Here is a 143,585-nt window from a genome sequence, read left to right on the forward strand (position 1 = left end):
TAGTCCAGCCAAGTGGTGACAACGGCTTGAGTGACAGTTTTCCTGCTGTTGACATGGATCTATCTGAAGATCTTCTGGGGCAGAGCAAGCATTTTGGTCTTGGCAAAAGTCCCAACCAACACCTCTTTTCTCATCAGGAAGATGGTCAACTCTTTTGCCGTTCTATGTACATTCAAAATAGAAATGCAACAGGGTGCAGTCTCCTAAGTAACAAGCAGTGGAAAAGCCAATAGCTCTTTGCAGTGTACATCTGATGTAACTGGCTTGATATAGGTTTTGAAAACATTACTAAATGAAATCTAAGATGGCCGCCTTGTTAATGTGCCCATCCACAGTATCCATCCTAGTATGTATTACCTCTTTGTCCCCTTCCCTGTTCCTCTCATTACGAAATGAGGCATTCATGCTTCCACAGACACTTTCCTAAGCCCAAATTCCTGTAAAAAATATACTTAACACAAACCCCAACTCTCCCTCCTGGTACATATAGCTTTGGAATACCTGGAAACAGCCTGTTCATTTTTGTCTTCACTGGCCAGCTGAGTGCGGGGCTCAGGCTGCTACGATTTATTCCTTGGTCCAGTAATCTCTGCAGGGCTTGGGTTACTGTTGACTCAGAATGCAGGCGGCATATCTACTACGACTCTGAGGGAGCCGCCTGCATGTGAGGTTAGAAAGTGTTGTTTCTTTTGGTCCTCGGTTCTCTCACTCCAGTATTTGTCTAAAAAGCTGTTTGTTTATGTTAGCAGCTGTTTATGGCTTCCCCGACAGTGCTCTGTGGATGACTCTTGCTTCTTGCAGTCAAGAGATAACTGTCAAGTTTGCAGGTTGGGGAGTCACTGTGATTAAAACTGGCTCATGAAGTTTGTGTTTTACCAGTCTATTTGCAGGTTTATTTTCCTTACTGTTTCACACATAATTTCTTTTTTGACCTGCCTTTCTGAAGAGAGTCTTCAGAGGCAGGCATGGTCTCTGGGACACTTGGTTTCCAAGGCGAGTCTATTGTCTGGTGCAAGCATTTCTTCTGTCACCCTGTTTTGCATGATGAAAAAAGGGGGCAGATTAGACTAATTCTATTTTCAGGTTAAGCCACAGCAGCATTTTGTGCCCTTTGAGTTGCTGCAGGGTGTGAGCATCTTGAAGGGCAGCCATTAAAAAAAAGGTGGAAGAAATAAAAGAAGGGAAAATAAAAGTAAGACTTTAAGTGCTACAAGTGTTCTGAGTGGGGTTCATCTGAAGCGTGTTTGCACCCCAAGTTTTTATTGGTCAATTTCTAAGAGCACTTTGGGTATTTATATAGGTTTAATTTTTTCTGTTTCATTGGTTGTTTGTTCAACATGAAAGGAAAGCGTGGATCAAAGAAAAAGCATTGCTCTTCAGATTCCTCTTCTGCTGAGGAGGAGAGACGCCAATCCAGAAGTGGTTCCAGCCACCATGGCAAGCGGGCTTGTCAGGAAGAGAAGTATTTGTCTCCAGTAGATGTCCAGTCATTGATTAAAGGTGCAGTTTCTGCAGCATTGAAAGAAGAAAGAGTCAAACATAAAAGAGATGTTAAGGACACTGATTCTGGTTCGGATTCTGCCCCTGATGCTAGCACTTCAGCAAGTGGCAATTTTATCAGGAGAGAAGACGTCTACCTAGTTCTGGAGCATGTTAGAAATACCTTGGGTTTTCAGCCTCAAGTTGATGATGATCTGTTCCTGCAGTGTTCACAACCATCTCCACTGAGAATGCCGTTTCATGAGAAAATCAAATCTCTGGTAATTCATGAATGGAAGGACTTGGAACGTATTAATTTACCCAGATCTTGCAGAAAATGTATGGTTTGGAGAATGCGGAGCAGAAACGTCCCCATAATATTAAGATTGATGCCCCACTGCTGACTCTAATAGGCCATTCATCTATCAATCCTGAGGACTGCTCACCAAAGGACCAGTTGGACAAAGGGATTGAGAAAGCTCTAAAGAGGTCATATGAAGCTAATAATATGTCTCTTATGGCAGGAACCTATGCAGCTTATACAGCCCAAAGTCTTGTGAAGGATTTTGAAAAGTTGGCAGAGGACATGCAAGAGGAGGAAGATTGTTCAGACCTTCTGGTTAGTATGGAACAGCAAGCAAGGTTCCTGTCAGATGCCTCATGTGACTCAATTAACTCAGCTGCAATGGCTTCTTGGGCCTCAGTCTTGGCTTGCAGGCATATGTGGCTCAGGGACTGGAAAGCAGACACAGCAGAGAAATCAGCCCTGCTAAAGATCTCTTTCCAAGGCAATAAAATGTTTGGGGATCATCTTGAACGAATTGTGACCAAGACTTTTAAGGACCATAAACATGCCTTGCCTTACAAAGGGAAATCTAGAACATCTAGATCTTACAAGGATTACAAGAGGAGCGATGATTTCAGGTCATCCTGGGTGAGGCGTGTTCAGCCTAGGAAGATAGATAGAACATTTGAGTCCTAATCTTTCAAACCACTACAGAAGCAGCAGAAGTCCTGACTATGCCTGGGGAGAGGACCTTCTGGTTAGAGGCTGCCTTCGATTTTTCCTGCCAGAGTGGGAAATAGACGTCAGTGGGTTCGGAATAACATTCTCAAAGGTTATGTGATTGAATTTGACTCCAAGCCTCCAGAATCGGGAACCATCCCTACGCCTTTGCCAAAAGACCCGCAAATAACAGCAGCCTTATGGGACAGCATTCAAAGACTTTAACAGAAAAGAGCAATAGTCCCTGTTCCCTTAGGAGAAGAGGGACGTGGATTTTACTCAATACTGTTCTTGGTGCAAAAAACATCAGGTGCATTCAGGCCAGTTCTGGATTTGAAGAAGGTCAACAAAAAGATAATGCTGATGATCTTGCCAGGAGAGTTTATGGTGGCCGTGGATTTGCAAGCAGCTTACCTCCACATTCCGAATTTACTCAACATCAAAGGTATTTAAGATTTGCAATAGAAGGTCAACATTTCCAATCTACAGTCCTTTTTTTCGGGCTCAAGTCTGCTCCCAGAGTGTTTACCAAGGTTCTGGCTCCTTTGGTCGGTCTTCTTCACAAGGAGGGCATCCTGGTTCATCCATATCTAGATGATTAGCTTGACCATGCAAATTCAGCAGAAAAGGTTATGTTGCACAGTGACAAGGTTTTGTACACTCTTCAAACAAATGGATTTTTGACAAATTGGGAAAAATCTCATCTGCTCCCATCCCAAGACTTAGAATTCATAGGAGCAAGGTTCGAAATGCATTACAGTTGTGTTTCTTCCGATCAGGAGACATGAGAAGATGATAACAGATCTGCTTCATTTCATGAGCCAGAAACAACCAACAGCCAGGGAATGGTTAAAGATACAAGAGGACATGGCTGCAGCAGACGTTTTGGTTCAATGGGCAAGATTTCATTTAAGTCTATTCGTGAATCAGTTTCTGTAACTCTGCTCTCCAGCCGTGGATCGAATGGAAAATAAAGTTCCTCTTTCTGCTCAGATTGCGGAGATTCTCCAACAGTGGTTGGATCCAGTTCATCTCTCACAAGGGTTTCATCTGGATCCTCCAAGCTGGGTGATGATAACGACAGATGCCAGCAAGGTTGAAAGGGGAGCGCGGATGGACAATCTTTCTGGTCAAGAAAAATGGACAGCTCTGGAGATGAGGAGGTAGTCCAATTGGAGGGAAATTGAGGCAGTTCATTGAGCCCTACTTCACTATGCTCCAATGTTGGAGGGCAAAGAGGTTCTAATCAGAACAGACAATATCTCCACAAAAGCCTATTTGAACAGACAAGGGGGGACAAGATCAACATCTCTGATGGGTTGTGCAACTCTGATCTTTCAGTGGGCAGAGTTACATCTAAAGAGGCTGTCTACAATTCATAGTTAAGGGATTTTAAATCAGAGAGCAGACAACTTAAGCAGGATGTTTACATCATCTCAGGACTATCGTCTGGATCCTATCGTTTTTGCAGAAATTTGCAAGAAATGGGGGACTCTGGTGATAGCTGTTTTTGCCAGCCAGGACAATTCCCTTCTCCCAGTGTGTTGTTCCAGGGTAAGGCAGAAGGCCTCTTGGAATGTAGATGCTCTTTACTGTCCAAGGCCTCAGAGGATGTTGTATGCCTTTCCCACATTCCCTTTGATGGCGACGTTTCTCATGAGGGTGAAGACAGACAAAGCATCAGTGGTTCTGATTGCTCCAGGTTGGAGCTGCTCATCCTGGTTTCCTCTGGTAGTGAGAATGAACGAGGGTCAGGAGTGGGCTCTTCCTCTGGTTCCACCTACCATAGTTCTCCTGACATTGTCCCTGAGGTCCCTTCAACCTCTTCAACTGACAACTTGGAAATTGAGAGGTTAGGTTTGAGAAGGTTAGGTGTTCCAGGTGGGCTGTCTAAAACAATTCAGGCATCTAGGAAGGGGTCAACTCTGAAATCTTACAATCATCATTGATCTTCATCCCAGAAGTGGTGTGAGATTAAGCAGCTAGATCCTTTATCCTGTCCGAATTTTTCAATCTTACAATTTTTGCAAGATGGTTTTGAACTGGGTCCCAAGTGGGCTACCTTGAAATTACAATGGGCAGCTATAAAGGCATTCAGAGAAAATTGGATAGATGTTTCTGAATGTGAGGTTTCGGCTTCTAGACTCTTCAAAGTTTTCTCTAATCTTAGACCTGAAACAAGTAATCCTTTGCCCTTTTGGGATCTTCCCTCAGTGTTAGATGTTCTGAAAGTGTCTCCTTTTGAACCACTTGATTCTGTGGATCTAAAGTTTTTGACCTGGAAGTTTTTTTTTTCTAGTGGCTATTATCACAGCCCACAGCCAAGGGAATCATCCCTATTTTAAGATTTTCCCACATAGTATAGTATTGAGATTAGGCCAAGCTTTTTCTCTGAAGATTCCATCTCCATCTAATTTGCAGCAAGAACTCATCCTCCCTCAGTTTTTTCCCAATCCTTTGTCTCTGGAGGAGCGGGAGTGCAATAAATTGGATGTGCGGGGAGACATTTTGATTTATTTGGAGAGGGTTTCTCAATTTCATTCAACAGAAGCTCTTTTTGCTAATTGTGGTGCAGTGAACAAGGGTGGACGTCCTTCCAGACAGACTTTAAGTAGATGGTTGAAATCTATAATTTCTACAGCATACCTGTTAAAGTGGGTTTTGTCCTCCAGAAGGGATTGAGAGCAGGTCCACAAGGAGTATGGCAGTTTCCTGGGTAGAGTTGCAGGGCGCCTCTCTACAAGAAATATATTGAGCAGCCACATGGTCTACATCATTCACTTTTGTAAGGCATTACCGAATTGATAATGCTTCTGGTCAACAGGATGTCTTTGGTGCTAAAGTATTATCCTCTATGAAAAATAGTGTAATTTTCACAATAAATATTTGCATCAGCTTCTTTTTGTCAGATGAATATTTGTGGTACTCATAATCATTTGACAACATAGCTTTGGCATACCTCATTTCGTAATGAGTGGAACAGGGAAGGAGATGAAGAGGTAATTTATAGATTACTTACCAGTAATATCAGTCCAGACTTCCCTGTTCCGATCATTACATCCCTCCCTCCCACCTCAGGTATTTAATTCAAATGATTAAGAAGCTTGGTATAATACAGGCTGTTTCCAGGTAAGCCAAGGCTATATATACCGGGAGGGAGAGGTGGGGTTTGTGTTAAGTATATTTTTAGAGGAATTTGGGCTTAATAAGTGTCTGTGGAGACATGAATGCCTCATCTCGTAATGATAGGAACAGGGAAGTCTGGACTCAAAGTAATGACATTACCAGCAAGTCTATGCATTGGAAATATTGGAACAAATACTGTGCAAAGATGGTCGTCCTGGATGCACGTGCATTCGCAGCCACCATATGTGAATACATGTTGTTTTATTTTAAGAAATCTCTTTCAAAGATGACACCTATGGATTTTCACACATCCACATCAGGCATCTATGAATGAGATTTGCAAAAATTAAACAAAACCATTCAAAGATGCCCGCTGCACTTGCAAACTAATGCACACACCCATGTGGGCAGCCATCTTAAAATCATTAAGAATCATTTTAATATGTTTGTCCGATAAGAACATTGCGGGTGGCAGAAATTGCTAAACATGGGGATGGGTGAATGAGGACACTGGGTTAGGGGGCAGGAGTGAGGAAGAAAGGGGGCTTACAGTGGAGGGGAAGCAGGGTGAGAGGGGGGCAGAAAATAGTCCAGGCAAGGTCCGATGTCAGCAGTGAAAGGAACCTCTTACAGTCAGAACACAGTGAGACCTAAATGCTCCAGGGCAGGGCAAACACAAAAATAGTGAGGAAAGTCATTGAATCAGGAGCAGGGAAGTGGCATAGACAGGAAAGCCATCCAATCATGAGCAAAGGCTGACCAGTGAAGCTGTCTTCTCACATCAATGGTGCACATTGGCCGTGGCCTTGAAGAACAGTAAAAGGTTATGTCATGCTCTTCTCTTACAGATGATGGCAAATAATGTTAACATTTTAGCTTTATTGTTCGAAGTAATAGAAAGACTGCAAACATGATGCCCTGGTAAGTTTACTGGCTCCGGGTCTGTTTTACTTTTACATCATTGCCTGGGCTTTGCCCATTCCATATACCAGAGAAACTGGCCTGGGCTGTGTGGTGAACAATCAAATGTACATGCCTTAAACAAAATGTTTGGAAACTGCATATAAGATTAAAGGTACGCTCATCACACCAAGAAGTGATGTGAACGGTGCATCTATCAAGAGATTATCATATATGCCGATCAGTGGCAACGCATGAGTGGAAGTGGACCAAGGGCAACAGATGTGCCCATTGGCCCACAGGAACTGGAAAGGTGGAAACAAAGGAAACCTCTTTTAGTTACAACAAAAATAGTTACTCTAATTTAGGGACAGTTGACATATTTCCGCCTTGCTAATACATTAAGCATCCATCACAGATCTCCCCCTAAATGTAACCGCAAACCAAATTCCTAACTTTGTTAAATCTTCGACCTTCCATTACGACTGCATGTGAACCTCCACTCATCTTTAATGCCCCATTCCTACTCCATGATTCTTCTCCATTGTGCCCGTCAAACCAGAGTTTCACAGCTCAACTGCACTCGCACATCCACTACTCTTGAGCGAGACTGCTGAGTCAGAGGGGAAACCATCCTGAGACCCCTCTAAGTGGCCCTCAGGCAGCAACCCAGGAACTGATCTCTCTCCGGAGGAGGTTTCCTGGACCCCAGCTAGCCCAACAGTCTCAACTAGCAATCAAGCGAGCACACCCTGCACCTCTGGAAGGTAGTATGTGTTGCCCAATTAGGAATAATCAATCCCAACTGTACGAAATATTTGATAGCTCTCAAACCTTATGTCCTTGTGCTGGATCTTTTCTATAGCGTCCATTGCACAAAACCCCTGCACCTCTCTGTTGATCACAACCTTTCTATGGCTGCTGGCTTTAATGAGGCCCTCCACACCTTACTCTGAACCACTTTGGTGCAAATGACACATGTTCCCAAACACTCTCTTCACCTCTCCCAGATCTTCTTTTGTTTCTTTCAAGATTATCCCCATATTTCACCTCTGCGGGGGTAGAGAGGAGGGGAGTCGCAATTTTATTCTCTAATTCTGTGGACTGGCAGATAAAGGAAGTAATAAGGGATGCAAAGGCAGGTGGAGCTGGGTAAAGGTCTGTGTAGCAGGTAGTGTCATGAAACTGAGTCATTGGAGCAAATCTACAATCTGGCAATACAAATAAAATAGAAAAAAGAAAATAAAGAATACAAAAAATCAAGATTATCCCCATTAATTACACCACATTTCGTTCCTAAGGTGAATGAGAAGCATATTTGGGAGTCCATGTCCTGTGACTAATATGGCTGATGTCAGCAGTCCCTACCTGGTGCCTCGTTTTCTCCACCACTGCACTGCAATCCAATAGGTTGTAAAGACCCAGCTGTCTGCCAAAGGGCCTCTGCTCAGCTTGATTAGCTGCCCAATTCACATATGACAAAGGTCAGCTAAGGTTCCCTTCCTCAGGCTCCAGTAAACATCCTTCATCATGCAGAAACAAACAATTGATTTGAGGATGAGAGCTGTGGGTGATAAAGAAAGGGGATTTGGGAGATCAATAATGCAAAATCATTCATGCTCATTACTATTCGGTTTAGAACATCTCCTCTTGGTCTTATGATAATATGTGCAACAAATTAATCTCCATCACCCTACAATGCTTATACCTTCTTCTAAAGAATTAACCTCACCCCTCTTCTGTGCCACTCCTACTTTGAATGCATGAGCCAGAGAAAACTACCTCCCAAAATGCCCCCATATCCCATTCAAAAACCTCCACTGTCACTTGAAGCCTCCATCTGTTCCCCTTCTCTTCCCCAGCTGTGAGTTCATAGCCTCAACAACAATCCCCATGAAAAAAACCTTCCTAATTTACCCAGCTTGTTACTGGTGACCATCTATTCTATCAACCCCAGAATGAAATTAACCACATCCTATGTTCTTTTCTCTAGTCACATTTCCCAAACCTTCTGCTTTACATTACACTTCTCAAATATCTTTCACCATATCTAACTTCACTTTGCATGCTGCCGGTTCCATGCATGAAATTCCTACCACTGAAAACCAGGCAATGCATTTGCGCTATTGTTATAAATTCCCAAAATGTGTCTTGCCCTGAATATGATGTTCTGTCTTAAATACCACTGGACAAAAAACATTCAAGAGCTTAAATACATTTTCATGTTTTGCTGATTGGTGAACACACAATCACATCACTGCCTCATTGTCTACAATGAAGGTACCACTAATACTTCTGAGTTATTTGCCACCTTAGCAACTCAGCCACTGTAAGGGGATAAATCCAAAAAGACAATGTTCTTGCCTTCTACCAATCACCAACCATCTTTTTGCTCACTGTTCTCCATAACCTCATCCCTGCCAAAAGAGGATAAGACTTTCACCAACATCAGAAATCAGTTCCATCCACCACTCACAGGAGATTTAACAGGAGGACTAAATGCTTGTTGGATGAGGAGACTAATATGCCGCGTGCACTCACAAGTTGGCCCTCACGCTCACCTTAAGCCTAATGCGATGGTTTGGTGAAACAGCTCCATACATTGCAAAGTCAATGCTCCAGTAAAAGCTCTTCCTACAAGTAATAAATACCTCATGGTAGGCAACAACAGACTCACAGGGTGTCAGGTAGAGGCCAGGCAACTGTGTCCTGCCCTGGTCCAGTTGCCACTGTATAACTGGAAAGTTGCAGGAAAGGCCTCTCGTAGCCTGCTGTGTCCCTGTAGCTTGAAAAGGAGGTCAGCCGTAGGATTCTGGTAGTCCAAGTCTTTGTCCTCTGTAAAAGGGAGAGCAAGTCCAGTCCCTCTGGACTCTTCTTGGGTTGCAGACAGCAGGATGAGCCTCTTCTGATCCTCCTCAGGTCCAGGAGTGTTCTGAAGTGGGTGCATGGAGATGCCACATATATGCCTGGCATGAGCTAGTGGGTGCCAATGACTCCTGGGCAAGCCCCAACCAATGGGGTAAAAGTTCCCAGGGCCGGGGAATTTTCAAGACAGCAGAATTCTTCACCTGTACTAAACTTGGGCTCTCGGGGTTGGGTGTGTGCATGGGAGGTGTACTATGGTAATCCTATTGTCCTCTCACACCTAACACTAAAAGTCACTTTGTGGCAGTCGCTGCACCCACAATAAACCAAGAAACAGGTGTCTGGTAGAACAAATACATGGCTTTCCAGCAACCAGACAGTGGATTTGCAAGAATTGCTTTGGCATCCTGTTTCCCACCTTTTTAAGTGCACTCCCAGTGTTGTATGTAAAACCCAACAGCTCTGTCAAGCAGGGTTTGACATACAGACAGGAATTGACAGTGTGATGTTAAAAAGAGGCCCACTGTGATTGGAGCCTGCCTAGCTTGAGGGACAAAGGAAGGGCCCTGTCCAGGTGCTACCTAGTGTTTGTCTGTGACAGAGAAAGCCTCTTTGAAATGAATTCAACTACTAGGCCCATCCACACTGATCATCATGTCAAGGGAACAACAACACCTCCCTATACCCAGGCATTTGTTCTGTGCCCTGGGAGACGTTTTTAAAGCTCTTCAAATGCACATTTCTGGCTTGCAAAAGTAGGACAAAAAATGTAAATATAGCTTCCAGGAACTTCAGGTTCGAAAAGGGTAAATTTATAAGAAATATATTATTTTCTTAATATTTATTAAAATGTCACCTACACAATTGAGTTGGACTTTTAATAACTATTAAAAATAGTTGTTTAAATATTTTGGAGGTTGTCCCATTCCTGTGGTACAGTATTAGGTTTTTTAATGTGTGCTCTTGTTTCCTACATAGGACAGCTAAGCCTGACACAGTGAAAATTTGCTTTTTTGGGTGTCCATCACTGTAAGGAGTCATTAAATGTCTACATATTCTACTTTTAAATACCATGCACCCTGTCTTATGGACTAAAATGCCTACATAGGGGTGACTTATTATTATTTAAAAGGGAGGGTTTGACCTGCCAGTCAGTCTTCAATGGTAGGTCTGAAAGTAATGTTTTACACTGTCAATGTAGTGGATGGCACAATAGGTATTGCAGTCCACCAGTGACATTTAACTTACCAGCCCTATGTACATTTTGTACCATATACTAGGGTCTTATAGATAGGTTAAGTATGCCAATTAGGAGTATTCCAATTTCACTAATTTCATCATGCTGAAAGGAGGAGCTCAGGCACTTTACCACTGTTTAGCAGGGGTACATTACACAGAGATCTAAATCCATCACAAATATTGGGCACAGCAAAAGGAGAAAGTTCTAGGGTAATCACATATAAAAAGGCGGACTTTCTACACTGCCCAAACATCTTAGGAAGCAAACTTAAAGTGACCCAATAAAACCTGAATTGTCCTCAACTCTACATTTCTCACTGTCACTGGCTTCTCAATCATGCTATGGTACTCTCCAGACTTGGCTTCATTCTGTCTGCATTCAAGTCACTCCTTACAAATCCACATTGAACCTTGGCTCTCCAATTTGACGGGCACCAAGGCACGACAAGCCACTAATCAAAATCTGAAAACCAGTCCAGGTCAACCCCTAGAAATATAAGCATTGAACCTTGGTTCTCCAATTTCTCAGGCACCAAGGCTTTTACAAGGCACTAATAAAAATCCGAAAACTGTGTAAACCTTGCAAGCATTCTCCTTCTGTTCAGCCACAAAGATGTAAAACTTTATCAGTGTTGCTGCTGTGAAAACCAACAGCAAACATTTGCTAAACATCTCAAAAACATAATTGTCAAACTGTAAACCTGGAAAATGGCCAGGGTGCACAGACAGTAGCCTAAACTGCAACAATAATTTACACTTGACCCTTTCTGCTCTGTTCACACACTGCCTTCTCACCATCTCATAATAGCATCATGTACCTTTTCCTATTGAACTGTAGTATCTTATTCTGGTATTAAATCAGTATTGATTGTCCCTGGGGCCACTATAAATGGTAGATCAACTGAGCTTACCTGCTGCCACCTTCTGTTCTACTGCTAGAGGACAGAAAATCATCTTTCTTTCATCTTGTTTGCTCCCAATTTCTTCCTCACACTAATGACTTTGCTACCTCGGATTTTAAACTCTCTACCCATCATCTCTTCATAGAACTCCTGCATCCAAAAGTCACCAGTCTTGAAATCCCTAGCCCAAAACCTCAGCTCCTCCCCCACCTGGATAAATTGCTAGCTAACATTTCAATCTTTCCACACTAACAGGCGTATCAACATTTTCCCAAGACCATTGGAACAATCAGTTGTTTTATTATTGCTGTTCTTGGCTGTCATCTTCCCATTATCACCTTCCCACATGCCGCTTTTAATGTTCCTACTCCCTTATTCAATGACCCCTGATATCCCCTGAGCCTCTTTCCCCCATAAGCCTACTCCTTCATCTACACATGTAGTGGATCCTATTTACTTTTAAGGGGACTCAGGAGTTTAGCTTAGCCTTCTAGCTTGCAGGCCTGTTCCCCGCCACGTACTGTCTTTTAATCTACTTATCCTGCTCTGTCTCATCCTATTTATTTTGTTATTTCTTTTAAGATGGATGCCTTTGTTTTTAGTTAGAGAAATGTTTTGATTTGCGTTGTCAGTGTCACTCTGTGAAAGCGTCACTATCAGTGTCATAATCAAGTGATGTACGTAGGTAGGCCTTCTCACTAATGATTGACAGGAAAATAATGTACACTTGTCAGGGATTGTTTACATAACTGCCATCACATAAGTGATGCGAATGCGGTCGCAAAACAATTGTAGTTAGCACCCATTTCAAATGGGTGCCAACCCATTCGCAAAAGGGAAGGGGTCCCTTGGGACCCCTTCCCCTTTGTGAATGGCATTAAAAACATTTTCCAGAGCAGGCAGCGGTTCTATGGAGCACTGCCTGCTCTGAAAAAATGAAACGAAAACGTTTCATTTTTTAGTTTTGTAATGCATCTCGTTTTCCTTGAAGGAAAACGGGCTGCATTACAAAAAAAAACTGCTTTATTTAAAAGCAGTCACAGACATGGTGGTCTGCTGTCTCCAGCAGGCCACCATCCCTGTGAGTGCCGCGATTCTCAATGGGGTTGCAAATTGCAACCCACCTCATTAATATTAATGAGGTGGGCCTTTGCGACCCCCCTGCGAATCGCAGATGGTGTCAGGGACACCATCCAACATTCTGAATTGCGACTCGCAAATTGCAAGTCGTCTGACTTGCAATTTGCGGATCACAATTCAGATTTTTGTTACATCTGGCTCTAAGTTCTTCATGCTAGCCTTTTTACATCTCATGTTTATTGCAAGATGGTGGGGGTCTTTGTATTCACGACTCTCAACTTCACAATTCTACTTCTTGCATTATTCGTTATCCTAATCATTGCAGCTCATGCATTTTACTGTAGATTGCAGTAATTTCTGTAAATATATTGAAAACTTTCCTTCATCTTCTTCATTGCCTGTGTGTAACTGAGATTTGTTGCTAATGTGAGAACAGGGTAATCTCCGTTCCACCACTACTCTCCTGAGATGTCGCATTGTCGCATTCTAGAGTCTATGTGTAAAGGCTGCCAGAAATCACCTTTTACCCCTTTGGATTTTTGGTGAGGTACTGCTAGTGAGCCAGGAGGGTTGGGCCGACAGTTGTGACTTGTTGTAGGATTGGCTTAGTCGCCCTCAAACAAAAGTGCTGTCATCCCTAAACCAGCAGTCTCACCTAGGAGCGAGTCCAACTACGACATGGCACCACCAACAATGGCGTTTTGGCACTAATATACGGATGCCTTGAGTATCTCTGTCTCACACACAACAGGTACCCTAAGTACTATTATACCGAGACATCCGTGGTCTTGGGGATAATCCTCCTCAGTTGAACAGGGAGCACCTAACTAAGATGTAGGTTGTTCAATCTTGAACTCTTAAAAGGACCTTCTCCCCATTTAGGGATTCCTGCTTCATTACTCAACATGGCTAACGCCATAGGCATTTCAGAAAATGTCAGACACGCATTAACACAACACTTAGTAGCATATGGCTTAACAGATGAGGACGAAGATGTCACATTTATAGTGGAAGCTCATGGTGCTTATCAAACAGAAACATTCTATGCCTGGGTTACATTTCCTGAGGAAGACAATACAACATATACATTACACACATACAAAATTGCAAATGTACTGCAGCAGTACGGAGCATATCAATATCTAGAGATACCCCTTTCCTATCAAGAACATCAAAATTGGTTCAATGGTGCCCTACCACATGTATCACATGTAACACAAACCACCAGATTAGGTCCACTGAATAATGATGGACCAACGTGGCCTATGTTTGCCACATACACAACACATCCTGGCCTACAGGCAATGCAGGTAGCTGATGTACACACTCTTTATAATGAGCTAATACAACTATATAGATGAGTAGGGCAATTTACTATGCGGTCCTTGAACACCGCCCCAGCACGGGCTGCACCAGCTGGTCACCTATTGGCCATTACTAGGATTAATCTACAGACAGTAGATTCTATCCTGGGCAAAGCACCCGCAGAACGTGAAAAGATTCTGTTCTGGATAGCACAAAAGACCAACCAGCTGGACGCAGTGTTTCCCCATACAGGAGCCTAAGATAAACAGAATTCTCACAAAGTGCTTGCCATTTGGAATGGTTCCCTCAGTGGCGATTGCACCACATGAGGTACAGTCTTTGCTACAATTTACACTACTATGCATTGTACCCCAACCATTGCCAATTAAAACATATTCAAAATGAGCATGGGGATGAAACTTTGAAACAGTCTCTTCAATAATACTCAGTCATATTAAAGGGGAAGCGGTAGATTTGGCTATATGCCAGCGGCTCCAGGAGAGTCCACAGCTGGAACAGGAGCGTCAACTACAGACAATTATCTCTGAAATGTATACCAGTATAGGATAGTTTGGGAGTTAAGGCGAAAAAGCCTGAAATTCAGAGTACTACCCCAAAGGAAGGTACTAACAAGCAAAAGAGGGTTCTGAAAAATGCTGGGATAAACAAAAACACAACAAAGACAGACAAAGTCAAAGAGCAGATTCTCCATACCCGGAGAGCTCCAAATGGAGATATAGGGCCTGATTACAACTTTGGAGGAAGGTGTTAATCCGTCCCAAATGTGACGGATATACCACCAGCCGTATTACGAGTCCATTATATCCTATGGAACTCGTAATATGGCTGGTGGTATATCTGGCACATTTGGGATGGATTAACACCTCCTCCAAAGTTGTAATCAGGCCCATAATCTCACAAACAGAGAAAATGTAATGGCTCCTGACAAATGTACTGATTCACGTCCCTCTCATTCCTTTCAGGACACAGCGAGAGAGTGGGCCGGTCAGACTAACGTCCTGACTATGTGAAATAGAAGAAATACTCACAGCAGTCTTCAGACAAGAAAGAAGACAAGTCCCCACAACAAAAGCCACAATTTAAAAACAAAAAGGTGGCAGCAATTTCAATTAAACATGCCAGCAAACTTGAGAACATTGCTGAAGAATAAGACGTGGGCAGTGACCCTGCTTGACAGCGTGGCAGAAGTCACCATATGTTGCCAGAGTCTGAAAGATCATCTGGATGCGGCAGCAACTAATGACTTTCTTGCAGTCAAGACTGCGGATGGGCACGTTCTCCCACCCTAAAGGGGTTATGATTTAAACATTCAAATTGAGGGACACATAGAGCGCACCATTAGTGTAATATTTTGGGATTAACTTAATTGTGATATCCTTTTGGCAGAAAGAGACTGGCCACCCGAACACGTCCGTAAGCTACCAAATGGGGAAGATGTCACTTTGCCTTCTTTCTCTGATCTTGTTCCAGAGGTGGTAAAAGAAGCTTATGCTGTTAACTGGGCTTTGGCACAGGCAGCTGCGCTATACCACACCCATATATACTGGGATAAGGATTCCCCCTACCATGTAATATCTATTAGGTCTACACCCCAGCCTCAGCCCCAATATCCTGTTAAACATGAATCCAAAGCTCCAGTGAGGAAGATCCTCACTCAGCTTGAGTACTGGGGTGTAATTGAGCCCTGTCTCTGCAATGAATAACCCGTTATTCCCCGTTGCAAAACCAGACCATTCATAAAGAATAGTCTTAGATTACAAACACCTGAACAATTACAGACGCACATATGCAATACAGAATTCACACACCACTGCAATAATTGGATATTTCCAATGGTGTCTTCTGCCAGAACTTAGCACATGAAAGTCGGGACCTGAGGGCATTCACATTTGGCTCACAAAAATGCTTCTCTTGTTTGCCCCAGGAATACAAGAACAGCCCAGGTTTGTTCTCAGCCCATGTAACATCAATATTGCATGACATAGACCCTGAGGCGTGGCCCTATATGGATGACATCTATCTCACAGATGACAACCTCAACATTCATCTTGCCAGGGTCGATTGGATTGTTTTAGGATTTGCAGCCCTTGGCTACAAATTCAATTTCAAGAAAATTAAAATAGCCTTTCTCAGTGTATTGTTCCTGGGATACAAGCTATCAAACGAGGGCAAGAGAATGGCCCGCCCTTTTAAAAAATGTGCTCAATTACAACCACCAAACACGATAAAAAAACTGAAGTCTTTACTTGTTTTTTCAATTTTGGCAGAATGTACGTTCCTGATTATGCACAATGCATTAAGCCACTTTATGATCTAATTTGCCCAGCTTTCTCAAACAGACACTGGACAGTTGAACACACATGCATCCTTAGACGACTGCAGCAGGACATGCTAGAAGCAAAACACTTACACACAAGCGACAACAAAACTAATTTGGTTATCAGAATAATTGCTGGTGCCAATGGGTTCACCTATGTCACCTTTAATGAGGCGACACGTTGCCCATAGCATATAAATCACATTTATATTCCAATGCAGAACAATGCTTTGCACCCACAGAAATAATTCTGACTGCTGTACAGATTTCTGTCATAAGGGAGAGGCCACTTGCCCAGGAGAAACACATTATTGTTGTTTAACTTTATTTCTTTTATTATATGCCCCAACAGGCTACTTGGGACCACAAGGGGAGCCTCAAGGCCTCCCCCGTGGTCCCACTGCTCCAGCAAGCAGGCAGCTGCTTTTAACAGCAGCTCTGTGGTTGCTGGAGCAATGCTTTCATCTCTGTTCCCTGCACGCATATCTGCATGCAGGTAACAGCGATGAAAACTTCGCTTTCTGACAGCGGGACCTGTTTGACTGGTCCCGCTGTCAGAAAGAGGAGTGTTTGCTGTGACTTGGCTGCAGCCGTCAAAGCTGCAGCCAAGCCACAGCAAAGAACTATGTCCTAGGGAGGGGACCCCGGGACATAGCAGGAGCCGGCCCTGAGGGTGGCAGTCCCCAGGGCCATCAGTGGCTCCTTGAGGGGGACCACGCAGCCACTCTCCAATGTGGAGATAGTCCAGGGGAGGTGGTAGTGCTCAGGGTTTAGGGTGTCCGAAACGGACCCCTTTTCTTTTTTTTACTATTTGGCCCGGGGAGGTGGTGGTTTCCGGGACCTCAGGGGGGCCGCGCAGCCCCCTGCATAATATTTGTATACCACCCTGGGGAGGTGGTGGTCCCCCAGGGCAGCCGGGGCCCCGCAGGCCCCGCATATTAGTTAAAAGCCCTGGGAGGAGGTCCGGCGCCCCACGCATTATGATATAAATGCCCCCGGGACATGGCCCACCTGGGGGCTTAAAAAAGACAAAGCGCAGGAGCCCGTGCTTTGTTTTATTTAAATTTACAGCAGATCTTCGGATCCTCCCACCGTAAATTAAAAAACAAATACTTTTTAGCCCTCAGGGGGTCCCTCTGGGACCCCACCACCAGAGCTAAAGGGTCAGGGTGACTGTACCCTGACAGCCGACATCACTTCCTGTTGAAGTGTTGTCAGCCAATCAAATCTCAGCACGAGATAGGGAGGGGTCGCAAATCCTTCCTTTCCCTATATATACAAATTTAAATTTCCTTTAATTTCTCATCAGTGATGTCACTGACTATGTCATAAGTGATGTAATATGGGATGTCATAAGTAGTGCCTTACAGGGACGCAAGTTATAGTTAGCTCAGGTAACTATAACTACTGAATTTCTCTGGTTTTATGGAAGAAAATTCAGGACCTAACTATAACGTCCATGTAACCTTTGTTTTTTTCAGTGAATTACTAAGATCTTTTTAAATTCTATTTCCTAACTATAACGTCCCTGTAACTTTTGTTTTTTTTCTGTGAATTTCTATAGTTTTTAAAATTCTATTTCCAAACTATAACGTCCCTGCAACCTTTGTTTTTTCCCTGCAACCTTTGTTTTTTCAGTGTATATATATATATATATATATATATATATATATATATATATATATATATATATATATATACCCACACTTTATTAATCTGTTAATAATAGTTAATTTTCTAAGCAGTCATGGGCACTCTGAGGAGGCTTCTTGGACCCCCAGGGAGTCCCCGGACCACAGGTTGGGAACCACATAACATCAATCATCACATACTGAGAGACCCCCTACTAGCCAAAAATTTCACAAACTACATATCACACAGAGGAATCATTCAATGTGTTTAATGCATTACGTAATTAAAATTTTCAGTCATATTTTCAGCACAGTCACGTCTTATATATGCATCACTATCCTTTACATGTACATTGAACAGTAACAAAATGTACAAAATTGAATGTTGATTCAGATTTACATAGACCGCGTCTTATATTTCATAGACACCGTATTAGACTTTTGCCTAAAAGCTAGGCAATCATATGTACAGCTCATGAAGTCACTTTCTTGATGGCTGTGATCAATTCAAAGTTCCCAAAACATATGTGTTCATAAGTGCTTGTTTTTAAAAAAAAGAAGGAATTTCAAACTATGGGATCACACTCCTTAAAGTAATAGTACTGCCAATGCATTTTGACCTCTGTAATATGGGACATGCCTTGTAATTGAGGTCTTCTTCTGGGTGCTACCCAGCTATCACACTAGGACACGAAATGAAAGCAATATAGTAATCAATACTGAGAATCCATGCCTTGAGTATGATAAATGGAACCAGGAGCCTGGACATCACCAGATTAAAGTTGAAAACATGTAAAAAGTAAATGGTCCTAGGTTGTGAAACAACATTCCTTTAACATCACAATGACTTTAACCATCCTTCAATGGAAAAAAGGAATTGAAGACTCATCTCTTGAAAGTGTGCTATCTCTGCACATAGTAGAAACTCGGATTAACCTACTTCATGTAAGAAATTGTGAAATATAAGAGAGGACTTCAACCTGCTGTTCACTGAGCTGTTGCCCTCCAGCTAGTTTCATGCTGTACAAATACTAATATATACATAGATAAATAAGAGTCAGTGCATTTGCAGGAATGTGGGCAGTAGCTGTTCTCCATTTCCTGTCTGTTGTGTATCTAGAAGGGAATAAGTACTTAGGTGCACCTTAAATCACTTCACCTCCATACTGACTTAAGGGAGTTTCAGAATACTTCTGGCTTACTTTAGGTTATGTCAATGCGTGAGATCTCCAAGTTTGTAAAGTTCTGCACCTCCTTAAAAGGTGAGGCTCTCTGAATACTAAGCCCCAAGGCCACCCAATCACCCGTGGCTCAGACCCCAGGTAGGCATGGTACATGGCTTGTCACTCCCTCAGACCAACCAGGTTAAGCTTCCAAGTTTCAAAGTCCACTACTTCAGTTTCACGAAACAATCAGCAACTAGACAACAGGTATGTGGGATGGGTTAAACCCTGTGGCCACCCATTTGATATCCTCAACAGATGCTGGAAAATGGCCCTTACAAATACTGAACGTGGACCTACAGGGGATGAGCAGCACAAGCAAGCTGCACTTTATAAGTGGCACCTCCAAGCAACTCTCCTATGTATGCTTCGGTTTTAGAGCATACTTGAAGTACTGTCGTTTACAGCTAATTGCTATGCAATATTGGTTATGTTTTTCACCATTTTTGTCGAAATTGATAAGACACATGGAACACTAACTTAAGAAAGAATCCAAAGGGATTCAGCTGATTCCCTATTGCTGGTGTGAGGCGCATTAGAGACAGTGCATGATGTCCAATTAAACAAGAGTGCTGTAAAGACACCTATAACAGTCTCCGGCTTTCTCAACTTATGCACTACTGTGAATGCCTCCCTGCATGGTCGAATCCTGTGATGCTCTGACTACAACATCTGTAGATCTGTTTACATCATTAATGCCCAACCAATAACTATGGTCCACACCATAGTCATGCTAACTACAAGCAGTTAAAGGTTGACAAAGAGCCCCAGAACAGCAGCGTTGATCACAAATTCCCTGAAGAGGTGAACATGCCGGGTGCTGGAGATAGCTGCAACGCTTGAAGCTGTTGAGACACAATAGCAAACAAAGGCTGTGAGTAGATGTACAACACAAATAGTGGAACATGCAATAACATATCCAGCATATCTTTAAAACATAGCTCTTATTGCCTGGTGATTATATATCATAGAAGATCGGTAGCTGTCAACAAGGGGAGTTTGACCAGTCATATAGAGAACAGGGCCACAGATTGTGTTGAATATGATGTTGTTCAGAATCCTCAAGCTGAATTGAAGCTCCAGTGTATACAGCTATCTATCTATAACTGTATGTTGTTTAAAACTCCCAAGAATGGTTATTACCAACAATTTTGATAAATGCCAAATGTCACATTTGTAATGGTGCCTCTATGTATAGGAGAGAGCTAGGATGAAAAAGTCTGATGACCCCAAGACCTGTGAGAGAATAGCGGTGTTTATATGTGAGAGGGCTCGCCAGGGTTCATTCCCATCTACTCAACATATACACAAAATGCCTTAACCAACTTCCTTGGCCAAGGAACTGTACACTATGCAAGTCTGGGAACGACTCTTAGATATAGTCCCAGATAAAGAAGGGGACATACTGGTCATTCTGCTAGATTCAGAGAGCTTAACATATTATAAATCATGTATAGTATAGCCATCAGGCGAGCCATTCCAAGGACGACAGAAATCACTTAAACCAGGTGCATCACTCCAACCACGTTCAACCTAACCCCCAAACCACTTTAATTTACGAGACTAAGGCTCCTGATTGTGTTTTACTCAATTAACCCTTAGAATGGAGCACCTTCTCTCCTCTTTTAAACTGTAGGGGGTTCTTTTGCATTCCCTAGTGTCCGACAGGTAAGTTACCAAGAATGACTATCTGGTGGACCTGGAGGCTTTTTACCATTACTCTTAAACTCTGTTATCCCAACCATCACCCGTTCCATATTAGAGACAATGTTTTGCCCATTTACAATACCACCAACTTGCTGTCTTATCAGGAGCCCAAAGAGGAGAGACTTATTTGACCAAGTACCACCAACAGCTGAGGCTTACTAGGTACAGAGAAAGCTAAAGTGTTGTCTAGATGATCAGCCCACCAGAGGCTTGAGTCTAAGACTGGATCACCGAGCCATTGGGTTCAAAAGTGTCCTCTCCTGCCTCCCTGTAGAGGTTTCATTGCTTACTCTAAAGACTACATGTAGGTCCACATCTCCGCTCTAGACGTTGCATGACTGTTACTGTTACCCCCACTGCAGGATGTTTTACTAACAACTCTATTACTAGAGCAATTCTAATTCAAGACATGTCCAGGCACTCAGTATCTGGATTTGATTCTATCCTTCGGGCACCCCATTCTGGCCCCACTGAAGGGTTACAAACACAAATACACAGCACTCACCACAGGTGCGCACGCATACACACACACACACACACACACACACACACACACATAGAGAGGTCATTACATCTTTACATACGCTGTGTTTATTTTGATTGTTGTGATCTAAAGCGTTTTAGTTTTTCACTATTTTATAATGGTATTTTTTATTTTAAATACATTATTTTCCTTTAAGTGTGTGCTCTTTTAGCTGTCAGTCACTCTTGCCTCTAGGAAGCACAAATTTGTGAAGGGTTTTTCTTTGGGACTATTGTTGAGACTAATAGTGCATTGTTGTGAGTAACCATGAATGGGACTCATACTAAGTAATATTTTACATGGTTGCAAAGATAACTGAAAAAATGTGACTCATAGAACGTTTTGGAGCACTGAATAATGCATTGATGCATAAGTGAGCTCAGTGCTTACTTTGAGCCAGAGGTTGCAGGTGGGGCCCACCAGCACTCTTATTTGGGGTCTTGCACTTATTTTCCCTCATCAAACCTTTAGCCAGACCAAAAGAGAGAAACACACACATGGGGTAAAGAAGAAGGAAACACCATGATAAAGTGAGAACACTGGGACCTGCAAGAGTAAGATAAATGCATAAGGAGCGTCTGATGGTGGATTAAAGAAGCATGAGGTGGAATCAAGTATACACACCCTTGGTATTCAGTAACTTTACATTTAATGGTGCAGATGCTTATTCTTGTGGAAATCAAACACTGGGTGAGCTAAGGCCAGATGAAAAGATGATTGCCTTTTACCACTGTAGAAATCATAAGTAAGGATTTGTCTGAAGAATGAGTTCAACGAAAATGCTTTTGATTCTGATATTTGGCATAAGCAGATACCTTAACCTTTCTGGAGTCAAATGCTCAAAACTATTACTCATCAAATACTGATTCAGATTTTTAAAAATCACTTCTGCTGTTTACTCATAATTTGATACTCACTGGCATTAAACCCTTTGTAACATGAGCTGTGCTGATGTAAACAAAAGACACGGTGATAATTTATAGAGTTGAATTGCTTTTAAAGCCTATCTTGTTCACATCTATAGTTACAGTATATAATATCATGTTTGCTATCAGCTAAACATTCAGCTCACTATTCAGTACTGCCCAAACACAAAGGGCCTGATTATGAGTGGTCTCTAATGTGCAGAATTCCCTGCTTACTGCACCAGTATCTTCATGTCCAAGTGAAAACCACACCTTTTCCTTTTGTTAAATTCCAGCAGGTTTGGCCAACCGAAATTTGGATGGTGCGTTCTTTATCGCAATCAGTAATTGAAGAATGTGGCACACATTATACCACTTTTAAATGAGACCCATGCATGATCAAAATATAACATGCCACATGTAATCGGGCCCTATGATACAGCAGTTGATGCTGTCCAAATTAATATTGTTGTGTCTCAAAGAAGTTGATGCCATTCAAATGGATATTGCTGTGTCTCGCTCTGGAAGCTATGCCACCAGGGGGCTCGAGACATGATGAAGAGCGAGCAGAGACAGGTGACCAAAATAGGCAAGGGTTTGAACCACAAGTCCTAAGAGTGGAGACACCCTGTATAATGTTAATATTAATATGTTTGACAATATAAGTGATATTGATGAACCAATAAAGACATTTATCTTTAAAGGAGAACATGGGACCTATTCGTTCAACAAAAGAGGTCTGCTAGGAATAGGGAATACAGTTTGTTGCTGGATCCAGAGTACCATCGTAACAAGGATAGCAATCACCAAAAATAGATTCCTAGAAGCTTAATGCGTATGAATATTTTAGCTGATAACATATGTACCCAATATATACTCTTTCATGCATGTGTTTTTCCCTTTAGCCTTCTTTAGAGTATCATCTATTGTGCAAACTTTGCTGAATTTATTAAAGATAACACGAGTAAAGTACGGATGACACTTTCCCATCTATTACAGCAGAGACAATGCAACAGAAGCACTTTATTTTACTATTCTTCTACAGGAACATGTATACAAAATGTCAATGATAAGACAGGTGGGAATGTTTGGTTGGAAATTGAAGTTTGTAGCAACAAGAAATATACAAACCTGTGGGGCTGGCAGAATAAGGGGGAGGCATTTTACTTGCAAATGAATTGTTAAACGGTTTAAGAACAGAGAGAAAACAAACAATCTACTTATCAGAAAAAATACAAGAAAAAATTGAAAGTTTTTCTGTGACAACTACACTGCCTTAAAAAATGCAACCTTGTCACAAATAAGTACATTTGCAAGTGTGTTTGTCTCCATTACATAATCGAGTGACACTATGTCTGCTTCAGTCTCTCTTTTGTCAGAAACCAGAAATAAACAAAAGTCATTCTTACCAGAGCTGTAGATGCAAGTTTGGGATTTTTCCCCTAGAAAGAGAAAGACATTATGTTCACTAGATAAATATGCTTCTATTTTTTTGATTGACATTTAAATTCTGAACTCTTTAAGAGTGGTTTGGTTATATTTGTATATTCATAGAACTGCAGTTAAGTAAAAAACCCTATTACTTTCGCCCAGTCTCACTTAAAGCCAGGCAAATATTTTTGGCATACCCCAATAAAAACAAAATTCCAAGATTTGAGCAGGCATAATTCATACCAATTCATGAAGGACAGGATAATTATCAAGCCTGATGCAACTGGTGAATGGGTTTCCATTAGCCAAGCAGAAGGATCTAATCACGGAGACTTCCTTCTCCCAACCCTTTTTACCCCGACATTGCCAGGTGGAATATCATCAGATATGACCCTGTTGGCTAATCCTGCATTTCCTTTTTCTTATTATATTCTTGTTTTCCATCTTCCTTTCATTGGCTTTTCTTCTCCGATTGTTGTTCTTCTTCATTCTTCTCTCCCCATTTGTCATTTTATCTACTCTGTGTATCTTGCATCTCCTCATTTTGCTCTTCCGATCATCTCGCCTATCCTGCGTTCATATCTGTAGGTTATCCCATCTTTCCACCTTTACAGCCTTTCCTCTCTCATCACCTGCTCCTTCCCCTCGGCATCCGATTCCCAATCCCATTCCTAGGTGGGATTTCTCTCACTTCCTTGTCCTTAAACATGATGTCCTTTGTGTAGGGATATAAAAGCAAGGACGTTAGATTACACTCAGGTTCAGGGCTCCAAAATATTCCTTTCAAATTTCATGAGACTGTACATTTTTCCTGTTGGAGGAAGGAATTCACTTATCCATCCTCATCAACAGGTCTCAGTCAACATCCAGCTCCGATACCTGTAAAAGATCCTAGCTTTTTTCCTTCAAAGACACCCACCAAGCAAGTACAACTTCCTTCTCACAATTAAGAATTTTAGGTCTGATGTACTTTAGAAGTGAAAAAGTTTTACTGGCTCCTAAAATGGGTTTAGAAAAGCTTCACAAATTGCTATTTGGGAAGGGTGTGTTGTGGCCATCACTTCTAAACAGCGATTCAGTATCCCACATATCAACAATTTGCAAGAGGAATTCGGGTCTGCAAGAAAGTAGTTAGTGCAATATCCTTTTATATTAACTTATTTCTAGAATTCATGTGAGAATACTATCTTTGCAGCATTTAACAGGATCTCCCAGATCCACGCAAATACAAAACATTGCCTGATGGAAAATCAAAGCATACAAAGACAAATCATCCTTCTGAACTGGTAAAATTCTTCTATTTTTATGAACTTTGTGAGTTTCCTCAACCCAAATCCATAGTTGGAAACATGGACACTATGCTCAAAATGCTCAAAAAGAGCCTGTTAATAAAAATTAATTGATATGTAGCCACAAGAATTATGCAATAAATAAAAAATTAGGTTTGCAGATTTAAGGTCTGATTTATAATTCGTCAGAGGAGTTACTCTGTCACAACGGTGGTGAATATCCCGTCCACCGAAATATAAATCCCATCGGAAATATTGGGATCTGTATTTCGGTGGGTGAGATATCCGGATGTCCCGTCCACCAAAATATAAATCCTATAGGAAATGATGGGATTTATATTTTGGTGGACTGGATATCCGTCACTGTTGTGACGGAGTAATCCATCCTACAAAATCTAAATAAGGCTCTTAGACTTAGGGAAGTAGACAGAGATGGATAAAAAGATATAGAAATATAAACATGAACAGATGGACCCTCAAGTGCGCCAAGGGCATCATATCACCAATAAATCATATAATTTCCAAAGGCAAATTGAAGGTAATACCTACCACCGATGTATGCACAGTTGTAATAATGACATCTCCTTTTTGTGCTTTCTAGGACGAATTGGTGTCCCTCTTTTGCAAAACTGGTCACCTTGAATACCTCATTGGTTGGGATCAATACTTCTTTCTCACTGGGATCATACGAGAACTCCTCAATATCCACTCCGTAGCAGGTCGTTATGTTGAAATAGGAATCTTGCCCGAAAATCTCAGCGGTTGCTGGGCTGACAGAAGAAGAGGTGAACTGCCCAAATCTTACGCTTATGTCAGATCCACTGGGAGGTACAAAGTGTACACCCCTGATCCCCCTGTGCACCTGCCTGCAGCTTGTCTTGAAGAGCTGTAATCCTGTTGTCAGGTAGAAATGTAGAGACTTGAAATGAAAGTTGCTCATGTAACTGTCTCGGGAGGTGACAGACTTTCTAACAGCTTCATTAAACCTGCTGGGAAAGGAAGTATCATTAGATGGGTAGTTTTTGTCAGTATAGACCAAGATGGCGATTGCATGCCGATCATGGAAACCACGGGGCAGAGGTGGGAGATGTTTCTTCTTCCTCTCTTTCCATTCTAGTGCAGCTTTATCCCAGGCTCCTCCAAAGACCTTATTCTTAGATTTTTCTTCCTCTAGTAGTCCTGTGGAAGTAATATTTTTTTCCATTTCTTTGATGCAGTTGATATACTGATCATCATAAGCCATTGGTGTCATGTCTAATGGCTCTGACACTACCTGAAAAATAAACATACAATTTCTGTTAGTTTAATAGATGCTGCAAATTAGGCAAATAATGCCACTTTTTTTCACCACACTGATGGGTCTTCCTGAATACAAAAGTCTTACAATCATCTAAAGGGTTGTTGATAAGTTAAGCTAAAGAGGCAGATGCGCATGGTTGAGTTCAAACGGCTAAGGGTGGATTTTGTTGACCATGATTGGTAAGGGCCTTAGGTCAGGGCAGTGTTGAAGGGAAACCATGAAAACAGAGTGGCTGTCATGCTAAAGGAAGCTGCTGAATTGATACCTTGAGGCATTAGGGAGGAAAGAAATGGGAGAACATCTCAACTAAAGTTCAAGTACAAATTATTTTTTACCTACCAGAAATTTTTAGCCGTTCCCTTGATGGGTATGAGGTATTTTTGAGTGTTTTACATATTAGTTAAACATGCAGCAGGTGGCACAACTGGATAATCCATCAGAATGTTAATTAATCAGACATGTTTACCAGCATCAATGCCTACTAGAGTCCTGGGTTCAAACACGATCGACCCAAGTTTGACCAGAACAAAGGAAGTGACTTACTCAAAGATTAACGTTTGGTCCCTAGGTGTCAGAAATATTGCATGGGTCAGGTATAAGCCTAGGGATACCGAATGCACTCATTCTAATGAAAGTTACAGTGTTCCATCACAAATAAAAAAACTGCTGCAGAGCAGAACATTTATTTAGTAGCTCAAATCTCAGCAAATAATAATCAGAACACTAAATAAATCCGTGTTTTCATTGCTTCTGCTTAAACCCAAAGGAAAGTGCAGTAAGTTAAGAAAGGGGACAGGACATGTACGGAGGACATGTCCTACCATACGCTATTAAACAAACTAAGGCAAAGCTAGGACAAAGGTTTGCAAAGATCATGCCCTTCAAACTAAAATAGTAATTCCAAGACATATTTGTGGGATTTTTAAAATTCCATGTGGAATAAAGGTGGTATAAAATTTTGGAGCATTATTTTTAGCTAATTAATTGCCCCAACCCACTATCAGGACACTAGCAGAGATAACAATGATTTAGGGGCAGCAACTCAGACAATGGAAAAAAGCAAATGGACATTCATGTGACTCCTAAGGCTTGTAAAGTACAGCAAGTGATTTGGTACAAAAATGAGACAGGGTTCCTGGTGTCGATTATGTCCCAGAAGACCAGTGCAAGGCAAATTATCAAATATGATTACTGTTTTACCCACATACTTGATATGCCTTTGTATTGGGATTTGGGGTTCCAGAATCACACCCTGAACCTCAATCATCCTGTGTTTTGTTTAAGGCAGCCCTAACAGCCGTTCGCCCAACTCACTTATATCCTTGCTTGATGATAGCTCTAAAATCTTAGGTAGAAGTGTAGAGGACTCCAAGCCCAGGTGAATGACCTTAGCAATATCTCAAACTTTCAAGTGGGCTTCAGGGGAGGCACCAGGCCAAATAGTTAAATGTAAAAGTGTGGTTACCAGACATAACATAGTTCAAAGAAAAAGAGTCTATTTGATCTTCAAAGGTATATTAGCTGCATCAGATACCATGGATTGGGCAAACCCTGATGCCACTGGGTATGGAGCCACTGTTAGCTAGACTAAAGGCCTCATTATGACTTCGGTGGACAGAAAAGCCCGTCTGCCGAAGGTCCGACGGGCAGGTTCCTGCCAGTGTAGCAGCCTCCCTGCCGGGCCCATTATGAGTTTCCCCCTGGGTCAGCTGGCAGAACCTCAGTTTCCGCCTGCTGGCCCAGTGGGAAACGGCCTACAGCATTGTCTCCGGCTCGTAATACAGCCGTCGGCAATGCTGTAGTGCATACAGTGCACCAGCACCCGTCGCAATGTTCACGGCCTGCAAAGAAGGCAGACAGTGAACATCACAATGGTGCTGGCCAGGGGGGCCCTGCACTGCCCATGCAAGGTGCATGGGCAGTGCAGGGCCCCCCAGAAGCCCTCTGCACCCGTCTCTGCCAGCCTTTACATGGCGGTGTTACCACCATGAAATCACTGGCGGAGAAGGGGGTCGTAATCCCCAGCGCTGACCTGGTGGATTAGGAACACCATGACCACCAGACTGCCGGGATGACTAATCCTGGCAGTGCTGGCGGTCCGACCGCAGTACAACCGCTGCGGTCATAATGTGGCACTCAGGCTGCTATATTGGCCATTCAGACACCTTGCTATTAAATTCCTCCAAGATGTTTGCAGCTGTATGTGATTTCTCTATGATGTCATTAATCCGCCAGACTTGTAATGATACCCTAAGTGTGGACATATACTCGACCAGCTATGAATAAAGTAAAGTATAGAAGAAGAGGAACATTGACATTTTACTTTAATGCCATAAAGCAGGCAGGGTGTAAGGAATCGGGGATGCTCTACAGAAGGTCAGTGCATATAAATACCTCTTTTACACAGCTCTCGCCCATAAATGGTGTTAACGGATGCTCCAGTGGATACATTACTAACACTCCTGAGAGTACTGCAGTCAAGTTGTTTGCCTGATTTTTAAAGCTTGCATTTCTGGGGGTGGGCTTAATTGGGGTCACTTGCCATTTTGCCGCAGGGGAGGTGGAAAAATGGGTACACAAGCAACCTAAGACCAGTTTTGCGCTGATTTTGTATGTTTGATGTAATGCCCTATTGGAAAGGGTATGCCAAGATGTTGATCCTGTGCTCACTGTGCTATTGGATCCAAGTAACACCCAAATGACAAGCCCCAATCAGGATGAAACTGGAGTTTCTTGGGTTGCTTGTGTTCTGGTTTAGGAAAGACCTGGCCTGGAAGTTCAGGCTCGACTGCTACTACTGGAACAGTTGAGACTAGCTTGACTGGGTCCAAACTGAGGTGGCATGGTGAGCAAAAGAAAGATTGGTTGAAAAGCTACCATGAGCAATTGCCATTGGTCAAACATATTGCAAGATTCCTTAGACATATTACAAGCAAACCTCCCATCACCTTTTGTGAGTTTGAATCAAATTGCCTGACTATGCCCAAAGTAACACTAACAAACACACCAAATTTGCCAGAAAGCCAGATATTTAGTCAGAAAGCATGCTTTTGTGATTTGGTCTAAATCCTTTCAGCCATTTTCGAGACTTAAACTTAAAACAATAGTGATATGTGGGTGTGGCTGAGAGATTTGATTGACAGACTGCAACTCATTTTGCTAATATCTTTGGCTCCATTTGACAAATCTTCACCAAAAAAATCATGCATCAGAGCTTCTTCCTAAAAAGGTTTTGGAAAATATTGTAGACAGCAATACAAAAACATGGCTGAACACAATTACACTAAATTTGGCAGGAAAGAGCTTTTTGTGATTTGGTGTAAATCCACTGAGCCATTTTCATTTTTGAGAAATTAAAGTTCAAAAGTTAGTGATGTCTGGGTCTGGCCGATTTGATTGATAGGTCACGACATCAACAGTAATGCTATGCCCACCATTCTCAGAACTTGGGGACTCAGTTCCCTTGTCCGGAGTTTATGAAAAAATATAAGGTACAAGTGGACAGGGTAAGGGGTACCCTGACCCGCTTGCTTTTGTGGAGAAGGCCCCAGAGGGACCCCCCCCAGTGTCTAAATACAAAAATATAAATGCCATCACTCCTGCAGTACTCCTGTTGGTGCCAAGAGACCTCTTAGTGCCCAGCATACCCCTCTACCCCTACAAAGTAGTCCTGCGGAAGTACAGCAGTACTGAAAATAATCTGGGTGGGTGTCTTTGCAGTTGGCCACCTGCCTACCTGTGGGAAGTGGTTGGATGCAGGGCCTGGCTACAGGCTATTCCCTGCAGCTAATACCCCGCTGCCAATGGCCTAAGGCTGTGTGCATTGGATGGTTGCCAATCTGAGGAGGATTGGCTAAAGACCTGCCGTACGCGTCAGAGGCTGGTCACTTGAGGGGCTTAGGTGCATAGCCTGGCCACAGGCCGGTCCCTGCTACCAACCTCCTGCCGCACATTACTGAAAAATACTCTGGTATGGTAATAAGATCTTACTTTACGTTACAAAACCCTAGAAATTAATTGTTAAAGTGGAGTTATACCTAAGCAAGGTGCTAAGATTTTTACCTATTTAAAAAAAAAACATAAATTCAATGAAACAAAAAAAGGTTAAAATGGAGTTATACATAGGTTTTGTGATGATATAAAAATATATTTAAATAAACAAAAAACACTGAAATGCACCAGTTACGCCTTACTGACTTAAGTATAACTTGCACCCTCACGATGCACTGCTTCTGGGCTCACATATTATATTGTCATGACTTGTTAAATCACTTCATTGATTACATAAATGATGAGATTTCAAATCTATGGGGATGCAAGTTATATTCTAACTTTATTTAACTTTAACAGATTAAAGAAGGCGATTCCAGAGCGTCCCCTGCCTACAAATACAAAACTTTTTCATAAAACACTAAAAACAGACCAATGCGTCTTATGCATGGACACCACCAAAGCGTCCAACTGTGGCCGCCAGCTTGGAAGTGAACTCTTATTCGTTTGCATTTTTAATTGATATATGTTAATTGATGTGCCTTTACAGCCCTGAAGAAGTCTTTAGTTTAAAACTGAAACACGTGTTGGCTGTTGGTTCTCCACATCAATTTTGCATGGCATAAAATCCAGACTAGAACTATTACTTAATATCTTCAAGATTGATTGTATTTCTTTTTGAAGGCATGGAGTATATGTTTGTATATTGGGCGCAATAAGTTGGACATTTTATCTCACAGATTCATGCTATAGTCTTATTTTTTATAGTGTGCAAATACTAATAATTACATGATTTGTTATTCACAAAAACCTCTTTGTAGCAACATGAAATTGCATTTATCCTATAGTTATTTTTGTGATCTAGACCTGTATGGACTATAGCCTATGTGAATGTGCTTTTTTGCATTTTCCACAAAGGTACCTCTTTGCAGCAGGGGTACTGTCTGTTGTAGCACAAAGCGTACTTGACTTTACCACTTTGAGTGGGTGGGTTTCAGCGCATGTGACAGTAATCCATTGCTGCTATTTTGTAATAGTTACCTGTCTTTTCTGTTTGGTCTGCTGTGATGCAATGGCTACTGCCATGGATGCTTATGAAGCAGCCACCCTAGATAGGGTGACTGGTCTGCACCACATCTGGCATTAGCCACTGCAACATGAAAGTCCGCCTGGGAAAATGTGTTAAATATTCAAAGAAAGGCAAGTGATATCTCCCTACCTAGCTAGGAAACACCCCCAGCATGTTAGGAAGACATGGTAAGGGGCTTTAACAATATACTCAGCTTTGGGTGGTACATTTTCATTGCCTTCTTGTATGGAAGAAACTCCACCACACATGGCTTAATGGAATGTCTACCAATCGCTCCCCCTGGCGGAGATATCTAATTTGGAGGGGAAAATTCTGCAGCCCCAGTTTAGAGCACAAAATACAGTGAAATGCAAGCTGCCTGTATTGAATAGAAAGTGCTACTGCCTCTTAGATGGTCACACATTCACTGGCAAAATTATAAGTAAGAGGACTTCCACCTTAAAACAGTCAAAGTATCTCCTGAGTACAGTAACAGGAAATCCATCATAAAAAGAGCAGAAGTCCCATCTGAGTGCAGTAGCAGGACTGTCATAAAACAGCAGAAGTCCAGTCTGAGTGTAGTCACAGTAAAACAGCAGCATCCCTATCTGAGTGCAGCACCAAGACTTGACTTCCACCCTAAAACAAAAGAAGTCCCAACGTGTAGCAGCAAGACGTCCTTTGTAAAACAGCAGACGTCCCACCTGAGTGTAGCAGCAGGATGTCCATTGTAAAACAACAGATGTCCCACAAGAGAGCTCCATAATAAACTAGCTGAAGTCTCACCTGAGGGTAGCAACATGACTTCACCTGTAAAACATGGATGTCCCACCCGAGTGTAGCAGCAGGACTTTCATTGAAAACCACAGACATTTCATCTGAGTTTAGCAGCATGATTTCCATTATAAAACAGCATAGGTTCCAACTGAGCTCAATAGTAGGACGTACATTATAGAACAGCAGAAGCCCCATCTGACATTTTGGGATCCCTGCCACAGCTCACATCAGAACTGTGCCTAATCGCCCTTGGGGGATGCAACATTGACTCCCCACAGTACAAGGGTTTTATTTTTTTAATTTTATTTATACATTTCCGTAAAGCACACTCACTGCAAGGGTAAATTAGCACGCTATAAATAAAACCAAGGTGCTAAGAGAGAGCAGATCTATGTCCCAAAATACCAAAATACCATTTCTGCCTTGATTTGCATGACCTTATGTCACTTTTCTGGTGATGCAAACTTTTAGTAAATCTTAGCCAAGAAATTTACCTTGTGAGTGAAGTCAAAGGCATAAGATACTTGACCATTCCAAACTGAATACTTGTTTGATTGAGCGTTTGAAACAGAAATCAGGAGAGGATTGGTGTGGAGTTAAGATGCCACTTGTGGACAGTGAGAGGAAACATTAGGTGATGCCACTGCTCTACTTCTAGGGATTATTGGCAGTGTATTATTCTTGTCTCATTGGTGACTAGGTCTAGAATCTTGTCATAAACACAGCTATAGGAATGTTGAAGTGTTTGAGGGCCATCACAAGTGCAACTTAGCATGCGTCAATAGGGCTTTTCAAGTTGATATTAACCCTTTCTGTGCTGAGGGCATAACTGTTCCGTCCTCAGCACACAAGCAGGAAATCCCTCTAGTGCAAGCACCAAAGGGATTTCCTTTCTGCAAAAACAGGCTGTTTTTAGTTTTCACTGAAATGACGATCATCATGTGTGGCACGCTGACGTAATTTCAATGAAAAGAAAAGTGAAAGGAGCCGAACGGCTCATTTCACTTTCCCTGGCTCTGTGCTCAGGGGACTATCTCAGCCCCTCGAGCACCAAGGGAGGCGAGAGAGGTATCGTTGGAAAGGGGGGAATTTCCCCTTTCCAAGTGGATCACTCCTTGGGGATCGCCCAAGGAAGGCGATCATCATGCACGGCTCCACTAGGCACCAGAAAGGGGATAACGACTACTTGGGCAAGGGCTTTTGCTCCCCCATATTTTCGGGCATAGTCAATCTTTCTGCCCTCCTGGGGGGTAGATGGGGGCAATAGCCCAGATTTGTCTCCCCTGGGGGGGGGCAGAAAGCCCACTGAGGCACCAGGCATTTTGTTCTTTAGTTAGTGTAAAATAAATGAGTAAAGACTTTCTGTCCTCCCTGCAATAGACCCCCCCATCTGCCCCCCGGGGGGCAGACCTCCCACTAGAACACCACTGAATTTTTTTTTTATTATTAGGATAGGAACGGGGGCTGGCCATGATGGCCTTATCAATGTTCCCACCCCAAAAAAGTGGGCAGTCTTTCTGCCCCAGGGCAGATGGAGGCAATAGCCTCTGATCTGCCCCCCAGGGGGGGAGAAAGCCCACTAGCTACCAGGGAATATTTTCTTTTATTGGTGTAGAGGTGGGAGCTGCCTAGTATGGGCATGGCAATGCCTCCACCCTCTAAAAAAATGGGCACATGAGCAATAGCCCCTGATCTGTCCCCCCGCCTCCCGCGTGGGCAAGAAGCCTACTAGGCACAAGGGACTATTAGGGGTGGGGGCTGGCTAGAATGGGCATGGCAATGCCCCCCAACCCCCAAAATGGGCACAGTCTTTCTGCCTGCTCTGCTGACTAAAGTATTTCATCCCAATGGCAAGGAAAAGGAGATTTGACTATTTTGGGTGTTGATTTCATATATGGGCCACCACAGCTCGGCTAATTGTCCATATTGGCCCACTTGCAATGGTGAGTGGCTGCACTTATTGTGCCTGGGTAGGCTGCTACCTAGAAAAACCTACCAGACCCAGTCACTTCTGAAAAGTAGACATCTGGGGAAGTCCAGGGTGGTGGGCTTCAAATGTAGCCCACACCATTTTCTTACCCACACTGTCCTGCAAAACTCCAACTTTGCCTGAAATTACGCATTTTCACTACATTTCTGTGATGGAAACTTCCGGAATCTACAGGACTCCACAAAATTCCTACCACCATGCATTGCTCCAACCTGAGCCAATAAAAACTCTGCCCCCACTTGTGTGGTTGGGCTTAGTGCCAACGACAGGAACGGATCCAACCGTGGTCAATAGTTGTCTCCACAAAAGCACTCACATTGTCCTTGGTTTGATCTGTTCCTGTTGCAGCAGTAGGCCCAGCCACACAGGTGGGACTTCGTTTTTTATTGCCACAGGAAGGGCGATGCTGGGTGGTGAGAATTTTGTGAATTCCTGAAGATTCTGGAAGTTTCCATCACAGAAATGTGAGGAAACTGGGTGATTTCAGGAAAAGTGTGAGTTTTGTAGGGCATGGTGGGTAAGAAAACCTAATGGGATCCATGCAAGTCACACCGTCTTAAATTTCCATAGGTGTCTAGTTTTAAAATTGTACAGGATGGCTAGGTTTACTTTGGTGCCGGCTGAGGTAGAGTCCAAAATTTAGAGCTACCCACATTGGAAAAAGAAGGTCTGTTTTAGGTGGAAAAATGTGCTGCATACATGTTGTGTTTTGGGCCGGTTCCTGTCACGGACACTATTTCCACCCACACAGGTGAGGTACCATTTTTATCAGGAGACATGGGGGAATACCGAGTGGAAGGAATTTTGTGGCTACCAACAGTTCCCATAACTTTCCATCACAGAAATGGGAGAAAAATTCTTTTTTAGACAAGTTTTGAGGTTTGCAAAGGATTCTGGGAACAGAACTTCGTGACCAAAAGTCACCCCCTACTGTTTTCCCCTAGGTGTCTAGTTTTCAAAAATTTACAGGTTTGCTAGGTTTCCCTAGGTGTCACCTGAGCTATAGCCCAAAATCCACAGCTAGGCACTTTGCAAAAAACAAGCCAGATTTCAGTGGAAAAATCTGATGTTCCCACATTGCGTTTCCTGTTACGAGCACTAGGCTACCCATACAAGTAGGTACCAATTTTACCAGGAGACTTGGGGGAATACTGGTGGAAGGACGTTTGTGGCTCCCTTCAGATTCCAGAGCTTTGCATCACAGAAATGTGAGGAAAATGTGTTTTTTAGACACATTTTAAGGTTTGCAAAGGATTCTGGGTAACAGAACCTGGAGAGAGCCCCACAAGTCACCCCTTGCTAGATTCCCCTAGTTGTATAGTTATCAAAATTTTACAGGTTTCCTAGGTTTCCCTAGGTGCCAGCTGAGCTAGAGGCCAAAATCTACAGCTAGGCACTTTACAAAAAACTAGCCTGTGTTCAGTGGAAAAATGTTATGTGTCCACGTTGTGTTCTGAGGCGTTTCCTGTCGCGGGCGCTAGGCCTACCCACACAAGTGAGGTACCATTTTTATCAAGAGACTTGGGGGAGTGCTGGGTGGAAGGAGGTGTGTGGCTTCCCTCATATTCTAGAACTTTGCATCACGGAAATGTGAGGGAAATGTGTATTTTATGCAACGTCAGAGGTTTTGCAAAGGATTCTGGGTGACAGAACCTGGCAAGAGTCCCACAAGTCACCCCATCCTGGATTCCCCTGTGTGTCTAGTTTTCAGAAATGTACAGGTTTGCTAGGTTTCCATACGTGCCAGCTGAGCTAGAACCCCAAATCCACAGCTATTCACTTTGCAAAAAACGAGTCTGTTTTCATTGCAAAAATGCGATGTGTCTGCATTGCATTTTGGGGCGTTTCCTGCTGCAGGCACTAGGCCTACCCACACAAGTGAGGTAGCATTTTTATTGAGAGACTTTGGGGAATTGTGGGTGGAAGGAAGTTTATTGCTCTCCTCAGATTCCAGAACTTTGCCTCACGGAAAAATGAGGAAAATATGTTTTTAGATACATTTTGAGGTTTACAAAGGACTCTGGGAGACAGAACTTGGTAAGTGTCCCACAAGTCACACTCTCCTGGATTCCCCCAAGTGTCTCGTTTTACAAATTGTACAGGTGCTAGGTTTCCCTACATGCTGTAAATGCTACTTTCTGTTGGAAAACCTTGAAGGATCTACAGCAATGAACCCTTGCTGAATTCAGTATTTTGTCTACTTTTCAGAAATGTATACCTTCGGGAATCCACCATTGGTTTTACACCCATTTCTACCACTAACTAGAAGGAGGTTGAAAGCACAAAAAATAGGAAAAATGGGCTATGTCCCGGTAAAATGCCGAACCAGTTTTGAAAAATTTGGTTTTGTGATTTAAGAGTGCCTGTTCCTGAAAGCTGTGACGATGGTGATTTTAGCACCACAAATCCTTCGTTGATGTCATTTACAAAGAAAAAAACAGATACATTTTTCTGCAGCATGTTTGCCAATTTTTCCAGAAAAAACTAAATTTTAGCTGTATTTTGGCTAATTTCTCAGTCTCCTCCAGGGGAACCCACAAACTCTGGGTACCTTTAGAATTCCCAGGATGTTGGGAAAAAAGGACACACATTTGGTGTGGATAGCTTATGTGGACAAACAGTTATGGGGGACTAAGCACGAACTATCCCAAAGCACTGGGAGGGGAAAAAGGGTTAACAACGAAGGTGTTAAAGTCCCCTTAGTGAATATTTTGGAAATGTGACAACTGTTCTACTAGGTAGTCAGTGAACTCTTTGATGAAGGTTATATGGGCCCTCAGTGTATGGTAAACAATATAAAAACTAATCAGAGTCACAGGTGTGTTTCTGAGCAACCTTGAGAGATTTAAGGGACACACACTTTTGGTGGTGGATGGGGGAGTTAGGGACATATTGTGAGTTTTTCAGTCGGGTTTCAGGTTTGAGTGGTTCCTCTCTCTGCGAGGAAGGCATGATTGCCGGCTGGTCAATTTTGTCTTAGGTGGACATCTGCACTATCTTCGAAGTCAGCCAGGACATATTTACTCCCCTTGTTTTATTTGTAGAGCATGCATTTTGTTTAGATTGTTGTAAAACTGAGGGGGTGGGGAAGAGCAAGGAAAGAGAGCCAAGACGACGAGGATTTGAGACAGGACACTGGGAGCTGAGAGAAGTTCATAAGGTCTCCCTTGTGGACAACATGGTGAATGATCTTGGCCAGGTTTATGTTTTGAGTTAATATTTTACTTAGGACTAATCAGTGAAAGACTAAAGTAACGGAATAAAAAAACAAGAACATCTTACCCCCGTGTTTCTCAGATCGCTGAAAAGACAGAGGTAAGTGCAGGTGAGGATCAGACATCGCATCTTCAGCGGGTGCCAGGAGCCAGCCTGCAGGGGACACGTGAACAGAACTTCTATTAAGCAGACAGATCATGAAGTCGGTGCCAAGTCAAGTCAGAGTATCTTTATTGGGGAGCAAAAAGCATCCGTAAAAGTAAAAACAATGCATGTACATTTAAAATCATTAGTAATATTAATACAACTAAAAAGAACAAGGTTATTCAGCTACAACAATAAAACTACATGCACATAGTTAAGAACAATAATGTCAGCTTAATTAAAAGTGCATTCTGTTACAAGCCCCAACAGGAGAGCTCAAAAAGGAGCCGACGTGCAAGATAATCTCACCATCTGATAACTGTAACAGGCCATTAAAAGCTAGCCTACATTGTCTAATATTATGATGCTTGAGAGGCGGGATTAAAAATGCTTAGTATATCTTGCAAAACACGTAACCTCTGTCGTTCTTATGACAGGACACCTTCTGCTAATCAAAATGACGTGACAGGACATTGCATGGCTTGACATGGGATAGTATAGCATAGTATGACACGACATGGTGTACCATAGCATAACATAACACCATAACAAAACATACCATAACATAACAAAACATATTATATAATAACAAAACATAACACACTGCACCATACCATAACATAACAAAATATAACATACCAATACATAGCATAGCATACCATACCATACCATTACATACCATTACATACCATACCATTACATTCCATAACACACCATAACATACCTTACCATAACATACCATAACGTACCAAAACATACCATACGATAACACACCATTGCCATAACATACCATGCCATACCATACCAAAACATGACATATCATACCATAACATACCATACCATACATAACATACCATACCATAACATACCATACCATTACAAAATATAACACAACATAAAATACCTTAGCATAACATACATACCATGACATATCATAACATACCAAAACATACATACCATAACATACCATAACATAACAAAACATAACATATTATAACAAAGCATAACATACAATAACATACCCTAACATAGCATAGCATACCGTACCATTACATACCATTACACAACATAACATACCTTACATAACATAACATAACAAAACATATCATAACATACAAAAACATACCATATAACATACCATACCATACGAAAACACAACATACCATAACATAACATACATACCATAGCATTCCATACCATACCAAAACATACCATAACATACTATGACATACCATTCCAAAACATACCATACCATACCTTGGTTGCACAAATGTATAGATTGTGTAGGAAAACCTGCAGTCCCTGAATAAAACATGTGACTAACTATCTTGACATGTATGATGTCAGTCGGATGACAGAAACTGCCCTTGAAAGCTAACTTTCCACTGTTCTGATGACAGATCTATGAGAAGCCACAGGTTGTCTTCCACTGCTCGGCTCTGCAGGAGTGCAGTGACACCTGGGCTCTAAGGATGCTGCCCTGGCAGGCCCTGTGCCCCTCTCCCAGGAGGGCAGTGACACCGGGCTCTAAGGACGCTCCTGTGACAGGCTCTGTGCCCCTCTCCCAGGAGGGCAGTGACACCGGGCTCTAAGGACGCTGCTGTGGCAGGCTCTGTACCCCTCTCCCAGGAGGGCAGTGACATCTGGGCTCTAAGAATGCTGCTCTTACAGGCTCTGTACCCCTCTCCCAGGAGGGCAGTGACACCTGGGCTCTAAGGACGCTGCTGTGGCAGGCTCTGTGCCCCTCTCCCAGGAGGGCAGTGACATCTGCGCTCTAAGAATGCTGCTCTTACAGGCTCTGTACCCCTCTCCCAGGAGGGCAGTGACACCTGGGCTCTAAGGATGCTGCTGTGGCAGGCTCTGTGCCCCTCTCCCAGGAGGGCAGTGACACCGGGCTCTAAGGATGCTGCCCTGGCAGGCTCTGTGCCCCTCTCCCAGGAGGGCAGTGACACCGGGCTCTAAGGATGCTGCCCTGGCAGGCTCTGTACCCCTCTCCCAGGAGGGCAGTGAGATCTGGGCTCTAATGATGCTGCTGTGGTAGGCTCTGTGCCCCTCTCCCAGGAGGGCAGTGACACCTGGGCTCTAAGGATGCTGCCCTGGCAGGCTCTCTGCCCCTCTCCCAGGAGGGCAGTGACACCTGGGCTCTACGGACGCTGCTGTGGCAGGCTCTGTGCCCCTCTCCCAGGAGGGCAGTGACACCTGGGCTCTAAGGACGCTGCTCTGACAGGCTCTGTTCCCCTCTCCCAGGAGGGCAGTGACACCGGGCTCTAAGGATGCTGCCCTGGCAGGCTCTGTACCCCACTCCCAGGAGGGCAGTGACACCTGGGCTCTAAGGACGCTGCTGTGGCAGGCTCTGTACCCCTCTCCCAGGAGTGCAGTGACACCGGGCTCTAAGGACGCTGCTGTGGCAGGCTCTGTACCCCTCTCCCTGGAGGGCAGTGACACCTGGGCTCTAAGGACGCTGCTGTGGCAGGCTCTGTGCCCCTCTCCCAGGAGAGCAGTGACACCTGGGCTCTAAGGACGCTGCCCTGACAGGCTCTGTGCCCCTCTCACAGGAGGGCAGTGACACCTGGGCTCTAAGGACGCTCCTGTGGCAGGCTCTGTGCCCCTCTCCCAGGAGGGCAGTGACACCTGGGCTCTAAGGACGCTGCTGTGGCAGGCTCTGTGCCCCTCTCCCAGGAGGGCAGTGACACCTGGGCTCTAAGGACGCTGCTGTGGCAGGCTCTGTGCCCCTCTCCAAGGAGTGCAGTGACACCTGGGCTCTAAGGACGCTGCTGTGGCAGGCTCTGTGCCCCTCTCCCAGGAGGGCAGTGACACCTGGGTTCTAAGGACGCTGCTGTGGCAGGCTCTGTGCCCCTCTCCAAGGAGTGCAGTGACACCTGGGCTCTAAGGATGCTGCCCTGACAGGCTCTGTGCCCCTCTCCCAGGAGGGCGGTGACACCTGGGCTATAAGGACGCTGCTCTGGCAGGCTCTGTGCCCCTCTCCCAGGAGGGAAGTGACACCTGGGCTCTAAGGATGCTGCCCTGACAGGCTCTGTGCCCCTCTCCCAAGAGGGCGGTGACACCTGGGCTATAAGGATGCTGCTGTGGCAGGCTCTGTGCCCCTCTCCCAGGAGGGCAGTGACACCTGGGCTCTAAGGACGCTGCTGTGGCAGGCTCTGTGCCCCTCTCCCAGGAGGGCAGTGACACCTGGGCTCTAAGGATGCTGCTGTGGCAGGCTCTGTGCCCCTCTCCCAGGACGGCAGGGCTGCTGGGCAAGCATGAGGTGATGAGTGGCCATCTCTCATCTGCTGTGTGCTTTTTAAATATTGGGGTGAAATGGCGTGGGAGGAGTGTTTGTGAGGGTGGTGAGGGGCAGGCGAAGGAAGGCAGGTAGGTTTTAGGTCTGGCTTTCGCCAAGACCTTTTGATTTTAGTTCCTCTTTCTTTCCTTCTCCTTTCTTTCAGTCCCACTTTCCTTTATTCTATCCTTCTTTCCTCTTTCTTTCTCATCTCCCTCTCTTTTTTGCCTTCCTCTCTCGCCCTCTCTTTCTCTCTCATTTGTTCACTCTTTTTTCTTTCTGTCTTTTTTCTTTGTCTCTTTTTACCTCCTTTTTATTTTCTTCTTGCCTTCTCTCTCAAAGGCAAGAGGATGTCAGCTAATGCCACAACAATTGGCCTTCTGAAGTCAGTGTTGGCCAAGACCTTTTGATTTTACTAAAATGATGTGCATGATAGTTACTTTAAGGTATTTTCAGCCAGACTTCCTCCGCTAGTCTGTGACTGTGTCGTTCACATTTTTCTTCCACCCACTCCAGCATGCATCGAGAAGTAATGTGTCACCCACTCCAGCATGCATCGAGACGTAATGTGTCGCCCACTCCAGCATGCATTGAGAGGTGATTTGTCACCCACTCAACCATGCATCGAGAGGTGATGTGTCGCCCACTCCAGCATGCATCGAGAGGTAATGTGTCGCCCACTCCAGCATGCATCGAAAGGTGATGTGTCGCCCACTCCTGCATGCATCGAGAGGTGATGTGTCGCCTACTCCAGCATGCATCGAGAGGTGATGTGTCGCCCACTCCGACATGCATCGAGAGGTGCTGTGTCTCCCACTTCAGCCATTGGCGGACCTCACTATGAGTTACAGCATGCTGCTCTTCCCACACACACACTTTCATACTCAAAGTACTTCAATACAATGCCATGAAGTACTACAGTAATGTGTGCTTTTTTTGAGACCAAAACAACATTTTTCCCTTTATTAATTGTTTTAGAAAGTTGCGGGCCCAACAGCTTCCTGAATAACAACGTTCTGCAAACAAAACTATGGCAAAATAAAGCAAGAATTGCCAGAAGGCTGACGGCCTATGACAGACATATTGGCTTTGCCAATGCTTGTTTGTACTTGGATGAAGAAGAAGCGGGTAATGCTGAGGTAGGTGATGGAGCATGGCAGGATCCAAGGTTTATTTTTTTTTTACATTTCGGTGGGGGATAGAAGAGACAGCCAGTGTATGGCTGGGTGGGTAGGGGAGTGTCTGGACTCTAGGCATATGCCATTTCTACTCTATAGCAGACTGGGGAAAGGACTACTCTCCCTCTGTAAAGCTGCTCCATGAAATTGGCTCAGCAGGGAAAGTGTGTTTTGAGGGCCATACACAACACAAATTTGTATATGACTAGCTGTCAATAATGGAGAGTTTCCACCTTAAGGTGAAATAATTGCAACTTTTTAGTTGCGTTTAATGAACCCCTTGATGGAAAACAACGTTTTTACAGACAGATACCCATATATAATTCTATACAAGTATATATACATATATTATGGTCTAGTTGTGGCAATGCTGTTCCTCTGTGCTAAGAAAATGTCACAGCTACTCTACTGTAATGTCATATTTCAGTTTTGTTGTGAATTCACAGTGCCTGCTGTCAGACAATGTAAAAGACAGGTCACAGACCACAACTAAAATTCCTATTTAAACAAAATAACAGGAGAACACATTTTCACCACACCTTATTGTGACAGCATTGCAGTGGGCATTCCTTTTCCCTAGCCAAGAGTTGAACCTGGCCTTTTATAAAGGGTAATCCCCAAACATTTTTCCTTCCTCCTCCTGTTTTTCAGACTTCTTTTTGTTGGCTCTAGGACTCTGGGCACTTTATCAGTGCTGATCAGTGCTAAAGTGCATGTGCTCTCCCTTCTAAACTTGGTACGATTGTCTTACACCTGACTGGCTTATTTAATTTGCCTGTAGGTCCCTTGTCCAGTGGTATCCCTTGTACCCAGGGCCTGTAAATTAAACACTACTAGTGGGCCTGCAGCGCAGCTTGCACCACCCACAGAAGTAGTCTTTCAAACCTGTCTCAGGACTGTTACCACAGGGCTTGCATGCACAGTTTACTGCCACATGGACCTGGCATCTATATTTACTTGCCAGGCCCGGAACTTCTCTTTTACTACACATCCCTCACCCTTAAGGTAGGACCAAGCAGCCTTATGGGCAGGGTGCTGTGTAGGTAAGAGGCAGGACACATGCCTTGTTGTGTGGCCTGTCCTGGTAGTGACAAACAGCCTATTTGGTTTCTCACTGCTGTGAGTACTGCCTCTCTCATAGGATTGCATTGGAAATGACCTTTCATATGGCTAAGTGGTATTGTCTGATCTATGAGGGGTGGCGTGGGCATGTTTGGTATGGTTGGAATGGTAGTGAGGAATACTGCTTACTGGTGTAGGTATATTTTTTATTACCATTGTAGAAATGCCACTTTTAGAACATGGGCATTTCTCTGTGCTTATAATTCTGGTGCCTTTGCAGCTTGACTTCAATCCACATTTGGGGTAGAGTGATAGCAGGCTTTGTGCATACTTTCCAGACAGCCATCACACAGGGAGTGTGGCGGTGTAACAGGAGTACATCTGCATACTGAGTGGTCTTCCTGGGCTGTGAGAGGTAGAGGTGGGGCACACATGCTTCTGTAAAATCTGTGCCCTGGCCTCCGACAAAAGGCTTGTTTACCCCCTACTGAAGTCTGGAGACAGTGCTGGAGGAGAAAGGGGACATTCCTGGTTAGTGTTGGTTGGAACCCCTTCTCCACCCTTTTAGAGACTGGGCAGAATGAGTATAAGTACAGGCAGCTGTCCCCCAACTAGTAGACAAGAAGAGATACTGAGTGGGACCCACTGCCTTATGTGCTGGGCTGCTGCTGGCCCTCCTGCCCTGAGTGTTCCCCAGTTGTTCTCCAGGGGCTGTGTTATGTGCCTTCTGCCTCCTGTTTTCTAGAATAGAGCGCGTGAGGAGCGCTCTCATCATTCCTGCACTGTGTAGTGCCTCGTCAGCGCTGGGGAAGCACTGTGTGCAGAAGGAGTATGGGCGAGAGGCGCTCACTTAAAACTAGGTAGCGTGTGCTGGGCACTTTCCTGTTCACTCGTGAGGAACGTGTGGAGCACTTAGGTCGGCAGAACGGGAAGGGCGCAAGAGCCCTGTGGAGCCATAACCCCCCAGGAGGGGAACCTCGTCCAGGCGAGACCGCCTCCAAACAGAGGAGCTGCTCAGGCTGAGCACACCCGGCAGGTGTGGTGGATTTCTTGCACCTTCGTTGAAGCCCTGACTTGGGGCCCAAGGCAGCAAGAGCGGCCGCAGGTAGCGGCTGGCCCCGTGCCAGAGGCAACTCCATGCTGAAACTGTCCTGGTTGAGGGCGGGTGCGTGCTGAAAGTGCCGCCGGGGACCTGAAGGAAACAGGAGTGCTGGGTGCCAGGCCCCCGAGCCAGGAGGCTCGCACCAACCTTCCCATTTCCCATCCAGGAGAGGGTCAGCTACCGTAACAGGCGAGCGCGTCCATCCCCCCCGGGAAGAAAGACCGCTTCCAGAGAGGCCATGCATGCATGCTAGAACTAGGAAGCTCGCTCAGCCTGATACTACCTCCCCGAGAGGGAGAACCTGCGGTGGCCCCCATGGCCTGGCATTATTTTACAAGAGGAGACCCAATGAGGTCTCCCAACCAGCATGGGTGGCTGTCCTATTGTCGTTGGCATATGCGGGGAAGCTAGGAGAGACCTTCCCACCTGCGAAGTAGGTGTGTGGGCCTCCTCTGCCCCCCACTACCTGTGGGGTGCATTGACCATGCAGATAGCCGAAAGGCGTGACGAGCCTTGACGGAGGTCCCTGATCCTGGTAGTAAAATTCTGGAAAGCACCCCATTGGTTATAATAGGACCGCAGGAGCTCCAGTACCGGACAGGGGGGTGTTGTTGTTTGCTACCCCTCATGTGTAAAGAGCGCAGGAGGCTTTGTACTTTGTAGTGGCTTTCCATTTACTGTATACCATCTAAAAGAAGTGCAGCTACGCTGCAACCTTCGTGTAGGATGTGTTGGTGATCCTTGTAGAAGCTATATCTCACCAGTATGCTTCTGCCCTCCTTGTTATGCTACATGTCTTTTTTCTATGACCTGATTCTGTTACATGTCATACTTGCCATGTTGGGGTGACCTACATATTTTCAGGGTCTGTCTCATATGCAGGAGGAGGGTGTGTTTATGATGACATGTGCATTTTTGGTGCTAACGATGACCTGACTACGGCTTGTGTTGCAGGATATGAGTAACCTATGTGTTTACCTGACTACTGCTTGCTTTTGCAGAGTACTAATAACTTGTGTGATGCTCTGACAACTACTTCTGTAGCAGGCTATTACTGATACATGTCGTGTTTGACCTAATGATGTTTTGTGCAATACAGTTTATTTTTGTTTAACTTGTGGTGGAGTTTTCTTTGTGGGGTATTTATTGGGTTACGTGTGTTGTCTGTTGTGCAACACTTTACGCATTGCCTCTGGGATAAGCCTGACTGCTCCTGCCAAGCTACCAAGGGGGTGAGCCCGGGGTTATCTTGGTTGTGTAAATTACTCGCCCTGACTAGACTGGTGGTTTCTGCCTGGCTTAGGTGCGTACCCTAGCCAACTAGAACTCCCATTTCTAACTCCAAGGAAGAGGAGTTTATAATTGTAAGCATATTTATTGGACTGTTGGTGTTCACTAATGAAAGCAGGAATCTATTTGCAGGTTACCAGACATTCTAATTTTATCCACCTTGAAAGTCAACACTTGAAGTTGCACTGCTTAGCTTGTGTTTATACTACAAATTACACACTGCATAATGGCATATTTATTTTCCCTGTACAGAATCTGTGCTGTGCTTGTTTCTCATATCTTCAACCTGAAGGAGCCTTTTATAAGAAGAAGTAAGAGATTGAAAGTTTAGAAAAAGATCACAGGGAGACAGTGCTGATGTCTTTGTATGTGTTTAACATGTTTCTCAAGGAATAAAACACCCTTTACTATAAGTAACAAACATTGTCAAAAGCAGTAGGTCTCGCTTATGGGCGAGCTATTGCCTTTGGCAATTGGGTGGGGGTGGTGAACGGGAGGGCAGGTGGGGTGGTAAATGGGAAGGCAGGTTGTTGGTGAATGAGAGGATGGTTCTGGATGTATAACAGGACTCGGCTCTCCCTGTGCCTACAAAAATAAAAAGTTGGGTGAACGCATTAAAAATAAAAAACAACACGGAAGAGCAATACAAGGTGGAAGGTGGTGAGGATGGAGACGGTGGCCCATGCATGTTTTGAGGACCAGCAGGACTGGGCCCTTGGAATAGAGACAAAGGAATGAAGAGAAGTTATTTACGTAAGATAGGTGAAATGATAATGGGAGAAAATAGATGGTTGTCAGGATTAGGTCCTTGCATTTATTTCCTCTCTGCAGTGTCTGTGCAGACGCAGACATGGAAGCTAGTTTAGCTGAAGCTGGTGGAAATCTGTATCTCGTCTCTGAAGCTCTGTGCTTGGTAGGAGTTTCTGCGAGGCAGGAAAGACATTACTGTAAGGCTGCGTGTGTAATCACACACTCACACTGCCTCTTCCAGGGCCAGAGCTGAGGGAGGTGGTGGGGAATCACTTCTGTTGCTACACTGGGCTTTGTTATAATTGAGAAACAGAGCTGCTGCATGGTGGACGTTTTGCAGCTTCCTCTTCTTTTCCTTGAAGATGACCCGATTATAACAGAGTAAACACGAAGATTTTACGGCAAAGCTAGGCAATAGAACAGATATTTAATTCAGCGTTCTTGGGAATCTGGCTGCCGCGTCAGTCAGAACGTGTTTTTGCTGCCCTCTAATTTTGGCTGTGCTGGTTTGGGAGAGGCAGCCTACATGCTCAGAGTGCCTACAGATGTGCCTGGGAGGAGACAGGCTGTGCCGAAGGAATCCACAGCAGAGGCTTGGACCCATATGTCTGCTGCGTGAAAAATGAAGACAAGGCAAAATAAATAAAAAAAATAACTGCCATTTGTCAGTCTTGTGTTTTGTTACAAAGTTTTGTTGTCCATAGTTAACTCTTTTATTTATTTTGTCAAGTCTTCTTTTCTCACTTTGCCCGCACACTTTCCTCTGCCATTTGCCAGTCTTGTGTTTTGTTACAGAGGAAGGCATGCAGGCAAAGTGAGAAAATAATACTTGTCAAGTTAACAAGTTATCTATAGCAAATAAAACTTTGCAACTGTATTTGCCCTGCAGAGCCTGCTTCCACTTCTCTTTAACATGAGAGCGCACCTGCACTCACCGAGCAGCAGAGCACCCCGTCACAGCAGCTCTAATCGGAGCACAACTGCTGGTCTTTTCTGGCATGGGAGGAGGTGGGAGGGACGAATGATCGAATAAAATACAGGCAGCTACTGGCCTGAAGCACCCACGTTGTAACACGAGCAGGAAAGAAATAATAAAGTAGTCCCCCAAACGAAGAGATAAAGAATCAAAGTGTAAAATACAGTACTTGGTCCCTGCTCCGTGTAAGGAAACAAAAGTCAAAAAGGAGGGACAAAGAGGAAGGTGACTCACATTATCTAAGTGCAGGGACTGCGCTATAAGGCAAGCCCTATATCTTTAGTGAAAGGTGCATGCGCCGTTTCACGCAGGCTGCAATGGCAGGCCTGCAGACACAGTTTGCATGGGCTTCTTTGGGAAGCATAATCAATGCTGCAGCTCGTGGGAGACCCCTAGTGTATCAATGCCCTGGGTACCTAAGTACCATATACTAGGGACTTACATGGGTGCACCACTATGCCAATTATGGGGTGTAAAAATTTACAAGCAACCACATTTAGAGGGGAGAGGACAGACACTGGGGTCCTGATCAAGCAGGATCCCAGTGTACTACAGTCTAAACACACTGACACCAGGCAAAAAGTGGGGCTAACTATGTCAGAAAGATGCTAATTTCCTATGCAGGTCTGCTATCTCTTTGTGTGTTTTCTCGTTGTGAGCCACACATGAAAAGCAAAATGGCTAAAGTAAATAGAAGATGGAGAGACAGAGATACCAATCTGGTGGCTGAATTTCAGAATGTGAATGCAGATAATCTGGAATCAATATTGTCTTCTCTGATTGTTCAAACTGTGTGATCCTAATCACATATTTAGATTCACAGAGCCTTTTTTTCTTTATTATCACATATAGGTGCACTTTTAAATACCTGACTTCAGAATGTATGTTGTACAAGCACCTCCTATGTTCAATTTTACAGGCTATAACATTGTTCCATCTATAATAAGAATCTAGGCTATGTCTCTGCCTAGCCTCCTAGCTCAATAATAGAATTGTCATGGGCAGGGGAAATGAACTTTTCTTAAGCCTATCATGTTTAATAAATGTCTGTCTGTGCAGTAATTACAGTGATAGGATCTGATGTACTAAGGTGAGAAGCTTCTACATGTTAAAGAAATACATTTTTAATTTTGAAGAGACTGTATTATATTTTTACATATTGTTTGTTGCTCAATGTACAGGCCAAATTTTTTATAAATTGGCTCTTGCACGGACTCTAAGAGCCAAGCTAAACCTATGGTCACCGCTGGGTCAGCTTGTTCTATTAATCTGAGTGCATGACCTCCTCTGTTTGTGACTTGGGTTTAGCACGTGGGGTTGCTAGTCGCCTGATAGAATGATTTGTAAAAGACAAGGACTAGAAACATAGAGCCCTGCCTACATGCACTAATTTGAGAAATCTGCCATCAAGGCTTCTGCTGCGGAGATGAAGAAAAGTGGGTGCAGCAAAAATACATTTAAAGTGATCCCAGGGCAGGGACTCAAGGCCATTGTTTTGTACATGACTATCATGAGTTCCCAAGGAAAACTACCAGGCCTTAGTGGGATGGAGTGGGACGTAGCTTCAGTGGAGGTGTTTAGTGTGACACCTGATAGAGCTAATTTCCACATTTTGCAAATTAATACTACTTGTTAGAAATGGGGTCTTTGGTTGGCAGTAAGGTTACCCCCTGTCCAAACAAAGACCCTCACTCTAGTCAGGGTAAAGGAGAATCCCACTCAGCTAACCCCGGCTTGCCCCCTTGGTAGCTTGGCACAAGCAGGCGGGCTTAACTTCAGAGTGCTAGGTGTAAAGTATGTGTACCAACACACACAGTAACTTAATGAAAACACTACAAAATGACACAACACAGGTTTAGAAAAATAGAAAATATTTATCTAAACAAAACAAGACCAAAACGACAAAAATCCAACATCCACAAGTCACATTTTTAATTAAAAAGCAAAAAGAGTCCTAAATCCTTGGTAAAACAGGTAAAACACTGTAAGCGGTGAAAAGAACCTGGGTAGCGTCAAACTAACATGCACAGGCAAGTGGGCGTCGAAAATGGAAAGCAATGCGTCGATTTCCCACCTGCAAGCGAGACGGTGTGTCGTTTCTCCTTTGCCGGTCGGGTCGGCATGCGTAGTTTTTTCCTCACAGGGGAGCGATGCGTCGATCAAGGCAGCACTCGGGTCCGGGCAGGCATTGCATTGTTTTTCCATGCCCAGCAAGGTTTGTGTCAAAAATCCTGCCACACGGTATCAGCAAAACTGCGCAATGTGGGTTGCAATGTTGTCAGCGGGTGTTGCGTGTCATTTCTCCAGCTGCGTGCGTCGGTCTTCCAGCCACGATGCCGGCAGAGTGTCGATTTCTGCCGCGAAGCTGGTGGCACATCGTTTTTCAGCCACTTCTCAGAAGGTGCCTTGATATTTTCCCTGCACAGCGGTCTGTGCGTGGATTTTCAGTCTTGGTCTGCCAGCTTCACCTTCCAAGCCCCAGGAACTGACTTGGGCACCACTTGGCAGGACAGGAGTCTCAGAAGAGAGTCAGGTGCTGGCAGGAGAAGTCTTGGATGGCCCTGAGACTTCAACAATAGGAGGGAAGCTCAGGACAAGCCCTTGGAGATTTCTTCACAAGCACGAAGGCACACAAAGTCCAGCCTTTGTCCCCTTGCACAGGCAGAAGCAGCAACTCCACGATAGCTCCACAAAGCACAATCTCAAGCAGGGCAGCACTTCTCCTCAGCTCTTTTCCAGGCAGAAGTTCCTCTTGATTTCCAGAAGTGATCTAATTTTTCAGGGGTTTGGGTGTCCTTCTTTTAATCATTTCTGCTTTTGAAGTAGGCCTACTTCAAAGGAAAGTCTCTCTTGTTTGTGAAATCCTGCCTTGCCCATGCCAGGCCCCAGACACTCACCAGGGGGGTGGAGACTGCATTGTGTGAGGGCAGGCAAAGCCCTTTCAGGTGTAAGTGACCCCTCCTTCCCTCCCTCATAGCACAGATGGCTCATAAGGATATGCAGGCTACACCCCAGCTCCCTTTGTATAACTGTCTAGAGAGAGATGCAAACAGCCCAACTGTCAAACTGACCCAGACAGGGAATTCACAAACAGGCAGAGTCACAGAATAGTTTAAGCAAGAAAATGCCCACTTTCTAAAAGTGGCATTTTCAAACACACAATCTTAAAAACAATTTTACTAAAAGATGTATTTTTAAATTGTGAGCTCAGAGACCCCAAACTCCACATATCTATCTGCTAAAAAGGAAATCTATACTTTAATCATTTTTAAAGGTAGCCCCTATGTTAACATATGAGAGAGATAGGCCCTGCAACAGTGAGAAACACATTTGACAGTATTTCACTGTCAGGACATTTAAAACACATTACTAGGGCGGTCATTACAACATTGGTGGTAAAAGCCGCTTACCGCCGTGCAGAAGACCGCCAACAAACAGCCGCGGATGTGGAATTCTGCCACAGCTATTATGACCCAAATCTCGGAATCCGACAAAATTCAGACACCCACACAAGTCCGCCACACCAAAGGTCAGTGATAAACTGCCGAAAACAAAACCTCCACCGTCACACCAACAGAAATACGCCCATACTATCACAACACACGACTCCACGTGGCGGTCTTTCAACCGCGGTATTCCATTGGCGGTACACACTGCTGCGCTCAAAATACACACACTCTTACAAAACACAGCCACATTAGGCAATTCGAAATACACACACCTGAGACACATACACACACCACTCCCACACACCCAATACAATATAAAACACACACCCACATCACCCACAAACCCCTACAACCACAATTACAGAGAGAAGGCCAGAGAGAGACACCACCATCAACAAACTACCATCCACAGGCACACAACACCATCACCCACACAACTTCCACGCACCTCACACTACACACCACTACATATCCCCACACTCATCACCACACACACCACCCCACACATCACCTACACCACCCCATAGCACGGCAAAGACACCCCAGGTTCTCGGAGGAGGAGCTCAGGGTCATGGTGGAGGAAATCATCCGGGTAGAGCCACAGCTATTTGGATCACAGGTGCAGCACACCTCCATTGCAAGGAAGATGGAGCTATGGCGAAGAATAGTCGACAGGGTCAACGCAGTGGGACAACACCCAAGAAATCGGGAGGACATCAGGAAGAGGTGGAACGACCTATGGGGGAAGGTGCATTCTGTGGTCTCAAGACACCACCAGGGGGTTCAGCGGACTGGCGGCGGACCCCCACCTCCTCCCCCACACCTAACAACATGGGAGGAGCAGATCTTGGCGATTCTGCATCCTGAGGGCCTCGCAGGAGTTGGTGGAGGAATGGAACCTGGTAAGTCAAATCTTAACTATTACCTCCCCACCCTACCTGCATGCTATCACATACATCCACCCTCGCCCCCACCCCTATCACTCCAACTCCTCACAAATGTACCAATATCATAAACCACACATCCCAACACCAAGCCCTGCATGCAACAACAACGCATGGACACCCATCACTAAAGCATGCCCACTGCACATATCCATACACCCCCCTAAACCATCATCACACAAGCTCACACACAGGAATGCCAGCACTGGGGTACACTATCACTCACCCATTGCACACCATGACACACACAGATGCAATAATCATGCCTTTACACCCCTGAAGGACCACTACCCAACGGCACCAGACAGGAGGGTCCAGACATCTCCACTCCACCCACAGAAGAGGCCCACAGTGATGAGAGCACCTCTGCCCACCTGGATCTAGATGACCAGCCTGGACCATCGTGGGCCTCAGAAACAGTTGGTTCCCCTCACACAGGCACAGGCCACCACAGACCTTCCCCCCTCTGGAAACACCAGCACAGCACCCACCCAGCAGGCCCATACCTCTGTACCCAGGACACATCAATCAGCTGTGTGTCCACCACTACAGGGAACCCAGGATAACCCACCACCCCAACAACAACAGGGACCTGGGGGCAGTGGCAGTGGGCACACAGTCCAGGGGACGGAGGCCCAGAAACACAGGGGAACTGGGAGGGCTACTGTGCGACAGGGGGCGGACAGGCCAAGGGAACCCACTCTCCACGAGGCCCTCTCCTCCATCATGGAAGCATACCACCACTCCCAGGAGACGATGGCAACGGTCCTGGCCAAGTTTCAGGAGACCCAGCGCATGCAGGAGGAACAGTATTTGGGCTTCAGGGAGGAACTCAGAACCATCAGCTCTGCCCTGGGCACCATCGTAGGGGTGCTGAAGGAAGTACTCAACACCAGGAGGGACACTGTGGGACTACAAGGGGCCCCTGACACTAGCATGGACGATGAACTGCCCTCCGCCGGCGCTAGTGGACAGGACACCCCGCCACAGGACCACCACACCAGCACCCCACCCCCTGCAGATGGAGAACCACCCCGCAAACGGTCCCTGAGATCCAGGAACAAGACAGAGCACGATGCCAAGACCCCCGCCAATAAATGAGACCACCCTGATTGTCATCCCACTGTCCCACTTTGTCACCCTGTCCATTTTTAAACTGCCCCAGCTCCACTTCCTATGCTCATATGGGCAATGCACCGGTGAGACTAATAGACTGGACTCTGCCATGGACATTCCTCCACCATCACCCCTCACCATTTTACAACCACCTCCACTATTTGGCACTTAAATAAACACCCTTGAATCACAAAACAATCTGGAGTCAGTCTGTGCTTTCACAAATGTGTATTTGCAAAAACAGAGGAAAATAGCAATGTCCATTCCATTGTCAACATACCTATGTCACACAGCTCTAGTGCATGAGGAATCTAAGCAGATGACACACGTTGGGACCCACGCCTGTGAAACCGTAAGGGAAAGTGACAACTCAGTGACCAAACACTGGGTGAAATCGACTGACAGGAGAGAGGTAGAAGTGTAAAAGTACATGTAGTAGGCAGGAATGTATTCTCACCTGTGTTTCACTGGAAATATTGCTGGATAACTGAGTTCCTGTTCTGCATGTCTTCTTCCTCTGCTTCCTCCTCATCACTGTCCACAGGCTCCACAGCTACCACAATACCGCCATCTGGACCATCCTCCTGCAGAAAAGGCACCTGTCGTCCCAAAGCCAAGTTGTGAAGCATACAGCAGGCCACGATGATCTGGCACACCTTCTTTGGTGAGTAGAATAGGGATCCACCTGTCATATGCAGACACCTGAACCTGGCCTTCAGGAGGCCGAAGGTCCGCTCGATCACCCTCCTAGTTCGCCCATGTGCCTCATTGTAGCGTTCCTCTGCCCTTGTCCTGGGATTCCTCACTGGGGTCAGTAGCCATGAAAGGTTGGGGTAACCATAGTCACCTAATAGTCACACACGGTGCCTCTGGAGTGGACCCATCACATAAGGGATGCTGCTATTCCACAGGATGTAGGCGTCATGCACTGAGCCAGGGAACATGGCATTCACATGGGAGATGTACTGGTCTGCCAAACATACCATCTGTATATTCATCGAATGATAACTCTTCCGGTTCCTGTACACCTGTTCACTCCTGTGTGGGGGTACCAAAGCCACATAGGTCCCATCAATGGCACCTATGATGCTGGGGATATGTCCAAGGGCATAGAAGTCACCTTTCACTGTAGGCAAATCCTCCACCTGAGGGAAAACGATGTAGCTCTGCATGTGTTTCAGCAGGGCAGACAACACTCTGGACAATACGTTGGAAAACATAGGCTGGGACATCCCTGATGCCATGGCCACAGTTGTTTGAAAAGACCCACTTGCAAGGAAATGGAGCACTGATAGCACCTGCACTTGAGGGGGGATTCCTGTGGGATGGCGGATTGCTGAAATCAGGTCTGGCTCCAACTGGGTACACAGTTCCTGGATTGTGGCACGGTCAAACCTGTAGGTGATAATCAAATTCCTTTCCTCCATTGTCGACAGGTCCACCAGCGATCAGTACACCGGAGGATTCCGCCATCTCCTCACATGTCCCAGCGGACGGTGCCTATGAAGGACAACAGCGAGCACAGAGTTAAACAACTCAGAGGTATGTACCCACAGTCTACACAGAACACCATTCATACACAAAATGTGGCCTGTATGTGTGTTGAGACTAGGCCTAGGTATGTGTGACGCAGTTGGTAATTAGGCCATGTGGGCCCCTGAAATGGGTGCTGCCTGACCTCTAAAGTGGGACAATGGGATGTGAGGTAACTGCGCTGGCGTTGTACACTGCATTGGTTAATATTGGACCCTATGGGTCCCAGGAGCCAATGACGATGTACACCGGCGGTGATGGTACGCTCCGCCGCGGACGTGGCCGCCATTTTCTAGCTGTTTAATCACTCGATACCTGATCTTCGACAGGCGAGGTCCTACACTGCAAGTGCTGCTGTGACCTCGGTCTGGAAGAGACAATGGCTCGTGCGTCTGGGGAAAGGGCCCCTGCCTTCACATCGGAGGAGTTGGAGAAGCTCGTCGATGGGGTCCTCCAGAACAACAGGTAAGTTCACAGGGAGCATGTTGTATGGGCTATGCCTGTGTGGAGAGGGCTGGTTGTAAGAAGGAAGGGGGCAGAGTTATGCGTGCATGAAAGACGGTGGGTGCATGTGCCACATGGTAAGGGCAGGGATGGGGGCCACTCACCTTGACGGCGCAGTTGGTAATGACTTCTCTTCGTACCCTGTACATTTCATGTAGGTCAGCGCCCACCAGAAGACGGATATTTGGCGTGCCATCACCAAGGACGTCCGGACCCTGGGGGTCCACCACAGACGGAGCTCCCACTGCTGGAAGAGATGGGAGGACATTCGCTGCTGGAGCAAGAAGACGGTGGAGGCTCAGCTGGGGATGGCCTCCCAACGTGGGAGGGGTGCCCGTCGAACCATGACCCCCATGATGTTCAGGATCCTGGCGGTGGCCTACCCGGAATTGGATGGGCGCTTGAGGGCATCACAGCAGACACAAGGGGGTGAGTACACTCTCATTCAGCTGACTTTGCACGCAGTGGAGGTGTCTGGGTGGGGGAGGAGGGCTGTGGGTTTCCCTAGGCCAGGGCGAGTTCCATAGGCTAGGCCCCTCCGTAAGGCATGGCCCTGTGGCCCCCCACCCCACCTCTGTAGAGTGCCAAGTACAGCTATTCATGCACCTGTGTCATCTATGTGTGCAGATGTCGTCCATAGCCTTGTAGGCCATTTCCCAGGAATTGCACTGTAGAGCCCAAGAGCGAGACGTAGTGCAGGGGGCTTCTGTGTCTGTCTTGTCCGCCAACTGTAGCGGTAATCCATGCACTCAACATGTCTTTCTTCTGTTCCCCCCCTTTTTTGTGGTCTCCCTGTTCTTGTGTGCATTAGCATCATCAGGTGGAGGAGCAGTGGCACCAGAGCACGAGGGAGCTGCATCCCACATGGCCATGGAGGGCCACAGTACGGACTCAGAATACACCAGTGGGACGGAGGGCGAGGGGAGCACCACGGCGGGGACAGGAGCTGAAACCAGTGACACGGACTCGTCCTCCGATGGGAGCTCTCTTGTGGTGGCGGCAACATCTGTGCCCCCCCCACTTCTAAAGGTACAGCCGCCACCCCCCCTACCAGCACCGCCCTCCCAGCAGCCCCTCAGCCTTCGCCACGTGCCCGCTCACCCAGGAGGGTGGGCATCACCTTCGCCCCAAGCACCTCAGCCCCTGCCCCAGTCACCCCTGCTGCCCTCAGTGAGGAGGCCTTTGACCTCCTCAGTTCACTCACTGTTGGGCAGTCTACCATTGTGAATGCCATCCAGGCTGTAGAAAGGGAGGTGCAACAAACTAATGCATTCCTGGAGGGCATTCATTCTGGTCAGGCGGCCCTTCACCGACCCTTTCAAACTCTGGCCTCAGCACTGATGGCAGCCATTGTCCCTGTGTCTAGCCTCCCCCCTCTAACTTCCTCCACCCAGACCCAATCCCCTCTACCTCTGCCTATCCCAAGCACACCATCAGACCAGCCTGCACACACCTCACCACACAAGGGAAGCTCAGGCAAACATAAGCACCACACATCCCACAGGCACTCATGCAAGCATCACACACATACAGACACACCAACATCCACTGCCTCCACTGTGTCCCCCTCCTCCTCGTCTCCGTCCTCCCTCCCAGTCTCGTCTACACTCACACCTGCATGCACTACCTTTACAGCCACTACGTCCCGCACCAGCACACCCACCAGCACACCCCGTTCACGTGCAGTCACCACCCCCACTACCATTCACACGTCCCCTGTGTCCTCTCCCAGTGTGTCTGTGACACCTCCTCCCAAGATACACAAACGCAGGCACACACCCACCCAACATACATCCACCTCACCACAGCCTCCAGCGCATGCACCTGCACCCAAAGCCACAAAACGTACACCTCCTACAGCCACCACCTCTTCCTCCACTCCCAAACCCCCTCCAGCTACCCGTCCCAGTGTGTCCAAACAACTTTTCATGTCCACCCTTAACCTATTTCCCACCCCCCCAGTCCAACTCATAGATCCCGAACTAGCACCTCAGCCACAAAATCTCCGGGACCAGTGGTGCCTGTTGTCACAGGTATATGGAGTGCACCGGCCACCAGGACAGCCAGTGTGTCACGGAGCCACAGCACAGCCAGTCCCCCCCTTGTGAAGCACCAGAAGTTGGCCAGTGCCCGGCGGGAGAGGGGGAAGACTCCAGCCACCCAAGCCGCTCCCAGGGGTCCCGGTGGGAGTGTGGACTCAGCTGTGACTCCTCCCAAGGTAGGGAAGGGCCAGAAGAAACCCGGCAAGTCTGGGAGGAGCAGCACGGCGGAGAAGCCCGCCATCATCCCCGCTGCCTAGGAGGGCCCGACCAGCCCCATCGTCGCTGCCCAGGAGGCCACCGCCAGCCCCATCGTCGCTGCCCAGGAGGCCACCGCCAGCCCCATCGTCGCTGCCCAGGAGGCCACCGTCAGCCCCATCGTCGCTGCCCAGGAGGGCCCCACCAGCCACAGCCCACCTGCCCAGGAGGGCCCCGCCAGCCACAGCCCACCTGCGCAGGAGAGCCCCGCCAGCCACAGCCCACCTGCCCAGGAGAGCCCCGCCAGCCACAGCCCAGCTGACCAATGAAGGACCGCCAGCCCAAGCCCAGCTGGGCAATGAAGGACCACCATCTCAAGCACAGCTGAACAGGGCAAGGACCGCCACCTCAAGCACCGCTGAACAGGGCAAGCACCGCTGAACAGGGCAAGGACAGCCAACTCAAGCACCGCTGCACAGGGCAAGCACCGCTGAACAGGGCAAGGACCGCCAACTCAAGCACCGCTGAACAGGGCAAGGACCGCCAACTCAAGCACCGCTGCACAGGGCAAGCACCGCTGAACAGGGCAAGGACCGCCAACTCAATCACCGCTGAACAGGGCAAGCACCGCTGAACAGGGCAAGGACCGCCAACTCAAGCACCACTGAACAGGGCAAGCACTGCTGAACAGGGCAAGGACCGCCAACTCAAGCACCGCTGAACAGGGCAAGGACCGCCAACTCAAGCACCGCTGAACAGGGCAAGGACCGCCAACTCAAGCACTGCTAGCCCATGAGCGGCAGGGGCACTGACGCAACAGGGACCGTCACGGGGTGAATGATGCACTCTGGGCACCAGTCCCTCTCCAGAATCAATGGAGACATGCATCCACTCTGTCTGTCCTTCACAGGATGAAGCACTCTGGGCACAAAGCCCCCTCCAGAACCAGTGGAGACATGCATTCACTCTGTCTGCCCTTCACAGGATGAAGCACTCTGGGCACCAGTCCCCCTCCAGAACCAGTGGAGACATGCATCCACTCTGTCTGTCCTTCACAGGATGAAGCACTCTGGGCACAAAGCCCCCTCCAGAACCAGTTGAGACATGCATCCACTCTGTCTGTCCTTCACAGGATGAAGCACTCTGGGCACAAAGCCACCTCCAGAACCAGTGGAGACATGCATCCACTCTGTCTGTCCTTCACAGGATGAAGCACTCTGGGCACCAGTCCCCCTCCAGAACCAGTGGAGACATGCATCCACTCTGTCTGTCCTTCACAGGATGAAGCACTCTGGGCACCAGTCCCCCTCCAGAACCAGTGGAAGAAGGCATCCACTACCTCTGTCCTTCACAGGATGAAGCACTCTGGGCAGAAATCCCCCTCCAGACACCAGTGGAGAATGGTATCCACGTGAGAGACTGTGGCTTTGCACTCCCCAGGATTGATCAGTGGGCAAACCACCCACTGTAGAGACTTGAGAGACTGTGGCTTTGCACTCCCCAGGATGCAGCAGTGGGCAAACCACCCACTGTAGAGACTTGTGAGATGTGGCTTTGCACTCCCCAGGATTGATCAGTGGGCAAACCACCCACTGTAGAGACTTGATACACTGTGGCTTTGCACTCCCCATGATGCAGCAGTGGGCAAACCACCCACTGTAGAGACTTGTGAGACTGTGGCTTTGCACTCCCCAGGATTGATCAGTGGGCATACCACCCACTGTAGAGACTTGAGAGACTGTGGCTTTGCACTCCCCAGGATGCAGCAGTGGGCAAACCACCCACTGTAGAGACTTGTGAGACTGTGGCTTTGCACTCCCCAAGATTGATCAGTGGGCAAACCACCCACTGTAGAAACTTGAGAGACTGTGGCTTTGCACTCCCCAGGATGCAGCAGTGGGCAAACCACCCACTGTAGAGACTTGTGAGACTGTGGCTTTGCACTCCCCAGGATTTATCAGTGGGCATACCACCCACTGTAGAGACTTGAGAGACTGTGGCTTTGCACTCCCCAGGATGCAGCAGTGGGCAAACCACCCACTGTAGAGACTTGTGAGACTGTGGCTTTGCACTCCCCAAGATTGATCAGTGGGCAAACCACCCACTGTAGAGACTTGATATACTGTGGCTTTGCACTCCCCATGATGCAGCAGTCGGCAAACCACCCACTGTACAGACTTGTGAGACTGTGGCTTTGCACTCCCCAGGATTGATCAGTGGGCAAACCACAGACTGTAGAGACTTGTGAGACTGTGGCTTTGCACTCCCCAGGATTGATCAGTGGGCAAACCACCCACTGTAGAGACTTGATATACTGTGGCTTTGCACTCCCCAGGATGCAGCAGTGGGCAAACCACCCACTGTAGAGACTTGTGAGACTGTGGCTTTGCACTCCCCAGGATTGATCAGTGGGCAAACCACCCACTGTAGAGACTTGATACACTGTGGCTTTGCACTCCCCAGGATGCAGCAGTGGGCAAACCACCCACTGTAGAGACTTGTGAGACTGTGGCTTTGCACTCCCCAGGATTGCTCAGTGGGCATACCACCCACTGTAGAGACTTGATACACTGTGGCTTTGCACTCCCCAGGATGCAGCAGTGGGCAAACCACCCACTGTAGAGACTTGTGAGACTGTGGCTTTGCACTCCCCAGGATTGATCAGTGGGCAAACCACCCACTGTAGAGACTTGGGAGACTGTGGCTTTGCACTCCCCAGGATGCAGCAGTGGGCAAACCACCCACTGTAGAGACTTGTGAGACTGTGGCTTTGCACTCCCCAGGTTTGATGAGTGGGCAAACCACCCACTGTAGAGACTTGAGAGACTGTGGCTTTGCACTCCCCAGGATACATCAATGGGCATGGAGGCCCCTCGTGGATCTGGCGTGGTGCACTCATCCGGCTGAGGTGCCCCCCCTTCCCTTCCCCCTGAGGTGCCTGTTGTATTTCTATCTGATGCCCCTGCAGTGTTCTCTCTGTTTTGATCTGGTATCATGTGTGGGCCTCGCCCATGCAATATGTGACCAGTGGTCCACGGACTATGAATGGTGCAATACCTGGACTAATAATCTTGGTGTATATTTTGTTAATAGTGTATATATGTATATTTTTGCTTACTGATTTTTTATATATTACAATGGTTACACTCATTTCCTTTTGTCTTTGCATTCTTCTGGGGGGTTGGGGGGTGTAACTATAATGTATAAATAAATATGTATTAGTGTGGTTGTTGTCGTGGGTGGGGGTGGGGATTGGGGTGTTGCGTGTGTGTGTCACTGTTTTTTCTCTCCCCCCTCCCCTGTGTTGTAGGTGCAGTACTCACCGTGGTCTTCACCGCCGGCGTTGGTGCTCCTGGTACAGGAGCAGGAAGACAATCGCAGGGAGAATTTGGAGTTCTGGGTCCATGGTGTCCTCCTTCCTCATGGAGTGTGTAGAGGTGAACGTTTTCCCTTCAAAATTCCTGTTTCCGCCCTGTTTTTATCCGCGGTGTATCCGCCCCGGAAAAGGTGGCGGATTGGCCTGTCATAATAGTGTGGGCGGTACATTGTCCTCCGCCTGTCTGTTGGCGGTGACCGCCGAGCTGTTTGTTTGTACCGCCGTCGGAGTGTTAAAGTGGCTGTCTTTGTTGGCGGTTTCCGCCACGGTCGTAATTCAAATTTTTTTACCGCCGGCCTGTTCCCGGTCTTACTGCCGCTTTAACACCGTCCACCAGGGTTGTAATGACCCCCTATATGTCCTACCTTAAACATACACTGCACCCCGCCCATGGGGCTTTTTAGGGCCTACCTTAGGGGTGCCTTACATGTAGGAAAAGGGAAGGTTTACGCCTGCAAGTGGATACACTTGCCAAGTTGAATTGGCAGTTAAAACTGCCCAGAAACTGCAGTGGCAGGTCTGTGCCATGTTTACAGAGCTACTATTGTGGGTGGCACAACGAGTGCTGCAGGTCTACTAGTAGCATTTGATTTACGCGCCCTGGGCACCTCTGAAGCACTGTACTAGGGACTTACCAGTAAATCAAATATGCCAATCATGGAAAGCCAATTACATACACATTTTAAACAGGAGCACCTGCACTTTAGCACTGGATAGCAGTGGTAAAGTGCTCAGAGTAACAAAAACAGCAAAAACAGAGTCCAGCACACATCAACAACCTGGGAAACAGAGGCAAAAAGTTAGGGGAGACCACACCAAGGATGAAAGGTCTAAGAGTACTTAACTGAAAAGTGCTAATTTCAATTGTAAATGATACTTGATAAGTAAATGAAACTTTTGTAGTAGGTATTCACATTAGGCATTATAAGCAAACACATGAATTAATATTTTATTGACCTAGGTAATTACATTAGGCATTATAAGCTAACACATGAAATAACATATTGTAATGACTTAAGTTAACCTAACTTCTGATGTCAATTTCAATGTTGACTTTACACCTTAAGGTTAGGAGGTCTGTTTTCACGTTTAAACTGTTGTTTTGCACAAGATGTTTTTTCTGCCTTCCTACTACAGATGCTGTAATTTCCAGACTCCTTCTGTTAGTTAGTGAATAGGTGTTTGTTATGTATTAGACAACTGATAGTGAGATTCTCACCAGATGGTAAGGTGATGGCAGGAAACACAAGAGGAGGATCTGTCTAAACCATAAGATCTGTTCAACGTAACAAAACAAGGACATGGTTATGTAGCCCATTGTAAAGACATGAGAAACTGGGGATTTTACCTGCTCCTAGAGTTTGCTGAAGACTGATTGGTTCACGGGAGCGGGGAATGAGAAAAATGTTGCCATTAATATTTTGATCGAAATATGTTATATGTTCCTTAGACAAGACACATTGGCCCTCAGAGAGCTTGTTGCAGAACTTAGAAGACAGATCTTAGAGATACCTGCTGATTTTGAGCTAAGAATTTCCTCACAGACTCTGCTAATCTCCACTGTTTGAGGGCTAAGGCTTCATGCCTAAGTATCCTTATTCTCTCATCAGAGCCCTTCATTTGGGTTTTCTGAACTGACACTTTTTACTTGCACTTGCGGAAAATAAATGCCCCTTTTACCCAATCTTCTTTCATTTAGATTAGGGATTTCCTTGTGGAACATGCTGCATTTTCTATATTCTCTTTGTAATTTTTGCTAATGTAGTGTTGTATCTTGTTTTGAAATATTGACCATTAGATTATTTGAATCTGTAATAATGATGACTAAAACTGTAAATACTCTTCTGAACTAATGATTGATTTGAATTAAGTTGTTGATAAACCCTTTAACACTAAGGCCCTCATTACAAGGCAGTCTTACTGCCGTGGACCCAGCGCTAGAGATCGCTGCATTACAAGGACGGCCTCCTGGCACGCCAATGCAGTCACACTGACGCAGCCAGCGGTGAGCCCCTCCTGGCCGGCGGCAGGCCTCAGACCGCCGACCGCATTATGAGGGGAGCATACAGCCAGGCTTTTTGCGGCGGTCACCCGCCATGAAAAGCCTGGCGATCACACACCCGGTGACAGGTATCTGCATTCCTGTCGCTGGCACACACACATGCAGACACCCCCCCCCACCTGTTCACACATTTGCAAACACTACCCCATCCAACTGCACAAATCCATACAAAACACCCCCACCAGCTCCCACACTGACATACACACACCCGCACTCGCACTCACACATATGCACTCCCCAATAATTCCCACCCCCCTCTGCATTCATGCACACCCCTACCCCAACCACACATATATACATGCACACACTCCCTCCCTCATCTGCACACTTGCACACAGACACCCCCACTCGCTCGCATACAAACATGCACTCAGATACCCCCATTGGCACACATACACGCACTCAGACATATACCCCCACCCCTCTACATACAAATACTCACTCACTTGCGCCCTGACATACCCCTCCCCTCTGCTTCCATTCGGATACACACACCCTCCATGCACACATACATACACACACGCACTCATGCACACCCATACCACTACACATACACACACACACCACACACATGCATCCAACACCCCCTCCCCTTTTGGGCGGTCCACCTACTTGTCTCGGTGAGGCAGTCATCCAGGAGGGGATGGGTCTCGGCAGTTTTTAGCACCAGCACCGCACCGCCGTTCAGGAAACTGCTGCGGCATATTAGGTATCCTAATACAGCGGGCCGGAGTCATGTTGGCGTAGCAGTGGAAACACCTCTCTTCCGCTGTCGGCCAGGCAGACGGGGTTGGATTTCCACCAGTAAACTGGCGGAAATCCAACTTGCCTCGTGATATGGCGGTCTTCGGACCGTCAACACTGGCGGTCTTCTGGCACCCACGGCTTCGGCGGTCTTGTGAAAAGACTGCCAAAGTCGTAACAAGGGCTTAAATCTCCTTGACGATTCCTGTGAAGTCCCAATTAGACTTCACTGTTCATGATAATTGATGTAAATGATAGCTCTTCATCATCTCTCCTGGTGGACTAACAAAGGTCCATATGATCAATGGCATGGAGTTATTTGATGATTATACTCTGTGATTAAGATATAAGAATCCCCACTATGGCATGCCCTCCAAATACATTCTTGGTTTTGTAGTTGTGCCTGGAGGCCCAGAGTTGGGTCTGCTATGTCTGAATCAGTTTTTCTGGTTGTTCTCATTTCAGTAAGAGGTTTTAACTGGTTCACTTTCTGGATCAGGATCTTAAGTAAATATAGTGACCAGTTTACCAAAAAAGTAGTGAATCTGCATCCATAGAAGTACTTCCTGAATGGGTGCAAATGTACTACTTTTTTGGAATTCACAAACATTGGCAGTTATAGGCTTGGCAGGCTGTACCATTCTCAAGTTTCCAGGCATACTAGTGGCAATCTCACACCCAAAATGTGATAGGATGAATACTTGCAAATAGTCTAACCAGTGGCACTTGTCTTGGTAGCATTTCAACCCATAGTGTTTCGCCCACTTTCCCATTCTGGACAGAGGCCCACATAATCCAAATCAGTATTGACCCTGTTCCTCATGGGAAAAGTCCATCCTGAACCATGGTCATCTCACTCCTCCACTCTGCAGCCCACTGTTTTTTTAGTTCGGAAATTTGAGAATCACACCCCCCTCCTGAATTTCACAGTCTGTAAGCCCCTGCTATAACCTTTTGTTATTAATGACCTGTACAACAGGACAAACTTAAGGAATTGTTCCATTGACCAGTGTTGAAGACACTTCTGACAATTCAGAGAAAACTACAAAAGAAAACGGGACCACCACAGATAGTGGTAGAGCTGAATTCTCCAGTAAGGACTTAGGGCTTAATGAATTAAACTGCAACTTTACAATTCAGAAATTGAGAAAATTAATGATTTGCAATTTATGACTTGCCAAATAGTATTTAATGAGCTTTGACATTACCAAATAGCAATTTCATAATATTCTCCTTCACTTTTTACCAATTTCCAATTTGCAATTCAGTTTGTATCACAAATTACAAATCTTAGGTCACAAATTGCAAAAGGTGCAACAGCAAATGATGACAACACAGACCCACAAAGTCTCTCAGCCTGAGAGAGGCCATATCTTCTGTTGAACATAGGAAGGCTACAAAATGTTGAGCCAAGAACCCGGGGGAGATTAGGAAGAAAAGGGAAAGAAAATTCAGTGGGCAAAATCTTGAAATTTTGGTACAAGAATGCACGGCTGCAAATGGCCAATTATTTGCGAAGGCCTCTCTTACAAATTCCAAAGGCCACAAAGACATGATTTGGAGGCGTATTGGAGAATGTAGTAAAGCTTGGGGGTGGGGGTTTCTTATTAATCCATTGCACTTCCATTCTAGGGGTCATTCTCAATTGTTCTGTGGTGGGCTGTGCTCCTAAACTGTCTCTTGGCCTATGTGTCATATTCCCCCAACCTTTATCAGCAGGTTTCATGATCAGTCTTTTGTTGGCTGGAATACTTTGTACTGTTGAAAGGTTAAAAGGGCACCATCCTAGGGATTGTTTGTTTACCATTTGCAAACGCTGGGTCTTTGCTTGAAACTCTCTCATGTAAAATTACTGTTGCAGAGATATCTGGAAAAGATGGTAGGTTTATGGATGGAAAACAAAAAGCACTTAGTTAAAGAGGTCCCCCATGATGCATGGAGTTGCAAGTGATGCCTGGATACATTCGCTCCTGAAACGAGTTGTGTAGGTCATACAGACGTGTACAGAAGTGTACATTATGCTATGAATGAGTTAGACTACATTTACATGGTGTACATCGTTTGTTTAAAAATGGATGCCGTTTCTGTGTTCTGTTACCATTTGCTCCTGCTCATTTCCCCTTCACATTGGTGTCCAGCTGCAAAACCATCTCTCCTTTTCTTCCGGGGACAACTGAGCACATAACAAGGGTATTATTCTGTGGATAATAATTTTTCTGATAGCACTGTAAATGAGGCTTCGATGGTGTACCCAGAGTATCATTTTCAATGACTTCCGCTGGAAGTTCCGTAGGCGACACGTGAATTCTATGTTCAAGAAATGTTTCATTTGTGCTGGACAATCTCCAGAGTGTAGTTGCTGATGAAGAAATGGAAGATTTCTTTCGCCTCAAGAAATGGGTTAGTGCTTAATTGATTTCATAAGCCATAATTATTACGTTATTGTTTCCTCTAAGGAAATTCCTCTTTCTGCATGTTCACCCTGACATTTTTTCAACTGATACTGCTGGTTTTTCGCTTCTGAGAGTGCACTAAGGCCTGCCAACCAGACCTCAGTGGCAGTGTTTAACCCCAAACTAGTTACATGTTGAATTGGATACACACAATTGGCTAGGCCGGGCTTATTTATAAGCCCCTAGTATACGGTACCCTGGGTTTATAAGACAAAGGCGGTCATTACAACATTGGCAGTAAAAGCCGCTTACTGCCGTGCAGAAGACCGCCAACACACCACCGCGGCCGCGGGTTTCCGCCATAGCTATTATGACCCACATTTCAGAATCCGCCAAAATTCAGACACCCACACAAGTCCACCACACCAAAGGTCAGTGATAAACTGGCAAAAACAAAACCTCCACTGTCACGCCAACAGGAGTACGCCCACACTATCACGACACACGAATCCACGCAGCGGTTTTTCAACCGCGGTATTCCATTGGCGGTACACACCGCCGCGCTCAAAATACACACACATACAAAACACAACCACATTGGACAATTCGAAATACACACACGTGATACACATACACACACCACTCCCACACCCATTACAATATAAAACACACACCCACATCACCCACAAACCCCCACGACCAAAAATTCCGAAAGAAGGCCAGAGAGAGATAGCACCTGCAAGAACAACAGCATCCACAGGCACACAACACCATCACCCACAGAACTTCCACGCACCTCACACAACACACCACTACATATCAGCACACTTATCACCACACACTCCACCCAACACATCACCTACACCACCCCATGGCACGGCAAAGACACCCCAGCTTCTCGGAGGAGGAGCTCAGGGTCATGGTGGAGTAAATCGTCCGGGTAGCGCCACAGCTATTCGGAGCACAGGTGCAGCACACCTCAATTGCAAGGAAGATGGAGCTATGGCGAAGAATAGTGGACAGGGTCAACGCAGTGGGACAGCACCCAAGAAATCCAGAGGACATCAGGAAGAGGTGGAACGACCTATGGGGGAAGGTGCGTTCCGTGGTCTCAAGACACCACCAGGGGGTTCAGCAGACTGGCGGCGGACCCCTACCTCCTCTCCCACAACTAACAACAAGGGAGGAGCAGGTCTTGGCGATTCTGCATCCTGAGTAGGTGGAGGAATGGACTCTGGTAAGACAAATCTTAATTATTACCTCCCCCACCCTACCTGCATGCTATCACATACCCCCACCCTCACCCCAAGCACCCCAACTCCTCACATATGTCCCAACATCACAAACCACCCATCCCAACACCAAGCCCTGCATGCAACAACAAAGCATGGACACCCATCACTAAAGCATGGCCACTGCACATACCCATACAACCCCCTAAACCATCATCACACGAGGTCCCACACAGGAATGCAAGCACTGGGGTACACGGTCACCCACCCATTGCACACCATGACACACAAAGATGTAATAACCATCCTTTTATACCCCTGCAGGACCCCTACCCAACGTCACCGGACAGGAGGGTCCACACATGTCCACACCACCAACAGAAGAGGCCCACAGTGATGACAGCAGCTCTGTCCAACTGGATCTAGATGACCAGCCCGGCCCATCGGGGACCTCGGGACAGTCGGTTCCCCTCACCCAGTCACAGGCCACCACAGACCTTCCCCCCTCTGGAAACACCAGAACAGCACCCACCCAGCGGGCCCATACCTCCGTCCCCAGGACACGTCACTCAGCAGTGTGTCCACCACTACAGGGAACCCAGGATAACCCACCACCCCAACAACAACAGGGGCCTGGGGGCAGTGGTAGTGGGCACACGGTCCAGGGGACGGAGGCCCAGGAACACAGGGGAACTGGGAGGGCTGCTGGTTGACAGGGGGCGGTCAGGCCAAGGGAACCCACTCTCCACGAGGCCCTCTCCTCCATCATGGGAGCCTACCACCACTCCCAGGAGACGATGGCAACGGTACTGGCCAAGTTTCAGGAGACCCAGCGCCTGCAGGAGGAACAGTATATGGGTTTCAGGGAGGAACTCAGAACCATCAGATCCACCCTGGGCATCATCGTAGGGGTGCTGAAGAAAGTACTCAACACCAGGAGGGACAGTGTGGCACTACAAGGGGTCCCTGACACTAGCATGGACAATGAACTGCCCACCACCTCTGCCGGTGCTAGTGGACAGGACGCCCCGCCACAGGACCACCACACCAGCACCTCACCCCCTGCAGAGGGAGAACCACCCTGCAAACGGTCCCTGAGATCCAGGACAAAGACAGAGCACGATGCCAAGACCCCCGCCAAGAAATTAGACCACCTTGATTGTCATCCTACTGTCCCACTTTGTCACCCTGTCCATACTTAAAATGCCCCAGCTCCACTTCCTAAGCCCATTTGGGCAATGCACCTGTGAGACTAATAGACTGGACATTTCTCCGCCATCACCCCTCACCATTTCACAACCCCCTCCAATATTGAGCACTTAAATAAACACACTTAAACCACAAAACAATCTGGAGTCAGTCTGTGACTTCGAAATAGTGTATTAGCAATTACAGTGACAAAATGCTCTTTCAATTGTAATGTCAATATAACTATGTCACACAGCTCTAGTCCATGAGGAATCTCAGCAGATGTCACACAGTGGGACCCACATCTGTGAACTCGTAAGGGAAAATGACAACTCAGTGACCATACACTGGGTGAAAACGACAGACAGTAGACAGGTAGTAGTGTTAAAGTACATGTAGTAGGCAGGTCTGTACTCTTACCTGTGTCTCACTGGAAATATTGCTTGATCATTGAGTCCCTGTTGTTCATGTCTTCTTCCTCTGCTTCCTCGTCTTCACTGTCAACAGGCTCCACAGCTGCAACAACACCGCCATCTGGACCATCCTCCTGCAGAAAAGGCACCTGTCGTCGCAATGCCAAGTTATGAAGCATACAGCAGGCCACGATGATCTGGAACACCTTCTTTGGTGAGTAGAATAGGGATCCACCTGTCATATGGAGGCACCGGAACCTGGCCATCAGGAGGCTGAAGGTTCGCTCGATCACCCTCCTAGTTCGCCCATGGGCTTCATTGTAGCGTTCCTCTGCCTTTGTCCTGGGATTCCTCACTGGGGTCAGTAGCCATGACAGGTTGGGGTAACCAGAGTCACCTGAAAATGGTGAGGGACAACTGTTAGACACGCACTAACCTGGAGGGATATCCCCAGACCCAGACAACCATTCCCATTGACTTACCTCCAGGTGCTCACCTAATAGCCACACACTGTGCCTCTGGAGTTGACCCATCACATAAGGGATGCTGCTATTCCGCAGGATGTAGGCGTCATGCACTGAGCCAGGGAACTTGGCATTCACATGGGAGATGTACTGGTCTGCCAAACATACCATCTGTACATTCATAGAATGATAACTCTTCCGGTTTCTGTACATCTGTTCACTCCTGTGATGGGGGGCCAAAGCCACATGGGTCCCATCAATGTCACCTATGATGTTGGGGATATGTCCCAGGGCATAGAAATCCCCTTTCGCTGTAGGCAAATCCTCCACCTGAGGGAAAACGATGTAGCTCCGCATGTGTTTCAGAAGGGCAGACAACACTCTGGACAATACGTTGGAAAACATAGGCTGGGACATCCCTGATGCTATGGCCACTGTTGTTTGAAAAGACCCACTTGCAAGGAAATGGAGCTCTGACAGCACCTGCACTTGAGGGGGGATTCCTGTGGGATGGCGGATTGCTGACATCAGGTCTGGCTCCAACTGGGTACACAGTTCCTGGATTGTGGCACGGTCAAGCCTGTATGTGATAATCACATGTCGCTCCTCCATTGTCGACAGGTCCACCAACGGTCGGTACACCGGAGGATGCCGCCATATCCTCACATGTCCCAGCGGACGGTGCCTATGAAGGACAACAGCAAGCACAGAGTCAAACAACTCAGAGGTACGTACCCACAGTTTACCCAGAACACCAATCATACACAAAAGGTGGCCTGTATGTGTGTTGAGTCTAGGCCTAGGTATGTGTGACGCAGTTGGAAATGAAGCCATGTGGGCCCCTGAAATGGCGGCAGCTTGACCTCTAAAGTGGGACAATGGGATGTGAGGTAACTGCACTAGCATTGTACACCGTCGCGGTAGGCGGTCGAAGACCACGGCGCAATGCTGCATTGATTAACATTGGACCTACGGGTCCCAGGAGCCAATGACGATGTACGCCGGCGGTGACGGTACGCACTGTCGCGGACGTGACCGCCATTTTCTATCTGTTCAATCACTCGATACCTGATCTTCGACAGGAGAGGACGTACACTGCAAGTGCTGCTGTGACCTCGGTCTGGAAGGGACAATGGCTCGAGTGTCTGGGGAAAGGGCCCCTGCCTTCACATCGGAGGAGTTGGAGAAGCTCGTGGATGGGGTCCTCCCCCAGTACACGCTACTCTATGGTCCTCCAGACAAACAGGTAAGTACACAGGGAGCATGTTGTATGGGCTATGCCTGTGTGGAGAGGGCTGGATGTAAGAAGGAAGGGGGGAAAGTGCTGCGTGCATGAAAGACGGTGAATGCATGTGCCACATGGCAAGGGTAGGGATGGGGGCCAATCACTTTGACGGTGCAGTTGGTAATAACTTCTCTTTTTCCCCTGTACATTTCATGTAGGTCAGCGCCCACCAGAAAAAATATATTTGGCGTGCCATCGCCAAGGACGTCCAGACCCTGGGGGTCTACCACAGACGGAGCACCCACTGCCAGAAAAGATGGGAGGACATTCGCCGCTGGAGCAAGAAGATGGCGGAGGCTCAGCTGGGGATGGCCTCCCAACGTGGGAGGGGTGCCCGTCCCACCATGACTCCCCTGATGTTCAGGATCCTGGCGGTGGCCTACCCGGAGTTGGATGGGCGTTTGAGGGCATCACAGCAGCCACAAGGGGGTGAGTACACTCTCATTCTGCTGACTTTGGGCGCAGTGGAGGGGTCTGGGTGGGGGAGGTGGGCTGTGGGTTTCCCTAGGCCAGGGCGAGTTCCGTAGGGAAGGCCCCTCCATAAGGAAGGCCATGTGGCACCCCACCCCACCTCTGTAGAATGCCAAGTACACCTAGTCATGCCCCTGTGTCATCTATATGTGCAGATGTCATCCATAGCCTTGTAGGCCATTTCCCAGGAATTGAACAGTGGAGCCCAAGAGCGCGGCGTAGTGCAGGGGGCTTCTGTGTCTGTCGTGTCCGCCAACGGTAGCGGTAATGCATGCACTCAACATGTCTTTCTTCTGGCCCTGGAGGGCAACACTACGGAGTCTGAATTCACCAGTGGGACGGAGCGCGAGGGGAGCTCCACGGCAGGGACAGGAGCTGACACCAGCGACACAGACTCGTCCTCTGATGGGAGCTCCCTTGTGGTGGCGGCAACATCTGTGCCTCCTGCATCTACACGTACAGCCGCCACCCCCCCTACCAGCACCGCCCTCCCAGCAGCCCCTCAGCCTTTGCCCCATACCCGCTCACCCAAGGAGGGTGGGCATCACCTTCGCCCCAGGCACCTCAGGCCCTGCCCCAGTCACCCCTGCTGCCCTCAGTGAGGAGGCCATTGACCTCCTCAGGTCCCTCACTGTTGGGCAGTCTACCATTTTGAATGCCATCCAGGGTGTAGAGAGGCAGTTGCAACAAACCAATGCATTCCTGGAGGTCATTCATTCTGGTCAGGCTTCCCTTCAGCAAGCTTTTCAGACTCTGGCCTCAGCACTGATGGCAGCCATTGTCCCTGTCTCTAGCCTCCCCCCTCCAACTTCCTCCCCCCCGACCCAATCCCCTGTACCTCAGCCTATCCCAAGCACACCTACAGACCAAAATGCACACACGTCAACACGCAAGGGAAGCTCAGGCAAGCATAAGCACCACACATCCCACAGGCATTCACGCAAGCATCACACACATGCAGACACACCAACATCCACTGCCTCCATTGTGTCCCCATCCTCCTTGTCTCCCTCCTCCCTCCCAGTCTCATCTACACTCACACCTGCATGCACAACCTCTACAGCCACTACGTCCCTCTCCAGCACACCCACCACCACACCCCGCTCACGTGCAGTCACCACCCCCACTACCATTCACACGTCCACTGTGTCCTCTCCCAGTGTGTCTGTGACGCCCCCTCCCAAGATACACAAACGCAGGCACACACCCACCCAACAGCCATCCACCTCAAGACAGCCTCCAGCGCATGCACCTTCACCCAAAGTCACCAAACGTACACCTCCTACAACCACCACCTCGTCTTCCACTCCTAAACCCCCTCCAGCTACCCGTCCCAGTGTGTCCAAAAAACTTTTCCTGTCCACCCTTGACCTCTTTCCCACACCTCCCCCACCCCGTCCATCTCATAGGTCCCGAACTAGCACCTCAGCCACAACTTCTCCGGGACCAGTGGTGCCTGTAGTCACCGGAATCTGGAGTGCACCGGCCACCAGGGCAGCCAGTGTGACACAGAGCCACAGCACAGACAGTCCCCCACCTGTGAAGCATCAGAAGTTGGCCAGTGCCCGGCGGGAGAGGGGGAAGACTCCAGCCACCAAAGCTGCTCCCAGGGGTACAGTTGGAAGTGTGGAGTCAGCTGTGACACCTTCCAAGGTGGGGAAGGGCCACAAGAAACCCGGCAAGTCTGGGAAGAGCAGCACAGCGGGGAAGACCGCCATCATCCCCGATGCCCAGGAGGCCACCGCCAGCACCAGCCCAGCTGCCCAGGAGGCCACCGCCAGCACCAGCCCAGCTGGCCAGGAGGCCACCGCCAGCACTAGCCCCGCTGGGCCATGAAGGACTGCAAGCAAAAGCCCCGCTGGGCCATGAAGGACCGCCAGCAAAAGCCCCGCTGGGCCATGAAGGACCGCCAGCAAAAGCCCCGCTGGGCCATGAAGGACCGCCAGCAGCTGAGACCCTGCAATGGAGACCGGCATCTCAAGCACCGCTGAACAGGGCACCGCCGCCTCAAGCACCGCTGAACAGGGCACCGCCATCTCAAGCACCACTGAACAGGGCACCGCCGCCTCAAGCACTGCTGAACAGGGCACCGCCGCCTCAAGCACCGCTGAACAGGGCACCGCCATCTCAAGCACCACTGAACAGGGCACCGCCATCTCAAGCACCGCTGCACAGGGCACCGCCACCCGCTGAACAGGGCACCGCCATCTCAAGCACCACTGCACAGGGCACCGCCGCCTCAAGCACCGCTGAACAGGGCACCGCCATCTCAAGCACCGCTGCACAGGGCACCGCCGCCTCAAGCACCGCTGAACAGGGCACCGCCATCTCAAGCACCGCTGCACAGGGCACCGCCATCTCAAGCACCGCTGAACAGGGCTCCGACAGGGCACCGCCATCTCAAGCACCGCTGAACAGGGTACCGCCATCTCAAGCACCGCTGGCCCCTGAGCAGCAAGGGCACTGACGCAACTGAGTCCGTCACGGGGTGAATGATGCACTCTGGGCACCATGCCCCCTGAAGAACCAGTGGAGAAAGGCATCCACTACCTCTGTCCTTAGCAGGATCAAGCACTCTGGGCACAAAGCCCCCTCCAGAACCAGTGGAGAGATACATCCACTACCTCAGTCCTTGGCAGGATGAAGCACTCTGGGCACAAAGCCCCCTCCAGAACCAGTGGAGAAAGGCATCCACTCCCTCTGTCCTTAGCAGGATGAAGCACTCTGGGCACAAAGCCCCCTCCAGAACCAGTGGAGCGATACATCCACTACCTCACTCCTTGGCAGGAAGAAGCATTCTGGGCACAAAGCCCCCTCCAGAACCAGTGGAGACTGTTATCCACTTGAGAGACTGTGGCTTTGCACTCCCCAGGATTGAACAGTGGGCAGCCCACCCACTGTAGAGACTTGAGAGACTGTGGCTTTGCACTCCCCAGGATTGAACAGTGGGCAAAGCACCCACTGTAGAGACTTGAGAGACTGTGGCTTTGCACTCCCCAGGATTGAACACAGGGCATGTGGCCCCCTCGTGGATTTGGCATCATGCACTGAAGTGGCTGAGGTGCCCCCCGTTTCCCTCCCCCTGAGGTGCCTGTTTAGTTGCTGTCTGATGCCCCTGCAGTGTTCTCTCTGTCATGGTCGGGGATCTTGTGTGGGCCTCGCCCATACCGTGTGGTCCCAGTGTTCCACGGACTTTCTTAGAGCACTACCTGGACTACTATGCTTGGTATATATTATGTACATGGTGTATATATATATTTCTGCCTACTTGCTTTTAATATATTACAATGGTTACACTCATTTTCTATTGTCTTTGCATTCTTCCGGGGGGGTTTAGGAGGTGTAACTGTGGTGTATTGATATGCATTAGTGTGTGTGTTGTAGTGGGTGAGGGTGGGGGTGTTGCGTGTGTGTGTGTCACTGTTTTTTCCCTCCCCCCTCCCCTGTGTCGTAGGTGCAGTACTCACCGTGGTCTTCGCCGCCGGCGTTCGTGCTCCTGGTAGAGGAGCAGGAAGACTATTGCAGGGAGAATTTGGAGTTCCGGGTCCATAGCGTCCTAGTTCCTCGTGGAGTGTGTAGAGGTGAGTGTTTTTCCTTCGGGATTCTTGTTTCCGCAGTGTTTTTATCCACGGTGAATCCACCCCGGAAAAGGTGGCGGATTGGCCTGTCATAATAGTGTGGGCGGTACATTATCTCCCGCCTGTATGTTGGCGGTGACCGCCAAGCTGTTTGTTTGTACCGCCGTGGCGGTCGGAGTGTTATAGTGGCTGTTTCTGTTGGCGGTTTCCGCCACGGTCGTAATTGCAAATTATTTACCGCCGGCCTGTTGGCAGTCTTACCGCCGCTTTAACACCGACCGGCAGGGTTGTAATGACCACCAGAATGTCCACTCAAGTCTTCGGCACTGTTTGTGCCACCATCGGTGTGGCAAGGAATAAAATGCCCCCAGCACCTGCCAATGCAGACTGGAAGGACAGTGTTTTCACTGCTCGTTCAACTTTGCCATTTAAACCATTGACAAAGCCTCCCATAGGAAGGCCTATGTGGTCCTATGGCAGGAAGATGTATTTTGTTAAGACATAGGGGGTCATTACAACCCTGGCGGTCCAAGACCGCCAGGGCTGTTTCGACGGAAGCACCACCAACAGGCTGGCAGTGCTTCCTAGGATATTACGACCGCGGCGGTAGCACCGCGGTCGCACCGCCGGGGCCGGCGGTTTCCCGCCGTTTTAGCCCCGCGGTGATAATCCACCAGGGCAGCGCTGCAAGCAGCGATGCCCTGGGGATTATGACACCCCTACCGCCAGCCTGTTTCTGGCGGTTTGCACTGCCAGGAAGAGGCTGGCAGTAAGGGGTGTCCTGGGGCCCCTGGGGGCCCCTGCACTGCCCATGCCACTGGCATGGGCAGTGCCGGGGCCCCCTAACAGGGCCCCGGCCAGTTTTTCACTGTCTGCATAGCAGACAGTGAAAAGCGCGATGGGTGCAACTGCACCCGTCGCACGGCCGCAACACCGCTAGTTCCATTAGGAGCCGGCTCCTATGTTGCAGCCTCATCCCCACTGGGCCGGCGGGCGCAAACTTGGTTTGCGCCCGCCGGCCCAGCGGGAATGTCATAATGGGGGCCGCGTGAGTGCGGCCGCATTGGCGGCCGCACGGCGGTTACCGCCTGGCGGGTGGCGGTAGCCGCCCGCCAAGTTCGTAATGACCCCCAGAATGTTTTTTTATATGTCTTAACAGCAACACTTCTAAATTGTCATTTTGCTGTGGGTAAAGTTGGTAGCCCCATTGGCTAACACAAAGTTACAGGATAGCATCCCAGCCCGGCTAACTTCTGGGTGGGACTACCAAACTGGGTCATGTATGGTATTAACTTAATCATCATTAAATGTGACGCAATGCCCAGGCTGAAATTAATGTTGCTATTAAAAGTAGGCAACTTTTAGAAAGTTGCCACTTTGTGCTCTGCTCGTTGAGCAGCCTCACAAAGGCAAACACACATACAGGTTTCTGACCACCTGGGGTGACATGTGAACGACTCCCAGGCTCAGTAACAAAGGCAGTGCCACAGCAGCGAGGTGTCAACTCCTCTGCCAGAATGGCCTCTTAGGTTTTTAGCCCAGAGACATGCTTCAAAGGGAAAGCTGCTCTTGATGGGCCAACCGGCCCAACACCCTTGAGTAGGATACCTTTTTTTCCTGTAGACAGCCTGGAGACAGGGTCACAGAGAGGAACCCCTCCCCCCCTACCTAGACTGGTTTTACTGCGGGTGTGTTGGCCCTTGCTCCTGATGACCAAGGAAGGGTTGTGCCATCCTGAAGGTGGCAAGAATGTGGCATTCTGGGATAGCCAGATGCCACACATCACAGGAACTTCATCAAAAGGTAGAAGTAGACCGAGTAGCCCATTGGCTAATGCCCATATGGTCCCCTCAGGGCATTTTCCTGGGATAAATATAGCACCCCTGGCATTCTGACCCTCAGTACTCGCTAGCCTTGGAAGGAGGACAAGAAGAAGACCACTTTGCACCCACTGCAAGTGCACAAAGAGAGGATACGAAACCAGAGCGACTTCCCCTGCTGCACTTTGGGCTAGCAGAGTTTGGACCCTGTTCTGCATGTATGGGTCAGCGAAAAGCTGTTTCCTGGCCTCAGTCCAAAGCAGAGACTCCAAGGTTCAGTTGGTTTACCTCACGGATCGACACTGGGGCCAGTAAAGCTGAAAGACCCCAAGTCGCCTCTCTGGTAGCCACCGCAGATATTATGCTACTACTGGATGCCGGGCAACCCATAGGACATCAAACAAGAGGAACACTAGCCCCCACCAATGATTTGCTGTGACTGTTGTGTTGCAAAAGCTAAAGGTCTGCACCTGCAGCTCTTGGAACCCTGCACAGAGGGCTTTGTGGGACCACGAGATCCATGGACTGAGTTACTGCAGCCCCTCTGTGGACCGAGGACACAACCGGACTTCATTCCTGTGGACTGCACTGCATCAGGAGCATCCTTGAGCATCTTTAACCCTCCATCCTCCAGCATCAGGACCAGGCCATTCTTGTCCATGGTGGTCATCCTGTAAAGTTTGGATCTTGCTCCAAAAAGACTCTGGTAGCCAGGTAACTGTCCCAAGTATCCTTTCTAGCCCCCTAGACCTCTGTCCTGATGGACTTGGTCACCCAACTTGTGCCAGAATTGTAGAAATAACTTTTACAAACTTCTCAAAAGTTTCTAAAGTTTTTGTTGGCCAATGCGTGTTTGCAGTTGATATAACATTTATTTATCACTTTAAAAATCTATATCTCCAGAACCCTGTGGTGGGTTATGGTCTCTAAAAATTGTAAAAATCAAATCTATTTTTATAAATTGATGTCTTGTTTCTTTTGTGTCATGTGACTTTTGCGTTCTGTTGTTTGGTGCTGTTAACTGTTTTACACATTATTTCTTTGCTAAGCCTTGCTGCTTGCAGTCACAGCTTCCAAGGTTTGAGCTTAAGGTTAAGTAACCGCAACTGATTAGAACCAAGACAGTATTCACGAGTGTACTGCATGGTACTGCTTCCCTACTTCTGTGCCCTGATAGTTGGGAGGCTGCCTATTACGGATGCTGAAACTGTTACTGACGCTGGCTGACATAGCAGAAATTACCAAGTGAAATCCTATAGTATACTGTACTGCTTTATCTTTCAATCAATCAATCTATCAAAGTTTATAAAGCGCAGCTACTACACCATTAGGGTCTCAGGGCGCTGGGGGGGGGGGGAGTGTAATGTGTACCAGTGGTGGATTAAAAAAGCCATGTCTTCAGTTCCTTTGTGAAGCTGGGGAGGGAGGTGTTTTGTCTGATGTGGCTGGGTAGGTCATTCCAGGTGGTGGCGGCGAGGTAGGAGAAGGAGTGTCCCCCTGTTCTGGTTTTCCTGATGTGGGTACTTTTGCGAGAGAGAGCTGGGCTGAGCGTAGGGTCCCGTGGGGTAAGTGATTCTTTTCTCAGTGGGGAGCCAGTGCAGTGTGTGTAGGTGTTGTGAGATGTGGCAGTGTTGGGGTAGGTGGAGCATCAACTGGCGGCGGCGTTCTGGATGTTTTGCAATTTGCCAGTGAGATTTTTGTTGATTCCGGCGTGGAGTGCGTTGCCTCAGTCCAGTCTGCTGGCGATGAGGGCGTGTAACAGTATTTCTGTGCTTGAGGGGGATCCATTTGAAGGTCTTGAGTAGAAGGCGGAGGGTGCGGAAGCAGATGGAGGTGTCTTTAGAAATAAAACTAAATTCTGGGATGGCATCCATTACAATTTCAATTTTTGTTGATTTTTTGTTTGTGGATTGAATACATTATTTCAGAATGTGTGCATGTGCTTGATGTGTACCTGTTTCTATATAATGATACTGTTTAGAGGCTCACATGGTAGAAAATGCTTAAACCAGGGTCCCTGGCTACTGGTAGTATTTCAGTGGGGGCACACCAGTGCTTTATGTGGGCCGAGTTCATGCAGGTCTCAGACCTGGTAGTAGTTAAAAAGGAGCATTTAAATGTGTGGTTATCAGGCCCTATATTCATGCCCTTAAGCTTAAAGGCAAAATCACTGATTGTAGGAGGCTGGCCTGGGTTGTAGTGAGTACCACAGGTACTTACACCTTATAAAAGGTTCAGTTATCCCTTATAAGTGTATGTAGACAGCATCTAGAAGCCAGGCTCTCTAGTGGTAGTGTGGATGAGCAGCCAAGGCCTAACTAGGAGACATGCAAAGCTCATGCAATATCACTACAGTCATACAGTACTTACACACATGAAAGAAAATACTCAGTGGTACAAAAATAAAGGTACCTTATTTTGGTGTCACACTTGCCAAATATACCTTAGAGACTATACTCCCTTACGAGGTAACTAATACACAATATATAAACTAGCATCCAAGATCAGGTAAGTTAACAGTTAGAAAACAGTGAAAATAGTGAAAACCACAATAGTTAGAAAAATAGCCTGGGGGAAACACAAACTATGTACTAAAATAGTGGAATGCGAATGCTGGTTTCCCACCTAGACAAGTGTTGTGTGTAGAGGGGCGCTGGGAGTATTAGAAAACACCAAAAGTAAGTATTAGAACCCACCTCAGAGCCCAGGAAAGTAGGAGTAAATCATGGGAACTTTGCTAGAACACACAAGAAGTTGTGATAGAAGATAATGCAAGAACCAGAAGTGACTGCAAGACACCAACGATGGATTCCTGGACCGGAAGATCTGTGGAAGAAGGGGACCAAGTCCAAGAAGCACTGAAGAGTCCAGGGAGAACAGGAGCCCCTGCTAACCTGGATAAAGGGTCAAAAGAAGAACCACAGGTGAAGAACAACAGTCAGTACTGCACCCAAGAAGACGGTTGCGGGTTCCTGGTTGGTGCAGATGATGTCCCACGCCGCATGGATGGTCGCAGTCTGGATTGAGTTGCTGGATTCCGCCAACAAGCCTTGGCATGCGCATAGCTTGAGGTGGGTGGAAAATGATGTTGCCTGGGACCAGGAGGGACCTGGTGGCATCTACCAATGAGGGGAAGCTGGAGAGGGCTCTCAGCAACTCAGAGAGCCCCCACAAGACCAGAGAGCGCGCACAGGAGTCCGACAGCCCGGGGACAAAGAAGGTGCAAATGGAGGCCCACGCAGCACGACACAAAGGGATCCCACGCCGCTGGAAAACCACTCAGGAAGCTGTGCGTCGCAGGATGGAGTGCTGGGGGCCGGAGCTGTGCTGTGCATGAACAACTTTGTGGAAGGTCGCACACAAGCCTTGCCAACTGCAAATCATGCGGTGCATGGGGGTACTGTCTTGCGTGGAAAGGCAAGCTCTTACCGCCACCAAAGTTGGACACCTGGACCTTTGTACAATCAGGGTCACTTCAGTCCAACACCCGTGTTGCTGGATCCACGCTCATCGTCAAGAGAGGGGACCCACACAACCGGTGGTCGCTGCAGAGGGGTGCCTGCTGAAGCAGGGAAGTGACTACTTCACTTCAAGGGAGATTCCTTTGTTTCTTCTGGTGCAGGCTGAAGACAGGCAGTCCTCGGAGGATGCACGACCTGGAAACAGTTGAAGTTGCTGGCAGGAGCTGAAGATGCAATGTTGCAGAAGTCGTATTTGCTTCTTTATTGAGTTTGTAGAGTTCCTGGAGCGTCTAGATGCAGCTTTGTCTGTAGAAGATCAAGTAAATGATGCAGAGGATTCCTGCTGGAATCTTGCAATCCGAATCTGCAGAAACACCCAGAGGAGAGACCCTAAATAGCCCTGAAAGGGGGATTGGTCAGATAAACGGGTATGCACCTATCAGGAGAGGGCTCTGATGTCACCTGCTGGCACTAAGCACTCAGATGCTCCCAGAGTGCCCCACCACCTTGGAATCCAAGATGGCAAAACCCAGGGACACTCTGGAGGAGCTCTGGGCACCACCCCTGAGGTAGTGATGGACAGGGAAGTGGTCACTCCCATTTCCTTTGTCCAGTTTCACGCCAGAGCAGGGACTGTGGGTACCTGAACCAGTATAGGCTGGAATATGCAAGCAGGGCACCATATGTGCCCTTCAAAGCATTTCCAGAGGCTCTAGGAGGTTACCCCTCCTATGCCTATAACACCTATTTCCAAAGGGAGAGGGTGTAACACCCCTCTCCTAAAGGGAAGGCTTTGTTCTGCCTTCCTGGGCTTGAGCTGCTCAAGCAACAGAAGGGCAGAAACCTGTCTGTGAGGTGGCAGCAGCTGGGGCTGCCTGGAAAACCTGAGAAGGCTGGTCTGGCAGTACTGGGGGTCCACTGTGAAGGCCCCAAGGTGCATGGAATTGTGCAACCAATACTAGAATCAGTATTGGGGTACAATTCCCAGTTGTTAGACACCTTACATGGCCATATTCAGAGTTAACATTGTGAAGCTGGACATAGGTATTGACCTATGTCCAGTGCACACGCAAAATGGTGTCCCCGCACTTACGAGGTCCGGGAAAATGGCCCTGGACAACGTGGGGTCACCTCTGCTTGTGCAGGGGTGCCCTCACACACATACTTTGCACCCAGCCTTCAGGTTTGGAAGGGCTGACATAAATGAGACTTATAAGTGACCTGGTGCAGTGTACATGGCAGTGAAAGGGTGCACTGCAATGGCAGTCCTGTACAAGCCTTTGCCTTGGCTCCCTATGGGTGTCAAAAGATATGCTGCAGCCCATAGGGACCCCCTGGAACCCCAATGCCCTGGGTTCCTGAGTACCATATACTAGGGACGTATAAGGGGTGACCAGTATGCCAATTTGGGATGAAATACTGGGTTACCAGTATGCAGTGACAAATTTAAGAGGAGCTGGAGCATAAGCACTGGGGCCTGGTTAGCAGGATTCCAGTGACTCAGTCAAATACACTGACCAAAAATGGGGGTAACCGTGCTAGAAAGAGGCTACTTTCTCACACTGATCGTTTTCTGAAAAACGAATATGGAAAACAATAAAGTAATCCATGTCAGCTAATTAATTCCTGGTTATGTTTCTCATGTTCTTCTTAATCGTGCCTTCCCTAAAAGTGTTAGCTATTTCCAGGATGATGTGTTTCGGCATTTTTTTTGCATGTAACATACTGCTCTTGTTTGGTACATACTTTCAAGTTACTTCTCCAGATGTTTACAATGGACCAGGATTGAGAGCACTGGAAATGAAGCTTCTCACAATAACTCTCAGTGGGTCAGAAAGGTGCTCAGAATACATGGTCATCCAATCCTTGGCCTCTCTGCAGAGCGCACTAAGCAGTGTTCACATATCCCAGTAGCAACTGGGATTCTGTGCAAATGTGTGGGAATGAGGTACTGTTATCAGAATATTAACATGGATAAAGTAAAAAAAAATACAGTGCTTACAGGTGAGTGAGTGCGTTGTGTGTGTGCGGGTGGTGAAGGAGATGCGAGGAAGTGTATTCAGGAGAGAGTGAAAGCAAGGTGCTGAAGAGGACAGGGATGAAGTCCAAAGTATGGATGGAGGAGATGGAGAGAAAAATGACACGCATGCAGGGCTGGACAGGGAACCCAAAGCAGCCCTGGCAAATTTAGTCAGACCAGCCCCCATAGGGTCCATAGCGAGCGAGCCTGACCACAACAATGGGGTTTGAGGGATTCTCTCCCTCCCTCATCCCCCCACAAAAATCTGGAAAAAATTGTAATAGTGATGCATTCTACAACACATTTTTAATTCTATATTGAATTGTATTACTTTTTAAAATAGAGTAAATGGTGACCTTACAGTGCACCAGGATGTAGCAATCTTTATCGGGGATCTTCAATAATTCCCTTACCATCACCCTCTAAAAGTGCCTCTCATCTCTCCAGAGACCCTCTATCACCTGTATTTAATTTGTTTTTATAGCGCCTCTCTTACCAACATAGGGTGTTGGAGCACTTTACATCACAAACACATACAGAGACAATGAATCACACCTGTGTAAATCAGTGCACGGAAAATCTTGACAAAAGGGACTACAAGGTGTAGGATTCACATGTCATCCATACTGGTAGCATTTTTGAGAGTCCTTGGGCTGGGGAAGCATAAACTCAGGATTCAGAATGTAACACAGTGGTTAGGGTTGACTTTACTAAGAACAATGTATTTATACCCAAACAAACCCTTTTAGCAAAATTAGGATAATCAAAGACTGGGGGAAAACATAACTTTCTTCCCAGTACCATGCTGTTTGCAGAGTTGACTTTGCTAATAATGTATTTCTACCCATACAAACCCTTTTTCACAAAATTAGGATAATCAAAGACTGGTAAAAAAACATAACTCTCTACCTTGTTCCATGCAGTTTACGTGCAGCTCTTTGATGGCAGTTCATAGTTCACTGTGCTAGATTATTATTGTAACTTATTAAATGCACAGTAACAAAGGAATCCCTGTGACAAAGCCGTATCCGTTTTAGCTATGTACATAAAATACTATTCTGTGATCTGCATAATACACTTTCTCTGCAGCAGGACTATTAACCCTCTGCGCTAACTTAGATGAGTCAAAACTGTTACTAGACTAAACCCTGATCTCTCTCTCCGGCAGGTGCATAAATCACCAGTTATCTTGGCACTTTTATTGTTGCCTGAAAATGCTAGGTTATGCAAGGAACTGAAGTGCTTTTAAAACCGTTGCATTCTTACAAAACTGCCCCCCAGTAACAAAAGCAGCCCCTCATCCTTCCAGTCTGATGCCTGGTATGGCCAGTTCGGGCTGGCACGCACATCTAACATAGAGTGAACATAACAGGAGTGGCAGAAATATTTTCAATATAAATTATTTACCACACATTAATTGTTATTACTCATTTACCTTAAACAGATAACAACCATTGACAAAGCCAATAGTCCCGGCTGGTTTAGATGTATGCCAATTGCTGTGTTAGATATCTGGGTGTAAACATAGAAAGCTCAGAGAGGCACCAAAATACCGGCTGGGTGGAACACTAAAAACACCACAGAAATGTAGTTAAAGTGTGAAGGCCACGCCCTTGATTACCTTAGGGTCCAGAGAAATCAAAACCATAAGAACTAAACATTTTCAGACTATAGAGTGAAACAACAACGTTTAAGGGAGGTGTTCACTGACATCACTCACAGGGACTGAGGTGCGCGCCACCTTCATCATGTTATGAACACATCTAAGCATGCTTTAGGGAAAGACACAAGGTGCCCCCTGACTGATTCAGGTGGTAAACATGAGGTGAACGGGAGGAGGCGCTACATTCGCCTCCTGACTGAAGGTGCTCAGGGCTCTTACCTGGCTGGTGGGATGTGGAGTGATGGCTGGGGGTCAGACCCCGGGTCTGCTGGCCCTCACACAGCTCTCCGGGCTCAGATGCGGCCTCGGCTCGGTGTTTACAGTCCAGTGAGCTCTCTGCCGGCTGCTGCCCGGCTTGCAGTGTAAGCTGAAGCCTTGTGGGCACTGGTTCACATTCCGTCCCCGGGCTGCAGTGCAGGGAGCGGCGCGCGGGCTGCAGTCCTGGGCCTGGCGCGCGGGCCGTAGACCTCTGTTTATGAATGGCTCAAGGGCACAATGACGGCGACCACCGTAGAGGGGACCGCCCCGCTATTTTGGTTAAGAAGCACATTTCTAAATCGGTGACGTAGTGTTCTTCTGATATGGTCGAGAATCTTAACTTGCCAATTTAAGTCGACGTACTTAACTCTGACCTTAGTACAGGAAGCCATTACTGCTATTATTAGAAAAGTGACGTACTGTTGGTGGCGTCTTCACTTGGCGTGTGCGGACAGCCACCAAAAGTCAGCAAGCAAAAACCTCACTCAAAATGACCCTGAAATGTCCCAACCCATCAACGTCCCTTTTTTCTACTTTTAAGCACATATTTTGATTTTTTTTCCTCGTTATAAATGTACAACATCCTCTGCTAAGATCACTCATGGGTCGGTTCTAGGCCTGGAGTAACCGCTTTCTGTCCATCTGTGTGTAGGTGCCCGGTAGGAAGCATGCTTAAAGGCAGCCAGTTCTGTCCTCTGTAGTGCTTGTAGAAAGCTGGCTCTGTATATACTATACCTAAGTAAGGTGTAGTGTGCACAGATTACAGGGGTTCCCCAGAGACTTAACAGAGGCTAAAGTAAATAATACTAATGCTCTCTTTTGTGGTAGTGTGGTCGAGCAGTTAGGCTTATCAGAGGGTAGTGCTCAGCGTTTGTCGTACACACAGTCGAGAAATGAGGCACACACTCAATGACTAACTCCAGGCAAATGTTTTATGTATCAAAAATATACTTTGTTACTTTATTTCTAGAACCAGAACAATCTTAGTTGCAGGCAGGTACAGTTTCAAGAATGTATCACTTTCAAGTATCAAATGCACTTTGTTTAGAATTCACAGGTAAAACAGTTTTCAGGTCAGAAACCCTTTTCAATTTCAAAAGTAGACAGTGCAAGGGGGGGAAAAGTAACAACACAATTTGCAGGTACGTACTTGATTTACAATCCCAGTCTTCGGGGTTTAAGGTGTCCACAGGGCAAAGTTTTAAAAAACACCAAGAGTGCATCACCAGCAACACGGGGGCAGCCGGGTGCAGAGGTCAAAGTTGGCACTGGGTGCCCAATGGGATCCTATGGAGATTGGGGGCACTTAGAAAGAAACAGCTTGCAGGTAAGTACCCGCAACTTCTGGGTACAGACCTCTGGAGTTTAGAGCAGCACTGGGGGAGCCAGAGGTCAGCACCAAACACACACCCTCAGCGGCACACGGGCGGCCTTTTGCAGGGTGCAAACACAGTGTCAGGGTTCCCAATGCTTTCCAATCGGGGAACCCCAGGGGTCACAAAGATGCTGCAGGGTTGGCTGAGTAAAACCAGTGGCTGGGCAGGTAAGTATAGAGGCCACTGGATTTTGCTGACCCGTCGGCCGAGTTCCCCAAGGCCAGGGGATTGCAGGTGCAGGGGTACCTTTCGATGTTGGGAAATCTTCACCGGATCTGGTCGTGGTCAGGAGGGGTCAACCCAGGGTGGACTCGAGGTCAGCATAGCCTGTAGACCTGCTCTGATCTGGTTGGCCACCTGGATGTGGGCCCTGGGAGTTGGGTGCAGAGTGGGCAGGACTTGCGGATCTGGGGTGGTTCAGGAGTCCTCTTTGCCGGTTCCTTTGTGGACAGGGCTGCTGTCCTCAGGAGATCTTGGTCCTTCGGTAGGCAGGCAGTCCTCTGGGGTTTGGTAGAGGTCGCTGATCCTGCAGGACGAGTCGCCTTCTTGTAGCAGGAGTCTTGAAGCTGCAGACAGGCCAGCAGGGCTGGGACCAAGTCAATTGTCCTCTGGAGTCTTCTTCTGCTGATGTGGCTCTTCAGTCCTCCTTCTTCTTTTCAGGTCACCAAGAATCTGAAAAGCAAGTTTAAGGGGTGCCCCTTAATACTAGATTTAGGGGAGTTACAGGGCTCAGTGGGCAGTAGCCAAGGGTTACTGTCCCTGAGGGTGGCTACACCTTTCCTGTGACCACTCCCTTTGGGGAGGGGTCACATTCCTAACCCTATTGGCTAACACCCTCCAAAGCAAAATGGAGGATTCTGCCAGGAGTCACCTCAGCTCTGGGTACCCTAGAGGTGGTCCCAGCTGGTCTGGACACTCCTACTCGTGTTTACTACTTTTCCCGCCAGACCTGCTGCCAAAAGTGGGGCCTGGTCCGGGAGGCAGGCATCTCCACTAGCTGGAGTGCCCTGGGGCAGCGTAACAGGACGCTGGAGCCTTTGATGCTCAACGGCAAGTGTTGCAGTTCCTGCAGGACAGAGGTGTGAAGCACCTCCACCCAGTCAGGCTTAACTTAGAGGCAATGTGTAAAGTATTTATGCAAATCATCAAACAGTAATAAAGTGAAAAACAACACATAAAAGGATCCCACACTAAGGTAGAAAAATAGAATGATTTTTATAAATAAAGCAAGACCAAAACAACAAATATCCATTTAGTAGAATCGGAGATATGCAATTTAAAAGATTTTAGGGAAAATAGTGCCAAAAAGCACAAACCGCCAACTGTGAATATCTGGACACACCAAACTGGGACAAAGTCACAGTTCATGCCAACCACGATGGATCGTGGGCTGGTCATAAGAACCCAGTTAGGCCCACTCAAGAAAGCACCTTAAATTCTGGTTTGCAGAGCGTTGCAGGGATCTATGTTGAAGAGTGCAGCACAGCCAAAGTAATGCATCAGTTCTGAGTTGCTGTGAGGCTGAGGTGCAAGCTCCTGTGTCAACATCAAGGATGCATCAATCAGTCGAGATGATGCGTAGGTGACAAGGAACTTCGAGACTGCGATGTGCAGTCCGGTATTGTCGTCGTGGCTGCCGTCGATGAGAGATGCAAGGGCATCCATCAAGGATGCATCTTGCAACAGCCATTCTAAAGATGCTGCGGCGATGCATTTCTTTGCAACAGGTCCGATCCAGGCAGCAGCAGAAATGCATTGGTTCTACTTGAAGTTGTGCCATGCAGAAGAGGAGAAGCGTCGGTTCCACTGGATCTACAGAGGAGGGCAGAGCACCTTAAGCCCACTTCCAAGGGTCCAGGTCTGGGATGGCACCCCAGGAATAGACTCACAGATGGCAGAGTCCCAGTGGAGGTGTGAGGTTGTTGGAAGTCTTTTGTGTCCCTGAGCCATCAGATCAGAAGGCCAGCCAACAAGCCCTTGGTGTAACTCTAGGTTGAAAAGATGCAGGTCCAGTCCTTCTCACTCAGGCAAGAGGGCAGCAGACATAAAAACTGAACTGGGTGCCCTCAATGCCCTTTCTTATTGAACATTTGTTTTTGGTGGAAGGGGCTGCTGTGTGTGGTAAGGGTAGTAAGGGAAGTTGGGGAAATGGTGAAAGGGACTTTTTTGTTTGGGGAAGGGCCTGTGGCTATTGTGAGTGGAAAGGGTGGGCTTTCACATAAAAAAATCAATGGGCTTTAGTCTTTTCTTTGTCACTATCAGTCTTTGCATTACTAGTTAGCGCACTATAGTATTGTGGTCTTGTGACAAGAGCAAGATGAGATGCTGTTTGCTGAAATTGTGACACATTACACTGTACATAAAACTTCCTTCTACACCTCCCTACTTGAAGTCCCTTGCCCTGCATTTATTCTTCTTTAGGTTACTTACCTCTTCCTGCAGTCCAGTAATTATACCACGCCACCAGAGTGGCATTGGGAACAGAAAAATGGCTTATTCTGTTTCACTTTATTGCCTGATGAGGTATGCTGCAACTAGTCAGTATGATACTGTATACCCGTTAGTTTAGTTATTTGCCCTTGGCCTACCCTCTGTAACTATTGACCACTAATGGGGTCTGCCAACAACCTACACAAAAATCTCAATCATCTACCTCTTCTTCCCAAGAACAACTTCAACACAAAGTTATTAACTAGTGATTCTTACCTAGAAAGATTAAGCAATGTCTCCTGCCTCCGTCAATTTCCCTATACCTTATTGCACGGTGTCCAAAAGGGCCTTCTTAATTCTGGTGGTAGTAGTGGGCTAGTACTAACAGGGAAGGTATAATAAAGCAAGGTCCCACCCCCACCTATCTTGAATGAGTTGAACTCCAACTGTAGCATTAATCAGAAGGATTATCCATCATAGGCAACAAGACTGAAAGAAAACACAGTTAGTGGATAATCAAAGACTGAGACCAGACCACCATGACAAAAAAGTCATATTACAAATAACTAGCAGAAATAAGGTTTAAGCAATCAAGGAAGCTAGTAACTATTTAATTTATTACAAAATTAAAAGTAAACTTACAAAAACCTCAAGTCAGGACTTAGCAGATAGATTTTATAAACAACACAGGTCCTGAGTCTCAAATGTAAAGTAAGTGACATTTTTGATGTTACTTTACTATTGTAGTGTAAGTTTACAACTAGTAACCTTTCAGTCACTAAGTTTATGAGTAGTAATTTTGCAAGTAGTAAGTAACCCCAATTGCTTCTAAAAGAGTTACTATTATTACTAGTTAGTTACTACTCATAAAATTACTACTCATAAAGTAAAGTTACTGGTCATACAGTTACTCTGCAAGAGTAAACTTCCACCAAAAGTGTAACTTTACCTTTGTGAATCAGGCCACACATGGCACACAAGGACTACATATCATGAGGCAGACATTGTTCTAACTATGGCCCTGCACAATGAGAGTGGTGTCCCTTTCATACCTGGGAGGGCAAGTAGGGCTGGCATGGATTACTGTTTTGGTAAAAAGATCCCATAACGTGAGTTGGTGTCACTTTAAACACATCCATCCCACCAAGTGTGTGATCCATTTATGGTGTAAATTCTTATATCACACCTCAATAGATCACACAATCTTGAGGGAGAGTTTTAGAGGTTTGATGAATGGATGGGAATGGGGAGTTGGGGAAAGGTGAGGCAAAGACAACATTCATCAAGTCAATGAGCAGTACATTATCATCACATCTGTTGTGCGAGAAAACCAAGGAATGACACAGCTCAGTTACTAAATGCATTGCAAAATGTTCTTCAGCCCCACAGTCCCAAGTTAGATAATTGATCTAATATCTAGATTTCAAAAATACAAAATAGGTACGGCCCACACAGTTCTACAAATTGTTAATGTTAAGGAAAGAAAAATAATTTTGTATATAAATGTCAAAATGGACAGCACATCTACATTCTTCTTCTCCGAATGTCCTTCTTCGGTGCAGGAATGAACTGGTCCGGTAAGCAGGAGTGTTATGGGGCTTTCTTGCAGAAGAGGAAAAGGCCTGTGGAATGCCAATAAGTAAATATCAATATTGTAGAGTCAAGAAGAATCTAAACGTCATGGTGGATAAGGACCAAGAGGGCAGACCATAGGTGGATGCAGTCATGTGTGACTAACTGAGAAGTGAGGACAATCTTTTACCACCAATCCTAGACAAGCAGCTGCATGTTCCTGGCTGATCAATCTCACAAATGTCAGTTGTCATAACATTTAGTTGTGCGCATCATGTGACCTGTCCAGTAACAGCCCTCCCAGACCACAACCACTTAATAGTAGAGCTCATCCTCAAATTCAGAGGGTTCTCCCAGAAGTTGATCAGCTAACACACTTGAGTCTGACAAATTTCCTTCATCCTCCTCTTGTGCTGTTCTAGGAACAATGTAACCTTGTTGTGTGACATGTTCATTTTCATCATGGTCACTGTCTACCTGTTTTCAGGTGAAACTGGTTCTTCTGACTGTGAAAACTGCACCAGCTGCATTGCTCAGAAGACATACTGGCTACCGGACAGCCAGATACTTTGTTGCATGCCTGCTGAGCTGTGGCCATTGTCACATCTTCCCATAACAATATACCAATAGAGTTTGATCCGGATAGGCTTGGACCATCCTCTGAATGATCATTGGTGCTGCCACTTGCTCGACCTTGGTTGCCTTCGCCTCTGCACATGCCTTAACCCTTTCACTTGAAACCAAGCCACTGCAGTGGATGGGTCTGATTCTTCTGTTGCTGATGTTGCTGGTGATAATGCTGTTGGCTGTGAAACAACAGCAGTTCCCTCTCTTGAAGTTGGAGGCTGCACAACAAAACTTCTGCCCGGCCCTCTAAATTCCAGCCACTCTTATTCCAGGTATCTCACTTGATCAACAATCTTAGTCTTATAAAGTGAAATATCTGTGTCTAAAAAAATAGTGAAATTGGCCAGTATTTTTTTGTACCCTGGATCAAGTATCGTGGCACACATGCACTCTTTGGAGGACAAGGTCTCTCTTTGCATCTGTGGTTTAACAGCCAAGCGAACGATTATGCTCTGAACCAACTCATGCTTCTTTTTTCACACTGGCGAACCTTTCCCCACCCTATTCAACTGGTCCTGTAGCAGATGCAACAACAAGGTTGCTTGGTTCATTGTACTGTCCTCCTTGCTGACTTCCGGTGTGAAAACCTCAAAAAGAAGTAGCATTTGTGTCAAGAACTTGACTAGCAACGTTTGTCCACCTCCATTGCCATGCATTTCCGAGTTACATCCCCTCCTCTTTGAAGAACATTGTCGGTGATCGGTCTTTACTGTTGCAGACATTGCAACATGTAGTAGGTTGGGTTCCAACATGTTAGCCCTTTCTTTATGAGAATTTTAACCAGTACTCTATTAGCACACTGAATGATTCTGAGCTGCTTCCAGGCTTAAAAGAATAACTGAGATGAGTACTGATTCTTTGGCATGTGGCCAGTATGTTGCTGAGTATGTCTTCTTCTTTTGAGAAAGTCCTGCACAATCAGTTTGATGCAATGCACCAAAGGCAGAACCCTGAAATAGCCACTGCCTTCAGTGTCCTTGACTATAATACTGCCATTGTCCTGGCAACAAATCCAATTCTGAGACCTCTGGTTCAAAGGCATTCAAACACCTTGCTCCTAAACTCTTCCAAGATGTTGCAGCTGTATGGGATTTCTCCAGACCGAATAACACCACTATTGCACTCCGCCCAATGCCCTTAAAACTTTCTTCAGCTCCAAGACCTCCAGATAGCTGTTGCCCCACAAAAGAGATCCAGTGTGCAGTGATACACATGTAATCAGTTGCTTGACAATTGGTCCACATGTCTGATGTAAGGTGGATATAGTGAATAGCACTCTGCTGCATAGCTAGGTCAACCAATTGCAGCACATCTGATGGAGCATTAGAACAGCAACTCTGTCGAAACAGGTGCCGCTGTGAACCTTCTATTTCGTGCAGATGGCTGGCACAAATTGTAACTCTCCCACTCCTTCCATAAAGAAGGGGAGTAAAGGGGAGGTCCAGCACTAACATTTTAGCCAGCTTCCCGTTGTACAAACATGTCGTTGGGTGGTTGCGTTTGTAGGGCCCCTCCTGCCTAAGCATGCCATAATAGTAGTTCAGATTCTTTTCTTTTGTGGTGCCACTGACACATGAGACTTCCGGAGAGAACCTGGAGGTGGTAGACTTAATGTGCGTCTTGGGGGAATCATTGTATATGGAGGAGGTATCTGCATTTGAGTCTTGTGCAATTTGGAGGTTGTTGATGCAGGTGATGCTGGCCCACTACAGGGCACAGGGCTGCTTTGTGTAATGCTGTCATCCTCTTCTTCCTCATGGCCACCTTATTTTTGTATCACTGTGCACTAAGCTGCTGCCACTCTCTGATCACCACCACCAGCTATCTTTTTAGACGCCCCTCCCACCAGATTGTGTGATGTTTTCTCAGATGGAACGCTTGGCCTCCAGTACCGTAGTGCAAACCTGGCTTGCCTAGACGAACGTTTACGTGGCAAATGGAACATATTGCAATGTTATTCTCATGCATGTTAATCATGAAGGAATTCCAAACTGCGGAGGAGAACTTTTTTAGTGTGCTGCTACCAATGGCTAAAGAACTGAAGGTAGGTGGCTGTGTCATTTGCCTCTGAAGGGCATGCTTCAACTGTGGCAGTCATGGATGCAGGTCTTGACGGGGGTCGTACAAATATGAAAGCCAGTCGTGGTGGTGGTGGAACCACATCCCTCTGAGCAGGTTGAATAGGAGAGGTCATCTTGGTGTCCTCTGAGCCATCCTCCATACTGACAGTCACTGGTCCAACATCATCACTGTCACTTTCCACAATTCTATGACTGTCTGGAACTTTCGGTATCCCTTGTCTCTTGGAGCAGGTCTCGTACTTGGCTGGGGTCCAATTCATATCCAGATCATCAGAAGAGGGCTTGGATAGGATGATGAAATACTCTTAATTTTCTTACTGGATATCGTGAAGCCAGTGATTGAAGAACAACATCTTGCTCAGGAGGAAGCTCAAACTACTTTTCTTCTCCTACTTCAGGAAGTGCTGTTCCTGGCTGCGCCTCCTGTTGTTCAATTTCCTGTGATGATTGGGTAAAATGTTGTGGCTGAGACAAATCCAGTTCAGACTCACTGCTCGTTGCCATGACTGCTGTGGCTGCAGCACTGAGAGACATGGGCTCAGGCTTAGCCTTAGGTTGGGGTGGTGCTGATCATGATGTGGGAATGCTGCTGCTAGCCTTTTGCTGCTCAGAAGAGAGTGCAGCTGGTACATCACATTTCCTGAAAAAGGTGGAGGGAAGCACACCATTGGTGGCAGTATCCTTCTTCTCTTCCTTACAGGCCACTTTCGTGACAGGATCCCTCTTTTTTTAGGGCCATCTTCAAGTACTTTCTTAGCTCTGGCAGTTGTCACTCAGCTGCAGAAGCAGAGGAGGGCTCAGGTGGTGTATGTGTCACTGCAGGCTTTCCGTCTGGCTGTACTGTCTGTGATGATGTCTCTGGTGCACATAAAAGCAAAGAAACAAGAAAAAAATGCATTGAAACGTGACAATTGCAGTTTGAATGTTCAGACAATATAATTTAGTGAGGTCACATCCTAATTAACAATAGTGTATCCTTTCCAAACCATAGCAAAATATATCAATGACATACAGATTGGAAAGGGTACTTTATGTGCCTCTTAAGCCTATGCGATGCTTGTGGCAGGCAGGAGTTTCAGGGGAAATAATTACTCCTGGTGCACACCTATGACCTATGATAGCCACGACCTGCAGGGGAAAAATGGAACTAATCCTTAAAACAAATTAATGCTGGTGTGCGACTCGGGCCTACTGCAGGCAGGAGGTGTAGAGGAAAATGGAATAAAATTATTGCTGATGTGTGCTTATGGGCTACACCAGGCAGGCGGTGCAGGGGTGAAATGGAATAATCCTTAAAATAACTATTGCTGGTGTGCACCTATGGCCAACTGCAGGCAGGATAAAATGGAATAATCCTTAAAAAAATAATCGCTGGTGTGCGCCTATGCCTAAAGGCAGGCAGAGGGTGCAGGAGGGAAAATGGAATAATCCTTTAAAAATTATTGCCTTTGTGAACTTGCGACCTATGATAGGCACGGGGTGCATGAGGTAAACAGAATTATCCATAATACATTATTGCTGGTGTGCACTTATGGCAGGGAGGGGGTGCAAGGAAAAATCTAATATTTGGAAAAAATCATTGCTGGTGTTTCCCTAGCACATATAAGAAATCACATGGGAGGCAAGGAGGCGCAGGAGAAAATGGTAAAAAAGCATAAAAATGCACTGTATGTACATACTACAATCATGCTCAAGCACATTAAATACACATCAGGCAAAAAATAAAAAATGAACAAAAAAAAAGGCAAAGACCCATTCTAACAATGTACATATAAACAATGGCTTTCAAAAGTGGAAACACATACAGGCCTAAAGCAAAAGCAAAGCACACTGACAACAAAATTGCCTCCAGCCACATGGTCACCACGGGCAAGGGAAAATCTACTCAAAAAGCAGCCCTGTAAGCGCAACCACCAACATTAGAAAGTTGTGCCGGAACGCTTCCTAGCACCCGGAAATCGCATTAGGGGCCACAAAATTTCTGCATGCTTGCAGAAACCGTGTGTTGTTCCTTTTATCATTACGTTGCTTGAATGGGAGCTAAGTTCCATCATGCTGCGACTGGCAGAATTCAGACAGAACTTAGCATTACAAGAATAATGCGGAGTGACCAAATTCAACCAGCTCCTTAAGTGGAATCACCCAAAACAAGCATGTTTGAGAATCACAAGCTTCATAGTGCCTGTTAGGGAAAGAGAGACCACCATCCACTGTTACTGAAAGCAAAGACCCCAGTGAGTCACAAAGCTCAGCTAACCCATGGCCATCCTTTATTGGTGTCAAGCCCCCCCTCCTATATTTATGTTTTAACTATTTTAAATAATTGAATTTTCTATGAGGTTTCATTTTAATTCTCTACCTCCAATATTTTCTATGGGAGGGAATTACAATACCAGTGATTGGTTGTGCGTGGTGCTGGATTACTACTTTTTGTAGTAACTTACAATCCGATTCTGTGAATAAGGGAAAAGTGGTAAACTAACTTAAACGTGTAAATTACTTCAACATGTAAATTGATTTTGTGAATCAGGCCCTAAGTCTGAAGTTAGAAATCTTGACCAGGCTATAGTATCTGAGCTAAAAAAAAGTCTTAGGTGGATTCAAATTTTCCAGCTCAGAGCTTTTCCCACCATAACCAATGGCTAAAGTGAGTATCATCCAATGGCTAGCCGACATCGAGGACATTTTTTCTGATCCAACCTGCAGTCTTGCCCCGCAGGGAGATTTTGACTTCCATTCCAGAGACAAAGGGCCTGATTTAGAGTTTGGCAGATGGGTTACTTCATTATACACATAACGGATAAGAATGCAAAAAACTTGTAAAAAGACAGATGGAATATCTGCCACATTTGTAATGGAGTATCCCATCTGTCAAACTCTAATTCAAACAAAAAAGTAGTGGATAGAATGATTTAAATAACCTCAGCCACTGCTAATTACTTGAAGGCCACATCCAAGTCCATCTGTATTTTGCACACCTTGCCACCTCAGTTTGGACCAAGCCATGTGCAAAGCAATCTTGACCCTGCTCATACAAGAACAGTCCTATCAGAAATGCCAGGCCAGCTCCTGCCTGAACTGGAACACAATCAACCCTGGACCGATTTTTCCTTATTATGGCTCATAGGTCAGATTAGCTTGGTTTCTAATGTCACAATGTGCACAGGGCCCAGGTCTGGACATACCTGCCCCACATAGGGCATTGAACTGAATTATACAAAAAAGTGATGGATGGAATACTTGAATTAATGTCAGCCACTGGTAATTAGTCAGGACCACTTCCCAGTCCATTGTTATTTTGTACAAATGCCACCACAGTTTGGATCCAGCTTTATGCAGATCATTCTTGCCGTTCGCCAGTAGGAACAGCCCAACCCAAACTACCAGACCAGGACCTCCCTGAACAGTAACACAAGCAACCCAAGACCAGTTTTGCCATTATTATGGCTCATCAGTCAGGAATATTTGGGTTCTAGTGACATGCGCATGGGACCCTGGTCTGAGCTTATAAATCCCACTTAGAGTGTTTCACTGAATTATGCACAAAAGTGATGGATAGAGTCCTTGAATCAAACTCAGCCACTGGCAATTACTTGGTCTATAACCGAGTGCTCAAGCTGCCTTAGAACATTTTGTTAATTACATTTTGCATGATTTATTAGACCTTTACATGGTTGTATGATTTTATGATATCCTAATCTACTCAGATACTCTAGAACAACCCTATACTAATGTCCATGATGTTCTCTGTCATCTCAGGAAACTCTCTTTGTTTTCCAAAGCAGGAGAATGTCTTTTTGTAGTTCCCAGTATTACGTTTACAATATCTTCGACAATTTCTCATGAAACAACAGAATGCCTGGAGCATATGATTTGCACTGATCACTTACAATAGGTCATTGTTCTCTTCTCTGGGAACATAGCCTTTCGAATCTTCATCTATTCTATTCTATTGGTTTTATTTACAAATGTGGTCTGTCAAGATCCCAGCCGTTTCACTGCTTTCTGTGCAAGATCTCCTACAACATATCTAGAGCATTCAAACTGAAGCATACAATTTTTTCCTGAACGCGCTGGCAAAATATAAACATTTCTCCAATCATGACAGCACCCTCATACCAGAAGGGGGAATGGGTTTGGATGTCCTATATTGTACTATACCTGGTTCACATCCAAAGTTTACAACCCACTTTATAGGTACCTTTAGTGCTACAGGAAAGGAGAGCAGATCAGGCATTGGTCTTCCACTCCCTTTGCATTGGCGTCTACCTAGTCTTTCATGTGTCTTGAATCAAGAAAGCTATTGCATGCACTTCGAGCACACTTCCGTCAGTGTTAGTGGATTTTGTTTATGTTCAACATTGAGACAATTGTTGATTCTTGAGTCCATACCTAGTGGCCTGGAAAGGGTTAAACATTTCAGATCACAGAAACATCTGGGTACCAGCAAACATTCTTAATGACCCTCATCTGGTCAAACCCACTTCTGTTCCTTCTATAACAGATATCCAGCAGTGCCTAATGTAAGCCGATGGGGGCCATCAGCACACATTGTTGAGGAACAATTTATTTTTCCACATCAGACATTTCCACAAGAGAAAAAAAGTGAAAACTGTCAAAAAGGGAGCAAGCAAGAGTGAAATAAAGAGGCAAGGAGTGTCTGGTGGTGGAGTGAAGGCAATGCAGCTGTCAGTGTGCAAATCATACGGACTTTGGTGCTCCCCTGTTGGAGCCGTCTTTAGGTCACGTCAGATAAAATTCTACAATCAATATTGTAACATTCTCCGTAAGAATGACAGAGACAGGTCACATTTTTAAAGATTTATATAATGTGTTAGTAGGAAAAATACATGAAACATGTCATCAATCAGTTTAGCTGCAAGCATGCAAATCATAAGTCTAAAATTCAGTAAAGTTCTATGGAAAATCCAGCATACACTCGCTTTGTAAGAATGGGAAATGGGGGTTCCGGAATACAGAGGAAAATGCATCCCTTTGTAAGACTTTAGACAATGGTTTTCATACATTACTATATAAGTACATGGGTCTCAGGATATGCACCAGTGAGGAACAAGCAAGGAGAAACATTTTACTACAGAATACATGCAAAGATTCTCTCATAATACTATTACATTTAATTAGGTCGCTCTCTATTCAAGCATTATAATGGATATATTGCACAAGCGATAGTCTGAAACAGTTGGGATGTACTTGGTTAGGTACAGCATTGTGAGAAGTCTCTGGGAATGCTCAACACCTATTAGCGTAAAGCTCACAAATTATTTAGAACAAGAAACAATAGTACTAGTCTTGACTTGGTATACTACAACATCATTTCAAGATGGAGGACAGTGTATGCAAAATATGTTAGCGTAAGCTCAGTTTCTAATGTATTAAAGGTAATCAAAATGAAAATCAGCTCTCACAACTCCCCCAGATGATTTCTAAATCATCATTCTATACCTTTATTATAGTACAGCATTCATTCAATTTGTGTTCTTCTCTTTGAATTCATTCTCTCAAGTCCTTCAGTATGTCATAGATATCGTTCTACATTTCTTAATCTTTCAGGTCAAGTCTCTTTCTTTTTCTTCCTCTTGTTTCTGACAGCTTTCAAAACTCACCATCCATCCCATTGCTTTATGAAATTCCCTTGAAAAAGTTTAGAAACATAAGCACACATGCAACACCAATTAGTATAATCAGGGAAGACATTAAAAGCAGCTTCAATATTCCTCCACCTACACTACCAAGCCATGCATGATGTTTGTAATGTCAGTAATGTAATGTTATATGGTTTCCACAAAGTTAATAGGCCTGTGTATTAAGTCACCAAAAACTTCAAAATATATAGAATTTGGGCCTGATTTAGAACTCGGTGAACGGGTTACTCCAACACAGCTGTGATGGATATTCCATCCGCCAAAATCTAAATCACGTAGAAGATAATGGAATTTACATTTCAGTGAATGGGATATCCATCACTGTTGTGATAAAATAACCCATCTTCTGAGTTCCAGATGAGGCCCAAGTCTTCTTTTATCATCAGCAATTGTTGGTTTGTCCTGCTACCTCATAATACCACATCTTAACCCCCTAATCTTTCAGGGTGATAGATGTTGTCAGTTCCCTGAACATTATCACTCTGATTCCCAAGGATTTTTTGGAAACAGATCTAACCTTTTCATTTGCATGCCCAAGGTGTCACAAAGAAAAGATACGAAAATACATTTTCAAATATTTATTAAAAGATAATCTCCTTGTAAATAAAACATAAGCTGCAATTATTAATCATATGATACACATTGATGTAATAAGCATTGTTAGAATAGTGAAAAACACAAACAATAGAACCATGTTAAGTGTTCCTAATATTACTCCTATCCGTCACTAGTACCTATAAACTAGAGAGAGCATAGTGGGAGTACCCTTCTGCCGGACCTGTTAGAATGATCTAACCCCAGACCTAGGCCTTAGGTGTGAGGAAGCCAGCCTAGTGCATTAACTAATGCACCTGTCTAAATGTGCAGCCTGCACATTTCTCTTGCACCAGTATCTTCTTCCTCAGGATGGAGGTTGAACCAGCACGGCTGCATCTCAGTCACAGCTCACAGCTGTTCCATGATAACTTCAGCACAAAGTGCCTCCTGCCGAGTTGAGCATGGATGCTGTTTAAAACATATAAACCCCTGCTTATCGCACTGTCCCAGAGGTGAAGAACAGCATTTTTAGTTAGTCTGCAGGGAAAGAGTATATAACAAGAGCAAAGCATACTATATGTGTGACTCTGGATCTAATTGTGCAGACTACAGGGCAACAATGCCTACCAGGAATAAATGTGTGTGTGGCACATTCTCATGTAAACCACCAAAACATTTGTAAACCACCATCTAGAGGAAGATTCTAAGTTGAAAAAGAAATCTAAAATGGTGTCTAAATGTAAGCCCTAAAACAGTAACTATCAAGCTGTTTATCTATTCTTGAGTTATATTCACAGAATTACCGAGCGTGAATGACTTTGCAAACTATGGCTTCCTTTGTGAGGAGCATATTCAAAACAAGATGGTTTCACATAATCATAGCTCTCATAGCAAGCAATTCCTTACTTTTAACAGTTGAGGCTCCTTCAAAATATGTAGCAAGCCAATCTACTAAGGTGGATACCTTTCTAAACTTAACATTGTTTAATGCCACTCCTAACAATGGTACGAGTGCTCCAAAAATATCATTAACAGTCTGATTAAGGCTTTGCTTACTTTGTTTCATGTAGCGATCAAGAGGAAAATGTAGCTTTGTGTGATAGAGTCTAGGAAAACTAAAGCTGCAACTAGTAACTACCTACCAAGTTGTATGTCAACTGGAAAAAAGCTGACTTACCACACACTTAGGGCCTCATTAAGAGTTTGGTAGGTGGACCACCGGGGTGGACCACCAGACCGCCATGCTGGTGGTCCTTTGAACAGCGCCAGGCTGACAGTTTTAGACCGCCGGATTATGAGTTTCCCACAGGGCTGGCACAACTGGTGTGTGAAGGCAGGGGGCAGAAGAATGGAGCTGTTGCCGGCACGATTGGCATCCTGTGCCCATGCACCATTCCAAGCATGGGACACATTGCGCCCCCAAAAGCCAATTTTCTGATAAGTTATACATCGCTGGCACAAACTCTCTGCATTGATTGAAAATATGGATTGTGCCAATACATTTTAAAGCTGGACAACATCCTGCTTCTTCCCAGATGTGTGGGGCCATGCATGTGCCGCTCCATGGCAGGTAACATGTAATAACGGAAGATTGTCTTCCTGTCACTTGTTATCCAAATGTCACTGGCATCTCTCATGCATCCCATCTTTTCCCATTTAGCTTTTTCTACTTCTGAGCCAGTATGCTGCAATTCTCTCAGCTCACTGGAAGTATGTACAGTATTTAATAGCTATTATTATACAGTATTAATATTATTATTATACAGTATTTCATACATTCTCTCCCACTGCATTACATGGATCATCCATGTGAAATGTGCTTGACTCGAGAGTGCAATATCAGGCGATTTCATCCGCATAGTGATTACCTCTGATGACACAATCATTACAACTCTTGTGCGCAGCACACCTTACCACTGTGATTTCCTTTGGCAACTGCAAAGCTTCCAATAGATTGGAGAAATATAGTCCATTTGGAATGAGGGAACCAGCGGAGGTCATGAACCCTCCCTGCGACCACAACTGCCCAAAATAGTGCAAAACTCCAAACCCATACTGGCTGTCAGTATAAATGGTAACTCGTGAGCCTTCTGATAATATTAAATAATAATCCCAGATTTGTAAAACATGGCAAATCACCCATGAGGGTCTCAAGGAACTGAATTGTAGGCACGGGGAGATTAAATGATGTTCCCAGAATCACAGGATGTTGAGCTGATGCTAAGACTTGAACCTGGAGTCCCCAGCTCCAAAGTCAGCAGCTCAGGCCGTTATGCCACATCCTCTCCCCTTCTGATGCACAGCAGGCTTTGGTAAGGGCAATCAATGTGGCTACTTCTACAGACTGTACGTGGCACAAGTAGGATGTTTCTACAACCCCACTCAGTGTGTATACACCATAGGCAGCTCCCAAAATGTTGTGTCAGTCTCTCAAACAAGACCCATTGACAAACATGGTATGATCAGATTCAGGAAAGGGTACATAGAGTATGTTGGCCCCTGGCTTAGTGCACAACTCGGTAATGCTGACAGTGATGGTCAAAGTTGCCTTCATCATCTCCATCTGTAGTTGGCAAGAGAGAAGCCAGGTTAAATGTGTTACATCTCGTGATTAAGATATTTTAACCCGCCAGGATGATTCTCTCATAGCGGGTTAAGCGGCTGATTGTTAAATGTTACAATTACTGCATCACTATCTCTTCTGTTTGCTGAATGCTAAGGCTCACTGCTACAACGACTTTGAGACAACAGGCAATGCTGCTACTACAGGATCAAGAGTTGCTGAAAAGTACCCAATGGGACGCTTAGTCTTCCCATGGGTCTGTGTTAATTCGGGCAATGCACACCCATCTCTCTCATGGAAAAAGACCACATATTCTTAAGTGTAGTCTGGCGTTCAAAGAAGGGGTGCACTGCAACATAGGTTTTTGAGCTCCTGGAAGGCTTCCATGCTGTTGTCATCCTTTGGTACCAGGTCACTGAGATCAGTGTGCATCAGCCTCAGTAAAGGCTTTGCCACAAAGGAACATTTCATAATCCACTGTCAGCAATAGCCAACCATGCCCAGGAACATTGACACTTCTCTCTGTGTGGTTGAGAACTTCATTTTGAGGACTGTTTCACTACATTCATGGGACACTCGCCTGACTCCCTTTTCTGTCTGATGTCCCAGGGACATGACTTCTTTTTGACAATACTGTAATTTCTCAAGGGAAACCTTGTGCCCATTCTCAGCCAAGTGGTTGGGCAGAGCAATGGTGTCTTGTCTACAGGTTACCTTCATCATCTATGCAATCAAAAAACATCAATGTATTAAATTAGGGTTGAGCTACCTGGTAACTGCAGAGATTCTAGATTCTTTTTGAGTGTCTAATTGAAGTAGGGTGGGCTTTCAGTATAGCCTTGTGGAGCACGACACCACACGCAAATCTTCTCTTGGAACCGAAACTCATTGAGAAACTGGTTCTCTTTGTGAAGAGGAGCCAAGAGCAAAACTTGACAGAGGATAATGACTATGAAACATTTGGCCTCAATAGGAATTTGAAGCAGAATCACAGCAGGATTCAGTACCAGAGGATAACATGGAACACAAATGTAATTAATCTTTTGAAGATTTTGTACAATCCACTGCTTTTTATAGACTTTTTGTAAGGCCATTATTGGTGAGTTACATCGACTCCCGATTACTTTCTTTAGGATGCCCTGATCTATCATGCTTTCCATGGCAGGAGTGGTTCCTGGGATCATCTCGTGTGGGTGGGTTTGAGGAAAGGCTGCATTTTGCCAAAGGTTTTTTTTTAGGGGGTTAGCACCCTCAATCCAATTTCTCTCCCAGCAAAAACCCCAACATCTTCTCTAACTGTGTCTCTCAGATCAGTGGGTAGGTCCTCATTAGTAATAACTGGATACAATCTGATAACAGATTCTGGTGTTTGTAGCTTGAACTCTTCATCAGCTGCTTGGGTCTCAATCCCAACTCCATCCTGTTTACAGTAAATGATGCAGTTAAGTTTGCAAAGAAGATCTCTTCCTAGCAGGTTTATGGAAATTGAATTACAAACTCTAAACTGGTGTTGTTCCTTAGTACCTCCTATTTTTACTGGGACAGGTGTGGTAATCTGATTGGCATGCTGCTGATTGGTGATGTCTACAACTGGGACTTCTTTTCCTGAAAGCGGTAGATTAGAGACCTCGGCTGTTTGAATGGTTAGGCTAGTGGCTCCTGTGTCTATCAGGTAAGATAGTAAATGTCATTAACCTCCCCAACCACATACGGTCCACTCTTGTTCACTTCCAGGATTGCGCCAAGTACGCACTCCACACACAGGCATCATTATTGCTCCTGGTCAAAATTTGTGGAAGTCTCAACTATCATGGGAAATGGAGCATTTTTAGACATCATCAGATTCATCAGGTAATGGGAAATCCCTTAACTGAATTGGAAATGTGGAATCCATGCCTGCATTCGCATAGATCCAGAAGAAGTTTGTGACAAGGCTGATTTTGGGACCTTCAGCCATTAGAGGGGGTCTGGTACTGGGGGAAGCTCTCCTTGCGCTGCAAAATCTGCAGCTGGTGTATCGATCATGGCTGAATCGGGGATTGTAGTGACAATTACTTCCAATGCTCAATCTTGTTGCAAATGTGGCAAGGGACAACCGTTTTCATGTTTCTGATTGCTGATTTTGGGTTGTAGTCCTTGCACAAAGGAGGCGAGGAACTCTCCCATATTATCTCCCAGTGGGCATTAAACCCAATATGCTCCCTGTACACCTGCATCTACAACTCAAAACATGTATCAATAGACTCTTTAAGTTCTTGAGAGGTTTAGGAAATCTTGGTCCAATTTCTCTTTGAAAACCTTAATCTTTAAATGTTTTATGACCTCTTTCTACTTAGTGAAGGTGTATTTGTTCCCACTACCCTAGGGTATTCCTGTATTGGACATTCAGCTGCCCTCTTAAATTCTGCCCACAAGTCCTTTTGGACCGCCGGCTCAAAAAATACATTCAAATCATCCCACAAGGCCTTTAAAATGGTCATGATCAGCTCCATCTGTGTATACCACTTACTGGGATTCAGTCTGAGCTTTGGAAGAGAATTTGTGAAGTGATAGAGATTTGATCAAGACCACAAGACTTGTACATATGCTCCTCCCCCATCTCTCCTGCTTCCTACGCTGCCTCTTTCTTTCGTCTCACCTCAACTTTCTCCTTCCTGTTCTACACCTCCAAACTTCTTGGTTTCATTCCAATACCTAATATTCTCAATCAATTCCCTTATGTGAGCCTTCAACCTTTTAAGTTTTAGCAAATTCAATTTTGTTTTAGCCATCATCATCCTAATATTCTTCTGCAACTTCTTTCTTTGTGTTAAATTGATTCCACACTCATCCGCCACTGTTTCCATTCTCGTATGCACCTCGCACACCACTCTCTCTGCTTCCTTGCTCATGTAAAGTAATTCACTCTCTTTGTTGTGTCCTAAGCTATCCATTCCAACATTCCCCGTAACAATTTCTTCAAATACGGCTTTCAACTGAGTGACACTAAGTCGCTGTGGATTATGTCCTGTGCTTGGTGGGTTGACTGCTGTCACAGTACTAGTCAAACTCTTTTCTTGTGGGGGGTCCTAGTGCTATTATTCCAAGTCTCTGTGTGGGGTACTGGGGTACAGTGGATTACTAACAATTACCTCAACCGGGGAAGTGATTGCTGCACCCAACAAAGGCAGTGTGCTTATTGCTGTAGACACGGAGGCCTGAACAAAAAGTGAAACAGTAGTTTCTATATAACTTGAGGGCACTCAGGCTTCTGTAGAGGGTTCTGTGGCTGTCCCTGTCTTGGTTACTACCAGGGTTGTAGCGCTCGGTGCAGCTTCTGTTGCATTGTATGGGGGTGCTCTTATGCTGAGGAGGCATCTTCCTCCTCACTCTATGTTTCTGTCTAATTTTTAGGCTTTCCTTTTGCTATCTCTTTGCTTTATATCAAAGGATAGGCTCCAATGGTCATAATAATTTTTTCCCTTCTTTGTTTCTGCCTTTCCTCGTCCTTCGTGCTTATGGATGAATGAGCCCTATTGCAAATTTTTTATGATAATTTCTTCCTTTTCTCTTCACTTGCCACTGCTCCCAAAGATATAAAACTTCAAATTGTGTGGGCCTACCCTGGGGTTTCCAATCATACATCCTTCGCCTCAAATTTTCTATTCTGAGTATATGGAAGTCCCACTTAGTGGCAACCGTAACTCTCCGTCTTTGGAAATATATTCGTGCCATTGGCTAAGCCATGTGCATGTGTTTTACCCTTTTTATGCCACCATCTCCCTAGCTTGTGTGCCTTCCAGGGGAATTTTCTCTTCCTTATTTACATCTTTCTCTTTTTTCAACAAAGGATTTCCCATACTAGCAAATTTTCAATTACTCTCTTTTATGATCTCAAACTCTTTCCATGAAAATGGGTTCACGATCTACTGACCAATACCAACAAGTCTCTGTGAAAGGTCACCCTATCACAGCATGGCTACAGCGTCCACTGGGCAAGCCCTGCATTGCATCTTAATGACGCAACCCCAAAATACTTAAATTCATGAACTGCTTCTCACTACAACTCTCCATTTGTCTGCTTCAACTAAAGAGAATTCTCTACAAAAGCAAGAATACTACCTACTTTTACAGAACAGTAGACCCGTGACCTGCGGAGGTCACAGTACTCCACATGCTCAGTCTTGTACACCAAGGAATGACCCGCCACTGAGTTCAGTTAGTACACCTCTACAAGAGAAAAGTTATGACCCTTTCTTTGTATGAATGATAGCGTCTCACAGTACACCTCACATCAGCTGACAAGTTAAAAAGTTCAAAATTCTAACTTGAGGAACTTCTCTTCAACTTTATGCTATACATATAACAACTCACACCTTTGTTAATTTAAATACAAATCAAAGAATATCATCAAAAATACAATAACTATCGCTCCCACAAATCCAAGAGCTAAGGCCACATATTAATCACTCTTCTAAGCCGTCCACTGATTTACACTATGGTATGCCCACTACAATTCCCACTATACACACTGCACCGCAACTTACTCGTTCTTCATGTGAGCGTAAATCCCTATTGATGCTCATGTCATCCTTCTTCAGCTATCTGGTCTCCTGGAACCAAGAATGGGGTGGTACTGGGTCCATTTGAATCTCAGGGGAAAACAGCCTAAACCATGAAGGTGCAGTAAACGGTTCTATGACCAATTGGGTTTTGTCAGTCACTGATTGGATCCATTCAAAACCATCCCCTGGTACCAGATGTGTCGGCACACAAAACAATTATTGATAATCTTACCAAGAGAACACCAACACCTCAGACCAGGAATGGTGTAGTCGCTATATGGACTTTGGAACTCCTCGATCGGACCAGTCTCTAATTCATGCAAGATCAAATTCTACAATCAATGCTGTAACATTCTCAGTAAGAATGACAGACGTGGGTCAAAGTTTTAGAGATTTATATAATAAATTACTAGACAAAAAACATGAAATATGTCACCAATCAGTTTAGCAGCAAGCATGCAAATCATGAGTACAAGAACTCACTAAACTTCTATGGAGAATCCAGCATGGATTTGCCTTGTATGAATGACAAATGAAGGTCCTGGTTTTCAGAGGGAGGTGTGTCCCTATATTTGACTTAAAGCAACGGTTTCCATACATTACTATATAAGTACATGGTTCTCAAGCTATGCACCAAAGAGCAATAAGCAAGAAGAACCAGTTTACTACAGAATGCATTCAAAGATTGTCTCATAATACTATTACATTCAATTCAGTCGCTGTAGGAGGCTGGCCTGACTTATAATGGGTACCAATGGTACTTACACCTTCTGTCAGGTCCAGTTATCCCTTATTAGTAGAATAGTAGTGTTCTAGCAGCTTAGGCTGATAGAGGTAGCTATAGCAGAGCAGCTTAGGCTGAACTAGGAGACATGCAAAGCTCCTACTATCCCACTTATATCATATAGGTACTATATCATAAGAAAGACAATACTCAGAGTTACTAAAAATAAGGGTACTTTATTTTAGAGACAATGTGCCAACAATATCTCAGAGGATATACTGCCTTAGGAGGTAAGTAAAATACACAAAATATACACACAAACCAAAATTAGGTAAGTAAAACAGTCAGAAAGTAGTGCAAACACTGTAGAATACAATAGGATGCAATAGGCCTAGGGGGCAACACAAACCATATACTAAGAAAGTGGAATGCGAACCACAAATGGACCCCTAGGCTAGTGTGGTGTGTAGAGGGTCGCTAGGGGTGTAAGAAAACACTAAGGGTGTCCAAGATACCCCACACCAAGACCCTGGAAAGTAGGAGCAAAGTACTACTATCTCCCCAGAAACACACAAAAGTTGTGATAAAGGATTTTGCAAAGACCACAACAGACTGCAAAGCACTGAAGACGGATTCCTGGACCTGAGGACCTGCAAAGGAAGGGGACCAAGTCCAAGAGTTGCGAAAGTGTCCAGGGGGGACAGGAGCCCACTAAACCCCGGATGAAGGTGCCTCTGGATGGAAGAAGCGGAAGATTCTGCAACAACGAAAGGTGCTAGGAACCTCTCCTTCGTGCAGAAGATGTCCTACGGCGTGCTGGAGGATGCAGAGTTGTTTCCTTGGCTAAATACTGCAAACAAGCCTTGCCAGCTGCAAGAGTTGCAGTTGAAGAAAAAGGGTGCTGACCGGGCCCAGGAACGACCAAGATGTCTCCACTTGGGAGAGGAGATAGAGGGGGGCCCTCAGCAACATAGAGAGCCCACGCACAAGAAGACAGCACCTGCAGAAGTCCTTGAACTCGGGTTCAAGAAGTCTGAATATGGTGGTCATCTCAACACTACAAAAGAGGGTCCCATGAAGCCGGAGATCAACTCAGGGAGCTGAGCATCGCAGGACAGAGTGCTGGGGACCTATGCTTGGCTGTGCATGCAGGAGTTTGTGGAAATGTGCACAGAAGCCCTTGTAGCTGCAGATCACGCGTTGCACAGGATTACTGTCTGGAGAGGGGAGGCAAGGGCTTACCTCCTCCAAATTTGGATAGTTGGACCACTGGACAGTCTGGGTCACTTGGGTCCACCACATGTGTTCCAGGGGCCATGCTCGTCAGGATGAGAGGGGTCCAAGAGTACCGGTGATGCTGAAGTTTGGTGCCTGCTGGAGCAGGGGGAAGATTCTGTCTACCCACAGCAGATTTCTTCATGGGTTCCAGTGCAGGGTGAAGGCAGGCAGCCCCCAAAGCATGCACCACCAGGAAACAGTTGAGAAATCCGGCATATAGGTGACTTATAAGTTACTTAAGTGCAGTGAAAATGGCTGTGAAATAACGTATGCGTTATTTCACTCAGGCTGCAGTGGCAGTCCTGTGTAAAGGTTTGTCTGAGCCCCTATGGGTGGCAAAAGAAATGCTGCAGCCCATAGGGATCTCCTGGAACCCCAATACCCTGGGTACCATATACTAGGGAATTATAAGGGTGTTCCAGTGTGCCAATTGAAATTGGTAAAAGTGGTCACTAGCCTATAGTGACAAATTTAAAGGCAGAGAGAGCATAAGCACTGAGGTTATGGTTAGCAGAGCCTCAGTGACACAGTTAGTCACTACACAGGTACACACATTCAGGCCACAAACTATGATATGAGCACTGGGGTCCTGGCTAGCAGGATCCCAGTGAGACAGGCAAAAACAAACTTACATACATGTAAAAATGGGGGTAACATGCCAGGCAAGATGGTGCTTTCTAACAGTCGTTCTCACAGTTTATTCAAGGATTATAGTTGATACATTGTAAAAGCGATAGTCTGAGACAGTTGGGATGTCCTTCGTTAGGTACAGCATGATGAGACGTCTTTGGGAATGCTCACCATCTATTAGTGTAAAGCTCACAAATTAGTTATTTAGATCAGGAAACAACAGTAATAGTCATCACATGGTATACTGCAACATCATTGCAAGGTGAAGGGCAGTGTAACCACAGTTTATATTAGTGTAGGCTAGGTTTCAAATGTATTCAAAGTGAACAAAGGAAAAACAGCTCTCACACAGCCTTGGTATTTGGCGCACTGATGGTTAATAAAGCCAAAAGCAGTCTTGGTTCAGAGATTTTTAAACCATCACTCATTCTTTTACAAATTAAGCACTGATACAGCATATCTAGAACATTAATAGAGAAGATTACTGTTGGACCTGGCCTTTTTTGCAGAGTCATGCCCAAACATTTTGCCTCCTTCCTCCTATTTCTTTCTGACCAGTGTTAGCTGGCTTTAGGACTTTGGGCACTTTTCCACTACTAACCAGTGCTAAAGTGCATATGTTGTCTGTCTAAATTGTATTGGTGATTGGTTTATCCATGATTGGCATATTTGATTTACTAGTAAGTCCCTAGTAAAGTGCACCAGAGGTGCCCAGGCCCTGTAAATTAAATGCCACTAGTGGGCCTGCAGCACTGATTGTGCCACCCACATGAGTAGCCCTGTAGACATGTCTCAGACTGTCCACTGCAGTGTCTGTATGTACAGTTTTGCACTGCCAATTTGGCCTGGCACGAGTATCCACTTACTAGGCCCAAACCGTCCCTTTTACTACATGTAGGTCAACCCTATGATAGGCCCTGGGTAGCCCCATAGGCAGGGTGCAGTGTATATTAAAGGTAGGTCATGTACTGGTGTGTTTTACATACTCTGATAGTAAAAAACTGCCAAATGTGGTTTGTTTTGACTATTGCAAGGACTATCTCTCCCTTAGGTTAACGTGGGGGGACTGCCTTGAGTTTCCAATTTGGAGTAGACAGAGATATGGAGTTTGGAGTCTCTGAACTCACAATTTTAAGATACATCTTTTGGTAAAGTTTATTTTTAGATTGTCTGTTTGAAAATGCCACTCTTAGAAAGTAGGCATTTTCTTGCTTAACAACTCTGTGCCTCTTCTTGGCTACTGAATCCACGTCTAGGTCAGACTGACAGTTGGGCTGTTTGCGAATTTCCTCTAGACAGTGACACAAAGGGAGCTGAGTGTGTCCTACATATCCTGATGAGTCTTCCTAGGCTAGAGTGGGAGGGAGGAGCTGATACCTGCACTTGAAAGGGCTGTGCTTGTCCTCTCACAATACAGTCTCCACCCCCCTAGTGTGTGTCTGAGGCAGGGCAAGAAAGAGGCAGGGTCTTATGCACTTCAAAATCTTCCTTTCAAGTTTGCCTACTTCAAAGGCAGAAATGAGTATAAATATTGGACTGCTGACCCCACAACCTTAGAACACTTCTGGAACAGTAGGAACCTCTGCCAAGAAAAGTTGAAGAGCTGGAGGAGGCGTCCTGCCCCTTTGCTGTGTGTGCTTTGCTGGGTTGGCCTCCAGTTGTTGCTTCTGCCTTAAAGAAGACAAAGATTAGACTTTGCGGTGTATCCTGCTTGTGAAGTTTCTCCATGGGCTTGAACTGAGCTTGTCTCCTGTCAGGAAGTCTCAGGGACATCAAAGACTCCACCTACCAGCCTCTGGGTTGGTTTGCTGTGGACCCTAGCTCGCCAGGTGGTTCCCATTCCGGTTTCTGAGCCCTTGGGAGGGAAAACTGGACTAAAAACAAAAAGATCCAGGTGCACTGACTCCAGGACTGATGTTGCTGCCCGACTCCGCTGCTTGCACCTGAAGCCATGGTCCCCGTTGGAGTGCGATGACTGCGACTGTCACCGCAGACCCGACGCGGCCTCAGCCACACTAAAGTCACACAACATCGTGACTCCTGAGTGCTGTGTCACTGATGTCTGGGACACCTGCCTACGCTGTGGCGCATGTAGCCCGTGGCGTGCTCGTGACCAGGAGAGGTCCCCATCGCATCTTGACATGCTGGATTAATTGACCAGGCCAGATCTTCAGGAACCTATGCCTTGTACTGACGCCACATCATCTTGCCTGCAACTGGAAAGAACCAACGCTTTGCCTCACCTGCTCTGCAGTAAAGAATCAACGCCTCACCTCTCCGGTGGCAGTGAGGAACCAATGCCACACCAGATCTAGCAATGCCCAACTCTCCGACTCTGTGCACCAGCTTGTTTCCTCATTACCAAAGGTACTGTACATGGGGGTCCGTAGGACTCTGTGATCAGCGCTGCCCTCCTCGCAAGTGGCATCAGACTGTTGGGAACGACTCCGTCAACTACGACGTGATAGCCCCAATTGGAGCTATTGTGTTTCTAAGCGCTCTATTGAAGTTTAATCTTTGAAAAATGTTATCTTTTCTTCCGTATATTATTTTTGTTGTTCAGGTCTTGATTGATTTAGATAAATATTGGCTATTTTTCTTATCTGGTCATAAGTGATTTAGTGGTGTTTTCACTGTGTTACTGTGTGTGATTGTGCAAATACTTGCCTCTGATTTAAGCCTGACTACTTGTGCCAAGCTAGAAAGGGAGTGAGGAGGGGGTTATCTGAGCTGTATATCTCTCTTACCCCAACTAGAATGAGGGTCCCTACTTGGACAGAGTGTAAAATGACTGCTAACTAGAGGCCCCATTTCTAACACTTACCATTATATCCTGAAGGCTAAGGCACATACAAACATTTTGCTTAAATGCTACACCTTTTCAGCACTTTCATACCAGGAGAGGGGGAATATGTTTGGGTGCCCACTACATATCTTACTATATGTGATTCTTATCCCAAGTTCAAAACCGGCTTAGTAGAACTCTTTAGTGGTACAGGAAAGGCAGGCCCTTCACTCATTTGTTTTGCACTCCCTTCCCAAGGGCACATCCATTCAGTCTATCATGTGTCTAGAATCAAGAAAACTATCTTAGGCAGTTAAGGCACATCTCCTCCACTGTTAGTGGATGGTTCTCCTAAATATTACGAAAAGGTAATTTGTGATTCCTGGGTATAAAACGGTCAGTTGCAATACTTTGTGGTCTGGAAAAGAGCACAATATCTCAGAACAACACTTCTGACTATGGTAATGCCCCTCATCTGGTCCAGCAAAAAACACAAATGATTTCCCTTGAAACAACTTCCCCCATATTTTGTTGTGGTAGGCATATTTGGCTCAGCTACTGTCAGCACTTATACCCAATATAGACACTGATTATGCATAGGGCTGGAAAGGCTTGGAAACATTGGAAAACAGGACTTTGGAAACTGAAGGCACCCAAAAACTATGCTACACAGCAAAGTGTTGCCTTTACAGTTTCCTGGCTCATGCAGCTGGTGATAGAAGGAGTGTGTGTGTCTCAGAAGAGGACTAACCATGTGGTGGAGAAGGGAGAATTGAAGTGGGCATTTCACCGCATTGTAAACCTCAAGAATCAACATGAAATGCATCAGCCTGAGGGGCCATTGATGAAGACGCAAGGAGAGAGGCCAGTCTAGCAGGCTAGACCAGTTGGAAGTCCCCTAACCTAATCACCATGCATGCACAGTGGGCTGAGCAAAGGCTCAAGGGGAAGACAGTCCACAGACTGCAATGACAGACAGCGTATTAGTGTTCTATAAAACACAAGCAGCACTCACTGCACTGTTTACACAACACCAGGGACTAATAAATATGAGTTTTTTCAGCTGTTTAGCAGTTTCAGCACTTTCAATTTCTACCTGTGAAAGTGACCTCAAGAGTCTTGGTTCCCTAAACTGCATGCCAGTGGGGTCCACCAGAACCCATGGGCACTAATCAACCACTAACCGAGACATTAGTTTACTGAGCTGTATTACCTCAGCATACATGTCCTTTGTTGTCTCCTATGTCTCTTGAAACTTTCTCTCTCTGTTTTCAGCCTCAATCACGGGCAACTTTGTCTTGCATCAATGTTCCATATCAGAAGAGGTCCCCATCGCCATGCCATTTTGGGGTCAGAAGTCCTGAGATTCATGCAAAACAGCTTTTTGGTATGTATTAAAGCCAAACCAAATTTCAATTAGGAAGGGACCTGAAAGGGGTCACCTCTCCTAATTGGGATTCAGTGGGGTATATATGAATGTTTTGTGATTGGAATAGCAGTTGCAAACCATTGATTCGATACCAACACCTCAAAGGTGGTGGTATCTAATGCTTAAAGGGGCAATTATCCCGTTGGACATCCACTTTGGGAAATGAGATGGGGGCCTTGGCAGTGCACGCATCGCTTTAGAGAATCGCTGCCTACTCTACCTGATATTGTAACTTTTTTTTTAAAGGATCACTTGTCCATTATTGGACATGGGCTGCTATTAAAACATCTTTCATGTTTCAGAATGCAAATGTGGAACTGGAGATTTGCTGTTCTTACAGATCATCCCTGCATCTCTGCATTTGTAGACAATCACAATTGGTATTCGTTTGACAGGTTGTTTCACAACGTCTTGTGGATGAATAATTTGTGATGTGTCCTATTAGTATATAGGTCGCATCATAAATTGCATTGCCATTTGGAGTGGGGTGGGATTAGGAAGAGCTAGGACTGAAGGGCAAAGTAACATGGAGCAGAGCTCTGGCAATGTGTAATTTGGTTGTTGTTGTTGCTCTCCACTTTGTTCAGTTTGCACCCAACAACTTCATACCCCAACTTTTGTTGTTTTTTGTCCCTTTTGGTTACCTAGAGGTTAGGGCTTTCTCCTTTTACCTTTATTGTTTTGGTGTTAGTTGTGTTAAGGTACCTTGAGATATCTTCTTACCTTTTACCTTCTCAACTCCAATCCACTGGTCGTCTTGGTATCCTGGGGATTCTGACTGAGATTTAGGTTTGTCAGATGCTCCTCATAGTGACTTCTGCTGCTAAAACTGGAAAGCATGATTTGATCATTTATAATATTGTTCTGATTCTGAAAAGTATATGGCATCCAGTGTATGTGTAACTGTTTCCTTTCAACTTGTCCTATGGTCCATGAGGTCCATTACTTACCCATGTCCTAATGAAATCCATGGTTCTTGGAGTTCAGGTATTTAGCCTCGCCTGAGAATGTGTCCCAGGGAGATTTAATCTAGAGTTTCCTTCTCACCTTTTTTACTGTTTACCTCTGGTTTTTACTGCATGTGTCCTGTTCTGAATTCATCAGCATAGGGTTTCAGGAATAACAGTGATGTTCAGTTGGTCCCCCTTAGAACCCAACAAGGGACCATGATGGCAGTTTGGCTGAAGAACCCTCTCAAGAAGAAAACATTGGAGAAGGTGTTGCCAGACCTCTTGGTTCAAAAGGGTGTGCATTCCAGTTGCATGGTAAGGGAGAGATCTAGTTCGGTAGCCCAACCTCTTTCTAGTATCTAAGACTGAAGGTATGTTTCACCCTATTTTCTGTCTAAAAAGGGTGAATTCCATCAGTAATGCCACATTTTGGATAGTGTCTCTACAGCAGAACATAACTATATGTCCACCGGAAGAGGATGCTGATTTCCATGTAGCAAACCATCAATTTGTTTGAGATTTACAATTCCATCTGGGCTTGTGCAGTGCCACTGCCTACTGAAGTGGACTCCTGGGGTTTTCAATGGTGTAGCTGCTTTGGTGGGTCTCTAGAATTTAAGTGCATTCATACCTTAACAAAAGATTGATTCAAACAGACTCATCCCCTGCCCTCTAGCACACAATGCTGGGTTGCACTACGTTTTAGGCTTTTGGTTGGATCTTGAACTAGGCCCCTTGTAGTGAGAATTGGGGTGCTATTTGACACCTCGGTGAGTCAACTATTTCTTCCACCTACCAATGCTGTGATGCTCTAGACTTGTCTAGCACCACTTTTGACTCCAGAGAAGATTCAAGTACACCAATGGCTGCACTCTCAAGTAGATATAGCTGTCTGTGTCTCTGTAGTAACCTGGGTTACATTCCACCTAAAGCCTCTAGTCCAGCATATGACATCTAATTTATTGAACTCTGTTAAATACCTACATAAGTGACTACACAAACAACATCTAAAAAATCTTACAATTTAATATGCAATTATTTAAAATATAACATTTAATATGGTTCTGTGCAACCGCCACACATTAGATTATTAACATTTCATCAAGTCAAATACTATTCTAAACAATTGCCTAATGTTCCACATAAAATGTGTGTGTCTGTCTATATGCATATATCTAAGGGGAGGAGAGTATGTGGCTCCCTTCTCCAAGCTTTAATAGGACCTGGGGACCCCATCCCCTGGGGCAACATACAATAAAAAAAAAAGGGCAGGTGGTGCACCCCCCCCAACCCCAGGCCGCCTGTTTATTATAAAGGGACGGGGACCCCATCTCCCAGGGCCTGGATTAAGTGTAGGTGGGTACCCTAGTGCCCACCAGGGGCACCCACCAACCACCACGTGGGGGCCATGGAGGTAGCCCCAGGGCCCCCACTGCCCCAGTCAGCTCTTTGCAATTTGTGGAAGCTAGTATTGCTACTGTCTAGAGGGAGCTGCAGTTGTTTGCATGCTCCATCCGGGAGAGGAGTAATACCTGTTCTGCTTCACTGCCCCCATTCCTGGGGCAGAGAAACAGAACACAAGTCTGCTCTCAGTCAGTGGGAACATGTTTAAATGTCCTGCTGGTGGAAAGCAGACTTGCATGTTTGCTTCTGTTTGGGTGGAGATTTACAAATTCATGTTTCCCTGGCTGGGGGTGGGCTTCCCGCAATGCAGTAAGTGAGCAGGCCCCAAGGGATGGGCCATTAAAGGCTCAGGGAGGGGGGCTATGCACTCCCACCATTTTTTTAAGCTATCAGCCCTAGAGAATGGGGTCCCAGGGCCATCTGAAGCTTATCAAGGCTCAGGAAGGGGGAGCACCTCCTTTAAATTTTATTTTGGCCCTGGGGATGGGGTCACCAGGACCTACAATGGCCTACAATGGTTTGGGGAAGGGGGCCTGTTTCTTTTTTACCAATCGCCACCTGAAGTTGGGATCCCCGGGGCCTTTAGAGGCTCGGGAGGGGGCTGCAGGGATGGGGTTGAAAGGGCCATTCAAGGCTCAGGGAGGAGGACCAAATGCCCCTCTCCCCTTTTTTTTACTATTTCGGCCCTGGGGGATGGTGTCCTCAGGGTCTAACTAACTGTGCACACCCTCCCCTATTGATTTTACTGGGCCCCAGGGGATGGGGGACTCAAAATGGGCTCAGGAATGGGGGCCTTATTCACCCTTCCTCAGTATACAATTCATTTTAAAAATTGCTAGCCGTCATTTTCTTTTTTTTTTGCTGCGATCCTGCTGATATCCTGTGGGATTGCAGCAGAAAATGCAGATTTTCAAAATTATTTGGCCCGAGGTGGGCTCCCTCTGCCCTCCCCCGTAAGGTCTAGGTGGGCAGGGTATTCCTAGCCTGCCCCCTTACGATATTGTTTTAAAATCTTCAAAACAGGAGACTAAAGATCTGATTTATAGTTTGGCTGAGGGCCTATGTCATCACAAACGTGATGGATAACCCCTCCTCCCCAATTTACAAGTTCCATAGGCTATAATGGAACTGTAATACAGTGGATGGGATATCCAAACTCTAAATCAGGCCCTCTGATCAGCCAATCAGAGCGCTTGCCACTGCGGGACTCTTACTCTCCCATGAGCGAACTGGCCAAAGGCCAAAAAAGCACCCTAGGTCAATCATAGATTCCAGGGCCTTTTGTGAGAGTCCCTAGGACCCAACCATACAGCTATACAAATATTTTAAACCTTAATATCTCAAAATAACTAAACAGATTTACACCAAATCACAAAAAGCACAATCTGTGGACCAAAAGCTAGCTTCCTGCCAAACTGGTGTCATTCTGTGCAGCAGTTTGTGGGTAGTGCTTCTTAAAGAAGTCTACACAATATGCATGGGTATTTTGCATTTTGGGACTCAGCATTTTTATCAGCCCCAACTTGATGGATCACCCAAACGTTTCCAAGCACAAACTACAAAAATTAGAAAAAATAATAATACTTTTTTAAAGTTGCGTGGACATTCGTCAAACGGTGCCAAAGTTATTAGCAACACAAAAACACATGTCCTATGAAAACGCTGACTTAAGTATAACTACCCAGTTGCGACTGCCACTGGTCATATCGATATAAATATATGTACATATATTTTTTTTCCAAAAAGTGTCTTATTGGGTCTTGTTGTGCATGGAAAGTTTCAGGGTGATCCATTAAGTCGGGCCAAAAAAACTGTGGGGGTAAAAAAAAGTGTGTCTCCTGTGTTAATTCTCATAGGGATGTATAACTGGCGTTTGGACAAACTTAAAATTAGTAGTATAACTGCATGTGTGCTCTGGACTGTTTGCCTTATGGCTTTGGCAATGCAAAGCCTCTCCTGATATGAACTATTTGTCCAAACGCTAGTTTCCTCTAGTTGAGGGGAACTGCCCCATCCTCATCTTTAGCATCAACGTCTGACGTTTTCTGTTTATTTAGCTTATTAAAATAGCTGTACGTCCCTTCTGGTGGCAGTTGAGCTAATGTAACTATTTGTCCGTTTTCTCATTGACCACAAGACTAGAGACCCTACTAGAGTTTCTAGTCGATGATTTGATTTTTGTCATCCTATCTTGAGTACCTTCCAACGAATACCAGCTCTTCTCACTATACACTATGTATCAGTTATTCCGAAATTTAGGCTCTGATGGCTACCAAGAAACTTGTCTTGAAAGAAAGCGGGAAAACCCAGTACCCTGGGACCCGGGTAAGTGAATAATATAACAGAAAGATTTTTGGACCCTTCGGGGGAAGAATATTAATTAATTTCCATTCAATTAACTTGTACTTACCAAGAAACCTGGCAGCTCTTCATCAGGCAATTGTTTTACTATATGTTGTATTGAGCAATCTTCTGCAAGATCAACTTGAAATAAATAATATAAAGACCTTGCATAATATGTGCTTTATGTTTGGTATGCCTAATGCTACCCCTTAACACTGAGTTTGATGTCCCCTTACACAGTAATAGTCAGTTCCTCCAAACAGACAACTCTGCATTCACATGCCTTTCATGTGTTTCCAGGATATAGTTTGAGAACTGTGTAGCAGGAGACTTAGAAACTTTGATTTGTATGTACATAATAGCAGTGCAATTTATATTCTACTAATTTGAGCATCAACCTGTCGAAGAGCCCCGGCTATTGCTTTTATAAGCCTCTGACATAACATTTTGTTGATAAATTACTTGTAAAGTTTACCCCTAAGTATGTGTAACTTATTCTTACTCCTTTTTCCATTCCATCACATCTAACGTTTTACATTCTTCAGTCTAGTGCTTTGTTTTTAAAGACTGAAACGTTTGTTTTGTCAGTGTTGATTTAAAAAAATGTTTTCAGGATAATAATGATGAGACACATTCAATAGTCTTGAAGGCCAATGGGTGTTAGATCATATATTATAGTATTGTCTTCATAATCAATAGTATGGATCTTTTCCTGCCTCTAGTTTGGGAGGGATAGCTTCTTATTTACAAAGAACAGGGCATCAGCGAAATAAACTAAAAACAGTAATGTGCCAGGAAGCACCCTTGGCTAAGACAATTTGTTGTCAGCATTCTTTATGGCAAGCTTCTGTTTTCACCCATTTGTTATGAATCTTCATGTATTCTAACAATTGAGTATAATTAAGGTCTATTGATTCCCATGTATCCAATTAGCACATAACCTTCCTTTGTCAACCAGCTCACTAGGTGCAGCAAGGTCCATTTATGACACATATAACTGGAACATTTTTTGTATAGCATTCTTTGCCAGCAGCAGCATACAGGATACCATAAAGGAATGTTAACTGAATTATTTTTTTCTAAACCCAATCTGTTGTTTTGGAAGGATATTGTTTTACTCCATTTATGGTCCAGCGAGGTCTAGAAAGTATTTGACAAATATTCTACCAAAGAGGTCCTTCAGGGCGATCATCCTAAAATTCTTAAGGTTCTTGTTTATCATTTTTATTCTGATTCCTCCTCTCCATAATTGAGCAATAGATACCTTGGTTGCAGCAATTCTAGAAATTGGTTCCAGGCTCAATGACTGTCATTTTACTTTATTATTGTGTCTACTATGTCATTTGGTCCCTCTGGTCTTCAACTTTTTATTGATTTGATTATTCCCTCTATCTCAGCAGTAGTTGATGGAGCCGTCCAGTTATCTGAGCTCTTTTGTAACATTCAACCCTTCTCTCTCTTCTCTCATTTGCAATTAAAACACTACTGGGGCTATATAAATCACTAATATATTTTATCATGTTTTATTCTATGATTGGCCCAGTTGTCAACCGTTTTCTTGCCAATATAATCCCAAAAATATTTCATGCTGTTAACTTTTAGTGCCATTGCTATTTGTATCCAGAATTTTTCCTTTTTCCTTACATTTGTATTCTTTTACCGCTTTATGAAGTTCAGACCCACATTGATTAATTGCACTCTTTCTTTTATCATACAAGGGTTTGAATGCTATCCTTATTTGTTTATTACATTTATGCCTAATCCATTGTAATTCCATGTTTTTTCTATTCCCACTGTTGCATTTATTCCCCAAATGCATGCTTGTTAGAGCCACTTAACATAAGGGATCTCACCCAAGTTCATCAAGCAAGTTGCATCGTTAAATTATTCCATACAATACACTTCTATTTCTTTGTCCAATTTATTATTGTTATTTAATATTGTTTCCTTATTATTTGTAAACATCTCACATTCTGCAGCTAGTCCTGTATTTGTGTATTGAGATAGAGCTCAAATTTTATTGGACCACATAGCTCACCCACTTGTATAACCTTTATATGGGATAGGCAATAGGCAGTTATAGTTATCCAGTCAATCAAGGATGATAATCTCCCGTTATAAAATGTGTACACTGTTGGTTGGCCACTTATTAGTCTACAATTGAGGAATATTAAGTTGAATGTTTTTAACAAATGTTCCCTCTTCAGTCTGTCTTGGAGGACTTTAGAATCTGTTCAGCGTTCTTCAAATTTTCATACTCTTCATTAAGTGCACTATCTTATATAAGCTAAATTTTTCCGTTGGCATCTACCACAAAAGAAGGTGATTTCTTCTGCAGTCCCTTTCCACTTCGTCCAATAAGCTTGTAAATGAGATTAGGCATCTATCTTCATAAGTCCCAGACCCTCAATTACAATTTATGCCTGAAAGTGTTTTGACCCTGCAGCACCCTCTCCGGAGGGTGCTGCAGCACCAAAAAACTTTGGACTATTTTATGAATAGTCAGAACGGATTCTTGAGTTAAGGCCTTCTAGTGAGCATTCCATGGATGCAACCACCACTGCATGGGAAGTAACCCTTGTCCCATTATGAAGAGTGGGTGGGATAGAGATTTGCTAGCAAAACACTAGAGCCCCACCTCAAGGGGAATGTGTTATTGTTCATATATGTCATAACATTGCTTTGAGTTCCCTAGTTGGGCCCAGCAACCTCTATGTGCCCTGTGACCCTCTGAAACGGGTTCTGACACCGTCCATTTGAAACTGTTCTGTATTGAGTTATCCTCTTTTCCTTTTTATCTCTCCTTTGGTCTTCCTTTCCTTTGGTCTGTCTTTCTTTTTTGCCTTCTTTCCCACCTTCTGTCATTCTTCTCTTTCATTTTCTTTCTTTCTTTCTTATCCTCTCATTCCTTCTTTCTTGCTTTCCTTCTTTCATTGTCTTGCCTTCTTTCTCTTCTTCCTTTCTTTCTTTCTTGCTTTACATTTCTTCCTTTCTTTTGTGCTTGGATTCTTTTTTAATGTCTTCTTTTTCTTTCTTGCTTTTGTCCTTTCCTTTGCTTTCCTTCATTCTTTCTCTTTCTTTCTTTTTGACTTTTTTTCTTGCATTCTTTCTTTCCTACCTTCTTTTGTTTATTCTTTCTTATCTTCTTTCTTTCTTTTCCTTTTCTCTTTTGTTCTTAAAGGCAAGAGGTTTGCAGCCAATGCCAGACCAAGCTACTTTTTTAAATCTGTGTTGAGCAAAACCTTTTGATTTTACTATAATTATATGTATAACGTAGTCACCGACAGGGGTTTCAGGCAGACTTCATCCATTAGTCTGTGGTTGGGCCATTCACATATTTCTTCCATCCACTCCAGCATTCAGTAATGTACAAGCCCACTTCATCCATAAGGAATACGTCCACACACAAAGTAGTTCCCTTCAGTGCCAGGGAGTACTATGGTAATCGGTGTTTTTTTTAAATCAAAATAACTTTTTTGCCTGTGGCTAATAATTTTGTTTTAAAATTGATAGGGTCCCGGCAACAATAACATTTCGAAAAACTCATGACAAAGCAAAACAAGAATTGCCGAATAGCAGTAAAGTTGTTGTTCTCAAACTCAGTAATATGCCAAGGTTACTGAGGAGCAATAATTGATATTTCTTATCACCCAAGTTCATCTTATACCAACTTCTGAAATTTATTTTTGCTGGTAATATTCCACGTGACTATACTCAAGTATCTTTGGCTGAATGGAGATAGGGCCTCTGTTTGAGGGTGTTTATGCCTCCTGCTAACCATTTCCAGTCCTCATTCCTATAATAACTATTTTCACCTTCTGTTGTATTAAGCAGTTGCATGTGTTTTGGCCCATATTGTTTTCTAACCATAATTGTATCTGCTACTTTCTTTACTGACTCTTTCAATGTATACTTTAACAACTGATATATTCTCATCTGTGACACTTTCTTGTATTTTACTACCAGGATATCTATGCTATTTACAAATATCATTCACTGAACTGGTGATTGCTGCAACTATTTTACTCAGAATAGAATAGACTATTGTTTTATTGAATACTGTAGGGTCTGCAGTATTTCAGGTAAATTATACTAAATCCATATAGCTAGACTTTACTGCCAGCAGTGATAATTCCAAAGATAGGATTTTAAGTATTCTTTCTCTGTTCAGACAAGTATCATCTAATCTATTCCCGAAGATGTCTTTAAATCCAGAGCTGTTGGATTCTAAGATAGTGAGATTGATGGAACATACTAACCTATCTCTTCCCTTCTCCCTAAGACTCTTTGTTCCACATTCTCCCTGTCTCCAACTCTAAGGCTCTCATTCTGATTGCTGTGGTACTCGTGTGCTGGCTTCACCTCTGGATTTAATATTACCATGCCGTAAAACAGAAGGTTGGCGCTGATTTAGGTTTTTACTGCATAATGCAGTATCGAATTAACGTACCTAAAACTCTTATGCATTTCTAATCGAAAATTACATTTCTATTAATACTTTCTGCACTCAATATTACCAATTGTTCATTTTACTGCATTGCTGTATTGGAGTAAAAATATTATTTACTCTTTTTTTTTATTTTAACTATGTTTAACATGTAAATTTCCAAAAAAGAAATGTAACATTTATTTGAAGTCCTTTGTGGTTTTCAATAATGTCAAATTTACCAGTATGAGATGAGCAGTTACAAACCTTGGAACAGAAAAATAAAACAAAAAACAAAATTACCACTAACTTATGATGCATATGCATTCATGCTTGGTATTGCTACTGTTGCTCTAGCGTCATGACCTAAATGTGCACATATGTTATGATGCATGCAAGGCAATGCATCATCATGTTTTTTATCTTTGTTTTTTTACAGATGCCATCAGCATTAAACCTTTTTTTTCTCTTTGACACTGCTGGACATTAGAAAAATACACAATGGTTTGCCAATGCTTAATACACCTATTGGTTTTGCCAATGCTTGTTACTTTCAACCTATCTTTTTGTGAATTAAGATTATTACTAAATAGTGCAGGTGTTAATTATTATAATAAAACAATACGGCTTTAAAAAGTATTATTTTAACATATACCAATGATGCACAATAATAGACTTAGGGGCTGATTACGATCTCTGCGGCATTGGCGCTGAGACTGCTAATATGGCGGGGGTGAGGCTGCCATCAAGGCGGCGGCCTCATCCCCATCGTATTATGATGTTTCCGCCAGGCTGACCAACGGAAACATTGCATTACAACACTTATGCCGGTCAGACTGGTAAAAACAGTGCAGCCACATTGGCCTCGGCTCCGTTAGGGAGCCGAGGCCAATGCCATTGCACACAAGCATGCTTGTGCTGAAGTTGTGACCAGCACAGCGGTGCCTAACTCGGCACAACCTTGGCTGACTACGACTTCAACCACCACCAACCCGTCGGGATCCCTGATCCCGGAGAGGTCTCCTGGCGGTCCGATTAGTCATAATCTAGCGGTCGGACTGCCAGGAGTGCGGTGATCCGACCGCCACCAAAGGTTTGGTGGTCCTCTGACCGCCAAACTCATAATCGGGCCCTTAGTCAACCTGTTCACATATTGATATAGAGGACAGCTCTTATTACCTTATGTGGTTTTGGTGGAAAAATAGCACGCTTCAAGCATTCTGAAACAAGATAGAGTGTGTATACTTGCAGTTACCGGTTACATATAAAGTTCAAGTACTTAGGTAGCACTAAACCCCACCAGGACCTTTACTCAAGTGCATAAGTTAGCAACATAAAGCTTTATTACTATTAAAACTCTGTGACCCATCTTCCCCATCTAGGATTTCCACACAAGATCCAAGCTACTATCTCTCCTGTACAGTCTAAACTTGATTACGCCAGTGGCCTCTGCCACGGCTCATCTTTATCAACTATGAAAAAACTACAACAAATTCAGAACTTTCCCGCCAGACTACTCCTATATGTAAAGCCACAAGCCCACATCTCTCCTGCCTTGAGGACCCTGCATTGGTTACCGGCTGCCAGAAGATCCACCTTCAAACTGCTTTGTATTACCCACAAAGCAGTGCATGGAACAGGAACACTTTTCTTTAGGAATAAAATCACCAAATACATAAGGAACCTCTCCAGACTAGTACCCCACCTCACAACCCCAGTATAAAAAAAAAACATGGCTGGTACAGCTTTATCAGTGTAAGCAGCCAGACCTTGGAATTCATCACCCCCAAACATAAGATTCATGGAGAAATATATTATCTTCAGAAGACTACTCAAGAGTTGGCTCTTTCCTACATGACCACTATGCTCAAAACACAAATGTACAGCATATACTTGTGTATGTAAAAATGTATAATTTGATTATATGTATGTGTTTAGGTATGTTCATTTCTTTGTATAAATATATATACTATTTATGGTTTAGAAATATATAGATATTCTTATAGGTCTGCTTAACAGATGTATATATTACTTATGGTTAAAATATGAATATATATATATATATATATATATATTTGCATAGTTGTTATGCATAACATGTATGCTTGACATGTATATAGGTCACATATACTGTTTTTTATTATATGCTTGTGGGTCTCTGTTTTATTTTGTCTATTACAATAGGTAAATATTATCATAGTAATTATATCTATAAGAGTTCCACAATTGAAATACTGGGAAAAATATAACATGAAAATAAATAATTATAAATTAACAAATAAAAAACATATAAAAATAAATAAATGGCATTATTTACAGCAACACTTCAAAGTCTGAATTTCTTAATATGTATCCATACGTGTACATATGGGACTTTATTTAATACAGCTTTATATCGCTAGTAATTCAGCAGTTATAGTTAGAGTTATTTCAACTTACTATAACTTGTGGCCTAAGGTATCTAAACTCATGCCTTTGTCATGCACTGCTAATTAGCCCAGATATCACTGCACTCATGGCAACTTTTATAACATCAATAAAAATATAAATGAAACATTAGAAGTCAAATTATTGAAGAAAAAAATGTGCATGGTGGGGGTGAGAGTTATAGTTACCTTAGGCTGCAAGTTATAATTACTTGAAATAACTCTAAGTATAGCTGCTGAATTTCCAGAGATATAATGTTGTATTATATAAAGTCCCATATGTACATGTACATACATATATTACCTACTGGCGTTCGCCAGTAGCTAGTTATAGTTAGTGCCTTGTTTCCACAGAAACAGTGTTTTTTGACTTGGCTATATCTTTGGTGCTGTTTAATGAATCTTTATGAAATTTCCCAAAAAGAAGTGTGCCCAAGTGTTTTGTTGTACATAGAAAGTTTCGGAGTGATCCATCAAGCAAGGGCCAAGAAATAGCTGTGAAGTGTCAAAAAAGTGCATTTCCCATTTCAATTACCATATGGACTTTGAACATTACTAAAGCCCGAACCGATGGATGGAATTAAACCAAATTTGGCAGAAAGGTAGCTCTTGGTCCAGAAAGCACGCTTTTTGTTATTTGGTGTAAATCCATTCAATAGTTTGAGATATAAAAGGAAATCCAAATTTATATATCTGGCCGGAGCCTAAGCACAGATCACAGGGTGAGATCGGATTGGCTGTAAGCACTTCAACCAGAAAGTGCTGGCAGCCATCTTAGGACCAATATACATGATAACACCCACTGAAATGCATTGTATTGAATAGCACGTTTTGAGGGTCACCAAAAAGGAGAACATATAAAGGATGATAGAAGATTTTAGCCACAATATAAATAATTTGTGGCTAAGGTGAATTTACCCTGTGAAAAAGCTTTCTGCTGAGATTCCATAAATCATGTTTGAGAGAAAACAGTTCTCATGATTTTCCCTTAAAGGTTATGGAAGGTGCTCCAGAAGCTCAAATGAGAGCATATTTTCTGTAAATTCACACTATCTTTCTCAGCCATATGAGAACGAAGACTGACAGTCTCAGTAAAACATGTACTTTCAAAAGGAGCAGCCCCTTAGTTGATTCCCTTGTGTTCTACTGCAGCCTCCCAGAGTGTTCTAAAGAACAACTAGAACGCTAACAGTCTTACTTATGACAAAAGTCAGGCACCCTGAAGCCATCATGATTGAATCAAACTGGTAAAACTTAAAACATTTAATTTAGAAAGGGGCAAAATGAGGGAGTTCATTTTGTCATAGAAATTATGGTTAGTGCTGTAGAAAGAAAAATTAGGATCCGTTTTAAATGAGTTCTCATATATCTTCCTGCTGTACATCAACAGGAGCAGCCTGTCAGTTGATTCCATTGTATTCTACTGCAGCCTCCTAGAGTGTTCTAAGGAACATCTAGAGTGCTAACATTCTCCTTTATGGCAAAGGAGTGGCTCACCTGAAGCCATCTTGATTGAATCAAACTGGTAAACCATAAAACATTTAATTTAAAAAGCAACAAAATGAGGAGTTTCATTTTTTAATAGAAATTATGGTTAGTGCTATAGAAAGAAAAATGAGGACACGTTTTAAGAGAGTTCACACATATCTTCCTATTCTATTTCATTAAAACATTTAGACACGTAGACTGAAACAAGCACATTCTGACATTATGCCAAAATTGTGGCACATCTGACCACCATCTTGATGGGATCGAAGTGGAAAACTGAAAGCATTTTCTACTGAGGATACAGCAGTAAAGCAGGAGATTAGGGAGCTTCATAATAAATAAGTTTTCCAAGATGGCCACCGTACAAAAAAAGCCCAAATTTAGCCCAATTAGCTCTCAAATGTAGCCCATGTATAGCCCAATGACAGAACTGTGCAACACACTTATTTTTTAGTTTTTTTGCAGTTTTATATAGCGCAGACTTGCAACGAAGATATTGGAGTGGTTTATATTAGCATCTGTTACATTACATCAGAACACATTCCTTTTTGGCTTTAGGCATGGGGAGATTAAGGGCCACATGTACGTACGTTTGGTTTTGCGACTAGCAAATTGCGAGTCAGAGCGACTCGCAAAACCTTATGCACAACAGTGTCCATGACACTGTTAGCGATTCGCAAGGGGGTCGCAAATGCCCACTTCTTGAATATTCATGAGGTGGGTCGCAATTTGCGACCCCCTTGAGAATGGCGGCCCTCACAGACATGGTGGCCTGCTGCGGACAGCAGACCACCATGTCTGTGTGTCTTTTCAATAAAGCAATTTTTTTGTTGTTGTAATGCAGCTCGTTTTCCTTAAAGGAAAACGAGATTCATTACAAAAACAAAAAATTAAACGTTTTCGTTTAATTTTTTCAGAGCAGACAGTGGTCCGTCTTTGCTATGAAAAAATGTTTGCCGTGACATTCACAACGGGGAAGGGGTCCCCTGGGGACCCCTTCCCTTTTGCGAATGGTTTAGCACCCATTTGAAATGGGTGCTAACTGCGATTGTTTTGCGACCCCGATCGCAGTCACAAAACAATCCTACATTGCACTGCGAGTCACAATTAGGAAGGGAGCACCCCTTCCTAATTGCGAGTTGCACACCCATTTTGCGATTCGGTAACCAGGTTACCGAATCGCAAAACTGGGTTTGTGCATCACGATGTGCTTTTTCCACGTCATAAACAGCGAAATTCACTGTTTGCGTCGTGCAAAAAGCTACTTACATGTGGCCCTTAGTGATTTGCTCAGAATCACAGGATGTCGAGCTGACGCCAAAACTCGAACCCGGTTCCCCAGTTGGCAAGTCCGCAGCTCAGGCGGTAACGCCAAATTCTCTTCCCTATGTGCAACATATAATCAAGTGATCAACTGGATAAAAACCATCAAGATAGCAAATAATGAAAAATGTCCTAGCTCATGAGAAGGAAAGTTTAAATTCTATTAAGGACACTGAGGCGAGGATTATGCAGTCCTTTCTTCACTTTATTAATACCAGCAAGTTAAAAGTTAAAACAATAAAACGTTAAGAACTTCAACTTCCATGATGTTCATGCACATAACCATATCAACCAATAAACCAATCCAGAGTCCATTTGAATGTCCATATAAATGGTAGACGGGAGCAGTCCTTCCTCTTCTTCACTGTAGGAAGTTAAGTACACGCGACCTCAATCACACTTGGAATTGCCTCCTAAAAAATAAAGGAGAGATCAGGTACAGAACAAAACCCATGCAAGTGTAACCATATTACAAAATGTAAACTTTAGCCAATAGCACTAACAGGGAAAATTATTACAATCTCAATCCATACTAAACAATAGTTGTCAATCCTGACAAGTCAGAATTAAACACATCAGAGAGAAATCTTAATAAAACCAGGACATCATACAATTGCTAGCTCATAAAAAAGTGGAAGTCGCAACCGACCTGTAAAAAGAGTCCTCCAAGCACAGCATACCAAGTGAGAAGAGAAAGAACCCCTGGATGGGTAATACTGTATCAGTATGAGGGAGGAATAATCCTTTCTAAATCAGGACGGGAGGTGAGGATTATGCAAGTTCAAAAGTTACTCACCACCAACAATGCGGCTTCATGTATAGGTTTGAAGTAGAACCTCTTGAAGACCGATTCAGTGGACCAATCCGCCGCATTCATAATGTCCCCTAATCCACAACCTACCTGAATGGCTTTCGAAGCCATCGACCCTCTGGTAGAATGAGCCCCGAAGAGGTGAACATCTATTCCTGCCTACATCATGATCCATCTTACTTACCTAGCTATAGTGGGAGGCGCAACCGCCCTAAATGGTTTCTTGATAGTAATCAATAACTGTCTTCCTGCCAGAGGTCTAGACTCCTCCATCAGCTCCTCATACGTCTTAAGGCATCTTACCACACATAGTTTAGGATGTGAATCAAAACTGGGACACAATACCGACGTTGTTCTCGTTTTAGTCCTCCTTGAAATGGTAAACGTAACCCCTTCGGGAGTGAAAACCCTTGCCGAGATATCCAAGGCGCGTACATCTGAAACCTTTTTGCAGAAAATCAGGCACAATAGCTTCGCCAATTTTGCCGAGATGTGTTTCCTGGACAAAAACTGGTTATCCTGCCATGAAGAGTCAAGGTTGAGTACCTTATTGACATCCCATAAGCCCGAGTATCTGGGTTCTGGAGGTCTTGACAACTGAACTCCTTTGGGTAGTTTACTCACCCAAGGATGTTCTCCAACTGGCAAATTATTGACCTGGCTGTGACCTACAGAAATGGCAGATTGTGCAGTATGCTAAGCCGTAAGTATACAGTTCTGCTAGGAAGTTAACTACAAGAGTAACAGGGGCCCGCAGGGGATCCACCTTCCTCTCCAGACACCAACGGCCCCATTGGTTCAAGGCTAACTTGTATCGCTTGATCATGCCCGGAGCCCACGACTGTCTGATAAGGGCATTAGCGTCTTGTGAAAGCTGGATGTCTTGCCAAAGTCCCCTCAAATCCTCCAAGCCATGATGCTGAGATGACCCTGAGTCACTAACGGGTGTGGATGTCCAACTGGATCCCAAAGGATTTCCCTGGAATTCAGAAGTTTGAGGGGTGCCATCCACGACAATTCCAGAAGTGTGGGGAACCAAGCTTGAACTTCCCAGATTGGTGTGATTAAAGTCAATGATACCCTCTGACGTCTGACTTGAGCCACCACCCTGGGGATCAACAGAAATGGAGGGAATGCATAAACCTGACTAATCCTGCAGAAAGGCATCCACGGCTGTCGCTCTAGGAACTGGTCTCCAACTGGAGTACATTGGAAGCTGAGTGTTCAGTTGTGACTCAAACAGATCTACCCCACAGGGTCCCCAACGATCCCTCAGAGATCGAAATTCACAGGATTCAGTTGCCATTTGCTGGAATCCCTGAGGTAATGGGAATTCTAGTCTGCCACCTTGGTCTGCGCTCCCGGGAGATATTCTGCAGTTACCGAGATCTGTTTCTGCAGGTAGTAATGCCAGAAGTCCTTTGCCAGTTCCGCCAGGTCTCTGAAGCGAGTGTCCCCCAACCTGTTTATGTACTGGACAGTCGAGATGTTGTCCAGACGTAACAGGACGCAACAGGATACCGTGTCCTATGTCAGGCACCGGATCGTGAACGAACCCGCTAAGAGTTTCGAGACAATTGATGTGAAGATCCAGCTCCTCCGGGGTCTAAAGACCTCCCATGAATATTTGACCACACCTGGCCCCCAGCCCAGTCTGCTAGCGTCTGACTCTATCACTAACTTGGGAAGGGATCCAAAGATCACTCTCCCATTCCATGCTTCCATATGGTCCAACCACCATTGCATCTCCGATCGGGCTTCCGATGAATGCTCCACCAGTTCAGAGTATGTGTGTCCTTTCCTGAGGTGTGAAGCCTTCAATCGTTGGAGGGCCCTGTATTGCAATGGGCCCGGGAAGGTAGCCTGTACTGACGAAGAAAGAAGGCCCACTATCCTGGCTATCTGGCAGAGCGAGGTCCTGTCCATCCTGAGCACTTTGGATATTCCCTTCTTGATCTTGGACATCTTGTTCTCTGGGAGTTTCAGTGTCGCCGGCGTAGTGTCCACTACAATCCCCAGGACGGACATGGATTATGACGGAAGGAGCATAGACTTCTCTCCATTGATAACAAAACTGAGATCCTGAAGCAAGGCATTAGTCATGTTCCCGTAGACCAGCAGTTGAGTACGTGGTTGATCCATCAAAATGATATCGTTGCGGTAAATTATTAATCTGAAACCCTGAGTTCTCATGAACTCCACTACATATTTCAACAACTTCGTGAAGCACCATGGTGCTGACGATCGGACGAAAGGCAGGCACCTGAATTCGTAAAATAGGTCCCCCCATTGATATTGCAGAAAACGTTGCTGAGACGGGAAGATCGGGACTGTGAGGTAAGCATCCTTGAGGTCCAAATGGACAAACCAGTCCCCTTGGCACAGAAGGTCCCTGAGAAGTTAGATGCCCTCCATCCTGAAGTGCCGATAAACCACCCATTCGTTGAACTCCTTGAGGTTTATCACAGGTCGAAAACCCTTGTCCTTCTTCTTGCCCAAGAAAATATTGCTTAAGAAACCCCTCGGTTGAAGGTTCGCCGGGGCAATGGCCCCTTTGCCAAGAAGAAGTTGTATTTCCACGTCTATCAGGCCTCACATGTGGTATTGGGGTCCCATAGAAATCTATGTAGAAACCTTCCACTGTCTCCAAAACCCAAGGGTCGGATGTAATCTGTGCCCAGTTCTCTAAGAATAGACTGATCCTGCCTCCCAGAATTTGAGGGGAAAAAAAGGGAAGCGCTTACAGCCTCCTCCTCCTGAAGCACTGGAGTCTCCTCTGGTGAAGCGAGATGGACGGCTTCTACCGGAACCTCCGTTGGGGAAGAAGGCACTTTGTCTCCCATCACCATTGCCATTGTTGCGGCACGCTTGGGATCTGGAGGGGCCTGGTTGCAGGGAGCAGTTGGAGGAGTGATCCCAGCCTCTTCTGGCCCCAGGGAAAATATTCCCCGGAAAAATCTTTCGCGTAGAGGATTGCGCCTTGTCAAGAGCTGAACCCAACTCTTTTACAAAGGGGGCCCCAAACAGATTGCCTTGAGCGATCGCACCTGCCTCAGAGCTAGCTAACTACCCCAATTTGGGCTCAATTTTTATTAGGAGGGAGCGGCTTCTCTCCGCAGAGATGGCGCAGTTTGCGTTCCTGAGCAGACAAACTGCCCTTTGAGCCCATCCCGCAACAACATCAGTTGGCATGGACACTCCTGATATCCTGGCCGGCTCTGCCAGATCAATGGCCCCAGGACATCCAAAGGTTTATCCTGGCAAGCTCGCCAGGAGCGATTTATCCCCTTCTTGGGATCGCGCATATACTTGGAGAAAAAGGTGCACAATTTGGGGTCGATGGAAGGAATGACCGCCACTTTGTCTTCAAGCGTGGGCCTGGGACATTCCGCACAAAGGCGGGCTCTAACCTCCTTCTCTAATGGGTGCCAAATTGTCTTGGCCACGTAAGCCAAAACTTTGGGGTCAGGGACCCATTCAGAGGACTGTGGATGGTAAATTTCCTCTAGGTCAAACATATCAGAATCGCCCGGCTCCTCCTCCTCTAGGCTAGAGGTGGTCGCTGATGGACACCAAGATCTGCCCAAAGCACGCCCCTCTTCCGATGAGCCTTCATCATCGGTTTCACCCTCCCCCCCCAGAATGGGGCGATCCCATTAAAGGATCCATCTCTAGGGCAGCTGTGCTGCCATGCTTTTTGGGTGTAGCATCCTACTGGCAGGGTATGTTTGAAAGCGTCTGTGCACTGTTACGGAAGGTTTCCCTCAACTTGTGAAACCCTCCAGGTGCCCGCATCATGCTTTCTAGAGGAGGAGAAGGAACTAGAGGTACCGGCCCGTGTAACTGGGTCCCCGAAAATTCCATAGGTATTCGACACATGGTCCATTAATCTGTCCACCCTATCCTGCAGGGGTGCTATTGCCATAGCCACTGCCTGCAAAAGGAGTAACTGGCATTGAGGGGGCCATAACTTCTCTGTCGGTAGGGAAAGAACATAGGAATGGTCCGTAAAGGACTCCATCTGGGACTAACTCAGTGCCGTAGGGACAGAAAAAGATATACATGTGTATATTGTACTCCTAGAGGAGTGTAATGTTTATAGTCAGGGCCTTGGGGAAGCAAAAAATATATATTGTCCTCCAAGAGGAGTGTAATGTGATAGGGGTGAGAGCACCAGATGTCGCCCAAATCCTAATTTATTAAAGGGCAGCCCCTTCGCTGTGCTCCACAAATAAATGTTGGATGTGAATTACACAACTGTGATTCCCCAGCAGGGAAGGATTTTTAGCAGGCCCAGCCTGCACCTACGGCTAGCGCTGGGTGAGCGAGGGTTTGGGGGGCATTGTTCAAAACCCCAAGGTCAGGGTTTAAACTGCCACACACACATCGGCAGGCCGCGAACGCACTAAAGAGCACTGAAACGCGATCTGTCCGACGTTCGTCAGAGTGAAACGGTGAGCAAGCGCGCCCCTAGCAGCTCTAGATGGCACCACATTATGCGTTTGGGCCGCAAGGACTTAACTGACAGGCAGCAGTGAAGAAAGAGAAAGAACTGCTCCCATCTACCATTTGTATGGACATTCGAACGGACTCTGGATTGGTTTATTTGTTGTTATGGCTACATGCATGAACATCATGAGAGTTGAAGTTCTTAACGTTTTATTGTGTTAACTTTGAACTTGCTGATATTAGTGAAGTGAAGAAAGGACTACATAATCCTCCCCTTCGGTCCTGACAGAATTTTTCAAAAGTGCTTTGTTGCTATTGAGAACTCAGAAAGTAGGTCCTCATTTTATTTTTTAGAGCACTAACCGTAATTTCTATGGGAATAAGACCCTCTCATTTTTATAATTTGTAATGGAAATGCTTTAGGTATTAAAGTTTTTATTGCATCAAGATGACATCAGGCATGACACACTTTTTTCATTACAATTCTATGGGGAGTCAGGTGACAGGGATTTGGATAATTGAGGGCATGGAGGAGGGTGTGGAGGCAACAAGTTGACCATGCTGGGCAGGTGGGAGGGGCAGTGGCAGCACAAAGGACCAAGGAGAGCAGGGGCAACAAACCAACCATGCAGGACAGGCAAGAGAGGCTATGGCATTATGACAGACCATTGAGAGCAGAAGGAAGAGGAAGTGTCAGTACAACCATACATGCCAACAGACTCGATTCAGGCAGGAGACTCTGGTGTTTTTAAGCCCAAAAGTGCTTTATTTTATCTGTCTCCTGCCTAAAACCTCCTCTTTTTCAATATAAGTAAATAGGGAAAATCAATTGCCCAGGTTTTTCTTTTCAAAATCTCCCTTTTACCAAGTTCCAAATGTTGGCAAGTATGGTACATTGGATCACTGGTGTCAAGAGGAATGGGGTAGGGACATGGACTCCCATAACAGAGGGCATGAGGGAGATGGGCAGGGGCACCAAACCGACCTTACAGGACTGGTGTCAGGGGTTGCAACAACACAATACACCACAGAGGGCAAGTGGGATGCAGTGCAGCAAAAGGGACCCTGGAACGCAATAGGGAGGGGACAAGGCCATGCACATGGACAACAGAGAGCTGAGGGGAAAGAGGCAAGGGCAGCCAGCTGACCATACCGGACATACAGGAGGGACAGTTGCAGCATAATGGACCATGAAAGGCACGAGTGAGGGGGCAGGGGTGTAGGAAAGTACCATCTTGCCTGGAATGTTACCCCCATTTTCACTGTATGTATGTTTGTTTTTGCCTATGTGTCACTGGGATCCTGCCAGGCAGGACCCCAGTGCTCATAATGTATGCCCTGTATGTGTTCCCTGTGTGGTGCCTAACTGTATCACTGAGGATCTGCTAACCAGAACCTCAGTGTTCATGCTCTCTCTGCTTTTAAAATTGTCACTGCTGGCTAGCGACTAATTTTACCAATTCTCATTGGCACAGTGGAACACCCTTATAATTCCCTTGTATATGGTACTTAGGTACCCAGGGTATTGGGGTTCCAGGAGATCCCTATGGGCTGCAGCGTTTCTTTTGCCACCCATAGGGAGCTCTGACAATTCTTAAACAGGACTGCCACTGCAGCCTGAGTGAAATAACATCCACGTTATTTCACTGCACATAAGTAACTTATAAGTCACCTATATGTCTAACCCTCACTTGGTGAAGGTTAGGTGCAACGTTACTGAGTGTGTGGGCACCCTGGCACCAGCCAAGGTGCCCCACATTGTTCAGGGCAAATTCCCCAGACTTTGTGAGTGTGGGGACACCATTACACGTGTGCACTACATATAGGTCAATACCTATATGTAGCAACACCATGGTAACTCCGAACATGGCCATGTAACATGTCTAGGATCATGCAATTGTCCCCCCAGTACCATTCTGGTATTGGGGGGACAATTCCATGCATCCCCGGGTCTCTAGCACAAAACCCGGGTACTGCCAAACTTGCTTTCCGGGGTCTCCACTGCAGCTCCTGCTGCTGCCAACCCCTCAGACAGGTTTCTGCCCCCCTGGGGACTGGGCAGCCTGGTCCCAGGAAGGCAGAACAAAGAATTTCCTCTGAGAGAGGGTGTTACACCCTCTCCCTTTGGAAATAGGTGTGGAGAGCTGGGGAGGAGTAGCCTCCCCCAGCCTCTGGAAATGCTTTGATGGGCACAGATGATGCCCTCTCTTCATAAGCCAGTTTACACCGGTTCAGGGATCCCCTAGCGCTGCTCTGGCGCGAAACTGGACAAAGGAAAGGGGAGTGACCACTCCCCTGACCAGCACCTCCTAGGGCATGTCCCCACAGCTCCTCCAGTGTGTCTCAGACCTCTGCCATCTTGGATACAGAGGTGTTGGGGCACAATGGACAGCTCTGAGTGGCCAGTGCCAGCAGGCGACATCAGAGACACATCCTGATATGTGCTTACCTTTCTCTGTAGCCAATCCTCCTTTCTGGGCTATTTAGGGTCGCCCCTCTGGGCTATTCCTCAGATAAAGAATGCAAGTTCTCACCAGAGTTCCTCTGCACTTCCCTCTTCGACTTCTGCCAAGGATCAACTGCTGACTGCTTCAGGAGGCCTGCAAAACTGCAACAAAGTAGCAAGACGACTACCAGCAACATTGTAGCGCCTCATCCTGCTGGCTTTCTCAACTGTTTCCTGGTGGAGCATGCTCTGAGGGCTGTCTGCCTTCACCCTGCACTGGAAGCCAAGAAGAAATCTCCAGTGGGTCGACGGAATCTTCCCCCTGCTAACGCAGGCACCAAACTTCTGCATCACTGGTCCTCTGGGTCCCCTCTCATGCTGACGAGCATGGTCCCTGGAACACAGGAGCTGGGTCCACGTGTCTCCCACAGTCCAGTGGCCCTTCTGGACAAATGTGGTGGAGGTAAGTCCTTGCCTCCCCACGCCAGACAGCAATCCTGTGTACTGCGTGATCTGCAGCTGCTCGGGCTTCTGTGCAGTTTTTCAAGACTTCCTTTGTGCACAGCCTAGCCTGGGTCCCCAGCACTCCCTCCCACATTGCCCAACTCGCTGAGTTGGACTCCGACGTCGTGGGACCCTCCTTTGTGACTCTGAGTCGACCGATGTCCTCAGATTTTCTAAGTGCCTGTTCTGGTACTCCTGCGGGTGCTGCCTGCTTCTGTGGGGGCTCTCTGAGTTGCTGAGTACTCCCTCTGACTCCTCCTCCAAGGGGCGACATCCTGGTCCTTCCTGGGCCCCAGCAGCACCCAAAATCCTCAACTGTGACTCTTGCAGCTAGCAAGGCTTGTTTGTGGTATTTCTGCGTGGAAACAACTCTGCATCCTCCAACATGCTGTGGGACATCTTCTGACCTAAGGAGAAGTTCCTGGCACCTTCCGTTGTTGCAGAATCTTCAGCTTCTTCCACCCGGAGGCAGCCCTTTTGCACCTTCATCCGGAGTTTAGTGGGCTCCTGCCCCCCGGACACCTGCGTGACTCTGGGACTTGCCCCCTTCCTTTACAGGTCCTCAGGAAACCATCTTCAGTGTTTTGGTAGCAGTTGTTGTTCTTGCAGAATCCCCTATCTCGACTATACTGTCTTTCTGGGGTAGTAGGGTAACTTTACTCCTACTTTGCAGGGTCTTGGGGTGGGGTAATTTGGACACCCTTACTGTTTTCTCACAGTCCCAGCGACCCTCTATAACCTACCATAGGCCTGGGGTCCATTTGTGATTCGCATTCCACCTTTGGAGTATATAGTTTGTGTTGCCCCAGGCCTATTTCTACCTATTGCATCCTATTGTGATTCTACATTGTTTGCACTACTTTTCTTACTGTTACTTACCTGATTTTGGTTTGTGTACATATAATTTGTGTATATTATTTACCTCCTAAGTGAGGGTATCCTCTGAGATACTTTTGGCCTATTGGGCCTGATTACAACTTTGGAGGAGGTGTTAATCCGTCCCAAATGTGAAGGATATACCACCAGCCGTATTACGAGTTCCATCAGATATAATGGACTCGTAATACGGCTGGTGGTATATCCGTCACTTTACCGTCACTTTTGGGACGGATTAACAACTCCTCCAAAGTTGTAATAAGGCCCATTGTCACTAAAATAAAGTACCTTTATTTTTGGTAACTCTGAGTATTGTGTTTTCTTGTGATATAGTGCTATATGATATAAGTGGTATAGTAGGAGCGTTGCATGTCTCCAAGTTCAGCCTCCGCTGCTCAGCTATAGCTACCTCTATCAGCCTAAGCTGCTAGAAACACCTCTATTCTACTAATAAGGGATAACTGGACCTGGCACAAGGTGTAAGTACCACAAGGTACCCACTATAAGCTAGGCCAGCCTCCTACAAGGGGCATGACAACAGACTATAAAAGGCAGGAGGGAGGGGACAGGGACCTGCACATGGATATTGGAGGGCAGGGGGCAGGACTGGAGCAGCAAGCTGATCATGGAGGCCAGGCAGGATGGGCACTGGAAGCGCAACACACCATGGAGGGCAACAGTAAGACTTGAATGGCATACACAACGACAACAGAGGGAAGGTGGGAAGGGGTCAGGGGCAGCAAGCTTCCCACAGGGCAGGTGGGAGGGGTGGTGGCAGCACAGATGGCCATGTGTGGAAATTGGGGTTTATTGGCAGCACAACCACAGCACAATGGCCATGGTGGGCAAGAAGGAGGGGACATGGGCATGCACAAAGGACCATGGAGGACAGAAAGGATAGACAGGGACTGGACATGGTCAAGAGAGGGCAGCAAAGGAAACAGACCACATGGAGTAGACAGGAAGAAAGCTGCAGCATAGCAGAGCATGAAGGGCATAGAAGAGTGGCAGCAAAATGGACCACGGAAGACAGGAGGGAGGGAGGGGATGGGGCATGGAACTCGGACAAGCAGGGTGGAGGTGACAGGGATAAGCAGCAGTCATCTGACCATGCTAGGCAGGCGGGGGGGCAGCAGCAGCTCAATAGAACACTTAGAGTACATAGGAGGGGAAGTAACAGGTCCAAGGACATGGTGAGCAAAAAGGGGGAAGCAGGGGGGAGCTCAAGGACATCAGAAGGCAGGAGGAGGAGGCTAGGTTTAGCAAGCTAAGCACAGAGGCTAAGCACAGGACAATGATGGGGCACAGAGTTGGGCAACAGATGGCAGGAGGAGTGGGCTGGGACATCAAACTAAACTGAGGGCAGTGGTAGGACATTGGACCATGGAGGGAGTGGGCTGGTGCATGGATTCGAACAGCAGAGGGTAGAGAGGAGGTGGATAGGGCAGCAAGTTAACTGTTCAGGGCCGGTGAAAAGGGAAGTGCCAAAACAACAGCCACACAGGGCTACAATGAGGGAGCAGGGGCATGTACTTGGACAATGGATGGCAAGGAGGAGGGGGGCAAGAGCAGAAAGCTTGGGTGGGGACAGCACAATGCCAGGCAAGGCCCTCTGTCCAACCGCCACCCCCCAACCATGCATTGCGATGGGCATTTAACATAACGTTAAAGGAAACCCTAGAAATCTACTGAAAAAAACAACAGTTACATGGATGTTATACTTATGAAATGGATTTTTTTTTAACTTAGAAATTCACTAAAAAAAAACAAAGGTTAAAGGGACGTTATAGTTGGGTTCAGATTTTACAAGCACAAAACCATAGAAACTCAGCTATTATAGTTAAAGATAACTATAACTCGCGCCCTAACTGTGCACTGCTAATTACCCCAGATATTACATCACTCTTGACATCTTCTGTGACATCACTGATAATATCACTGTAACATTTGCAGTAAAATTATTGATGAGAAAACTGTGCATGGCAAATTATAGTTACTTGAAATAACCCTAACTATAACAGCTGAATTTCTATGGTCTTGTGCATGTAAAATCCAAACCTAAGTATAACGTCCACGTAACCTTTGTTTTTAGTGAAATATATACATATATATATATATATATATATATATATATATATATAAATATATCAGCCAAAGGTAATCCTGTGATCCTTCCAGCGCTCGCCTATCGAGGTTGGTGCTCAGTTAATGGGCACAGGAACCCATTTTAAACCACTCCAAAAGCATTATATATATAAAGCAAAGTCTGGCACTCCTTACAAAAATGTCTTGGCCTTCATTTATTCCAAAATTCCATAAAGCAGAAACATAGGGCAACGCGTTTCAACCTTCACGGTCTTCTTCCTTGGCCTTTTTTGCAATACATGTCTAACAAAAGGAAGTATGTATATATATAGAAAACCTAGTGGTGGTTGCCAATCCATAGGGATTTTGAACAGCGATAGCGCCCAAAACACTGGACGGAATTACATCAAATTTGGCAGAAGGGTAGCTCTTGGTCCAGAAAGCGACCTTTCTGTTATTTGATGTAAATCTGTTCAGTAGTTTTTTAGAATTTAAAGAGAAAACAAACTTGTACATATAGGGATGCAAAGGCTACACAAACCCTCCTGAGCTCGTGCTGAGATCTGATTGGCTGCCAACACTTCAACAAGGAAGTATTGGAAGCCATCTTAGGAATCGGCTTCAGCTGAGTCCCAGAAAAAATTGTTTAAAAAAAAGAAAAGGGGCCAGGGCAGGAACACCCTGACCCCTTAGCTCTGGTGCTGGGGTCCCAGAGGACCCCCCAAGCAAAAAAAGCATTTTTGTGCTTGAATTTTTGGCAAACGTCATGGCAGATCCACCAAAAATCCCCCCCCCCCCATAAAAAACAAGCATGGGCTCCTGTGCTTGTTTCTGTGTGGCCCTGAGTGGGCCAGGTCTTGAGGGGAATTGAAATTATCAATGCGGGGTGCCTGCCCCCCCCACAGCCCCGGGGACCAACACCTCCCTGGGGGATGATTACAAATAGTGTGGGAGCTGCCCGCCTCCTCCTCTGCAGCCCAGAAGACGGCCACCTCCCCATGGCACTAATCATCACAAAACAGTGCTGGGGGGCCACACGTACCTCCGCAGCCCCAGGGACCACCACCTCCCTGGGTCACTTATCACAAACAGTGCAGGGGGCCTCCAAGCCCACCCCTCCCAATATCCCCTGGGACCGCCACAATAAAAGAGTTAAGGGGGTCAGTTTAAGACCACCGAGCCCCGAGACCACCATCTCCCTGGGCAATGCTTGTTGGAGGGGGGCCGCGTGGCCCTCCTCAAGGACCCATTAATGGCCCTGGGGACCGCTGTCCCCATAGCTGTTTGCTGTGTCATGGTGGGAGCTGACAGTTCCCACCAAGTTACAGCAAACACTGCTCAGAAACAATGAGAGCTGTAAAACAACTCTCACTTTGTGCAAGCAGGGGTTTCCTCTTTTTCCTTGTCCGCGGAGATGCAGGGAGGGAAACAGAGGAAATATTGCTGTCACAGAGAAGGAGCTGCTCTAGCATCTCCCTCTCTGTGTCAGCAATGCCGGCTCCCAAAGGTGGTGGAGAACCGGCTGGGAAGGTGGGGCTCTTCAGCACCCCCCGCCCTCGTGATGCCCAACATTGTCACTGAGTGCCCTGGGGGGAACCCAGATCACATGGCCGGGCCCAGGGGGATGGGGTCCCTGAGGCTGAGATCGGTCCTGGGGTGGGGGGGGCCACGCGGCCCTCTACACCCCCCCAAAGAAATGTTTAGTTAGGCCTGGCCCTGAGGGATGGGTCCCCGGGGTTGAGATTGGCCTGGGGAGGGAGGCCGCGCGGCCCCACTCCCCAAAAAGAATATATTTAGGCCGGCCCCAGGGGATGGGTACCCCAGGCCGAGATCGGTCTGGGGAGGGAGGGACACGTGCCCCCCCTAAAAAAATAATTAGGTCAGGCCCCCAGTGATGGGGTCCACAGGGCTGAGATCGGCCTGGGATGGGGTCCGCGCAACCCCCATCCCCCCCACACAAAAATAATATTTAGAAGGCCAGGCCCCAGGGCTGAAATTGGCCAGGGGAGAGGAGCATGCGTACCTACGGCCAACTACTGCTGTGCATGGCCTTCGACAGTGCACAGTATGGAGTTAGGTGGTTAGCGGTGTTGGATGCGGGGGCTGGCCGTAGCCCAGGCCCTGCAGCTAACCCCCCTGCACACGACCTTTAGCTGTGCGTAGCATGAGGGTGGGTGGTTATAGGGGTTGGCACAGGACCTGGCAGCAGATCAGACCCTGCGGCCAGCCCCGCTGCGTATAGCTAAAGGCTGTGCGCTGGGTGGGTTGGGGTGGATATAGGAGTTGGCCGCAGGGCCTGGCCACCGGCCAGGCTGTGGGCCATGGTGGTTGGATTAACATATAGTAATGAAAATCACTTTACGTAAAAAAACTAGAAATTCACTGAAAAAAACCCAAAGGTTACAGAGATGTTATAGCTAGGAAATAGATTTTTTTTTTATTAAACATAGAAATTCACTTAAAAAACAAACGTTAAAGGTAAGTTAAAGTTGGGTTCAGATTTTAAACGTACCAAACCGTAGCATTTCACCTTTAATAGTTAGAGTTATCTCAAGTAACTGTAACTCGTGCCCTAAGGTAACTATAACTTGTGCCCTCGCCATGCACTGCTAATTACCCCACAAATTACGGCACTCAGGAAATCTTTGATAACATCATTGATAATATCAATGTAATATTTGAGGTAAATTTTGGGTTGAAAAAACTGTGCATGGTGGGGGCGCAAGTTCAAAAACAGTAAATGTCAGTGTTGTAGAGTCAAGGAGAAGGTACGCTTCAAGATGACCAAGAGGCAGAGCAAGAGCATAGGCTGGTGCAATCATGAATCATGTGTGATTAAATGAGGAGTAAGAATAATTTCACAACCAATCCCAGACAAGTTGCTGCAAGTTTTGCTGATCACTCACACAACTGTTGTAACATTTAGTCTAATTCGGCCATCATGTGACATGTCCCCAGTTACAGTACCCCACCGGCCACAACAATGTAACTAGCGGAGTTGGATTTTTGAGTCAGCACATTACTCAGCATTTCTGAAATCAACGCACCTCTTTCCAGTCCACAGGGCTGAATAGGCCCCTCTGAGTCATGGTCGGTTCCCTTTGAAGTAGATAGGCATTGTTCATAACTTCCATCTTTTGGCTGTTGCATTAGACCCACCCTGAGTCCTGACTCTGAGTCCCGACTCCTGACTCAAGTGAGATTGAGAAAGATAGACCTGTAGTGCACCGCTGTTGATGAACAAGAAGAGCAAAAGAATTTGAACATTTTGTGTAGATCTGTTAACTTAACTGACTGGTCTGGTCTCTGAAGAACCCCAAAAAAGTACTGCAATGAGTGGATTATGTAAGTAAATCTAGCTAAGTGTAAAAGGGGCAATCACATTCAGGCAGACTCACCCATTAGGCCCCAAACATTGCAAATCGTTGAAATCAGGTTTACAAATTAGATGAAGAACACCTTCGATGTCTGCCAAAACAGGAAACATCATCACCACTCACTCAATATATATATTACTCATTGATGCAATAGTTACCTGTTCCAAGCATGGTAGTGCACATTTGTTTATTGTATCTCCTCCTTTCCTATTGAATCAACAAATAATGACAGTCTTGTAATGAATGATCTTTACTGCGAGAGCCCAGCTAGGGAATTAAAAAAAGAAGGATAGGGAAGGGAAGCATTGGCTTCATGTACTTTAAGCAAACAGGGAGGCTTCTTCTGTACACACTGGTCCAACTCTAATCCATTCCATACATGTGAATAACTAGTGGGGCTGTATAAGTCAGACACCAAGTATATAAATATTCCTCTATATTCATTTTTTGTAAAGCAGTTTGATGATAATATGGAAGTTCAGTTGTGGCTAATCAGTCAGGGAAATAGAATTTGTCCTCAAACTCAGGGGTTCACCCAGAATTTGATCAGCTAGCACACTTGAGTTGGACCAATCGTGCTCATTCTCCTCCTGTGCTGTTTTGGGAACAATGTAATCTTGTGGTATGAAGTGTTGGTTTATTTTACTCATGGTCAGTCTCTCTACATTATGAGGCAAGAGACTGGTCCTTCTGACTGTGACAACTGTGCTAGCTGCACTGAACACACACTCAGCAAACACATTAGCTACCAGACAAGCCAGACATTTTATTGCCAGCCTGCTGAGCTTTGGCCATTGACGCATCTTCTCATACCAACAGACCATTAGGTTTTAATCCATATAGTCCTCTTTGGGTCATCCAGATAGTCTCGGTAGATCCTCTGAATGGTCATTGGTGCTGCCACTTGCTCGACCTCTACTGCCATCACCTGTGCATTTGACTTAAGTCCTGCCATTTGAAACCATGTCATTGCAGATGTTACGTCTGATTCTTCTATTGCTGGTGTTGCTGCTCGAGTTGTTGCTGGTGTTGGCTGCAGTAAGACAACAGCACTGCCATCACTGGAGGATGAAGGCTGTATGCCAGAACTTCTACCCAGGACTCTAACTTTCATCTGTTCTTCTTTCAGGTCTCTTGCTTGTTGAACAATCCAAATCTTCTATTGTGAAACGTCCCTTTCTGAAAAAGGAATGAACGTTGCTAGTAATTTTTTGTATCATGGGTCAAATATTGTGGCACAGATGTACTCTTTGGCAGACATGATCTCTCTTTGCAGCCTTGTATTAAGAGCCAAGTGAAGGATTAAGCTCTGTACCAACTCATATGCTTCTTTGTTCACACCGGTGAACCTTTGTAGCACTTTTTTTAGCTGATATTTTAGTAGATGCTACAATGGGATTGCTTGGCTCATCATACTATCCTCCTTGCTGACTTTTCATGTGAAAACCTCAAAAGTAAGTAGCATATGTGTCAGGCATTTGACTAGCCCCCATTTGTCCATCGCCATGCAATATGTAGTATGTTGAGTTCCAACATGTTAGGGCTTCCTGTCTGAGAGCTTTAACCGGAACTCCATTATCACATTGAATGATCCTCAAATGCTTTCAGCTTTAAAAGAATGACTGAAATGAGTGTAGATGATTCTGATTGTGGCCAGTACACTGTTGACTATGCCCCAACTGACTATGGGACCGATTCACAAAGGACCTCTGCAATTGTGGCGGAAGCCCCGGAGTCGTGACAGTAGGGCCTGCAATCATGGCAGGGGTCCTGCACTCAGCCAGGAAATCCGTACTGCACTTATCTATTGTGGAGGTCCCCCTACTAGTGTGGGGCTCCTGTGATGACTGTGGGCCCCCTGCCCTGGCTGCAGGGCCTCCACCACAAGTGCAAAGGACGTCTTCGTTTTTGAGAAAGTCATGCACAGTCAGGTTGATACAATGTGCCAAACACAGGAACCTGACATATCCACCATCTGCCATGGCCTTGCCTATATTACTGCCATTGTCTGTGTCAATAAATCCAATTCTTAGACTTCGGGTTCGAAACTGTTCAAACAGCTTGTTATTAAAGTCTTCCAAGATGCTTGCAGTTGAATAGGAATTTTGTCACCCCGGGGGGTTGTGGCTCTTGCTCTGTTGTTAGTGGTGGTCAAACAACCAGGTCTTGAGCTGTTTTATGAAGTCTGTGAGGAAGGGGGAGGTGCGCAGATGGAGGCGGAGGACATTCCATTTCTTTGTGGTGCGTTGGGAGAAGGAGCGGCCTCTGGTTCGTTCACGTGGGATGCAAGGTGTGTGGGCCTGTGTGAGGGTTGCCAAGCCGAGTTCTCTGGAAGGTAGATGGAAGGTGAGGCAGTTGATGGAAGCGGGACCTATGATGTTAAGGGCCTTGTAGGCTTGAGTGGGGAGGTTGAAGAGGCATCTCTGCTGTACTGGGAGCCAGTGGAGGGTTCTGAAGTGTGGGATAATGTTGGTTCTTCTGAGGAGGTTGAGGATAAGTATTGTATTGTATTGGTTTATTTATAGAGCGCATTCCGGCAAAAGCATTGAAGTTCTAGTCAAACCAGAGACACAGGGAAAAGAGCACAAGCTACCCCAAGAGAGTCTAATTTGCAAAAAGTCAGGTTTTAAGGCTTTTCCTAAAAGAAAGATGAATCGACATTTGGTGGAGCGAGAGGGGCAGGCCATTCCAGAGCCTGGCAGCTTCCACCGTAAAAGCCCGGTCTCCCCATCTGGCCTTGTTGCAATGAGGCACCTTGATCATGAATTTGGAAGAAGATCTCAGATATCTCGACAGTTGATAAAGATGCAGAGTAGACTTCAAATAGTCACAACCCTCCGACTGTAATGCTTTGTGAGTAAGACAGAGGTGGTCATTCTGACCTCGGCGGTAAAAGGCGCCTACCGCCGGTCAGAAATCCTCCATAATCCCGCCGCGGTCGCGGAAACCCGCCACGGTCATTCTGACCCGCAGAAGGCAAACCTCCGAAAATCCGACCGCCACAACAGACCGCCAGACCAGCTGTCGGCGGAAAGGTGGAGGTGACCAAACCTCCACCGCCACGCCAACAGAAATACGCCCATGCCATTACGACCCACGAATCCACGCGGCGGTCATTCAAACGCGGTATTCCATTGGCGGGACACACCGGCGC

At 45.7% G+C, this 143,585-nt stretch overlaps 1 protein-coding gene across 1 annotated transcript; it reads right to left on the minus strand.

Moving 5' to 3' along the window:
• Positions 1–18,124: 18,124 nt before the first annotated feature.
• On the minus strand, positions 18,125–83,580 carry LOC138249717 (ecto-ADP-ribosyltransferase 5-like). The gene is made up of 5 exons (XM_069203737.1): positions 83,246–83,580; positions 37,358–37,444; positions 25,499–26,222; positions 23,639–23,671; positions 18,125–19,939 (listed from the first exon to the last, which is right to left on the minus strand). Exons 2-5 carry the CDS (start codon positions 37,418–37,420, stop codon positions 19,842–19,844), a joined length of 918 nt encoding a protein of 305 aa, XP_069059838.1. The 5' UTR covers positions 37,421–37,444; positions 83,246–83,580; the 3' UTR covers positions 18,125–19,841.
• Between the last annotated feature and the right edge of the window lie 60,005 nt (positions 83,581–143,585).

The sequence above is a fragment of the Pleurodeles waltl genome, chromosome 8 (assembly GCF_031143425.1).
Source record: "Pleurodeles waltl isolate 20211129_DDA chromosome 8, aPleWal1.hap1.20221129, whole genome shotgun sequence".
In the NCBI taxonomy this organism is placed as follows: Eukaryota; Metazoa; Chordata; class Amphibia; order Caudata; family Salamandridae; genus Pleurodeles; species Pleurodeles waltl.

What these genes read in the sequence shown, in the direction of transcription:
- LOC138249717 (XM_069203737.1), bottom strand. Translation starts at nt 37,420, where the DNA reads ATGCGATGTCTGATCCTCACCTGCACTTACCTCTGTCTTTTCAGCGAT. An exon ending in CAACTGTGCATACATCGGTG is followed by an intron (nt 23,672 to 25,498) that starts GTAGGTATTACC and finishes TTCTCTTTCTAG; the next exon opens with GGGAAAAATCCCAAACTTGC. An exon ending in AACTTGCATCTACAGCTCTG is followed by an intron (nt 19,940 to 23,638) that starts GTAAGAATGACT and finishes GTGTCTCAACAG; the next exon opens with CTTCAAGCGTTGCAGCTATC.